We start from the raw sequence: 144179 nt of genomic DNA, 5'->3' as shown, positions 1-144179 counted from the left end.
CCTCAATCAGGACTGAGTTTGGTATACATATGTTGGGAGCAGACAACAGGCAGACAGCAAAACCCTTGAATTGGTGATTTAGAGCTATGTGTGCTCTTGCATACCAGGTGCAGTCTGGCAGTTTAAATTTCCAGATCCCAAGCAGTGGAGTTTGTCATGGGGATCTCAAAGCCACTCTGTCTACACAGAAGGTAGGGTGAGATAAATACTATTTATCCCTGGGGCAAAAATGCATCTCTTTACTGTGAATGACATTCAGAGCTGCCAATTGCCATGGAGAAGAATGGGATATTCACCACCACAATTGAGATTTAGAATGGGAGAATTTCAGACCTATCACAACCACCACAAAGAAGTGCAGCCACAGAGAATTGGATTACTTATCCAGGAAAGTTATCCTTCTGAATCAAAGTAGAAACAAAATCTTACAAGAAAAGCATAAACTAAGAGTTAATGACTACAAAGCCAGCATTACACAAAATACTTAAAGAAACACTACATATAGAAGAATGTTAAAAACAAAAGCCAAAGATAATGGATAAATGAATATCATTAAAAGAGAAGCTAAACAAATGAGTATTTGGGGCCAAATTAAACATTAGAAATAAAACAAATGGCATGAAATAATAATCATCTCTTCATAAAAATACTGAATACAAGTGGTCTCAACTCTCCAATTAAAAGACATAGAGTGATGGGTAAAGTGGATTAAAAAGCAAGACAACTAAATGTTCTTCAAAAGAAACTTGTATTACAGGCAAATACATCAATAAGCTGAAAATGAATGTGTGGAAAGTGATATTTCATGCAAATGGTGCCTGAAGGCAAGCAGGTGGATACTCTCATAGTCAACAAAGCAGACTTCAGGCCAAAATTAACCAACAGAGACGTCATTTCATACTGGAAAAGGGAACAATCCAATAAGAAGACATAACAAAAGTAAATAGCCATGCTCCAAATGTTGATGCACCCAACTTCATAACAAATGTTACTCAATATAAAGGCTCAGATAGACCACTATCATAATACTGATTGGCTGATTTTGACATATTTCTCTCACCAATAGAGAAGTCAGGCAGACATAAAAATCAGTAAAGACACTTTTGGCCTAAAAAAATACTACAAATTGAATGGACCTAACAGACATCTCTAGAATATTTCATCTAGCAACAGCCAAATTCATTTTTTTTCTCAACTTCTCCTGAACATTTCTCCAAAATATATCATACTTTGGGTCACAAAGCAAGTCTTAGAAAGCACATACAAAAAAACCCCTGATATAATCCTGCATATTTTTTAGAATAAAATTAGCAAAAAATAATAAGAAAAACTATAGAAATTGTATGAAGAAATAGAGATAGAAGAGTACCTTTGGGGGCTCCTGAGATCCAGACTTCCAACAAAGATTGCAATTGCCAAGCCCTAGGAGTGTGTTGATCTAATCTCCATAGAGCAGACACAACACAACAAAGCCCCTGAGGCCTGGTTAGACTTAAGCATCATCTGCTGAAACTTCATTCATAAACTCTGCAGGAGCCCCACCCTGGGAGTGCATCAATCTTGGTCTATGCAGATAAAATTCCAATTGACAGTACTTCTCATCCCATACTACCCCATACTGGGAAGAAGATATGCTGAGAATTATTTGAACCAATTTGGTGAGCAACACGGGAGGAGAAAAGGGTAAACAACTCCCAGTCCTTGCTCTCATTCTCAGTACATAACTCAAGAAGAAATGGAAAGAAAGACATTCAGGCATAGACAGTGACCCTATATTCATGTTAACTATTTTGACAATATCAGTGGAAATGATTTCTATATTTTTCATTAAGAATCTTTTCTTTTTCTGTTTATATATATGTTTATTTTTTTCTCATTATTAGCATTTTTAAATGTAGTTATTTTTACTTGCCTTGTCTTTAGAAGGTTAAGGTTTTTTGATTAGTACATTTTGGTTTTGTGTTTCATTTGTCTGATTCTCTTGCTTTTCTTTGTCTCTTCTCCTCCTACTAAGAGTGGAATTTGTCATGGGGATCTCAAAGGCACTTTGTCTATATATATTATTATCTCTTTAATACTCCCTTTACATTGTGATTTCTATTTTTTCTCCTCCATTCTTATAACCACCACAAACTATATCTCTTCTGCATCCTCTGTTCTCTTTAAAATTGTACACTCTCTTCTACCTTTCTAGCACATTTTCTTTTCTCTTAACTATATTCCTGTAAGGGTAAAAGAAATTGAAGTTAAAGTGTAAAAGACTAGGCATTGTAAAGTTTCTAAGCTGCAAGGCCTGAGTTAAAATGTAAAGGACCAGGTATTGTTAAGTTCCTATGCTACATGCAAAACCTGAAATTCCTGTTGCTGTTAAGACAATACTTGGAACCGCCCAGTAAATATTTCCCCTGATCGCCTGGTTGTTTGATAACCTAGGACCCTGTATGACTTTGCACATAGACATCGCAGGGCCTAAACCAATCAGTTTGAATGTACCTCCCCCCTTAGAACTGACCTATCACTCCTGCCTGACCTGTTCCCGCCAATGAATGAACTAATCATGTTTAGGAGTTGTTGTTTGATTTTCCCACGGTGTATGATGATTTGTTAAAGGAGACTGTGATGTATGTAAAGTCCCCGCCCTCCCCAAAAAGTGTACTTAAGCAGTGCTCAGCCCCTGCTCGGGGCTCTGGGCTGCTCTCCCTTCTTGAGTGAGCACGGAGCCCCAGCACGCTGGATTGGATCCTCAATAAACCCCTTTTGCTGTTGCATGAGCCGCGGTCTCTTGGTGGTCTCTTCCTCCGATGTTGGCCGGGCCCTTACATTCCTAATACATTTCAGCACTAATTGGTTTATATAATTCCTTCCCCCACCAGAATGCTGTTGTAATTATTACTGCTGTGGATAATATAGTTAACACTTGTTGTTTGCTTTAATGCCAGATATAGTTTATGGTGACTTCTTATTTTTGCTTTTGGCAATTGCTGACCCTACCATTTCTGGTTTTTTGTGGCAATTAACATTGTAGATGTCATAGTCCAAACCAGGTATTTAGGTCAATGCTGTATAATATTTGCCCTGTTTTTTGCTGTGGTATATTTCCCTTTATTCCGTGAGGTCCTGGGAATCTATAGGAACACTACACGTTCAAAGGGTAGAAACTCTGCTGTTCAACTACACCAAAAGACAGAACACCTTGCTCCACAAATTAAGAACACTCAATCTTTAGCTATACTTTCATACAAATAATAGAAGAGATACAAATCCAAACCAATGAACAGTTCTTAAGTAGAAACAGCTGGGAGAGGAAGAAGGTCCTACCTGTGGACATTTACTATTATATCAAAAACAGAGGGAAATAACACAAAGTCTGTGGATATCACACCTAAGAGAGATGTCAATCTAGATCACTGTAGAACACTTTGGCAAATGAAGAGTGTGCCCTAAAAAGGCCCATACATAAGAGTTGAAAAGAAATACCTTCTAACAGATGCATAAAACCCAACAGAGGACAAGAAGAAATATAAAAAAGACAAGCTAACATAATAATTACTAAACATCATAATTCACCAGCAAATAACCCCCCAAATATTGAAGTGGACATCAAATCAAAATTAACCAGAAAATATAAGGTGACTCCATACTGGTAAAGGGAACAATCCAAAAAGAAGATAGAACAATAATAAATATTTATGCACCGAACATGGTTGCAACTAATTACATAAAAGAGATATTACTGATATTGAAGTCTCAGTGAAAGGAAAGCAAAGAACTAGAAGATGGGCGAGAAAGAGAAATGAAAGATGGAAACCAGCCAGAGATACACAAGGGTTTATTTGTCAGAGCTGACAAATAAAGGAAATAAAGACACATCTCTCCATAGATGAAGAGAGGCGAAACAGGCTTGGGGTTCAGGACTTTTATGGGGCAGGCTCAGGAATTAGAGCTGGGCGGGTCCCAATGAAGCCAGATTTATAGATAGGTAGTTAGTGTAGTTAGGTAAATGGGGTCTAATATGGAGAATGAAGGCCATATTGAGAATGGAGTCCAGGAAAAGGGGAATTGAAAATGTCCCAAGGCCCAGAGCCCATCCCAAGGAAATGTTAATGAAGCAGCTCCCAGCAAATGTGGAGATGCTATTCCAAAAGTCCTTCCTGCCCAGATAACTCCTATGGCCCACCTGTCTCCCACCCTTTGGGCTTTCCCACCTATATTCCATCACTGCAAGATAACAGAACTAAGGACAGAAATGTGGGAAAGCTGAAAGAAGACCTTAGCTATAAAAAGGGGAAGACATTTCCCTTCCACAGATTCCACCTCTTGGGTACCCTTCTTCCTCCAGGGAGAAGTCTTTTCCACTGTCCTTTAATAAAGCTTCAACTTTCCACTCTAAACTTGCGCGGCATGCTTCTCTGGTGTTATTCAGTAGGGGGTTAAGAGGGGGTTGGTATGAGGGAGTGGTGAGCCTTTCTCAGAAATGCCTTTGGGAAGGAAAGCAAAATTTTTCTTAAAATGGCAGCTGTCACTTAAGATGACTATCCAGATGCTAAGCAAGGACCTTACTTCCCCACTTTTTTGTTTGTTATTGGGCCCCTTAAGGGAAAGGGGCATAGATTAATCTTCTGTAGCTTCTTCCTGATGGGAAGGGGCAGCATCTGGACACTTGTTAGGGCTGCAGGGTATCATTGAGGCAATGGTGATGGTCAGGAGGTGCCAGGCGATGCTGACTCTGGGTGGCCCAAATTTGGTGAGGGGTTAAAAGTCCTGTAATAGAAGTTGGTTCACAGTTTGGCTGGAGATCCTTTGAATCTGGTCTTGAATAAATCTAATGACACAGGAGACAAGCATTAGCAAAAGGCCTAAGCAGAGAGGTCGGGAAAGGAAATGCCCACTGGAGAAGGGGGTTACTTAGCTGCCATCCTTCAGTTCCAATGGCAGTGGGAAGCTTTGAGGCTTGAAGGAGATTGGAGATAAAGGGGGCATTAGTAATTGAAGTTTCCTTGGTGGTAAGGAATCCGCGTTCCTTCCAAATAGTGAAGTAGGGGGAAAGTATGTGGAAAGCGGATTTAGAGTCAGTGTAGACATTGAGGGAAGCTCCCTTTGCCAAAGTGAAGGCTCTGATGAAGGCATCAAGTTCAGCTTGCTGATTGGATGTATTATTGGGGAGGTTAGAGAGACTATAGCATACACTGCCTGATGAACTCCCTCCCTCCTAAAGGAGGAGCCATCTATGAAGAACGTGTATGTTGCCTGGAGCAAGGGGCCTTCCTATAAGTGGGAGGAATGTGGAAGAAACTCCTTCAGAGTTTCAATGCATGAATAGGTAAGAGGAGAAGAGATGGAAGAGTCCTGAGGAGCGGGGAGGAGAGTTAGCAGGATTTAAAGGTATGGAAAGTAAGACTGGGATCTTCCACCAGGGAAACCTGTAGAGATAAAAGGTAACAGGGGGGTAAGGAATGTAAGCGCTTGTGTGAGGAGTTCCTTTAGGTGGTAGGCAGCCAGAATGGTGATTGGGGCCCCAAAGGTGAGTTTCTTTGACTTGTTAATGAGTAGAGAGACTGCAGCCAACTTTTGTAGGAAAGGGGCCCATCCCTAACAGTAAGGTCCAGACTCTTCAATAGATAACCCCCAGGGGCAAAGGTTGGCCCCAGCAAGTGTCTGAGGACCCCTAGAGCAAATCCCTGCTTTTCAAAGGTGAAATGGGTGTGTGAGATCAGGGAGATAGAGAAAGTTTTGAAGTCATTCTTCTGTGTTGTAGCCAAGGGAAAAGTTAAATTGACACTTTTTTTTCTTTTCTTTTCTTTAGGTTCTTATCAAGCCTTGCTGAGTCTGTCCTTTGTATTTTAATGTTAGCTTCAGTGTGGCCTTGGCCAGGGAGATTCCTGCTTAGGGCTTTACAATGTAGGAGAGTCTGCGTCCCTTGTTTGTCTAAAAGTAGGGTCTCTGAAAAAATTCAAAGCTTTAGTGGCACGTAGGAGCCAGGTAGGGGAGCAACAGGAGCAAAGGGAAGGCTTAGAATGGAGAAAGGAGAAAGCCTGTACATAAGGGATTTTCTTCCTTTTCCTGAACACTCACAAAAATTATGAAAATTGGAAGGCTGAATTGGTTGATGGGTCTTTCGATTAGGAGCCAAATAGAATGGGAGAAAGTGGGCGAGGATGCAGCTGAGAGGTGAGTCAGATGGGATTTGGGAGTTCCCCATGGTGAGTTGGAGTCACCTGCTACTTCCCTAGTCCCTTGGGCATAGAGAGTCTTGGTTTCCTGGCCAGGGCTTCCATGAGCTCTGCTGAGGAGCTGAGGACCAAGACCCCAGAGTGAACTTGCCAAGGGGAAGGGATTGGGAGTTCCTCATGGTGAGCTGGCTTGAATTCACCAAGGGGAAGGAATGGGTGAGGATCTTGGTGCTGGGCCAAGATCTAAGTCCTAAGAGGAGACTTGTCACTGCCATCTCCAGTAGACTTGTGAGGAGGAGGGAAGGGGAAGGGTGAAGTCACTTACCCAAATGAGGCCAGAGTGTGGATGAAGAAGAAGAGCACTAGGTGAAGGAACAACGAAGGTGTGTGGTCATTGTCCGGGGCCCTCAGGCCAGGATCCCAAAGCAGCTCAAATCCCTGGAGGGGAGAGCAAAGCTGATGGGAGAACATGATGGAATCGCTGGCATCAGTGAAAGAAAAGTAGTGCAGGACTAATCACACACCACCTGGGATAAGAAACAGGTTTATTATCAGGAGCCTGACAAGGCTGCTCTGCCAAAAGAGAGTGACAGCAGGAGCAAGGAGAGAGAGCAGGTATTGTGATTGGGCAGAAAATGGAGGGGGTTTCTGAGATGGATGTGAATGGGCTCATGGTGTGGGTAGGATCAACCTTGGAAGAGGGTAATGGGAAGGCACTGGTAGACGGAATAGGGGATGGTCCTAAGGTAAGGGTGAGGATCAGGGAAGCAGCAGTGAGTCTGGATGGAAGCATATGAGGGGAAAAGGAAAGAGTATCCTCCAACTTTGTGAGGATGTCCCTTCCCATAAGAGGAACAGGGCACTGTGGAATGACCAAAAGGGCGTGGTTAAAAATTAGCGAGCCAAAAGAACAAACAAGGATAGCTGTCTGTAAGGATTGGTAGTAGGCCCCCAGAACTCCTTGAGGACTGAATATGTAGCACTGGTGTCTAGGAGGAATGAGACAGGTCTACCTGAAATACACAGTTACCCGGGGTTTCTGTGGAGTGATGGTAGTGGTCAGGTGATGGGAACCTGGGCCTTGTCAGTCCTCTGCGGCCAGTCCTAAGAATTGAAAAGGGGAACCAGAAGGGCTGGATGGCTGGGGCTGCTATCGGCTCTGGGACAGTCAATGTCAGCAGATGTAGCTCAATGGTAGAGCATTTACCTAGTGTGCATGAGGCCCTGGGTTATATATCTAGCACACACACACAAAAAAATCTTAGAGGAAATGGGGATATAAGTACCACCCAATCTAAAAACAGAGGCCCTAGTGTATATCCCTATCAACAATGGCCCAGTGTCCCTCCTGATGGCATTTAGAACAAAGGCCTGGAGGCTTGTGAGGCTTGGTATATGTATAAGACCAATGATCCATCTGATCACATTTAATACAGGGTCCAGGAAGTCCTGAGGGACCCTTCCACAGGCCAGTGGAACCAGAGACGATGCTGAGGCCGGACAGATGGCTTGAGAAAGCATCTGATATTTCTGCTTCCAGCCTTCTGGCTTCATTATACACCTTAAAAACCACTCCCAGAACCTCAGCTTGGGGAGTTAGGGACCTCCTCTAGTTTGGCCTTAATATCAGGGAAACTCTGGGAGGAAAAGTAGGTCACTAGTAGTTGTCTCCCATCTGGAGTCTCAGGGTCCAGATCAGTATATTGTAATAAAGCCTTGGCCAAGCGATCTAAAAATGCTGAGCATTTTCATTTTAATCTTGGATGACTTCCTGGAGCTTTTCATAATCAATAGTCTATGGGCTGCCTTTCTAAGGCCTGCCATGAGGCAAGCAATGAATTGGTTTCTACTAGTTACTCCTCCAGGTGAATTGTAATCCCAACTGGGGTTCTGATCAGGGACTGCTTCAGTGCCAATCGGATGGGCAGGGGAGGGCTGATGTACCTCATCAGCATAATTTCTAGCTTGTTCCCAAACTCGCTTGCACTCCTTAGGTAGGGGGGTTTTAGATAAGATCCTGGACATTATGGAAGGTCAAATCATATGATTGGGTCAAATACTGAAACTCTGATATATGTGGTGGGACTTGAAGTATAGGACCCAAGCCACATTTCTATTTCTCTGCTTTTCTCAATCTGACAGAGGAAAAGCACATGAACCCGGATTACACCATCTACCCCAGCCACCTTGCGTAGAGAACACAGAGATCATGTTTGGCAGTGGCAGCCCGTAAGTGTGTAGCAGGAGGAGAGAAGGGTGGAGGGGCTGAGGGGATAATTGCTGCAGTAGCTTCATCAGAAAGAGAATTGTAGTATGGCAGGGGATCATCTTCTGGGTCAAAGGAGGAGGAGTCTTGGTAGGATTTTCTGTTCCTTTGGAAGTAGGCATAGGGGAGGACTTGTGTGGGAGAGCAAGAGTTGCAGAGAGAGGGCGTAGAACATACAGAGGAGAAAGCTTGAATGTATTTTCCTGAATGCTCACAATAGTTGAAAAGATCCCAGATAATATTGGGATCTAGAGTGCTGTTAAGCAGCCATTTAGAGTCCAGAGGATAGTGAGGCCAGATCTGATTGCAGGGTAGACAGAGTAGTATGTAAGTATTATTCTAAAAATAAATAAAATGGTAGGGGTAGTTATGGTTTTTAGGTTAAATTTTGTTATAAAATTTTAATCTACTGGGGAATAAGTTAATAATTTTTGAAGTGCATAAGAAGAAGAAATGATGAAAGTAAATTATGGCATTTGCAGGAAAATGAATAGAACTAAAGATCATCATGTTAAGTGAAACAAGTCAAACTTAGGTGGTCAAGGATCATATATTCTCTCACATTAGGAAGCTAGAGAGGAAAAAGAGAAAAAAAAGGGTGTATCTCCTAAAAATCAAAGGGAGATCAGTAAAGAAATGGTACAAAGGTGGGAGATGAGGAGGAAAGGGGTAAAATAATAATAATATATTCCCTCAAATGCCCAGTCCCCGACAATAACAAAAAAACCAGGCCTGCAAAGAAAAAGATGATGATAAACCATACAATGGGGATCAAACCAAACAACAGACAGTGCTTTCAAGAGTGATCAGATGCTATATTCAAATGGGAAAGATTTCAAAGTAGCCATTATAGAGAATACCAATAGAGTTAGAAAATTTTGAAAAGAACTAAATGGAAATTCTGGAGCTAAAATTTACAAAAACTGAAATAAAAAATTACTGGACAACTCAAGATCAGTTTTGAATTGGAAGAAAAGCAAACCTGAAGCAAGAATAAAAAGAGAGATTAAGCAATCTGAAAGAACAGGGAAAAATAAACAAACAAAAAAAAAAATATGTGAACAACAGTAAAAACTGGCTAGGCTGAACAGACTTCTACCGAAGTGGGACAGTTACTGCAATAATGCCTTTGTTATAATCTTGTCCCCCCCATCCTCTTTCTCTACCCTGTGCTCACTCACCTTGTGTTGTGTCCTGCGATGTTTGGATGCAGCAAAAATGCCCTCGATCTGATGTAGCTCTTTGATCTTGGACTTTCCAGATTCCAGAATTGTAATAAATTTCTTTTCTTTATAATTTATTCAATCTATGGTATCCTAGTATGGTAGAATGTAAGGCTGCTGAAATTATTTAACAATCCTAAAAATTAAAAAAACTGAACAAACTAAAAAAACAACTCTTCTTAGGTCTATCAGAGAAGTGAGGTCACAGGGCAAACTGCTGCCCACAAAACTGGAGAGACAGACAGGAGTTACAGAGAAATCACAACTAACTGAAGCAGAAACCTGTAAGCAGAAATCTCTGTGGGAATCACTACCAGAGTCAGAAAACCTAAGTGTAATTTATTAATTACTGGAAGCACATGTGAAAAAGTCCGAGTTTAAAACTCCAGTCTATCTTAGGAGAACCTCCAAAACTTTTGAAGTTTTACCTCCAGGAGCTCTACCAGGTTTTTACAGTAAATATCAAAGAACACTCGTACTTACAGTAGAAGGGGGAAAGTAACCATTTTAAAATATGATAAAAGTATTCTATTATTCTTAACAATGCCTGCCCTCAAGAGAAGTTATCTAATCAGAGTCTACTCTATTGGGGTTGTATCAGAGCCTAATCAATCTGGGGGAAAGGAAATACCAAACTCTGGCCTGCTCTAGCCATCCTGTCCTACCTAAATGGGGGAGAAATTGGGGAGCACTTGTAAAGTTAAGAGCTCAGGGGCACAGACTCCCTAAATGACTGAGAACTAATTCCAGGAATACTGAACATTACTCCTGGTCCAAACCCTACCACCAGGTTACTAAAGTCCTGTCTTTCAACAAAAAATTACAAGACACACGAGAGTTTAAAAAACAGAACAGTGCAAACATTCCTCCTTTGGTAAAGATGTTAAATTATCTAATCTATAATTTAAACAACTACGATTAATATCCTAAGCGATCTAACTGAAAGAGTAGACAACTGTCAAAAACAAATGGGAAATGTAAGAGATAAAAATTTTAAGAAATAAAATGAAATGCTAGAGATAGAACAATATTGTTAACAGAGATGACAGACTTACTGGTAGAGAGGACAAGGTCAAAGAAAGCATCTCTGTGCTTTAGGCTATGTTCACAGAAACTTCCAAAACTTAAAAGTGAAGTGATATAAGATGGAAAAAAGAACAGGAAGTCCAAGAACTTGGGACAACTACAAAAAGTATAACATGAATAATGGGAATACCAAAAGGAGAAGGAAAGGCAAAGCAAGCAACCAAGCAAATATTTGTAAAAATGACTGAAAATTCCTTCTAATTCAACCACAGGTTCAAGAAGCTCTGAAGGTTGAGCTCAGCGGTTGAGTGTTCGCCTAGCATGGGTGGGACCTGGGTTCGACTCTCAGCACCATATAAAAACATAAAGGCATTGTGTTGTGTCCATCTACAAAAAAGATTCTTTCTCCTCTCAAAAAAGTTTTTATAAAAAGAAGCTCTGAAAACATGAACCAGGATAAAAATAAATTAAATATATGAATACCATATTCAAACAGCAGGAAGTCAAAGAAAAACAATTCAAAAAATAGGAATAATAGATGCCATTGTTACTGGAGTGAGAAGGTATCTTAGAGTAGTTTTAATTTGCATTTCTCTGATTGCTAGAGATGGTGAGCATTTTTTCATGTATTTGTTGATTGATTGTATATCCTCCTCTGAGAAGTGTCTGTTCAGGTCCTTGGCCCATTTGTTGATTGGGTTATTTATTTTTTTATTGTTTAACTTTTTGAGTTCTTTGTATACTCTAGAGATTAGAGCTCTATCTGAAGTGTGAGAGGTAAAATTTTGTTCCCACGATGTAGGCTCCCTATTTACTTCACGAATTATTTCTCTTGCTGAGAAAAAACTTTTTAGTTTGAATTCGTCCCATTTGTTGATTCTTGATTTTAACTCTTGTGCTATAGGTGTCCTATTAAGGAATTTGGAGCCCGACCCCACGAGATGGAGATTGGGGCGACTTTTTCTTCTATTAGACACAGAGTCTCTGGTTTGATTCCTAGCTCCTTGATCCATTTTGAGTTGACTTTTGTGCATGGTGAGAGAAAGGGATTCAATTTCATTTTGTTGCATATGGATTTCCAGTTCTCCCAGCAACATTTGTTGAAGATGCTATCCTTTCTCCATTGCATGCTTTTAGCACCTTTGTCAAATATAAGATAGTTGAAATTTTGTGGATTGGTCTCTGTGTCCTCTATTCTGTACCATTGGTCTACCCGCCTGTTTTGGTGCCAGTACCATGCTGTTTTTGTTACTATTACTCTGTAGTATAGTTTAAAATCTGGTATCGCTATACCACCTGTTTCACCCTTCCTGCTTAGAATTCTTAAGCTATTCTGGGTCTCTTATTTTTCCAGATGAATTTCATGATTGCTTTTTCTATTTCTGCAAGGAATGCCATTGGGATTTTGATCGAAATTGCATTGAACCTGTAAAGTGCTTTTGGTAATATGGCCATTTTAATAATATTAATTCTGCCTATCCATGAGCAAGGTATATCTTTCCATCTTCTAAGGTCTTCTTCTATTTCTCTCTATTTCTATTTCTGTAGTTTTCTTTGTAGATTTTTCACCTCTTTTTTTAGGTTGATTCCCAAGTATTTTCTTTTTTTTGAGGATATTGTGAATGGGGTAGTTGTCCTCATTTCCATTTCAGAGGATTTGTCACTGATATACAGGAACAACAACAAGTGCTGGCGAGGATGTGGGGAAAAAGGTACACTCGTGCATTGCTGGTGGGACTGCAAATTAGTGCAGCCAGTTGGGAAAGCAGTATGGAGATTCCTTGGAAAGCTGGGAATGGAACCGCCATTTGACCCAGCTATTCCCCTTCTCTGACTATACCCAAAAAAACTAAAAAGAGCATACTACAGGGACACAGCCACATCAATGTTTACAGCAGCACAATTCACAATAGCTAGACTGTGGAACCAACCTAGATGCCCTTCAATAGATGAATGGCTAAAAAAAATGTGGCATTTATACACAATGGAATATTACTCAGCACTAAAAAATAACAAGATCATGGCATTTGCAGGGAAATGGATGGCATTAGAGCAGATTATGCTAAGTGAAGTTAGCCAATCCCTAAAAAAATGCCAAATGTCTTCTCTGATATAAGGCGGGGGGTGACTCTAAATGGGGTAGGGAGGAAGAGCATGAGAAGAAGACTACCACTAAACAGGGAAGGGAGGGAATGGGAGGAAGAAGGGGAATTGCACGGAAGATGGAAGGAGACCCTCATTGTTATACAAAATACATGTATGATGATGTGAGGGGGAAAAAATGAAATGTGTCACATTAGATGGGGTAGAGAGAGGTGATGGGAGGGGAGGGGTGGGGAAGGGGGAATAGGAAGGGCAGCAGAATAAAATAGACACTAGTATTGCTGTATGTATATACGTGGCCATATAACCAATGTGATTCTGCAACCTGTACACTTGGAAAAATGAGAAATAACACCCCATTTGATTCAAAAAAGAAAAAAAGAAAAAAATTCTCATTAAATAGCTCCAAGATTTAAAAAAAAAGGAATAAAACAGCTTTCCCACAAAAGAGGAATGATCTGAATCAATCCTACTTCTCTTCCAAAATTATGCAAGAAAGGAGAGTGGAGTGAGAATTTGAAGTGTTATCTTCTATTTGGGACATGGAAAAAAGCAAGAAAAATAGACTTGGGTTGGGGGACCTATAAACTGGAATCCTGGGAGATCAGCCTTTAAAAATGAAGAAGAGATAGGGCTGTAGCTCATGGGTACAGCATATGTTTAGCACATTTGAGGAGGCCCTGAATTCAGTCTCCCATCTCCCCCCCTACACACACACACACACACACTCACACACTCACACACACTCACAAATAAAAGTGAAGACGATAGGGAGAATACTATGAAGATAAAATAGGAAACACCAGAAATATATCCCTCCACCTAGACAATAATTGCACTGGCAGATTCCATTTAACTATTTTAGAATTTACAAACCTACTGGAGGCTTGCAACTTCCAAAGGAAGGTTTGGATGGTAAATTGTGGTTAATTTAAGTAAATTTCAGTCCCTCACAAGGTAGTAGCTACCATTATTCTACCCCTCAAACCTGAGACGTTTAGGTGTGCCCGAGTTCCTCAAGCAACATGTACACAGCATGGGGTGTGCAAAGAAGGACCCAGTCTTCCAAATATCAGGACTCCTGTGCCCCATCACTGCATACTGAGAAGAGACGGAGGTTGCTGTAGCACTCTCATTGTTTAAGCCCTGACCCCACACAGGCTGAAGTGGCTTCCATTGTATGTGAAGTTGGAGTACTCCTGATCCCTCTGCTGTGCCTCTCCCAGGCCCGCCACACCCCAGGAATGCAAGCTGGAATGGCCTGTGGTTCTCGTGGGGGAGGGGGGGATGATGGATCGCCTCTCAAGTCCACTTCTCTTTCATTCCTGTATGGCATACACCAAAGGCACAGACCGCTTCCTCAAGTTCTCTCTTTGTGTCATGGAGCACTACTGAGGGCATGGCCACGTAGACCGCGCTCCAGTTTGTGACGCACATGGGCACGTAAACAAGCAAAAGTTCGCCATATATTTTCCCTCCAGTTCCATTCCTTGGATATGCCATAGCATTTGGTATACGTCCAACTGAATTCCCAGAAAATGTATATGCGAAATATGCACCTATATTTAGTCTTACCACGTGGGCAAAACTTACTTATCTCCTAGGGAACGATATTGCTGCGCTGCTTTTTAATAGTAAAAATGAAAACCCAAGTGCTGAAGATGTCTACAGTCATCTTAAAACACCTATGTTTGGGAATGGAGTTGTTTATGATGTGCCAAATTCAATTTTCTTAGAGCAAAAGGAAACGTTAAAGAGTGACCTAACTTTAACCAGTATCTTTTTATAAATGAAAAAGAAACAAAGGAATTCTTCCAAAGTTGGAGAGAAAGTGAAGGAAAAAAATTTCTGAGCTCATAATTTTAAGAGCTAGCCATTGTCTACATGGAAAAGAAATCAGAAGTCAACTCAATGAGAAGGTGGCACAACTATATGCGATTTGGATGGAGGTTTAAGTCATTCAGCCTGACTTGCCAATTAGCTGCCTCTGCCTCGTTTCAGATGAGAAACAGAGCTCATCAAGATCAAGACTATTTTCTGGGAGGCAATCCAGAAATGCAGAGAATCAGAAGAGAAAAATTGATGACATTCTCCAAACTCCATTAGATTCTACATATAAGAATTGGTGTCCTTCCACAGATGATGAAACAGCAGGGATGCTGATTGGACTCCTCTTGGCAGGACAGCATACATCCTCAACTATTAGTGCCTGCAAGGGCTTCTTTTTGGCCAGAGACAAAAACCTTCAAGAAAAATGTTATTTAGAACAATGTAGAAGGCTGCAGAGAGGATCTCCCTCCTTTAACTCATGACCAGCTCAAGAATTTAAATTTATTTGATCAAAAAAAATATGTATATATGAAACAGTAAGACAGCCCTCCTATAATGACCATGATGAAGATGGCCAAAACTCCTCAGACTGTGGCAGGGGGTACCATCCTCCAGTTTTTCATTTCTCCCAATGTCAAAGACTCATGGGTAGAAGTCTGGACTTCCATCCTGATTTCTACCTACAGGATAACCCAGCATCAGAAGAGAAGTATCCTATGTGCCATTTGAAGTCGTACTGGGGAAAATTTTACCTATGCTCAAATTAAGACAATTTGGTCCACTATACTTCATTTACAAGATTTTGATCTCACTGATAGATATTTTTTCTCATTGTGAATTATAGAACTATGATTAAGACTACTGAAAATCCAATTATTCACTACAAAGATAAAAATGAAAAAGTCTACAAGCTGCAAAAACATTTCAGAATGAAGTTTATGAAACAGCTCTCATAGTATACTCTTTGAGTGTGTAATTCTAAAAACCAGTTTATTATTTTAATGTAGAGTTTTTTTTGTTTTTGTTTTGTTTGAGGTTGGTTGTTTTTGGTGGTGCTAAAGATTGAACCCAGGGCCTTGTTCACTATACTGAGCTATAGCCCTGGTCTGAGCCAGTTTATTAATTTAATATTTTATTAACTGAATGATTTTATCAAATTTAATGACATTTGAAATTTTTATAATAGTTTTGACACTTCCTACATGTACTTTGTTTAGGGGAACTAGATAATTAGCAGATTCTAAATGTACAACTTCTGGGTTTTAATTTTAAAAGCTACATAGCTCTTGGCAACTAAGCTCAGGAATTTCAAATCTGGGACTAGTTCTACCTTTGGAAGACCATAAGTTATTCATTTATCTGGTCAATTTTTGTGTGTAAGGATGGAAAGGCAGGGAATAAACTCATAGTCAATGCCTTAGATAAAAAAGAGTACTATTATTTGTTTTGGTATGATGATATTCAGCAGTGATTGAATTATGTTGCAGAAAAACATAACCTTTGAAAAATATATCCTTCAATATATCCTTTAACTGGAAGCACTACTATCAGAAGTTGAGAGAGATCTGGAACCATACCTTGATAGTCATATTTCCTAAAATTAATAAATACTTAAAAGACTGCCCATGTGTCTTGATATAATTACTAAGTATTATATGCTTCTCCATATGTTAAATATCAGTCTTGTTCCACAAAGTCACATCTATGTGCAAGTCCAAAATCAAGCCCTTAGGAGAATATTTTTGTTTTCTACTTTGGCTTAAGGTTTTTCCCTACCTCCTCTCCAAAATATAACTAGGGATGTTTCTATTACTAGTTCTGTTCATTCAAGTAGTTAAACTTTATTAAAGTATAGGATTTGAGACCAGGGTATCTTGCTTTAACATAAGGTAATATGAAGCAGGATACTTGATAAATAATATCACTGGTCATATTCCATGAAGCCTATGTTCAGGAATCAACCTAACTCAAATTATAACTAGGGATCAATTTTATGAGATAACTAATTTGATTTGCTTTTACTAGATGAAGCCAAAATATTGTCCTTTATGTATATTATAGTTCTGTTTAAGAGGCTGGAAGACTTATGTTAAATTCTGTGAAGATTAAATCTCTGTTGCTACACATTTTTTCACATTAAAGTTCTCTTTGAGAAAAAAATGCTTTCATAATTTCCTACTTTGCCTCCTTTGAAAGCAAGACACTGACATTCAGTTTCAAAACAACACATATGAGTAAAGTAGTAAGTCACCACACATGCCCAGTAGAAGGCACAAGCTTAGAAAAAGATCTGAGAATACTGTAAATTTATATCTCAAGGTGATCTTAGAATGGTAGACAATCTACAACAATTAAAAAAATTTTTTTTAAACGGCAATCCTAAAGGAAGGGGGGAGAATCTAATCCCTGAGTTGCCATCATACTAGATTGAAATGGTCATTTAAAAAAAAAAAAAAACCACAAGGAACACAAAGAAAAAGGAAAGTAGATCTAATTCAAAGGGGAAAAAATCAGCCAATTGAAACCATCTTGAAAAAGAACCTGATGGTAGATCTACTAGTTAAAGACTTTAAAGAAACCATCTTTAAGATGTTCCCCAAACTGACAGATGAGGTGGGAAAAAGTAAGAAGATGTTTCAACAAAATGGAAACATCAATAAAGAGAAAGAAAACCTAAGTAGAAACTAAAAGAAATTTTGGCATTATAAAGAACAGCAACTGAAAAGAAAATCCACTAGAGGGATTAAAAGGCAGATTTAAGCAAATGAAAGAACAAATCAGCAAACTTGAAGGTAGAACAATGGAAATTATCAAGTCCAAGGAACAGAAGGAAAAAAAATAAAATAAAACTGAACAGAGACTAAAGGACTCATGGGACTAAGGGACTCGAGCTGACCAACATAGGAATAGATACATAGGTATAATGGTTAATTTTTTGTATCAACTTGACTAGGCTAAAAGAATCCAAAATAGATGGTAAAACATTATTTCTAGGTGTGTTTGTGAGAATGTTTCCAGATGTTATCAGTATTTGAAGTGGTAGATTAAGTAGAAGATTGCCTTTACCAATGTATGTGCCATCATTTTATAGATGGAGAGCTTAAACAAAATAAAAGACAGAAGAATGGTAGATTTTCTCTTTTTATATGAGATAGAACATTAATCTTCTCCTGCCCTGGAATATCAGCACTCTTGGTACTCAGACCTTTCAAACTGGATCAGAACTTATACCATCATTTCCTCACTCCCCCGGCCATTCTTGAGCTTTTGGATTCAGATTGATACTTACAACATCAGTTCCTGTGGTTATCAAGCCTTTAGAAATGGACTGAATTACAAAATGGCATTCAGAGTTCTCCAGCTTGCACACAGCATACTATGGAACATCTCAGTCTCCTGGGACATCTCGGTCTCCATAATCATATGGCCCAATCCCTACATTTAACTTTCTCATATACATTGTCCTCCTGCACAACCACACACAAACCTTTTGGGTTCTGCATCTCTGGAAAACCCTAATACAGAAGGAAATTAATTCTGCATAATAAACCCATAGAGGAAAAAACACAGTTAATCTCTTTCCCAATGGTAAAAGACTGAAAGTTTTTCTCTAAGAGCAAGACCAAACAAGGAAGCAAATTCTGCACACAATGTATGCATGGACTATGATTAAGTTAAATTAAAAATCAACAATTGAAATGTAGCTAAAAATTCCCAAATATGTGAGGTTAAATGATAATTTTCTAAATAAACATATAGGTGAAATGAGTATTCTCAAGAGAAATTTAAAACTATTTTGAATCAAAATGAAAATCAACAAACTAAAAGCTGGTTCTTTGAAAGTATTCGTAAGCTTGAAAAACTCAGATACACTAAGAAAAATGAGAAAGAAGACATAAATTATATCAGAGATAAGCTCTTTTTCCTGGTACCCTGAAGGCAATCAGCTGCTCCAAGATGAAGCTGATTATCTCCTTCCCTGCTACTGGCTGCCAGAAACTCATTGGAGTGGATGATGAACACAAACTTGGTACGTTTTATGAGAAGTTGCCGCTGATGCTCTGGGTGAAGAATAGAAAGGTTATGCAGTCCGAATCAATGGCGGAATAACAAACAATGTTTCCCCATGAAGCAGGGTGTCTTGACCCATGGCCATGTTCACCTACTACTAAGTAAGGGACATGCCTGTTATAGACCAAGGCGAACTGGAGAGAGAAAGTGCAAATCTGCTCAAAGTTGCATTATGGATGCCAATCTGAGCGTTCTCAACATGGTTATTGTGAAAAAAGGAGAGAAGGATATTCCTGGACTCACAGATACTATTGTACCCCATAGACTGCCATAGAAACATAGATTGCCAAGAGAAACAGGCTGTCCTCTCTGAGAGCTTCTACTTCTGAGTCCAATCAAAAATAAAAATTTCTAAGAGTAACAAGTAAATAAGATCAGAGGAGACATCACTACAGATTCAAAGGACATTAGAAGGATAAGAAAGGAATAGATGTTCATACATTTTATAACCTGGATGAGAGAGACAACTTCCTTGAATGATACCACCTATGACAATGCATGCCAGAAAAAGATAAAAATATTAATAAACCTATGTCTAGTAAAGAATTGAATCAATAATTGAAAACAAAGTTCAAGACCAAGTTGAGTTCTCTGGTAAATTTTTCCAAACATTAAAAAAGAATAAATTGAAGGAGGTTAAGATGGTGGAGCAGCACTAGACAGCAATTCCTCACCTCCCCATAAGACAGAAATAAGACTGAAAAAATGACAGCTCTAAGAGGTGGATAACAAAATAAAATCTCTAAGATCCAGAGTTACAAAATCTAAACACGGAGAGATTAGAAGATGGATTACTAGAGTATAAGAAAAAGCTCAGATTTCTCCAACCCCAGGGTGGGGGGAAAGAGGAGAGGCAACAGAGAGGGAATGGAAAAGCACCTAAAATCACCTGTTTTACAACAATTGAGAAGGTAAAAAAGACCGTATTAAAACATAATAGGAGCAATGAGTTGTCCTTAAGCCAGATCAAGCAGTTTAAAACCAAAACAGAAACAGAAAGCCCATGCTGGGCTCTGCAGCCATTTCAAGGAGCACACAGATGAGCACACAATTAAATCATTCCCATTTCCAGATATCCACAAATTGAAATACAGGGAACACCCCTTGGTGGAACCTTTTAAGAATCTGTCTAGTAAGAACTTACAGAGGGATTACCACTAGGAAAGTCATTATAACCCCCTCCTCATCTCCAAAAACAACTGGAGCAGGGTGGAGCAGAGCTCTGTGCAACCTGAATGCCCTGGCAGAGGAGTGTTCCACACAGCATCCCTAGGAAACCGGGCAGAAAGGAAATACTCTGCATAGCCTCCATGAGAACCCAGAAGGACAGGGTGCACTCCATGAAGCATCCTTAGGACCCCAGAGAAGAAGTGCTCCATACAGCCCAAGTGGGACCCCAGGCAGAAAAGGAGCCCTCCACGAATTCCATGCAGCATTCACAAGAACCCCAGTATAGATGAAGCAGTCTCCTGCAAGTCATGGAGATAAGAATCAAGACCTCAAATCCAAGTGGGAAGGTAGTTTGGCTCCAAGCAGAAGAGAGGGAATCCAGCAGGACTGTTGCTCCCAATGATCACTGACACTGGGTTGTCACAGTGGGAAATTGCCCAAGTCCTATGAAGCCTAGAGGGGCTATCTCACTGATTGCAGCCACAGATAGCATGGGGCCCATTCTAGAGGGAAGATGCCTGGATAACAAATGGCATAGTGGGACAGTCCACAGGTTGGGGCAGAGGCTAGTGGAAGGCCAGAATTAGAAACTGCCTGAGACCATGATGCTTAAAAAGAAGGTATCTGAATTGCAATAATAACCAGTGGGAAGTTGGTTAAGGTGAAAAGCTGCCTGGACCCAAGGCAGGAGATAGTAATGGCACCCAGCCTGGCCCTCAATCAGTGTTTGGACACTGGCTGGACATTTGCAACAGTCACAGTCAGCAGAGTGAAACAGTGCCCACCAATCACTATCTGGGTGAAAGATAGAACACCCAAGAAAGCCAGCTGAGTCACCTTACTCAGTAGTAAAAATAGTACCCAATGAGCTATGTCAACTAGGAGGAATATTTCTGCACCACAGATCAACCATGGAGAACCCACAACCACAGGCTCTGTGCTTATAGCAGCTACCAGGCTCTACATCACTTTGAAAAGGATGCTGGAGAAGGGAGCAGATACATGGTCACTTGCAGCATTTATAACAATAACCCAGAGCTCTGCATTAAAAACCATTCCAGGCATACAATAAAAACGACCAACAGAGACACCCTGCACCCTGTGAGTATTCAGCCAAAGGCCCCTGAGCTGACAAACCAGAACCAGCCAGTGGGAGGTCCAAAGCAACTGGGGGAGTGACTCCTGCACTCTAGCATGTCTGGAGGGATCCAAAACCAAGAATAATGGGTATCTTCTAAATATCCCAAATCCTAATTAAACCCAAACAAAAATTTAACAAGAACTTTCTTCACCTTAGCATAGTTTACTTTAAATAACTGTAAAATCAACTTTGTTCATATATATATCACTCTTTATCTTGATTAATAGTGGTTACCCTAAAAATCAACACTGGACCTTCAACCCATTTAAATATATTTCTTCTAATGGTTTAAAGCATTAATTGAAATCACTCTTTTTTATTTCTCCTAGCTCTGGTTTATACTTTCTCCTCCTTCTCACTATTCTTCCTCTTACACTGTCTGCTACAGTCTCAATTTCCCCCACCCCCATCCATTTTTTTCTCCTTACCTCAGTATGCACTATTCATTTCTACCTTTTTTTCTTTTTTCTCTTCTTTTTGCTTAATCTTTCTCTCTTTGCCTTCTCAACCTCCATGAAATGTTACAGAAATTTTATTATTATATATAACTAATGTTTTACCTATTCCAGAACTTCACTACAACTTTACATATGGATTAGAAGAACTGTTAAGAACAATAACATGTTTTTTGATTTTTCACAAGATTGAGTAAGCACATGGCTTGGTTGTGAAGTGATCATAGTAAGTAGGGTTCAGAGGCTTCTTTCAAAGTGGTGCCGACACTGGAACCAGCAAAGGCTAAACACTGAATTAAAGTATTAATATTTGCATATTTGCCCAACCCAGGACTCCTAAGAGAAAGAAGCTCACAAAAGAGTCCCTTGCTTAAAATAACCAATAAGCATACCAATAGATGGGAATACAGACAAGCAATATGAAAAAACAGTGAACAACCACCCGAAACATCCTATAATACTTTAACAACTAACTCCATTGACAACACAGAGAAGGAAATGTGAGAGAAAGAATTTAGAAGGTTCGTAGTTAAAATGTTCAACAAGCTAAAAGACAATATAAGGAGTGAAATTAGAAAATACAGGAAGTGAAAGATAACTTCAATAAAGAGATAGATATCCTGGAAAAGAACCAAACATAAATCCCGGAAATGAAAAACTCAAAAAGCCAAATTAAAAATTCAATGGGAAGAATCACCAATGGATTAGAACATTTTGAAGATAGATTTTCAGGCCTTGAAGACAAAGTATATAATCTTAAAAATAAAGTTGAAAAGAAAGAAAAGATGTTAAGAAACCATTACCAGAATATTCAAGAAATCTGGGATAACATCAAGAGATCAAATTTAAGAATCATTGGGGTAGATGAAGATTCCAAAATACAAACTAAAGGAATATACAATCTTTTCAATGAAATACTATTAGAAAAGTTTCCAAATCTTAGGAATGAGATGGAAATTCAAATACAAGAAGCATACAGGACTCCAAATAAACAGAATTAGAATATATCTTCTACAAGACACATAATAATGAAAATGCCTAATATGAAGAATAAGGATAAAATTATAAAACCTGCAAGAGAAAAATGGCAATTCACATTTAGAGGTAAACCAATTCAGATTTCAACTGATTTCTTGATCCAGACCCTAAAAAAGCCAGGAGGACTTGGAATAATACATACCAAACTCTGAAAAAAAAAAGGATGCCAACCAAGATTACTATGCCCAATAAAGCTATCCTTCAGAACTAAAGATAAAACAAAAACCTTCCATGATAAACAGAAACTGAAAAATTCGTAACTACAGAACGTGCATTACAAAACATACTTAACAAAATATTTTGCAAAGAAGAAATGAAGAATAAAAAATGAATATCAATATAGGGATAAATCACACTAGAAGAATAGTCTATTCAAGGAGAATCAAGTCTGAATTAAACATTAGAAATGAATCAAAATGGCAGAAAATAAAAGTCACCTCTGTATAATAATACTAAATATAAATGGTCTAAACTATTCAATCAAAAAGAGATTGGATGAAAAAACAGAACCCAACAATATAATATTTACAAGAGACTCATCTTACAAACAAAGACATTCATATTCTAAAGATGAAAGAATGGGAAATTATATACCATGCAAATGGTAGCTCAAAGCAATTAGGGTTAGCTATTCTCATATCAAAGTGGATTTCGAGGCAAAATAAATCAGTAGAGAAAAAGAAGTTCACATCATACTGCCTAAGGGCATCATCCAACAACAATAAATGATTGTAAATATTTAGCCCCAACCATGATGCATTTACATACATAAAACAAACCCTTCTCAATATAAAGAATCAAAGAGACCACAATACAATAATACTGGGTGATTTCCAATACACCTCACTCACCAATAGATGGACCGTCCAGACATAAATTAAGCAAAGATTCTTCCTTACTAAAAAGCTACTATTCATTAAATGGACCTAACTGATATCTATTGACTATTTCATCCATCAATCAATGAATTCATTTTATTCTCAGCAACACCTGGAGCATTTTCTAAAATAGACCAATTTAAAATCTCAAAGCAAACCTTAGCAAATACAAAAAAAAAGAGAGAGAGAGAATTGTTCTATCCTATTATATTATATTGAAATTAAATTAGAAATCAACAATAAGATAAAAAACAGAAATCACTCTAACATCTGGAGATTAAATAATGCTCTTTCAAATGATAAATGGACAGCAGAAGAAATCAGGGGATAAATTAAAAAATTCTTAGAAACAAGTAAGAACAAATGATACCACATATCAAAATTTCTGTGACAACATGAAGCTGTTCTAATAACAAAGTTTATAGCACTGATTTCACACATTAAAAAATAGAAATATTCTACATAAATAATCTACCATTATACCTCAAGGCCCTAGAAAAAGATAAACTGACACCAAAATCAGCAGAGGACAGGAAATTATTAAAATCAGAGCTGAAGTCAATGAAATTGAGAATAAAAACAATACAAAGAATCAATGAATCAAAGAGGTTTTTTTTTTTTAAAGAATAAAGATTGAGCTGGGCATGGTAGTATACACCTATAATCCCCATGGCTCAGGAGGCTGAGGCAGGGGGATCGCAAACTGAAGGCCAGCCTCAGCAACTTAGCAAGACCCTAAGCAACTTATTGAGACCCTATCTCAAAATAAGAAATTAAAACAAACAAACAAAAGAGCTAGGGATGTAGCTCAGTGTGTAAAGTGCCCATTGGTTAAATTCCCAGTATAAAAAAAATGAACAAGACTGATAAACCCTTAGCCAAACTAACCAAAATAAAGACAAAGAAGTCACAAATTAATAAAATTAGAGCTGAAAAAGGAAATATCATCAGAGATACTACAGAAATCCGGAGACTCATTATAAACTATTTTGAAAATCTCTAATAAGCTAGAAAATCTTGAAGATATTGACAAATTCCTAGAGACATATCACCTACCCAAATTAAACAATGAAGATATAGAAAATTTAAATAGATCAATATCAAGTAGTAAAACTGAAGCAGCTATCAAAAGCCTTCCAACAAAGAAAAGTCCAGGACTGAATGCATTCTCAGACAAGTTCTACTGAACCTTTAAAATCTATCAATGAAATTTTCATTGATCAAATTATTCAATGAAATAGAAAAGGTAGGAACACTGCTAAATTCATTATCATCCGGATACCAAAACCAGACAAAAATGCATCAAGGAAAAAGTTTTACGCTAATATCTTTGATGAACATATATGAAAAAATTCTTAAAATAATGGCAGACTGCATACAAAAGTCCTTGAAATTCTACCCAGAGCAATCAGGCAAGAGAAGGCTATTAGAGGCATTCAAACAGGAAAAGAAGTCAAATTATCTACTTGTCAATGGCATGATCCTACATTTAGAAGACCCAAAAACTCTACCAGAAGAGGTCTAGAGCTGATGAACACATTTAGCAAAGTATCAGGGTACAAAATCAACATATATTAATCAATGATTTTCCTATACTCCAATAATTAATCTGATGAAAAAGAAATTAGGAAAACTATTCCATACACAATAACTTCAAAACAAACAAACAAACAAAAACCCACCCTGGGAGTTAATCTAATGAAGGTGTTAAAGGACTTCTAAAATGAAAACTATAGAACATTGAAGAAATTAATTGAAGAAGACCTTAGAAGTATCCAGATGCTTTAGTCAACTTCTCAGAGTTTTCTAAGAAATACGCAGAGAGGTAGAAGATGGCTTATGCTAAAAAGAAAGAAAAATTTGAAGACACAGCAAAGGTGGACAAGGCATGTTATGAAAGAGAAATAAAAACCCATACACTTCCTAGCAGGGAAACAAAAAAGGATCCTAATGTACCAAGGGTCCTCCTCCAGTCTTTTACTTGTTCTGAGTATCACCACAAAAATCAAAGGAATGCATTCCAGCGTATCCATTAGTGATGTTGCAAAGTAACTGGGAGAGATGTGGAGCAGCACTGTAGGAGATGACCAAAAAACAAAACTTATGAAGAGGCTGCTAAGTTTAAGGAAACATAGGGAAAAGATTGCTGCCTAATGAGTAAAAGGAAAACCTAATGCAGTAAAAAAATCAATAAACAAAGAACTGGAGTCGTCAAGACTGAAAAAAAGAAGCAAGAAAAAGAAGGAAGAGAGAGAAGAGGAAGATGAAGAGGATAAACAGTTGGTTTGAACACAGTTTGTTGTGCATATGTCTAGAAAGCACTCCCTGCACACACCCATATACAACTCACCCCTTTTAAAGAAAAATAACAACGTAAGGTTGTGATTTGTTTTCAAACTGTATAACAACTTTTTTGTTTTGTATAGTTAACACACTACTGAGTGTGTCTTTAGATAGCCCTTATTTTCAATAGCCACTAACCTTGTCTAGTACAGCACAGGGGTTGTAAACTGGTATGGGAATTTAAAGCAGGTTCTTGTTTGTGCACAGCACAAATTGCTGTATATGAGAACAGTAGATTTTTCATCTTACTTGTCTCAAATATACCTTATATGAAATAATAATTGCCTTGTTACCTGAATAGAACTCTCATTGCCAAAAATATACAGCTGTTTGTTGACATTCTGAATGCTTCTAATGTGGCATTTTTTTAGTTTAAAAAGTACCTAATTCTAGAGTTCATACAGAGATTTAAAAGACCAAGCACAGCCAATATAATAATATTGAAGGATAATAAAGCTATCAGGCTGACACTACTTAACTTCAAGATTTATCATGAAGCTAAAATATTCAAGATTGTGTGGTATTGGTGAAAGAATACACACAGATCAATGGACAGAATACAGAAAAAAAATCCACAAAGATACTATCGATTAATTTTTGACAAATAATGAAAGATAAAATAATGAGGAAAACATAGTCTTTTCAAATGCTGCTGAAACAATTGGACATCCATTTGTTTTGGGAGTCAGAAAATTCTAGTATTTCCATCTCTGGTACTCCACAGACATTCCACTGCTCTGGTTCAGTGGATGGCTGCCCCATAAGCCACATATGCCTTAGTAGAGATAGTGCTACACTTGGAGAATGGGTATTATGAAGTAGATGGAATAGAGGGTACCATCTACACGAACCAGGGGTTGGGGAGGGGGCCTACCCTCTGAGACTGGGGACATGGCTAGTTACACATGGTTAACTTTGGACAAGACACAGGGCTGTAGCCTGCATGGTTCCTACCACCCTTGTCCCAGCACAGCACTCAGGCACCCATCACTAGCTGGCAATAAAAGAACTCTGAGTTCCCTCTGCCCCTGCCCCACCTTACAGATGAATGTTGGGGAAGCGTCAAGCAATACTGCTGCTGTACCAGCTGGAGTGCCTTCCTCAAGGTGCACAGCCTAAGAAGGTCCAGAGAAAACATCTGCCCAGCAGCGCCAGTCATGTACCACTCCCTTCCCTCCTATGAGAATTTAAGCTAAGGGGAATTTTAGCTAGCTCCTGCCATAACCTACTACTGCTACTACTACAAATGAAAGATAAAGGAGAGAAAAGCCCTTGGCCATCACTCCACCTTCTGGGTGCATAGCTTAAGAAGGTCCAGAAAGAAATGTTGCCCAAAACAGCCAGCTACATTTCACTCTCACTCTACTTGGAGAAGGTCAGCTGAGAGGAATTTTGCCAGGTTCCAATAGCAAAACACCCTGCTCAATCTTTGGCACATCTAGAAGAAATGGGGGAGAAAAGCCTCTAGCCATCACACCAGCCCAGGAGTACACACTTAAGAGGGGCTCTGAGGTCCCAGTTTTGGGACTTCAGCAGTAGCCCACAGTAGCAATAGAGAATACCACTTTTCCCGACTCCACCTTACACAGATTCCCTGCACAAGTCACCTCTGTACCTTGTCTGATCATGTACTGCTAAGTGCCAGAGAAAAAGAAGCTATAATTCCTGCCCCTTCTTCTCCTCATGAAACACTTGAATCTTCACTAGTGTCAAATAAGAGAACAAGTGCTTCAGGACCCTCATCACTTTGGAAGCAGCCAATACTAGAAACCCATTCAAGTAACAGAGTTAATACCAATAGTGCCAGAGAAAATCCCTACCACCTGATAGGAGCCACCACTTCCATTCTAGGAATAATCACAGTATATCCCCTCTACTATCTGTAACACACTTTCCTGAATTGCTTAAGCATTCCCACTCTTGCTTGGCCCACAGAAATCATGGGTCTCTCCCACTCTGACATGGAATGCATGGCACCCAAATGAATCACAAAGAAGCTATATGTAGATTGCACCTTAGTTGTCAGATGGAACTCAACTCAACTTTGCAAAACAAACCTGATACTACAAGACACATCTTTAGGAGAAAGCTGCTTACAATTAAGACCATCCCATAAAAATGGCAGACATATCCATTTTGCAAGAAGTGCAAATCATAACATAGGAACATAGGAAATATGAAAACACAAGGTAATGGAAACTCTAAAGTTCATAAATCTCCATGAACAAATTCCAAAGGTACTGAGGTGGATGAAATGCCTGGTAAAGAACTCAAAAGAATGATTTTTTTAAAAAAAATCAATAATATCCAATAGAATATAGATAAATGGTCAATTAAAATTAGGAAGAAATACAGGATATGAATGAGAAATTCAGGAAAGAGATTTTGCAAAAGAATCAGAAATCTTGAAAATGAAGAATTATATGTCAGTTTTTTATTAGCTTCTTTGTCTTATTTGTTCTTTTTAGAAGTCAGGTTTAAAAAAAAACACTCAGTTGAAAGCCTTAAAAACACAATAGATCAAATGGAAGAAAGAATATCTGTGAAGTCAAGTATTTTGAAATATCACATTCATACAGAATTAAAGGAGGAAAAAATAAAAAGATCTTTGAGACACCATTAAAAAATTAAATGTCCACCTCACTGGCACATCCAAGAAAATACAGTCTAAGAACACATATTTGATGAGTTAATAGCAAAAACTATTAATCCTGGGAAAGACATGGACATCTAAGTACAAGAGGCCTATAGAACCTCAAATACACATGACATGAAAATATCCTCATCAGGACATCATATAATCAAACTATCAAAAACACAAGGCAGGGCTGGGGATGTGGCTCAAGTGGTAGCACGTTTGCCTGGCATGCATGCGGCACTGGGTTCAATCCTCAGCACCACATACAAACAAAGATGATGTGTCCACCGAAAACTAAAAAATAAATATTAAAAAAATTCTCTCTCTCTCTCTCTTTCTCTCTCTCTCCTCTCTCTCTCTCTCTCTACCTTAAAAAAAAACACAAGGCAAAGAAAAGAGTTTAAACATCGCAAAAGAAAAAATGCCATGTCATATTTCCTACAGGCAAGGAGGCCATGAAATTATGTATTTCAAGTCCTGAAAGAAAACAACTGTCCACTAAGATGAATATACACAGCAAGGTTATTCTTCAAAATTGAAGAATAAAAACCTTCCAAGGTAAGAAAAAACTAGGGGAATTCATGACCACCAGATCAGCCTTTAAAAAAAGATACTTAATGTCTACTTAATTTCTTCACCCATTTGTTGATTGGGTTACTTGTTTTTTGAGATTAAGCTTTTTGAGTTCTTTGTAATGCTGGAACTTAATGTCTTATCTGAGGTGCAGGTGGCAAAGATTTTCTCTCATTCTGTATGCTCTCTCTTCATGATCTTGTTTACTTTGGTATGAAGAAACTCATCTCATTTATTGCTTTACTTTACTTGTTGTGCTTTACGATTCTTGAAGAAAAGTTGGTTCTATGCTGACATGTTGGAGTATTAGGTCTGCATTTTCTTCTAGTAGGTGCACTGCTTCTCGTCTAATACCTAGGTCTTTGATCCACTTTGAGTTTTGTGCAGGATGAGAGATAGGGGTTCAATTTCATTCTACATATGAATTTACAGTTTTCCCAGCACCATTTGTTGAAGAGGCTATCTTTTCTCCAATGTGTGTTTTTAGCATCTTTATCTAATATGAGAAAACTGTATTCGTGTGGGTTTGTCTCTGTGTCTTCTATCCTGTTCCTTGGTCTTCATGTCTGTTGGTGCCAATACCATGCAGTTTTTGTTACTATAGCTCTGTAGCATAATTTGAGGTCTGGTATTGTGATGCCTCCTGCTTCACTTTTCCACTAAGCATTGCTTTGGTTATTCTGGGCCTTTTATTTTTCCAGATGAATTTCCTGACTGCTTTTCCTATTTCTTTTTTTTTTTTTTTTGCTTTTCCTATTTCTATGAACAATGTCATTGGAATTTTAATAGGAATTATATTAAATATGAACAGTGTTTTTGGTAGTATGGCCATTTTGATGATATTAATTCTGCCTATCCAAGAACATGGGAGAACTTTCCATCTTCCAGTGCTTAACATCTCTAGCAATTACAGAAATGCAAATTAAAACTACACTGAGATTTCCCCTCACTCCAGTTAGAATGGCAATTATCAAGAATAGAAGTAACAATAAGGAGGCTGACTCATAGTGGAGTAGGGACGGGGACCATGGGAGGAATAGATGAATTCGAGATAAAGAAGAGGGGTGGGAGGGAAATGGCGCAAACAGGGGATTTGCAAGGATGGCAGAATGTGATAGACCTCATTATCCAAAGTACATGTATGAAGACATGAATTGGGTGTCAAAATACTTTATAATCAAACAGATATATGAAAATTTGTGGTATATATGTGTAATAAGAATTGTAATACATTCTGCTGTCATTTATTTATTTATTAGATCATTTTAAAAAAAAGAAGTAACAATAAACGTTGGCAAGGATGTGGGGAAAAGAGTACACTAGTCAGTTGCCAGTAAGAATGCAAATTGGTGCAACCATTCTGGAAAGCAGTATGGAGATTCCTCAAAAAACAACTAGGAATGGATCCACCCTTTGATCCAGTTATATCACTCATCCATATATAATACAAAGGATCTAGAATCAGCATACTACAATGGTGTAGCCACCTCAATGTTTATAGCAGCTTAATTCACAATAGCTAAGCTATAGAACCAACCTAAATGCACTTCAACAGATGAATGAATAAAGAAAATGTAGTATATATACACAATGGAATATTACTTAGCTATAAAGAAGAATGGCTTCATGATATTTGCCAGTAAATGGAAGGATCTGAAGACTCTCCTGCTAAGTGAAATAAGCTGATCCCCCAGAACCAAAGGTCAAATGATCTCTCTGTTATGCAGATACTCACACAGAAAGGGGGGGATAGAAGTTCAATGGATTAGACAAAGAAGAATGAAAAGAATGGAAAGGGATATGAAAAGGAAAATAGAATAAATCTGATATAACTTTCCTATGTTCATATATAAACACACCACAGTGAATCTCAACATCATGTACATCCGTAAGACTGGAATCCTAATGAGGATAAGATATACTCCATGTTTCTATAAGTATGCCTATAGACTCTATTGTCACATATAACTAAAAAGAACAAATACAAACAATATATAAATAAAGCATCAACTTAATGATATTCTATTTCTCATTCTCAACAAATAGACTTAATCTAATTATTAAAAAGTACTGTTATATTTGAGTTGGAATTTATATCAGAATTTTATGCTTTAAAATAAAATTGATATTTTATGTTTTTACATCTTTGTGAGAGAATATTAAAAAATAAATTGTTTCTATAAAGAAAAGATACTTAAAGGAACCTTACATCCAGAAGTGGAAGAAAGATAACTGCCACAATGAAAGCACATGGAAGTATAAATCCCATGAGAAGAACAGTTACATGAAAGATGAATAAAAAAGAATAAAACATTATCAATATACTAAACCACCAAACCATAAATGTGAATAAGAGAGGAAGAATCAAAGAGGATTCAAATCAACTAGAAAAAAATCAACCAAATGATAGATGCAAGTCCATACCTTTTGTTCATAACTCTGAATATAAATGGTCTTAATTTGCCAGTTAAAAAACACAGAGTGGCTTAATGAATATTAAAAAAATTAAGACCCTACAATATGTTGCCTACGATAATCTCACCTCACCAGTAAGGACGCACACAGAGTGAACAAGAGGAAGGACAGAAAATGATATTCCAAGCATATGGATCCAAAAGCAAGGAATAGCTACAACTATACCTGACAAACAGGCATTAAAAGAAAAACAGAAGAGACAAAGAAGGTCACTATAGAATGATCAAGGAATCAATTCATCAAGAAGATATAATGATCATAAAAAATCTATATTAACCAAATAATGGAGCAGCTTTTTGGTTGTTGTTTTTTTTCCTGAGGTGGGAGGGTGGTTAGCAGGGACTGAACTCAGGGACACACAAACACTGAGCCACATCCCCAGCCCTATTTTGTATTTTTTATTTAGAAAGGGTCTCACTGAGTTGCTTAGCGATCCTGTGCCTTAGCTTCCTGAGCTGCTGGGATTATAGAGCACTCAGTTTTATTAAAAACAAAATAAAACACTATTAGACTTGAAAGGAGAGACAGGCTTTACTACAATAATAGTTGGGGCCTTTATTAATTTATTTATATGGCTATTTTATTTCTCTATCTATCTATCTATTTATTTATTTATTTATTTTTGAGGCCACTGACTTTTTTGATCTAAAAAACTTTACAAGGACAGTGACTGTTATGCCAAAAAAAAAAAAAAAAAAGGTGCCAAATGGCATCGAACAGACCAGAGGTGAAGATGGGGCGAGGGAAGGGGCCCAGAATCCAATCAGAAAAGGTAGTTAATGGTTTCCATGTAACTGGGAGAGGAAAGAGGAAGGGAGCTGCATGCAAGAGCAAAAATTCCAAAAAGATTGAGATGGTAAAGGGAGAGAACTCCTAAAGACCCTGGAGAATGTCAACAGCAATCTTTTCCTTTGTAGAACACAAGGAGTCCCCACTCAGCTGCAAACTCTGGAGACTTGATAATGGGGCTGGGATTGATGGCTCCCAGAGAACATCACAAGAAGGAGTCACGCCATTCTTGAAGCATTCCCAAAGCCGTACTGAGACTGCTTGGCAATGTGCCACAAGTGTCATTCAGCCATTCCCATAAGAGGTCTTCATCTTTCTTTAGCATCAGAAATTGACCAAGGATGATGTATGCCTTGTCAAAGCCCCTTTTTTCCAGCTTCTTGCCCAGGACTTCACCAAACCCAGCCAGGCTCCCCTCTGGCTTTCCTCCAGAGGTTCTGCCATGAAATCTCCATGCTTTGGGGAGGCTGTCATCTTGATGGAGCTTAATAGGCAGCTCTGTAAGGGCTGCTCTCGCCACTCGGCCATTCCTGGCCACACCTCAGTTGGGGCCTTTAATACAACAATACTTCACTGTCATGAATGGGTAGATTATCCAGATAAAAATTTAGAAAAGAAACATCAGAGTTAAACTACACCTTAGATCAAATGGGCCTGACAGATACTTACAGAATGTTCTCTCCAATAGCTAAAGAACATACAATCTTTTCATCATCATGTAGAACTTTCTCTAGAACAGACCACATATTAGATCACAAAACAAGTATTAGAAAATTTTAAAAAATTGAAATCATATTATGTTATCTTTTTATCATAATAGGAAGAAACTACAAATCAATAGCAAGAAAAACTTGAGAAATTACACAAAAACATGGAGACTGAAGACACTTATAAATAAGCAGTGGGTCACTGAGGAGGTCAGAGGAAAGTTAAAAAAAATTCCTTGAAACAAATTAAAATGAAAATACAATATACCCAAACCTATGGGATACAACAATAGCAGTACTAAGAGGGAAGTTTACAGCAATAAATGCTACATTAAAAAATAGATTTCAAATAAACAACTTGATGATGCATCTCAAGATTTTATAAAAGAAAAAATACTCAAAATTAATAGAAGGAAAAATTATAAAGATGAGAGCAGAAATAAATGAAATAGAGTCTTAAAAGAACAATAAAAGGATCAATGAAACAAAGAGTTGGTTCATTGAAGGGTTAAATAAAATTATAAACAATTAACTAGACAAGTCAAAAGACAGACAGCACATACCAAATAAATAAAATTAGAGGTGAAGAAGGAGACATTACAACTGATACTACAGAAATTAAAAGGATCATTAGGTTTATAAAATATTATGTTAACATATTGGAAAAATCTAGAAGAAATGAACAAATATATGGAACATAACCTATCAAAATTAAACCAATCATATAAAAATCTGAATAAAGTGAAAACAAGTAATGATATTAAACCAGCAATTTTTAAAAGTTTTCTAACAATGAGCCAAAATTAGATGGCTTCACTGCTGAATTTAATGAAACATTTAAAGAACAACAATGCTCCTCAAAATATACCATAGATTAAAAGAGAGGGAACCCTTTCTAACTCATTTTATGAGGACAGCGTTACCTTGACACCTCTTCTAATGAGTATATAACATCAGCAAAAACAGACACAGTCCAATATCTCTGATGAACACAGATGCAAAAATACTAAACAAAGCTCTTGAAAATAAAATTCAATAGCATATTTCAAAAATCAGACATGATGATCACATGGTTTCACTTCACAGATGCAAGGTTGATTCAACACACACAAAATAAAGAATAAAAGTCAAATGATTATCTCAACAGTTATAGAAAAATATTTGATTAAATTCAACATCTCTTCATGATAAAACCCTGAGTAGAAATTATATATAGAACAATCAGGCCTTAACATAATAAAGGCTGTATATGACAAACACATAGCATCCTATTGAAGGGAGAAAGACTGAAGGCATTTCCTCTAAGATCAGGACAAAACAAGGGTGTCCATTCTCAGCAATCTAGTATTAGAGTTAAATTAATACTTAGCCAGAGCATAAAGTAAGAGAAAGAAATTAAAAGGCATAAAAATAGTAAAGGAAGAAGTCAAATCATCCCTGTTTGTAGATGTTATGAGTCTATACAAAGAAAAATCAGAAAGACTTCATGAAGACTATTAATTCAGTAAAGCTGCAGGAAACACAATCAACATACAAAAATCAGTATCTGTTTTCATATACTAATAACGAATTCACTGAGAAAGAAATCATGAAAGCAATCCTACTCACAATAGCTACAAAAAAATAAAATAAAAAACTATACCCAAGAATAAACTTAACAAAAAGGAAAAAACTCTACAATGAAAATTATCAAAATATAATTTAAAAATGGAAATACACACACACATTGGAAAGATCTTCTATGTTCATAGATTGGAAATATAAGTACTGTTAAAATAGTTATACTACCCAAAGCAATTTGCAGATTTAATGAAATTCTTCTTAAATTACCAATGATATTCTTTACAGAACTAGAAAAAAACAACTCTAAAATTCATATGAAGTCTGAGAGACCCTACATAACAAATGGAATCTTGAGCAAAAAGAGCCAAGCTAGAGGCGTCACAGTAAGTGATTTCAAGACATACCATAAAACCACAGTAACAAAAACAGCATGGTATTGGCATTAAGACAGACATGTGGACCAATAGAAGAGAACAGAAAATCCAAAAATACATCCACACATTTTTAGCTAACTGATTTTCAATAAAGGTGCCAAAACCATACAGTGGAGAAAGGACAGCCTTTTAACAAATGGTTCTGGGAAAACTAGATATCCACATGCAGAAAACTGAAGCTTGACTCCTATCTCTCACTCTGTTAAAAAAAAAAAAAAACTCAAAGTGTATGAAAGACATAAACTAAAGATCTGAACCTCTGAAAACACTAGGAAAACACAGGGGAAACACTTCGAGACATTTGTACAAATAATGAGTTTCTGGATAGGATTCCAAAAGCACAAGAAACAAAAGCAAGAATTGACAAATGGGGTTATATCAAATCAAAAACCTTCTTCAGAGCAAAGGAAACAAACAATAGAGTTAGGAGAAAAATCCACAGAATGGGAGAAAATGTCTGCTAGCTATTCATCTGCAGAGGATTAATATGCAGTATAAAGAGTTCAAAAAACAATAGGAAAAAAAGAGAATGTTTTCTCTCATATGCAGAAGCTATAGAAAAGTAAAGGAAAGGGGAAGGTGAGGATAGGATAATATAAAGAATCAATCAAATATAATAATAGAGGAGTGAAACGAAGTCGGGTAGAGGAAGGAAATGGGAAAGAGGAAGGAAGATGAGAAGGAATAGGGGAGAGATCATAAACTGAAATTGATTTCCATGCATGTACAAGTTTGTCAGGATGAACCCAACTATTATGTATAATTATAAATCTCTAAAAAACAGAAATAATCAAATTTTTAAAAGGACAAATAATCTAAATGATCTGAACAAACACTTCTCTCAAGAAATACAATGACCAATAACTATATGGAAAAATACTCAATACCATTTGCCATTAGGGAAATGCAAATTGATATTACAATGAAATATCACCCCACCCATATTAGAATGGCTATTATCAAAGAACAACAAAAACACACATAATTTTTTGAGTTCTTTGTATACTCTGGATATTAGGGCTCTATCTGAAGTGTGAGGAGTAAAAATTTGTTCCCAGGATGTAGGCTCCCTATTTCTCTCTCTTATTGTTTCTCTTGCTGAGAAAAAAACTTTTTAGTTTGAGTGAGTCCCATTTGTTGATTTGTTTTTAACTCTTGTGCTATAGGTGTCCTATTAAGGAATTTGGAGCCCGACCCCACAGTATGTAGATCAGAGCCAACTTTTTCTTCTATCAGACACAGAGTCTCTGTTTTGATATCAAGCTCCTTGATCCATTTTGAGTTAACTTTCGTGCATGGCGAGAGAAAGGGCTTCAGATTCATTTTGTTGCATATGGATTTCCAGTTTTCCCAGCACCATTTGTTGAAGATGCTATCTTTTCTCCATTGCATGCTTTTAGCACCTTTGTCATATATAAGACAGTTGTAATTTTGTGGATTGGTCTCTGTGTCCTCTATTCTGTACCATTGGTCCACCCACCTGTTTTGGTACCAGTACCATGCTGTTTTTGTTACTATTGCTCTGTAGTATAGTTTGAAGTCTGGTATGACTATACCGCCTGATTCACTCTTCCTGCTTAGAATTGCTTTTGCTATTCTGGGTCTTTTATTTTTCCATATGAATTTCATGATTGCTTTCTCTATTTCTACAAGAAATGCCGTTGGGATTTTGATTGGCATTGCATTAAACCTATAGAGAACTTTTGGTAGAATCGCCATTTTGATGATGTTAGTTCTGCCTATCCATGAACGGTGTATATTTTTCCATCTTCTAAGATCTTCTATTTCTCTCTTTAGGGTTCTGTAGTTTTCATTGTATAAATCTTTCTCCTCTTTTGTTAGGTTGATTCCCAAGTACTTTATTTTTTTTGAAGATATTGTGAATGGGGTGGTTGTCCTCATTTCCATTTCAGAAGATTTGTCACTGATATACAGAAATGCCTTTGATTTATGCATGTTGATTTTATATCCTGCTACTTTGCTGAATTCATTCATTAGCTCTAGTAGTTTCTTTGTAGACCCTTTTGGGTCTGCTAGGTATAGAATCATGTCATCTGCAAATAGTGATAATTTAAGTTCTTCTTTTCTTATTTTTATGCCTTTAATTTCTTTTGTCTGTTTAATTGCTCTGGCCAGTATTTCAAGAACTATATTGAATAGAAGTAGTGAGAGAGGGCATCCCTGTCTTGTTCCAGATTTTAGAGGAAATGCCTTCAGTTTTTCTCCATTTAGAATGATGCTAGCCTGAGGCTTGGCATAGATAGCTTTTAAAATGTTGAGGTAAGTTCCTGTTATCCCTAGTTTTTCTAGATGATTGGCTAAACAAACTCTGGCACAGCTATACAATGGAATGTCCTTCATTAACAAGGAGAATAACTAGTGATGCATGAACAATGTGGCTAGATCAAAATGCACTCTGGGTAGTAGGAAAATGGTCACTCACAAAACTATATACTGTATAATTCTATTTATATTACATTCCTCAAATGACAAATTTATGGAGATAGAGAAAAGATTAGTGGTTTCAGGAGGACAAAGATGAGGTATGATTGATTATAAAGGATTAGCATGAGGCATTTCCTTTGTGATTATGTGATAGTTCTGTATCTTAATTCTGGTGGCTTTACAATTGTCCACTTTGTCTAAAATGACAAGAATTACATACACACACATATACACAAATCAATACATGTAAAATATGTAAAAATAGAAATGTGTAGCCTAGGTAACAGTGAACCACTGGCAATTTCCTAATTCCAATATCTTACTACATTTATAAAAGATAGTTTCACTGGGAGAAAACAGGGTGAAGGTCATTGGGATTCTATACTATTCTGGCAATATCTGTGGTATATAATTATTTGAATATAAAAAGTTAAAGTGTGAATAAAATAAGAATCAAGAACAAATAAAGACCATCATTACCTTTTAATTTTAATTGTCTCCCCTAATCCTTAGGAAATACGTTCCATGAACCCCAGTGGATGCTTGAAAACAGATAGTATTGACCCTTGTGTATAATATGTATACAAGGACATTAGTAAAAAAAAAAATAGTAAAATCTGAATGCATTTTGTAGTTAAATACTATTTTACCAAGGTTAATTTGATACAATAGTACACTATTCAATTACATACACTAATTGAAAGCTTTTTCTACCTTAACTAAATATTTTTCACACACCATGGCTATAACTTTTACAGACGGAGGTGCAATAACATAACTAGTAAGAATATTTTCTTCCATCTTTACAATTTCACAGATAGATTTGTTCTTTTTTAAAAAAAATATTTATTCTTAAGTTTTAGGTAAACACAATATCTTCAGTTGACATTTATGTGGTGCTGAGGATCGAACCCAGTGCCTCGTGCATGCTAGGCAAGCACTCTACCACTGAGCCACAACACCAGCCCCAAGATTTGTTCTTAACATGGATCTTAACAAACTCAGCATATGATTTTTCTCTTTCCTAAGTTAGTGAGCTTTCACCTTTTCACTTAAAGGAACCACTTTACTGCCTTTCTTTGGGCCAGAATCTCTGTTAATATGCTATGGAACCATTATCAAGATAAATGAGAACTACTTGAACATAAGCAGTATGAAGCTGCAACAGCTGATGTGATAACTGAGATAGTTACTAAGTGACTAATGGACAGGCAGCATAGACCACATGGGTACATTGGCAAAGGAATGATTTTCAAACCTGGTGAAATGATATACTACTCAATTATAAAACCTATCAATTATACCTGGAATTTTCCATTTAATATTTTCAAACAACAGTCAACCATGGGTGACTGAAACCATTGAAAGCAAAATGGGAGATATGGGGAAAGGGTGTCTATTGTGTTCATTTTACAGTGTTTATTTAATTTCACTTTTATCCTCACCCTACCTCTAAGGAGATAAATAATGTAACTTGGAATCTTAGATTGGATCTGGAATAGACAAGGACATTAGTGAAAAAAAAAATTGTAAAATCTGAATGCATTTTGTAGTTAAATACTATTGTATCAAGTTTAATTTCTTAAATTTGACCACTTTCCTTTAGTTACAGAAAATATTAGTTGTAGGGTTTTTAATATCACAAAACTGATCTGTAGACAAAAACTAATGTCAGCAAAAGTATTAACTAACTGAAGCATTCATACATTGGTGGTGAAAGGATAAAATGGTACAATCACTTTGGAAATTGGTGTCACAGTTTACCATAAATTCACACATATATTAACCTTGTAATCCAGCAATTGTTTAAGATATTTTCTTGGGGCTGGGATTGTGGCTCAGTGGTAGAGCGCTCGCCCAGCTCAGGCAGTACCCAGGTTCGATCCTCAGCACCACATAAAAATAAAGGCATTGTGTTGTATCCATCTACACCTAAAAAATAAATATTAAAAAAAGATATTTTCTCAAGATAACTGACAACACTTTAACACAAAAAGAACAGTATGAAAATGTCTGTAGCATCTTTGTTCATACAGCTCAAACTGCAAACAACTGAAATTTACACCAGAAGGAACATCCATAAACAAATTGCAGTATATTCACAAAATGTAAAATCATGCAACAATAAAATGAAACAACACAAGAAACAACTTGAATAAATATCTAAAACATTATTCTGAGATTATAAAGATGGACGGACAATAGTACATATTGTATGACGGCATTTCTCTGAAACTCTAATATAAGCAAAATTAATCTGTGGTTAAAAGACAATTATCAAATTGTATCCTAATATTTTATATATTAAAAAAGGATTATTACTTATTTTAAAAAGTCAGTTGCCTTTGTGAAAGAATGGGGACTGGGAAGGGATACAAGGGACCTTCCCAGAATGAAAAAAATGTTTTTTTAGGGGGTTGGGTTTCATGAGTGTATATGTTTTTCAAATAGTGGAAATATAAGACCTGTACATTTCAACATAAACTTTTTACAAAAAAAAAATCCTACACCATTTTCTTTTCCTTTCATTTACTCTATTGCAAAATCAGCTGAAATTTTTTGTTTCTCTTTGATTATAATGTATCTTTTATCCATCTGCTTTTTTCTCATTACTGTTTTCAGCAATCTAGGTTGTTCATACATGTGGATTTTCTTTCTTAGAGATAAAAATTCTTAAATTTATCTTATTTGATATTGTCATTATTTGAAGAAAATATTTAACCTTCATCTTATTAAATATTGTTTCTTTTTCCTTCACTATCCTCTTTACTAATTGGGACTGTAATTATACATGTGTCACTGCAGTCTGTGTTTCTTAGATTGTTCTGTTTATTTCTATTTCTTTTCTCTTCGTACTTCACTTTGCATATTTTATATTATCCTTATGCTTTCTTATCCTTCATTATTCTCTTTAGCACACATAATTAGTTAATTGTATGTATTTCCAGTTTTATTTAACAGGCCCACTGCTTAACTCCCGAATCTGATCTTTCAGGTCCACAATTTAAAAAGCTCTTAGGGAAAAATCATGACACTTGCTTTTTGACTGAACATTATTTCCTGTGTTGGTAAATTTTCCATATGCACATGAAATGAATGTCCATTTTGAAATTGTTAGATGCAAGTTCTATTTATCTTAATTATATTTTATTTACAAAGTGTGCTGTCCAAATACTCAAAAAACACTACTTTTGATGTGCTTGTCATATCAGCAACTGGTATAAATTTTATGTGAGGCATTTCAATTTTCCAATCTGTTGCTCTAGTTCAGGCAAGTGTTAAATGCCTACTTGTGTTCTATTTCACAATGCAATCCTTTTGTGTGAGATAAACCCCACTTCCCATGATTAGAATCAGTGAAAGACACCTACAGAGTAGAAAATGGCTATTGCCAAGATCACCCTATCCACAATTTCAATTGTTCTGATACTATTTTCACAGATCATTTTTCTTTAAAAAATTTCTTTTTAAAATTTCCTTTTTTGTTGTGTGTCTTTTTAAATTTTTATTTCTTTTATTATTATTTCTATTATTATTATTATTATTTATTATTATGTGTGTGTGTGTGTGTGTGTGTGTGTGTGTGGTGCTGGGGATTGAACCAGGGCCTTGTGCATGCAAGGCAAGCACTCTACCAACTGAGCTATATCCCCAGCCCCTTAAAAGTTCCTTGTAAAAAGTTGTTGAGATGGGATCATTGCCCTTCCAAGATCTGAGATTCTACCAAGAAGTGTAAATACATGACAATTTTTAATACTATGCCAGTTACTTTGTTTAAAATACCACATTAAGAATGTGTCTTTAACTTCATTGCTTCATTTAACTTTTTTCTCTATTCTTAGTATTTCTGGTAAAATAAAATTTGATCCAATAAATCCATTATGCACAGATTAATAAATATTTATAAGAAGGTCTAATAGGTGATGCTAGCACATCCCATCATGGGGCACTTATTTTGCCCATTTATCCCAATTTTAGTGAGACTCAACTGGATCCCTTAGTGGTATAATTTGGATATATTTTGTCCCCCAGAGTCATGTCCTGGCAGCTTGGCTCCAGGCTGGTAGTGTGGTGGTGCTGAAAGCTTTAAAAGATAGTTAGGTTACTGTGGACATCATCCTTGGAAGGCATTAATGTAGTTCCCTGAAGGTTATAAAACAAAGCCACCCTATTCACTTGACCCTTTCTGAATATAGCCAGTTCCTTTGGTTTCTCCACATTTTATGAGGCAGTCAAGGAGACTTTGCCACAGAATGAACAGATGGAGCCACCTGATCTTGAATTTCCTGTTTCCAAAACTGAGCCAAATAGACCTTATTTTCTTTTCAAAATACTTAGCCTCAAGTATTTTGTTAAAGCAACAAAAAGACGAATATACTTGGTTAATGTGATGCAAACTAGTCCTCTCAAATCAATACAAAGGCATGTCTTCCATCTGAACTATACAAATAATCTATTCATTAACCCTTTTATACTATGGGAATATACTGTTTCCCCAACAATTTTTACAAGTGATTTTGATTTTAAGCAAATAAAATCTTTGATTTTTTTCAAATGTCTCTACTAAGTTAAACTCTGCTTGGTCTTAATGTGTGACTGTGTGTGTGTGTGTGTGTGTGTGTGTGTGTGTCTGTGTCTGTGAGAGAGAGAGAGAGAGAGAGAGAGAGAGAGAGAGAGAGAGAGAGAGATTGCATTGTTAAAATCTATTTCCTTTAAATGTTTTGCCAAAATTTTCTCAAAAGATACTGATTTTTCTTTTATTGTTAATATTTTATCCAAGATTTGTTACTGGATTTATCCTGGCTTCATAAAACAAGTTTGTTTTCTACTTTTTGAAAGAGTTTGTGCAGAGCTTAGTAACACTTCTAAATATTTGATAGACTTCTCCACTGAAGTCATCAGAACATGGAGTTTTCCTTTTGTCAAGGTTTGGGATTCCCAATTCAATATTTATTTTTAGAACTTTCTGTTTCTTCTTACATCATTTTTGATAAGTTGTGTTTTAAGGATATTTAAATGTCAATTTAATTTACTAAATCTATTGGCATAAAGTTGTTTATAACATGCTCTTCTATTGTCTTTAATATCAACAGGCTATATAATGATGTCCTCATTTTCATTCTTGATGTAAGCAATTGATGTTTTCTCTTTTTAACTTGATCATTTTTCTTAGTTTCCTGCCACTACAGATGATCATAAACTGAGTAACTTAAAACAGAAATGTATTTATTCTCTCACAATTCTGGAGGTCAGCAATCTAAAATCAAGTTCCCCTCTGAACAGTCTGGTTGCAGGCAATCTGTGACATTCCCTGGCTTGTAATTCCATCACTCCAGTATCTCCCTCCATTGTTGCATGGCTATCCTTCTATGCCCATGTCTTCATGTGGACTTACAAAGACCCCAATCATTGGATTTAGGGTCCAGCTTTATATAGTATGAACTATTTATATCTATAAAAACCCTATTTCTGAATAAGGTCACACTGTGAAGTTTTTAGGTGAACATGGGTTTGGGGAGAGATACTATTCAGGCCAGTATATCAGTTTTGTAAGGTATTTATCAATTTTTTAAAAATTCACTTTTTTACTGGGGATTGAACCTAGAGGTACATAACTACTCGGCCGCATCTGCAGCCCTTTTTATTTATTTTGATATAGGGTCTCACTAAGTTGTTTAGGGCCTCACTAGGTTGCTGAGGTTGGCCTTGAACTTGCAATCCTATCTTAGCTTCTCAAGTTGCTGAGATGGCAGGTGTGCACTACATACCTGGCAAAAATTCATTCTCAATTTTGTTGATTTTTCTCTGTTAATTTCCATCAATTTCAAAGGAGTCCTTAGTTAAGATGTCTTCAAACTTTTCTTTTATACCAAGTGGTAGGCCACTTGATTTTTTCTTTCAAATCTGATATTCTTATTTTCACTCCTTTCCTTCTTGATTTTTACTTTGTATGCTTTCAGTTGTCCTGTCTTTAAGTTTATTGATCCATGTTGTCATAGATCATATTCTAGCATTGCTTCTACTTTTTTATTTCCATATCTCCGCTACAATCCTCAATTATTCATACCTTTTATTATTGTTATCAACCCCTGATAATTCAAACAACCTGGTAATTTTCAAGATTGCTTGTATTGACTATTATCTTTCTGGATCAAATTTTTACTCCTCTGCAAGTCTTATAATTTCTTACCATGCGCAGGATATTTTCTATAAAAGGACAGTAGGTATGAAAAGAAATGATGGTTATCTTCAGAAAAGGCTATGCCTTTCCTTAGTCAGACTCCTAGAGTGGAAGGCTGAATTAATCTGATTTGCCATTGAGGAAGAGCTGGGCTTTACTGAAGTGATAGTTTGATTCACTTTATCATTCCCTTCAAATATATTCTGAGTAATGGACAGAATTTCTCAGCAGGAACTGAAATTTGAGCACTGGTGAAATTCTAGTAGAGTCTTTGCACTTTTCAACTGCACTGTCAGGGTTCTAAATTATAGATTTCTCTTTGCATTATATCACAATTGCATATTTTAGGTATCCGGGATATTCTCTTTGATATCTATTCCTATTCTTGGCTTTCAGACATATCACCTACTTTTAAGACCTACAACACCTCACAAAGATTTTTCCTTTTTTAAGGTCTATTCTGTATTTTTTTTCCTTCCTTATAAATGAGAATACCTTTGCTAAAACCAGCACTTTGACTGTTTGAAAACAGATAAGATGTACATAATGAGATTTACAGGGTACTAATAAGCCAATATTTATTGAGATTTTAGTTTGCAGGGAATCTGTACTGGACACTGCAGAAGACATAGGAAATGTCAACTTTCTCTTTCACACATTTATTGAGCACCCACAACACATGACATCATTCCAGCAATAGCACCCACAAAATATAACACATTTCAGCAATATACAATATAATCTTAGTAATTTGGATGGAAATGAAGTTTCTAAATTATATATCAAGTTGATTTTCTGAAATCTGACCAAAAGTGAACTATTTTTGGCTCCTTCTACCTTGTGATTCTTCCATATCTTACAATCTTGTCGACATCAATATTCAACATACAAAGAGAAAAACTGGGTGGGAACATCTCCTGTTTCTCAAAACCTGAATACAAAAATAGTAAACATATCCACTCCACTTTCTAAAATACACTCTCATGCCTATAATTAGTTACAAGGGATGCTAGAAAACAGTGTCTTCTTGTGTACCCAAGACAAAAAGGAAATATATTTTTCACTATTAGTTTGCAGTACCTGCAAATTGTTACCTTAAAACATCTTACTCTGAAAGCTCAAACATTCAACAAAAAATAATGTTGATTGAATTAAACAGAAATGTCTTACCTGTTCTTCCAAGCTATTGCACTTGACAGTAGAGGAAAAGTATAATTGAAGGAGAGCATGGTTGTCTTCCTTGACTTCAGCCTTAAACTTAGGGGTGAATATACATTTCAAATATCTTGACTTTTTAAAATCTATTAATATTTTCAGCCCATGTTACTTCTAAGGGTAAAAGTTAACTAATTGAATTTAAATTCTATCCAAGTACTATTTGTCTTAAAACCATTTTGCTAATGTGTGGTTTGTATCTCTAATCCTGACATTCCAGAATGGATAAACAAGTCCATGTTAGTTCCTGAGCCACCTTTCCCACACATAATTTACAGTTTTGTGAGCTCTGATTCCATCAATTTCTTCTCATCATAATGTGGATTCTTCATAATTAGAATTAAGAGTTTGCTTGAATTGTAGCAATCTAGACTGGATGATACTTCCCAGGTATGGTGGCACCGTGATTTTCAAAGACGTGATACCTTTTTGTGATTTGTATCCAATTTTTCTAGTAATGACAACACTTAATCAATCAACATTTGTTGAAATTCTTCCCATGTTCACATTGCTTGATAATAGATAAATAATATTTTCTCCCATTTTCCTCATTATTAGTCCACAAATGTTTTTAGAAATATTATTTACTGATTTCTTTAGCGACTTATTTATAATCAAGGTCTCTAGTTCCATCACATAAGCACTTTCCCTTAGACTGCTCTTTCTTAACATTTTAAACCATTTCACCATTTCTTCTTCTGGCATTGGAAGCGTCTCTTCTAAAAATATAATAAATCTTGTTAATCTTCTTCAAAAGATTCTTTTGCAAACCAGTTTGCCACTAGGAACACCAGAACATTTTTTCCCCTTTAATCTCACCAGGGATCTGTAAAGCATTCTTTACCTGCCCAAATAAGAAGTTCAAATAGAAACTATATAATCACTTGCATGACAAAAGAGAAAATTGTTTTAATAGATGCAAATCACTATTATTTTGTACCTAAGTTTTTGCCTTTTGATTTCTTAGTTTGTTCTTAGTGTAAATTCTAAAATGGTCACATTCCATTAACCAGGCTCAATATTTACCTGTCATGACTACTTTTACTAGTAATTATAATCTGGGGTGACTTTTGTTTGATAGTAATGATATCTGCTATTACAAACTGCCTAGCCTTGTTTATAAATACTAACTCTTGTTTTATGTAAAACATGACAGAAGTAAATTTTCTAGTTACCTCTCTCAATCACTGGTTATTAAAAATCTCATATCAGAGACTAGGCTTCATAAAACTATTGCAAGCATGTGTGATAAATCAGCATAGTATCTGGCCTTGTGGACAAACTCAAATCAATTCCTACACAATCTCTTGTGCAAAGTTTAAGCCATTAAAAAAACATTAGGTCTGCTTCCATTTATAGGTGGATTCCAAAATAAATATTTTTTCAACATTTTAAACACTATAATAAATGTATTAATGTGGCAAAACTCCAAACTTTAAAGCCCAATTCTAAATGATTTATTAATGAATACTTATTATTTTGGAAACATGGAAAATGTCTCTCATAAAAGTGCTATCAAAACATATTTTTATAGTGACTTACAAATGTGAAAGGCTGGGTTGTATAGACTGGTGCACTTCAGGATATTTCTCGTAAATAAAGTAGAAAAAACTACAATGCTATTGTCCTTTGATTTTATTTCCTGGGATAAAAAAGTATAGGTATAAATGTTTTTAAATAGTCCTCTTGATTATATCCTTAAAATGATTTATCAAATGGCTTATTTCATGTCTCCTGATTATCAGGATTCATCAATGTCACTGTCAGTCTTGATTAATTGGTTGAAAATTTCAGAGGGTAGTAAGTTACTTTTCTGAACCTTTTCTCCATCCCTGAGAATCATAATCAGTACAGAAATATTTTATACTTTCATTAAAAATCTCTGGAAAGTAGTCGTGTTCGTTCATCAATAACAGGGCAAGGAGCAGTATCATAGAGGGTTAATCCATGTAAATTGGTTTCCACCCGTAAAGAAATTTTCTGGAACAGAACAGAAAAGAAAATTATATAGAGAAGTTTGCTCCTTAAAGAAAGAGTAACTTCCTCTCCAGTAAGTTCTATAAAATTTCTGTGATTAGAGATATAAATCCATCTAATGAGTAACAAGAATGAGAGTGCTATTTTCCTAAAAAAGTTATCAAGTGATCTAGAAAAACAAAGCTTTTCTCATCAGAAAGTTTCCTGTTTTTCTCGAAGAATCAGTGAAACTAAAGGTTGAGGATGGTCTATGTAAATGTATAGAGTGTATGAAAATTCTACAAAAGAATTTCTTCAAGTATGTTTTCATTTCCAGTTTTGAGGCTGAACGTCATTAGCAATACACCACTTCCCCAAACTCAAACAATTACACCAGGGAAGGTATCTTCTGTTTATTATTTATGGTGCCAGATTCTGAACAGTTTCCAGTGAAATGTTCTCTTACTCCACCGAAGGAAGTTTGACTATAAATCCAAGACTGTGTTTTCTTACCTGAAAATCACGAATGTAAGTCAGAAAAAAACCAAAGAAGGAAAATGACATAGACCATTCTGCTGCAGTAGTAACCATATGAAGCACATATCCCTTGAATGACAGGAGAAAAACTTATAGTTTTGTGAAATTTCATTTAATCTACAATATTTCTCAAAACAAAACAAATTCTTATAAACTAGTTTGTCTTCTGAAAATCAACACTGATTTATTTAACATAATATTAAGAATTAAAGTAGATGACAGAAATTCCTCTTAAATCACATGAGCTATCTTAGTCTCACCTAGAACAAATATAATTTCCACTTAGTAAAACAAAACAGGGGAATTCCTATTCTACAACCAAAAAGTTACTACTTCCCAAAGTCATAAGATTCATAAAATGCTACTAAGAAAAGTTTTTAAATGTTCAACATAAACTTAGTAAGGGCTATTTTTAGAGTATGAAATAATATACAGGTTGCAATTAGGAGACTCTAATAAGTCATTTCATTCATTCCCACAAATATGCCCTATTTAGGGCTGAAACTTATAAAACAGATTAAAATAAAATGCTGCTCAGCAGTTTGTGAAAACAGATAAACTCCTTTTATTTCTTAGTTATAGATCCCTCCTCTCTTTTATTCTCAGGATCAAAGATACTTTCTCCACATAAATATCTACTACATTAGAACCCAAATGTCTGTAATAAATTTCCAGAAAATGTATCAAAATAATGAAATGTGGGAGAAGACACTTTTCAGTTCAGAAAACAAGTATTTTAAAAACAGAAAAATCCCAGTTGGGTACACTGTATCCACACTTAGGGCAATTTCTGAGATAACACATTTGCCATTATAATTCTCTACCTGTCTTAAAAATATCCACACATCACAAGGATCTGCATAAACTATATCATATCTAGAAAAAATCCCAATTCATAATTGATTACTAAAGAAGTCTCATTGGTTAGTGATAAAATGAAAAATACATCAAAATCAACCCAAAGAGTCATCTTTAATATAAAACTAAGTTTTATAAGATCCAAGTTCTTACTTTGTCCTCAGGGTTCCAGTGGAGTTTCTGTACTAAATCAGTGCCAAAATCCCCACTGTATAAAATTGATGAGCAAGTCAGCACTGTTAAAAAATAAGTCAAGGAAGAATCTCAGAGAAGACCTGTAAGTTTAAATTAGATCCAAAACAAAAATCACTTTGAAGGTCCAATAGGATAACTCATACATTTGCTGCCAAAGTCCAAACCAAGTTTCTTAAAGGTTGAATGTCACATGGCAGTAGTAAAACTCAAAATGTGCCCAGATGATCACCACAAATCAGTCCTCATAGTAGATCCCTTCTCTCTTTGCTCAGAAACTACAATTCTATCATAAACTTCTACTAGATGTCATAGGGAGGGCATCCTTCAATTCTTTAAAGTGAGTATGATCAGGCTAAACATTACCTTAATTTTTTGGCTCAGTTACTGAGTTTTATATTTATAGTCCTTTAGTTTGTTTAGGGTTAATAACCTAAGACTCCCTCCCCCCCACACACAAATTTGCTTACATTGTGCACCAATAGTGTTCACTTAATTTTTGTTATTCAATCCTCTTCCAAGTATAGCCACACTTTACAGTGAAGGATACTGCTAAATGCACTTACTCCACACCAGATAACCAACAGTAGTCTGATCCAGAAGACTTGTTTGCCATGAATTTTGGGCTGCATTTGGTAGGAAAGGATGGTCTGAACAAACATATATAATGAGCCCATACCAAAGGTGAGCACAGCTCCACTTACATGTGCAAAAAAAAGTGTTGTTTTCTGAGGTAGATAAAAAAAATAAGTCAATAAGGGAAACTCAAAACACATTGGCAATCCAATATTCAAAAGCACAAGCCAGATATTTCAATAGCACATTCACTGAGTGGAGAAGCTCTGCAGATTCAACAACATATTATTTCCTAAAACATTTTTCTTTTAATATTTAACATGAACCTGAAGATTACAGTAAAACCAAATTACTTCATATACTACCACTGAAAATATGATAGTAATTACTGATTTGTTCTTTTACTCATTTAATAATATGTTTACATTTAATAATATGGGTACTTAATTAGAAGCCATGTACTACTTAAGTCCTCAGATACATAAGTGAACAAAACAGACACAAATCCAGCACTTACAGAGTTTATATTCTAGTGAGGCTACACAAACAATAAATAATAAATTTTAGAAATAAGGAAACTCCACAGTATGTTACATGGTGATAAGGGTAATAGAAAGAGTAGTTCAAGAAGGATTAATATGGCTGGGAATGCTGGGGATGAGGTGGTTTGATTTAAATTCAGCTTAAATTTAAATGTATTTTAAGGGCTCAAATTAAAATACTCTCCTTTGGCCTTATACACCAGGGAATACTATAAGTTATAATTTTTTCTCCTTCCTATAGTTATCTGCTTATATTTTACTTTAAAAAAATTTGTAAGTTATATATGGACACAATATATTTGTTTATTTTTTATATAGGGCTAAGGATCAAACCCAGTGTCTCATACTTGCAAGGCAAGTGCTCTACCACTGAGCTACAGCCCCAGCCCCTTATATTTTACTTTTTAACATTATATGTACACTCTGCTTTAAAAAGACAACAGAGCTCTCTAAAATTCTGCAATCAAAAGGTTTTCAGTTGAATCGCTGTTTTTCTAAACTGGTGTCATCTATATTTCCTTGGTTTGAAAAGATCCAATACAGTACTTGACACAGAAGATATGTAATGACTAAGACAACAAAAGAAAAGGGATTAGAGCTTGATTCTCCTCTTTTATAATCAACTGTACTAATACACAGAGTTCAATTTTCTTAGATGAAGGTAAGAGAAGATTCCTAGTATAAAGAAATAAGAGACTGTAATTTATTTGCTAGGGGCATTGGCTTCCTTTTGAGAGAGAGAGAGAGAGAGAGAGGGCTGTTTTTATGTGGTTTAGGGTGTTACACATTGATGAAGTATAGATATAGCCTGATCAATGTCAGAACATAACTCCTTAACAAAAATCCCATGAATTAAAAAGTAAAGAATGGAGAGTATTTAACTTTTTAAAAAACTAAAATGGATGTACATAAAACTGGTTTTAATGGTAATTTTTCTGCTTAATAATATCATTTTAGAGACTAAGTAAATATAAGGTAAGATCTTCTGTAATGACAGAAGTTGATAAACAAGAGCAGACATTAACTCAGAGAAAATTACAATAATCAAATAATCCTTAACCATACAAATAAAAATTATGTTCTACTGAATACAATTGATTACCACTGGGTAAATTATGACCAATTTTGCTAATTTTGCATCCATTTGTAAATTCATTCCCATATTCTCTAACTACAAATGTATGTTACTTGGACTGTTCTTTTGAACTAGTTTATAATATCTATTGTTTGCTTCAATAATTAATAAGTTCAATAAAATCTTTGATACCTGTACAAAAGGTATGATTTTATCCCTTTGAAAATATATCCCTTAACAACTCAAAAATTTATCCTTTAATGAAATAAACACAAACAAGAAATTATAGAGATAAGTATGCAAATCTTAAGACATAAAACTTATATATTTTAAATAAATATAGTGTTAAACTCTCTTTCAAGTGAAAATACAGACCACGTTCAAATATAATTTTTGCTGTGTAAGTCAAATAGAGTTTATAACTGCAAAAGAAAAGGGGAAGGAGGAGGCAATACAGTCACCACTTTACATAAGTAGGAAAAGTTTATATTACAGAGGAAGGTGAGCTACTAGATATCTAGGTAATGCTGCAGGGTCAGCTAATGAACCGGGCAAGCAAGGAAGCCAACAGTGAAAGATGAAGAGGACATTCAACAGGTCCAAAGTTGCATGAAGAGATGCAATCAAGAGAGAAAGAGTAACCTTATATAAAATTAAAAGGCCAAGAGGAATCCAAAACAAAACAAAAAAGCAAGCATATAAACTGTCTTAGTAGGTGAATGAGATCAAGGTAGAAAAGCAGCTCATGTGAGTTCTATCAGGGAATACTATTGGAATTTACTGGGTTAGGTAAATATTTAAGATTCATTTTTACCCTATGGATGATATGAGATCTTGTTAAATTATTAAAGGACAACTACATCAATGAATTACTAGCCATGCCCTAAAAGTTCCCCCCAAATTTGTGTATGGAACTGAGAAATGAACCCAGGGCTTCATTCATGCTAGGCAAGCACTCTACCACTGAGCTATATCCCAGCCCCTTTTTAAAATTTTATTTTGAGACAGAGTGTCACTAAGTTGACCAAGCTGGTCTCGTACTTGCCATCCTCCTACCTCAGTCTCCCAAGCTGCTGGGATTACAGGTTTGTGCCACTGTGCCCAGTTCCCAAAGTAATGTTTAACACAGATCTATAAAAACTGATGAAAAAAGGCAGGACTCTATTTATGTCATAGACAGCTACTTAACTGTCCACCAAAAATTTTATTCCCCTTCTATAGATAGTACAGAGTTGTTCAGGACACTAATGCCCAGCAAAACTACATTTTCTAGCTACCCGCTGATCCCCAACCTCCACTTCTAGCAAATGGAAATCTGTAGAATGATGTGAGTCACCATAAGGTAGCAGGGAATCTTGCCCTGACCAAACAATACTCTGAACTTTCTTCTTAACTAGGCCTGACATGTGGGATTCCATGTTGATCTCTGCAATCCAATTTTAGCAAGAGTATGTCTAAGTCAATTTAACTAGGATCCCCCATCTTAAACATCTGCTCATCCTGATTGGGTTCCTCAAACTCCACCATCCCCCAGGTGATATCTAATCACCCTGGTCCGCTTTCAGCAAGAATCCTATTAGGTGAGTTTAGTCAGAATACCTCCTTATCCCTGATATTTCTTCTCAGTAATTTTCCATCCACTGACCACCATGCTGCTTCTTGACTATAAATTCCCATTTTTCTTTGCATTTAGAGGTGAGCCCAATTTCTTCCTGCTACTGCAAAATCTCACAGCAGTTGTCCCTTCACTAATCAAGATGGCCCTAAAGAAAGTCTGCCTTATCCATTCTTTTTAATAAGTTTTCTGAATAAATTTTTTAACATAAGCTACAATTTTTAAGAAGTAGGTGTGACTTTTGCCATCTCCTAATTTACTATTTCAGCCAAATAGCTGCAGTAAACAGAGGCCCTAGGGCATGACAAAGCCCAAAGATGGACATAGGTTAGGCTTTAAATTATTCCGGGAGAAAAGCCATGAGTTAATGGGAAAAAAAGAAAAAAAAAAAAAAACCTGTATTGGATTCATGTGTAAGACCTCTACCCTCTACTGTGATAAGCCACTGAAAATTCAGGCTTTGTTACAGCAGCTAGCATTACCTTAATGTCCACATAGACTACGATTATAGAGCTTACTGCATGTTGAGCATCCTTAATCTAAAAACTGGAAATACGAAATGCTGCAAAAATCCAAATCTTTTAAAGACTGCAGGGAGATTACTCAAAATCTAACACATACCAAGCGTGGAGCCATTATTACTATTGACTCCTCTGAAGAGCATCAACAGACAGGAATGAGGAAAGTTTACAAATACAGTCATACACCACATAAATGTTTCCATCAATAAGGACCACATATATATGGTTGCCCTATAAGATTAGATTACATACTGGCATCTTAGTTTGTGTAAGTACAATCTATGATGTTTGCACAACAGCAAAACTGACTATCAATATATTTCTCAGAAAGCACACTACTGTCAAGTTTCAAATGAGTGTATTTGGTGAGGCTGATTGCTACTACTAGGAATAGTAATATTAGGAATATTAGGAATTAATATTACTAATACTAGTAACTAATATTGCTAATACTATTATTTATTAATAATGATAGTAATATTAGAAATTTCCCCCCAAAAAGCTAGAAAAGCTATAGATCCTTCCTTACTTCCTAATGGGCTAGGCACCTAGGAATGGGAAGGCAACCAACTGAAACATCCAACAAGTACATAAAGTAGGAAAATGATTGTGACTTATCATATGAACAACAAAACAACTGGTGTTTAAGTCTCTGATTGTATCACTTATATCAATTCTGTTTGGTCTTGAAACAATATCCAATTAAGTAGTAATAAAGAGGCTAACTTCCTGTGGATCCGTTAAAAAGTTAGAATAAAGTATATTTTTTTAATTACTGCATTTGAATTTTTTATTGTGAAAGTAGCTATTTCTAACAGGGTCAACAACATAAGGCAGTAGATTCCATTTTATTAAGGCAAAGAAATAAAAACAGCATGTAACTGAATGTTTCAAGCTTCGTTTTTAAACATCTATAATTAGGTACTTCAAAAAAATACCTATGCTGGGCTAAAACACAAACCTGGAAATTTGCCACAAGAGAAAGTCCTAAACAACTCAGTATTCCAAGTACAAGGCCAGCCTTGTTTAATTTGATGATAAGGTTCTCTTCAGGACTCAGGGCATGAACTTGCTTATAACGAACATAAATGGTGGCAATGCCTGGGAAGAGAGAATCCGAAAAACAACAAAGTAATAAATAACCAGGGAATAAAGTTGCCAAATAAGAGTTCACAAAGGTCACTGCTATCCAGAAGCACAGATTTTTTCCTTTGAAAGTTAATCTGAGAGAAGAACAACAAAAAAAAAAAAAGCTGTAGATTTTAAGAACTTTTAAGGTTGCATCATAGAACTACTGGTTTCTCTGTGTGTCTGAGCAAGTTGTTTGCCTTCCATTAGTCTCATGTCTATAAATATTTAGTATAAAACTTAAGAGATGTGTGATGTCTAAGAGCTCTATAAAACACAAAATATCTTCATGATTAGCATCAAAGGCAAATGTAACTTGCTCTAGAATTTGAATGAAATAAGCACAGGAAAAAATATCCAAAAGTTTATATGCTTCATTCTCATATCATTTTATTTCAAATTACTACAATTTAGCTCAATCAGATATAACATTCAGATTATACAGGAAAAAAGCCCACTTTCCATACTTACTTGTCAAGAAAGGGCCAAGTCAAACTTTCCACTGCCAAAGTATTGCCAAAAAACATAACAAAGATATGCTTTTACAGACATACTTCTGAAGAGTTCAGCTATAAAATGAATTTCTATAAATTGAATAATTTTCCTTGTTTTTGACATAAGCAAACAATAAATATCACATAAATGAATTCAAATATTTAAAACAATCATAGCTAAAGAAAGTATATTTCAGTAAATCAATAAAGTTTTGGTTCATAAAACATTTCCTCTATTATAACAATAAAATAATTAACACGATCGTGTTTAAAGAAGAAAATAGTAATTAGTATTAATTTTGCTTGATAAAAATCTCTCTCATTACTTACATAAAACTGAAGCAATATTTAACATTGCCCCAAACAAGCATTTTTCTGGAGCTACAGTACCAGTGTCACTGAAAGAAAAAAAGAAAATGTGAATTTATCACATTTCATGTTTTAGTCAGCTTTCATTGCTGCAACAAAATACCTGAGATAAACAACTGAAAGAAGGAACAATTTATTTCAACTCACAATTTCAGAGGTTTAAGTCCAGTTACTTGACTCCATTGTTTCTGGGCCTGTGGAGAGGCAGTACTTCATGGTGAGGAAACTGCTCACCTTGAAGAGGTCAGAAAGAGGAGGGGGAAGAGAGAAAGGGGCCAGGGACAAGATATAGTCCCCAAGGGCATGCCCACAGAGAAGGACCTACATCCTTCAACCAGGCCCTACCTCCTACAATTTCTATCACCTCCAAATAGTCCATTCAGCCATGAGTCCATCAAGGGACTAATCCACTGATCATGTCAGAGCCCTCATGATCTAATTTCTTCCCAAAAGTCCCACCACTGAACACTGCTGTATAGACGATCAAGCTTTCAACACATGAGACTTTGGGTGACATTCTAGATCCAAACCATAACACTAGATATATGTGTGTATTTCTTCTATGGAATAAGTAGTAACAGGAGTTACTTCAAACCCTTTATCTTTTAAAAACCCATGAGCTCAAGTTATATCACTTTACAGAGAGAACATGATAATTTGTACTTCAAATATTTGCCTGCTTCACTTTTTTTAACAACATTTAAGATTATTTACCTTCTATATAATAGAAATTAATATAAATTGATTTTTAAAGAAGAAAAAGCTACCCTTATTATTTTAAGACTTTGTTGCTGACTTACCATGAACCAAGCACATACATCTATCTGTCTATTCAGAATACTCCCTGAATACCATAGGCCCTTTCACAACTCGCCTTTTTGCACCTGTTGTTGACTTTGCCTATAATCCAATTAATACTTGCTCAATTAAAAAAGTATCAAGCTGGGCATGGTGGCACACTCCTGTAATCCCAGCAACGACAGCCTTAGCAACTTAGAGAGGCCCTTAGTGAGACCCTGTCTCCAAATAAAACATATAAAAGGATATGGCTCAGTAATAGAGCACCTCTGAGTTCAATTCCGAGTACCAAGAAAAAAAAATTTTTTTAATCAAGTACTTACCATTAGCCAGACATCATTTCTGAGACAGGAATATGGAGGGAAGTGAAACAAAAGGCCCTGTCCTTATGAAGCTAACATTCAAGAGCAATTTTGAGGCCTCTCCTCTCTACAGCCTTGAACTACTCACTCCTCTAGGAGAGTAACACAACATTTTATCCAGATTCCTATCAAAATGACTTGCCATTCCACATTGCAACATATCTGTTTACATGCTTGTCCTTCAGGGTACTGTGCAATACATAGACCCAAATAGAAAATACACTATTTACTAACTGTAGTATCTTGGGCACCTACCACTTTAACCAAGTGGGAAAAAAAGAGAAGTGAACTTGCAGCAATATTTGCCTTTAAGGGCAATTTACATTCAGTTCTGTCCTTTGGGGCTGTAACAACTAAACCTTTTGGATAGGACTTACAGACTAAAATGAACTTTGCAGAACATCTATCTTAAGTATTTTGTAAATGAAAGAAATGAGCCTAGGAGAAGTAAAATCAGTGCTAGAGTTTAAATACCTTAAAATATTGGAGAAAGATTCCAGAGTAACACCAAGTTCATTAGCAGAAAAAATTTTAAAAGCAGGAGAGAAAAGGAAGTGTCTAGGGCAGTAGTAGAAGATCACATGGAGTACCATCAGAGAACTGAAACTCTCAAAAAGAACTCAGTGGCCTCCGAAATTATTTAAACTTCCTTTAAAGTGAAAGAAGACAAGTTCTCAGAAGGGAAAATAAAAATACTGAAAGGCCCTCATGAATCTTAAATATACGCCTTCTCTAGGAACTACTAAAGAATGGTCTAGTTCCTTAGGCTGGGTGTATCTCTAGCACAGTGGTAGTTATCAATCAAATTATTCCTAGAATTTAGAACCTTAAATTATAAAAAAAAAAAAGTGTTGGTTTTGTAAGTATTCTCAAAGTGTACCAAATTTGCTTTTATCATTTGTTTGATACCCCACCACTATAAAAAAAAAACAAACATACAAGGTAATGCCCAGATCTTTCCTTGACATTTTAAAAAGCCAATATGAATATTCTGTTTATCAACCTTTAAAATTTTGCTTTTTCTGTATTGGAAAGGTTATTTTTCAGAAAAAAAAGATGAATAAATTAAATAACTATAACAAACATAAAGTGAAAAATGCTACTTAATTCCAACAACAAAAGCAATGCATTCAGTATCTCTATGAAGAATGATGTTTCCAAAGCATCATAAAGAAGTTGAATAGTTATGGACCTAACTATATTCCAAGTAGAATCATTTAGATTAAAACACTAGTAGATGTTCGTATTTAAAAATGATATTTTAATAATGTTCTCATCATCTTCCCTCCCTATTTAATGTTTAACTTTTACATAAAAGTTTGAATCTTACTAACTCATAAACCATTCATAAAGATTATTATTTTTCTCATATCCTATTTTTTTTAAATATACTTATTAGATATTGATGGACCTTTATTTATTTATTTGTTTATATGTGGTGCTGAGACTCGAACCCAATGCCTCACACATGCTAGTCAGGCACTCTACCACTGAGCCACAACCCCAGCCCTCTCATTTCCTCTTTATGAATGCACAATTGATGAAATGCTATTATAGGGGAATTTGCCATGTCAAACTAAAAATGTTGGTATGCTATTAACTATCAGCAATCCCTCTTCTAGGAATCTACCTAAATATAAATAGTAGCATACATATATAAAGTTACATGTTATATAACTGTCATTATAGTGTTATTTCTAACAATCAAAAAATCATTAACCTATATAATTAACCTTTTAACAAATGAAACAAAACTAAGACCCCCCCCCAAAAAAATATGTTAAAAGTGAGAAGAAATAAAAGAGAAAGAGTTTTGTATAAATATAGATGACAAAACAAATCAAACTTAGGAAGGAAATCTATCAAACCATCAGTCACCCCTGGGGGCAAGAATTAACTAGAAGAGTCAAGAAGGGACTTCTCTTTTTGTAATTAAAAAAAAAATTGTTATAAACATAGCACATGTAACTAAATACCTACACCCACAATACTCACATCATTAGTAGTTTTGAAATTTCAAAAAAATTATCCAAAATTGTTGAAACTTAATGTGTCAGAATTATCTAGGAAGCAAGTCATAAAGAATAAATAACACAGCCCCCAGAGTCAAACTACCCAGGTTGTATATTCATTCCAATACTTACCAAATTGAGTGCCCTTGAGCAAATCACCTAAGCTTCCTGGACCTCTTTTCTTTTGCTATAGCTAGATCTTCAAGGTCTCCCCAAAGTTCATGTCAAAGCCTTGATCCCCAGAAAGGTGCTGTTAGAAGTGATGTAACCTTAAGAGGTGGGGCCAAGCAGGAGGTCTTCAAGTTATTGGGGATACGGCCTTGAAATGGATTAAGGAACCCTGGTTCTTTCCTTTCTCTTTTACTTCTGAGCCATGAGGTGAGTGGTTTTGCTTTCCCACTCACTACCACCATGATGTGGTCCCTTGTCATAGGCCCAAAGTAACAGGGCCAATCAATCATGGACTGAAACCTCTAAAAAATATGCAGCAAAAAACTATTCTCTTTATAAGTTGATTTTCTCAGTACTTATTACAGTAACAAAAGGTGACTTAACATACCTTCTTCTCTAAAATGGGGATAACCTTTCCTTCCTACCTCATATGCATGTTGTAAAGATTCAATTACCTAAGACATGAAGAATGCTTAAAATGTTACCTTGAATACAGTAAACAAATGAATACATTTTTGTTATCATTACCACCTTTTCCTATTATTACTATCATTTGTTTGCAGCATTTTTGAATGTTAAGGGGAGAAGAACTCCACTGAGGTTCTGAGACAACTTCAAATGCTTACTGGTAAGATAAGGCATGAAGGGGTCACGATTCATTAATCAATTTACCAACTGAATTTTATCCCATTCGCTCCACATTTCTGTATCACATAGAAAAAGCCAAATACAAGTCCCATTTTACATTTCCTTTGTTGTTGTAATACATAAAAATAAGAACTTTTAAATGTTGACATAAAATGTCAGTGTCAATGTACAATATGAAAAAGACATAAAGATATGTCTCCTATACAGGCTTAGCATGGTGGTGCATCTCTATGGATTATGCTGGGATTCAGCTACTTAGGAGCCTGAAGCAAGAGGATCACAAGTTCAAGGCCAGCCTGGGCAACCTAGGAAGACCCTGTCACCAAAAACAAACAAACAACAACAAAAAAAAAAACAGACTGACCTGATGTAAGGCAAAGCAGGGTCGACATGGTGGAGTGTTACCGCAGTAATGTATGAAAATATGAAAGCAGCAGATGTCCAAATTACAAGTGCTGAGGGAAGAAAACTGAGGCCTTGTTGAAACCACCACATTTCAAACAGATCTTCTGAAGTGGAAAAACAAATTTAAAAAGATAAGTCATAAGTTTCCTTCAGTCTACTTTTAGCCATCTATTCCTACCACCTTGCACTTATTACCCTGAGCTGTTCCCCTCCAAAAACATCCCCCACACCATTCCAATACCTGTTCTTCTTTGCTTTTCCAGTAAATGGAACCAAGATTCACCCACTTGCCATTGCCAGAAACTTACGTTTTTGTCCCATTTTCCCACATATAACCAAGTACTGCTTATTCCCCTAAATTTCTTCTCTCCATCTTTATAGCCATTACTCAACCTAAACCATTATCATATTTAGCCAGATGATTATCATTAACTTTCTGAAGGGTCCTTATGATATTTTTAAGTATCTATAGTCATCCTTCTGTATCCTTAGGGGGACTGGTTTAAGGACACCTCAGAAAAATCTGCAGATGCTCAAATCCCTTATATAAAATGGCATAGTATCTGTATATAACTTATGCACATTCCCCATATACTTTAAATAATTTCTAGATTACTTATAATACCTAACACAATGTAAAATAGTTGTTATACTATATTATTTAGGGAATAATGACAAGAAAAAAGTTTGCTGATGTTCAAACTTCATCTGTTTCTTGGCAAAACGTTCTAAAATCTTTGGAATTTATCTTTTATGTGCTAATGAGATAACTGGGGTTTGGCACCTCTAGGTAGCTTCAGGATGGGTGCTGATCACAGGAAAGATCACAGTGTGCTTAAAGTGCTGGGATTTGCTGGGTGCAGTAAGCGCATGGGTAACCTGGGTAACCATCCTTCAATGGTGACCCCAAGCTCTAACAAATTATCTTTTCTTCTTAATGTGGTCCATAAGGTCCTTGCATCAAAAGGCTGAGACAGGAGGATGGCAAATTCAAGTCCAGCCTCAGCTACTCAGTGAGGCCTTAAGTAACTTATTGAGGCCCTCTCTCAAAAAAAAAAAAAAAAAACCCGAAAGAAACAAAGAAAGAAGGAAGAAAGTAAGAATAAAAGAAGGGCTGGAGATTGTAGCTTAGTGGTAAATTGTCCCTGGGTTAAAATCCCCAGTAACCACCCTTCCCAAAAAGAGTCAGGATTTTCAGCTCCACCCCACCCCACCTCCCAGGAGGAGAGAGGGGCTGAAGGTTAAGCTGATAACCAATGGCCAACATTTTAATCAATTATGCATATATAATGAAACTTCCATGAAAACAAAAGAACTGGGTTTGGAGAGCTTCTAGATGGATGAACATGTAGATGGAGGTTCCTGGAGGGTAGTGAGCTCAGGGAGGTCATATAGCTCCTTGGCACTCCCCACATGCCTTACCATATGTATACCTTTAGCTACGTCCTTTGTAGTATCTTTTAACATAAACTGAGTCACTCTAGAAAATTATTTGAACCCAAAGAGGGGATTCTGGAAATCCCCATTTATAAGCTGGTCAGTGAGAAGCACAAATAAAACAACTTGGGTCTTAAGATTGGCACTGGAAATAGGGGCAGTCTTATGGGACTGAGCCCTCAACCTGTAGAACCTGATACTATCTTCAGGTGGATATTGTCAGAATTAATTGAGTCAGAAGGCATTCAGATAGTTTCTTTGCAGAATTGATTGGCTGTTATGGGAAGAAATTCCCTCATACTTCTTGGTGACCAGAGAAGTATTCTGTGTTTTCTACATTACTCAGTCCTCCTCTCATCTTCAGCACAATCAATCTAGCTGCCACCTTAAACCAGAATAATCCCCCTAATTCTAAAATAGCAATCTGACCATCTTACTCTCCTACAACGAATCCTTCAATGGTTACCCCAAGCTCTAACAAATTATCTTTTCTTCTTAATGTGGTCCATACAGTCCTTGCATCATTTCACCTCTACTTACTTTTTAAGGTCCTTGCATCATCTGATCTCTATTTACTTTCTATATTCACCTCTAGCTACTCTTTGTTCATAATTTCTGGCTCATCTTTATTATTCCCTATAGAAGCTCTTAGTGTTTACTATGTGTTAGTAATGTTACTAAGCACCTCAAGTACATATCTTATTTAATCCTCTCAATAAAATTAGAGCAGTTAAGAGAACTACCTGAACCTATAGGGTGGGAATATAAGAGATAGGACTCAAACTCTCATTGCTTCTTATCGATCTTCTAATGTGCCAATGCCAGGCACATTATGCATATTCCAGGCCTTCATGCATATTGTTGTGTATATGACTCAACCACAATGTAATTGCCTCTGCCAAATTATCTATCCAGTTAATGTCACAAATTTTTCAGGTCCCAATCCTTCTGGCTCCAGCTGAATGTGTCTGCTATTCCCAATAGCACCCAGTCCTTCCCCAATCAGGACACCCATCACACTTAACAGTCACTTGTTTGTTTTATCTTCCACACTAAACTTTAAGTTTTATGAGGGCAGGAAACTGTTGTTTCCTTTTTTTTTCTTCACCATTATATTTCCAATTTCTCCACAAAGGAGGAAAAAAGTACCTAAACACATCTATAGCACACATCACTCTCTCCATTGAATTCTAGACTGAGGATGTTATGTAAAAATGAGTTAATAACATGAATTAGAAAACATAACAACTTCATATATTTAATTTATTTAAATTTTAAATACATAGAAATACTTTTAAATTATAAGAAATTGCTCCTATGTATGTAAGAATTATCTGGAAGACCTAAAAAAGTTTTGTTGTATTTCCCATGAACTTTGTATATATTCTTCCACCCCATTCTGCATAATCCTCCACTGTGCTCAGCTTCCTCATTTCAGCCTGACTTCCCAAATAATGAAATCTCAGTCATTTTGACTTGCACATGTCATTGACTCTGATCATCTGACTTGCTACCAAATAGGAACATTTACAACTTGCTAAGTAAGTTTCTTTATGGCTAAAATCATCATTGTAAGCTTGATTTGAGTAAACTGCTACCTAAATTATCATAATCTCTTCTGTTTTGTTCCTTTTTCTTGTCTGTCCCAAGCTATCCCATCACTTCTTTCCTTCATCAATTTAATCATAGCAAATCTTTGCCAAAAACCCATAGGTGCTTTCTCCAGCATAGGTTTCTGGGACACTAATTCTCAATTTCTGCAAAATTTGAGTCACTGCTAACATCTGTTATATAAATGCTAAAATAGCATCTAAATAAAATAGTTTCTGTTTCTGATAATTCCCATCTAAAGTCCTTAGAAATTTAGGGACTACCATGTGAATGGTGCCTGCTTGAGTTATGCACTTGGGAAGTCACAGGGATAACTACCTTGGTAGGAAGCAGAGGGAGCCTATCATTTGCCCCCAGTTGTGCTTTATCTACTATCTATCAAATGCACCCAATGGAGTCATGCTGCTAGTATGCCATTTCAACTTCAGCTCTCAGTTTGACAACTAAAGATAATGTGATTTATTCAGCACTTAGATATTTTGGTAAAAGAAATTTTCCAAAAATTTAGTCTACCACACTGGTAGAAATAAAACTTCCTCCATGCTTTATTGTTTTTACATGTCTATATCTTTTCTTCAAAACAGAGCTCAAATACTGTCTTCCATATACAACCTTCCCTAATCCCTTTGTATTTGGACACAAGCACCCTCTTCTGAGAGCACTTGATTTGTACATCTCCTACAACTCTTTTTCTATAGTATGAACATTTTAGGAGGGTGCCTCAAGTGAATAAAATCCTTGAAGAGGGACTTTACTAATCCACCTAAGCATGGCAGAAGGCTTTGCCCACAGTAATCACTCAATATTTGTTGAATAAACAAATACCCCAAACCAAATCATCTTAATTCTAAAAAGTGTTCATGGATTTTATACTTTAATAAGCACCATTACCATTTTTTCCAGGTTATCCAGATTTTGGGATTTCTGAGTAACCTTTCTCCAAAGCCCTCATATACTGTCCTTTAGTGATAGCAATTCTATCTCCATAAATCATTTACAAAAATCCTTCTTCATTGTGCACACTGTACCCACTTGATTCATATTCTCAATTCTTTTGACCTAATTACTTTTCTTCCCTTCCATCCATTCTATTTGTATTGCCAGATTTACATTCCTAAAGCCAGGCAATGTGGCATGCCTATAATCCCAGCAGCTCAGGAGGCTGAGGCAGGAGGATTTTTAGTTCAAAGCTAGCCTTGGCAACTTAGGGAGACCCTGTCTCAAAAAAAAATTATTTGAAAGAAATAATAATAAAGGGCTGGGGACGTGGCAATCCCCTGTGCCATTTTTTTTTTTAAGAGAGAGAGAGAGAGAGAGAGAGAGAGAGAGAGAATTTTTTAATATTCATGGTTCAGTTTTCGGTGGACATAATATCTTTATTCTATTTTATGTGGTGCTGAGGATTGAATCCAGCACCCCGCGCATGCCAGGCAAGCTTGTTACCGCTTGAGCCACATCCCCAGGCCAGCCAATTTTTTTTAATTGTAAAGTATTCTACTGCTCAAAAAATTTTTTTAACAAAATTGTGTGAATTTGGGCAATCTTTATAACTTCTCTGAGTCAATTTCTCCTTTGAAAAATGGGAATATTATCGGCACAAACTATACTGTCCACATAGTAGCCAATAGTATGTATAGCTAATTAAAAGTTCAACTTATTAAAATTAAATTAAAATTAAAATTTCAATTCCTCTATTACCCTAGCTACATCTCAGATACTCAAAGCTACATGTGTGTAGTGGGTTGCCAACAGGACAGCAAAAATACTGAACCTTTCCTTAACATGGAAAAATCCCACTGGGCTGTGCTGGATACTTATTAGCATGAGGAAAGAACCTAACACACTGACAATGCACAATAAATAGTATCTTTAGCCAGGTGTGGTGGCATATGCCTATAATCCCAGTGACTCAGGAAGCTGAGACAGGAGGATCCCAAGTTCAAGGTTGGCCTAAAACTTGGCAAGACCCTGTCTCAAAATAAAAAAATAAAAAGGATTAGAGATGTATCTCAGTGGTAAAGTACCCCTGGATTCAATCCCCAGTGCCAAAAAATAAATAAATAGTAGCTTTTAGTATTATTTGTTAAATAGCCTCAATAAATAGTTGTTTCATTGAGATTTAATCAAGAACTACATGAAATAATATATAAGTAGTCAATAAATATTTGTTCCTTTTTTAGATCTGAAAGATAAATTACCTGTTTTATAAGTTCACAAAATTGTAGTCTTCAGAACTGCCCAAACTTGCACCTTTTGTAAATCCTGAATTCTATATCAAAAGAAAATATGAAATTACTGTTTTGATCTACATAATTTAAAACAGTACAATTTTAGGCCAACACACCCATAACTGTATGTGGAAAAACATTAGGCTATAATATTAATAGGTCATTTTTCTCTAAAGAGTTGATACTTAAATTTTTAAAAATAATGGTGGTGAAATATATGAAATTAAATAATGTTTTGAATCCAGGATATCAACTTTTGTAACCCTTGTTATACCAGACATCTTTTCTCTGGCCTCAAAAAGGATAAATGAAAAACATAAAGGATTCCTCCTAGAGAAAGAAAGATTCAGGAAGAATGATACTTTATTATTAAGCAAAATAAAACATTAACTAGTCCCTGAAATGCAATCTAAAAACACAGTTGTTAGATCAGATTTATCTGAGTGTAAATCCTATCATTACCACTTTCCAGCAATATGACTTCAGGCAAGTTACTTAACTTCTGAGTTACAGTATTCTTATTTGTAAAACAGCCAAACCCTCAAAGCATTATTTCTTACAGTAGAACAGAGCAAGCATAAGAGTACGGTTCATTTGTTAATTCAGTAGAATCTTGTACATGAATAAATGAATATTCTTGTATTCCTACCTCCTTAGGTCATGAAGGCTCTTGTGGTCTAAACTAATAATTTAGACGACAGGCAGAGATTGAAATGGTTTACCACTCTGCCAATGAAAAGTGAAAATTTTAAGCACACAGACTAAGTGTGAAAGTGTACTAATTGTTTCTGTATTTTCACCTTAGAAAGCTGAAAGCATGACAGAGTAATTCCCAGCTAAGCAAAATTAGAATTTTAATGGTTAATGATTCAAGAAACCTTTAAAAAAATACTTGAAAATATGCAGTAATAATTTTACCTAGCAGTGGTTAGCAGAATGTTCTTGAATCTCTCACCTATCTTTTCTGCTTTCTCTGAACCTCCACCTAACAGAACTCCAGTTAGAATATTTGTCAAATATTTAAGTCACTGGTAATAAGATGAAAATTGTATGCAGTCTCCTCTAAATAGTGACAGAAAATCTTGAGCTTCTTTCAGAGCTACACAGAACCACTAAGCCAAAAGCAAAGCATAACAGAAAATGGTTATTCTAAACTCTAACGTGTCCCCCTGACAAATGTAATATTTTTCCAATGGTTAAATCCTAAAAGAGTCTAGCAGATGAAGTAACATCTTTATAAATTACATGGAAAAAAATGAGAATCTGATACTCAAACACAAAGAGTTGCATCGGGGTACTGATTTACAATTTTAAAATATGGAAGAACTGAAAAAAAACTATTCTTTTAGGCTGTGGTTTTTATTTTTCAAATGCATCCTACTGTAAATCAGAAGTGAAACGAGGACACACAGGACAAGCAACTTCCTTTCTGTATTGAGACCACTCCCTGCAATACAATTGTGAATAGTAGATGGAGCTTCATGTAAACAGAAGGTCACCAAGGACTTCAATTCCAAACTTCCCTCCTGGCCCTCACCACCAAGGTATCTGAGCCCAGCAGTGACCACAGGAACACTTACTCAAATCTAGTTTTTGAGGGACTGGAGGGAAGGTTATCCGTAGCCGATTAAAACCGCATAAAATACTTGGACCACTGCCTTTTTCCTCAAGAGTGCAGCATTCCGCGCTGCCTGGGGTCAGGGAAAGAAGCGGAAGACAGAGCTTAGCACTTAGCACCACTCGGGGTACGCAGGGAGTCAGGGGTGGGGGCAAGTGGGGTGCGGAGACCCGCGCCCAGCTTGCACTCGCCAGCTTCCCTCTGGTCCCCCGGAGCTGGCCTAGGACTCCCGTTCACCACCAGCCCCTCTCCGGCGCCTGGCACAGTTTAGCCCCAGGAGGGAGAGGGTGCTAGCTGGGGTACGCGCACCCTGCCACCGGGGGTGATGGGTGAACTGCGACCCCACCCCCTGACACACCCTCTAGAGTGAGCGGCGGGACTCCAGGCGCTTGGATCAGTCCTCCTGCCCCACCGACCCCACCTTCGGCCTATCTTACCTGGTTGGCCCAGCCAGCGCCGCCCGCAGGCTCCGAACCCTGCCAGCCACACGGAGACAGGGCGGGGCCCCGAGGCGCGCTCCCGAGGAGCCAGGCCAGCTCCGGGCGCGCCGCCGCTCCTCCCGACCCTTTCTACCTTTACGGCAATCGCGAAAGTGTCGTGAAAGTGCTGCCGCCGATCACTCATCCAGTCGGCAGGAGTCGAAGTTGTTATTTCTAGGGGTGTGCTTGTTGAGGTCGGGGTAAGACTGCGGGGATCGGTCTTGGGGAAGCGGCTGGGAAGTGGAGGACGTGGTGGGAGGCGTTTCTCCCAGGCAGAGTGAAGAGAGGACTGGATGCTTAGGGGTGGGCATTACGATATAATGCGGATGGACTCGCTGAGGCAGACGCCGTCCTTCTTCCTCTAACCGGGTGGCCTCGCGCGCGGGGTTGTGGGGAGGACGAGGAGCGAAGAACTGAAAAAAAACTGGCCCCTTCGGGGACTCTGGAGGCTGAGGTGGCGGAGTCCGGGGGTGGTAGCCCCGGAGCTGTGTGGAAGCCGAGGGTTGTGGGAGCGAGAAGCGCCTGCCTGGCCAGCGCTGGGCAGGTCGAGGGCTGGGGCGCTGCCCGCGCGGAACCGACCTTGCCTGTCAGGTCCACACCCTCCTGCCCCGGTGCTGCCGGGTCCACGAACCGTGTGGCGTCCTGCGCCGGGCTTGCCTTCCTTTTGGAATGCGGTGGTGGTGTTTCATGGCTGGGCCTCGCTTCTTGGTCAGCAACTTTTCTAGAAATTTCAACCCGTATTGACGAGCTCTCTGAGATTGCCAGCTGGGGTTTAATTTCAGCAATATTCTTGGAAGGAGAATGGACTGAAGGATCGCTGGTGTTGGCCAGTGTGCCCAGGAATGCTGAGATGAATGAGATCTTTACATTTATCCTTGTTTGTGTTCTAGAATTCCGTGCGTGGCATTTTTGTGTCGTGTGTGTGTGTGTGTGTGTGTGATTTTGCATCATTGGTGTTGAATGTGTGATTTTGCTTGAAATCTTTTAGTTAAGCGAATCTCTACTACAGTAGACGGATGTATAGATGCTTTTGAACAAATATTAATGTTTTATCTGAACGTAGTCAGAATATTTAGTTCCTGCTGTCGAACTTGTAGAAATGTGTTCGAATACTTTTGTACTTGACTGGCTCAAAAAACAACATAGATTGGGATGAGGGTGTTTATAATATTACCAATTTAGAACAATTGGCTTTTGCATAAAATTCCAGGGATTGAAGTTCTGAAAGGATTTTGCTGCGTATTTGTACTATGCTGAGAAAAGTACTTAAAAGCTTCTTGTACAACTTGTCTTTACGACTCTTGTCTGCCTCTCCTATTAAGGACAGTTACATTTTATTGCATAGCAATTTCTTTTCTAGGGTGCATATTTTCTTTTTTAAAATATTCTATGAAATGCAAGACTTTTGCTCCCCGCCCTCCCCCAGAAAGTTACTTCCTTTCTTAAAGAATGCAAGATTGCACTTAAGCAAAACACTAGATCCAAGTTGTTTTACACGTAGTATTTTTGCTTCCAAGTCTGCTGAAAAGGCTTTTGTTTCTGTAAACTTGCTGTATGTATCATTTGTTAAGTAATGCTGAATTTAATCCTTTTTTCCTATTAGTTTTCTTTTTCTTTCTTCCTTTCTCCTTTCTTATTCTTTATAATATGCTTCCTTTCCTGGTAGTGCCAGCTATTAGTGTTTTCCTTTGGTAGTACCATAAGGTGGGAAGGAGTTACGTATCACAAATTCCCTGTGAAAGGATTGTAAACATAATGCTGAATCAATGCAGATCAAAACTTTGGCACCCTTAGATGTGGGGGGAGGAGTGAAAATTCTGGAATTTCACATAACAGGTTGGATATTGTGTAAGTTTACCTTGTCCTCTGCTCAGCAGTTGAAGTTTTTTGGTTTTTATCTTTTGTCTTTTTTTTTTTTAATGTGATAGTCAGATGTACCCCATGCTAAAGTCACAACAGAAATAGTTTACCTTGTCCTCTGCTCAGCAGTTGAAGTTTTTTGGTTTTTATCTTTTGTCTTTTTTTTAATGTGATAGTCAGATGTACCCTATGCTAAAGTCACAACAGAAATATGGTAGGCAAATGCCATTATCCTCAGCCACTATAAACACAAATGTTTTACATGATAGACTTTTTAAGGCCCACAATTGTGTGTAATTTTAGTAAGTGTATTCATTAAATATCTCTGATTATAATCTTGTACTTTTGTTGGACTTTCACATAAATATTAATGTATGTACAAAGAAAATGCTTTGTCAGACCATATGTCTTCTCCTTTGGACTCCCCAAACAATTTGTTGGCATTGTGTTATAATTTATCCATTTATAAGACTACAACCCCCCCCCCAACCACCTTTTGAGCCTCTTGAGAATATGGAATATTTCAATCTTTCTATTTCCTTAATATCTAGAACAACTAAGTGCTCATTAAATACTAGATGTGTCCATATTTGTTCATTGTTAAGTATGTACTAATTACTTAGTGCTAGGTATGGTACAAGATAGAAAGAAAAAAATATTAACAAATATGGAAATTACTAAGCAATGTGTGTGATGAGAGGAAGGGGCGGGGGACCCACAATAAACAGAAAATGTTCAAAGTGCATCAAGTATTACCAGGAGTGCAGGATTCTGGAGCCTTAAAGGCAGTGGGAATTTTTTACAGTTTAAAATATTCAGTTTTATGATTTATGAAAACTATCCTCAGTTAACAATTACCCTGTGTCCAGAATTGTAGGTTTCTTTGTAAGCTTGTTGATGGTTTTCCATGACATCAGAATAAAATCTCAGCTGTTTGCTTCTGCATTGTCTAACTTTTCAAACTTCATTTTTGTCCACTCTTTTTATCTTCATTTCTGTTCCACTCTTCTATCTTGTTTATTCTTGTCTAGCCATTGTGATTCCTCAGATACTTGAAAAAGATAAGCTCTCTTCTGCCTCAGGGCCTGTTCCATTTTCTTAAACTATTCTTCTTCTTGCCCTTAAACCATCTCCTTCCTTCTTTTCCTAAGTTTGGAATAAAAGTTACTTCCTCAGAAACTTCAGTCACCCTATTTAAAACATGTACTCCCAACTATTTTCTGGCTCAGCATTTTGTTTTCCCACAGAGCCCATTACACCTTGCAATGTTATTACTTGTTTTACAAGTTTTCAGTTGTTTCTTCACTGTGCACAAGAGCTGGGACCTTATCTGTATTGTTCACTAGATTTAGGTATTGGCTGGATGAATTTAGAACTTGGAATACGTTTTCTTATAAAAATTGGTTTGATTGGTGGGTAATTTTTTCTAGGCTAGCCAGCAATAATTTTAATTTTTTACTTTTTTATTGTTTTAGTTTCTTGCACCTATGGTGAGAAAGGACATTTTCTGCTTATCCTTCTGAGCACAGGCTTGATTCCGTAAAAAAATCTCATGGTTAAAATAAGTTTTGTTATATTTGTACCTCCTTTACACAGTTCCTTTCCTATATCATTTCACTTTTCTCTCCACATAGTCTGTCCTCCTTTTGTATCTACTCCCTTGACATGCTTGTTTTTCCTTTTGCTAAAATTCAGAAGCTCCTGTTTTTTTCTGAGATGGTTTTCATGACTATAGTCCCCGCCTCACATATGATTGGAGAAAGAATGGAGTTGGACCTGTGGTAGTATGAGTAACCTCTGTAGCTATTTACATGTGTTGAAAGTAAAGTGGCCATCTGTATGTCAAGGGCTACATGTATCTGAATTTATGTTTGCATTGTTGTTGCTAATAACTCTACGAGGACAGTGTTGCCAAATTGAAATGTTGACAAGGAACCCCTTCAAAAACTCATTGTCTCTTTTCAAGTATGAATTATATAATGGCTGGATCTGCAAAGGTTTGTCAAAATGTAGATTTTTCTAAAAGAAAAGTAAAAGGTTAAAAGAAATCTAGGTCATGAAGGGGAAATTCAGAAGGAAAGTATCAGTTTGTTAACTAGTCCTGCCAAACGCTCAAATTTAAAACCATTAGGATCAATTGCTTGTACTTGTTCAGTGCCAAAAGCAAGCTAGCACCCTCACTGTATGAACTTTAATAATAGAAGAATGGAACACTGCAACAATAAAATTCAGATTCGGTTGGCTCAACTTTTTATTCTTCTATCAAGTGAAATTCTATCAAAGCTGATTATTCTTACCAAATATGAAAATGCATCATTCAGTTTGACTAGAAAATTTGGCTACTATAATACTAAGTGTTTTGGTGGTTATTGGTTTAATTGATCTCAAGTGATCCCATTACTATTTGTTTAACATTATACAGACATCACTTAAAAGTAGTTTTAATCAATAGCTTTGTGATATATCTGTGAGGAAGAATTCTTTGAAGTAGTGAGAAGTTAGTTTTGATTTATCATTTTGGTTTGAATTTAAATATTTTTACTTCAGAATACCTCACTTAGTTGAATTGAAGCACTGATAATTTTTTTTTTTTTGAGATTTTTGAAAATGTATTTAAGGAAGTTAGCTTGACTACAATGACTGTTTTCTGGGCAAATGCTAAGAAACACGATTGGCAGAAATGTTGAATGCCACCTTAGGTCATTAATGATGTTAAAAATTTCGAAATTGAATATTTATGAGAATATAGGGAAAATATCCTGGTTCATATGTGACACCAACATTGTATCTACATGTCCAGCTCAGCCATGTCTGGTTGTCCCTATGGCCTGTACTGCCATCACCTCTTAACTTCTCCAACCACTGGCCTTCATTAGCCCTCATTTCATCCCTTAATCAAGTATGAGGTGGCTCCTGCCACTCAAGACCACCCTATTACAACAGAATAAACCAGATCCTGTCATGGGTGGGGTGGGAGGGGGAGAAGAAACATCAACTACGTGTTTTGCTAATAGATTACCAGATCTACTATTGAGAGGTTCTGAGTTCTCTATCACATTCTACATTCCCATACTGCATCACTTCTGGGAATTACATACTACTTTCTAGATAGTTTTTGACCAGAAGATCAAAATACAGCTCTCTTGGTCCACTGTTACTACCCTTTTTATTCTATGAAGATTATTCCTTTTTTTTTTTTTTAATCTTCTTAGAGTTGCTGTTTCTCCTCCTACTCATTAACTATGGATTTCCCACAATGTTCTTCATTCTTTTGCTTTTCTCTCCATACCTAATCCCTTCAAACCTTTTCTACTTTCTAGTCTTTACTGGACTTTAGCTTCTAAGTAATGGCAAAATTTTCATCTTTTACTCAAACTCTAGTCTTGATTTTGTCTAAAATATCTCTACTTAAAAGTTGCATTTATCAGCCAAGTGTGGGGACATATGCCTATAATCCCAGCATGTGAGAAGCCATGGGTAGGGGGATTCCTAAAAATAATTGTTACCCGTTATATCTTCTAGTCCTATAGCTTACACTTCACCTCAGTTTCTCTCTCATCCCCCACCCCAAAAAGTCAAAAAATAACTAACTGGTTTTCCATTCTAATTTTTTCTTTTAAAAGCAGTGCCACTAATCTTTAGCTGTTGATTCCTTTTTTCTTCTGCTTCACCTCTCATAGCCATACATGAGCACTTTCTACTGATTTTTCCTTCCAAATAGAAAACCTGTAAACTTGACTGTCTTCTTCATATTTCCATTCTTACCCTGTTACTCTAGTCCATTACCACTTAAAACCATTGAGGTCATCTGCTAATTTTCTTTTTTCTTTTGGTATCAGGGATTGATCCCAGGGTCGCTTAACCACTGTGCCACATCTCCAGCACATTTTATGTTTTAGAGTCGGGATCTCACTAAGTTGCTAAGGCTGTTTTTGAACTTGAAATCCTCAGCCTCAGCCTTGGAGCCACTGAGATTACAGGCATAAACTACCATTCTCAGCTTTGTGCTAATTTTTAATTGTTCTCATTTCCTTCTCCATTCTGATGAATGTGTGTGTGTGTGTGTATTATGCATTGTTAAACTTGAAGATATAATTGTTTTTCTTATGCTGTTTAATTACTTATTATAAGTATTTTGTTGCGAATCTTTTTTAAATCTTGAACGAGGTTTCAGGGCTTAAATTTAGGGTTTTTTTTTTTTTATCAGCAGTCATCACATCTTCTTATCCTGTATTCTTACTACTTCCTCATTTTGTAGGATCATTCTGCTGATACATATATGGTATTGTCTTCTTAGAGTTAATTTTTTTCTTACTATTTATTCCCATCTAGAATATCATTTGTATCCCTTTTCACCAATAAGAAGTTTTGTCTTTTGATTTAGCATAAGCAGAAACCCTGTGTTCTTTTGAACACCTCTTATACTCTGTGATATGGGCAAGTCAGTCAGCTGCACTACCTTAGTTTCTTTTTCTGTAGAAATGAGGGTGATTAATAGTCCCTATCTTGCCAGGCACAGTGACGGCACACCTGTAATCCGAGCAGCTGGGGAGGCTGAGGCAAGAGGATTGCAAGTTCAAAGCCAGCCTCAGCAATATCGAGGCACTAAGTAACTCAGTGAGACCCTGTCTCTAAATAAAATACAAAATAGGGCTGGGGATGCGGCTCAGTGATTCAGTGCCCCTGAGTTCAATCCCTAGTACTAAAAAAAAAAAAAAAAAGTTATAAAGGTTTAGGTTAATATCAGTGTTCAATATTAAATGTTAGCTATTATCATTAAATAAAAATCTAGTTTAAGATCCATTTTAATCAAGTCATTCCTCTGGTATTAATACTACTTTCCTAGCCTTGGGGGTCTCAATTTCTATATATGCATATGAAGAGATTAGATTATTTCTAGCATTTGTTCTGTTATAGTATTGAGATAGAAAAAAAAATGTATGTGAGATAGAAAAAAAGATTGTGAGCTGCAAAGTCAAACAAACTGTAAAGTAACATGAAACCGATGACTATTAAAGCCTCTTAATAATTTTCACTTAAAAGTGAGATTATAAACCTTCAGTAAGAACTAGAACAAAAATTGGGCCCCTGGTTTTCTGATTTCTCTTTGATATTTATTATTCTATTAGCAGGTTGATTTTTTTTTTTTTTTTAATTTGCTGATACTAATGTAAGTAGTAGCTGACAAGTATATCCTGTTTTTCAGGTAAACACGAATCACAAAAAAACTACAAGCAAGGTTAATTGTTATTTCCAAATAAAAGAAAACCAAGATCCATGAGTGGGCATCGGCCAACAAGGAAACGATGTGGAGATTCTCACCCAGAGTCCCCCATGGGCTTTGGGCATATGAGTACTACAGGGTGTGTATTAAATAAGTTGTTTCAGTTACCTACACCACCATTGTCAAGACACCAACTAAAGCGGCTAGAAGAACACAGATATCAAAGTGCTGGACGGTCCCTGCTTGAGCCCTTAATGCAAGGATATTGGGAATGGCTAGTAGGAAGAGTTCCATCCTGGATTGCACCAAATCTCATCACCATCATTGGACTATCAATAAACATCTGTACAACTATTTTATTAGTCTTCTACTGCCCTACAGCTACAGAGCAGGTAAGAGGATTTCTTACCAATACATAATATTTCTTATGTATCAGAATATTGTAATTGGGATTTCTGGGTCATTTTAAATAATGCTTATTAGAAACCAGAAGCAAGGGGTATACTTGATACTAGTAGGTTAATTAATGTTAGCAGAATTTACATGTAAAATTTCATCCCTTTATAAAAGAGTTTTATATTTGGTTTTCCAAATGGTTGAATAAAAATCTTAGTAAAGTTTAAAATGATCAGAGAGAAAAGTCTGGTATTTGAGATGGCATAACTATAAACCAGTACTATCAAAAACATTTTTCTCTCCCTTCCGGAGAGAATTGTTGAATATCCTTTTTCTCTTCTTGTAAATATGTGGCTGATAGACTTCAGGTATATCACTTTTCTAAAAAGGGAAAGTAAATGTAAAAAACAAGTCAATATCCTGCTCTTTTTCATATCCTGCTCTGGCTGCCATTAAGAAAGCGTGGTATTGCTTCCAAAGACTATATAAACCTTCTCAAATCCACACCTCTCTTCTGCTCTTATATTATTCTCTCTATCCATTACTTGAAAATAAAACTAAAACTCTTCATCCAAATGGGTATATTGATTTTTTTTTTTTAATTTTCTTATCAAAAGGTAAACTAAAGTAGGTAGATGGAAAAGAATCAGAAACATCTGTTCTGCCTTTATTAATCAGAATAATCTGTCTGGTTACTCTGGAACTAAAGATGTAAAAGTGACTCTAAATTACATGAAATCATAATGGCCACAACATTCCTTCTCTTAATTTAGGCTTGAAGTTAGTTTTTTTTAAAGTAGATTATTCAGATGAAGTTACTACCATCCAGTTCCTTTATCTCTTAAAGTGAATGGCTATTAAAGGTCACAGTTACCCTTAAGGCATGTGACTTTTGTTTTCCAGATGTTTGTTTATTTTAATCCTCTTTTACTATTCAAATACAGTTTATACAGATTATATGACTGATTTTCCCTCATTTTCTTAAGTATCTTGCTGTACCTCATTTAGGACACTTAAAATACAAAGTCTAATAAAATCATTTCAACCCGTCCTGGGGTCCTTCATCACATTTCCTCCAGCAGTTCACCTGGAGCTTACTGAGACCCTCACTGCTACTTCTATAAAAGTTTGGTCCAGATTTTACAAATCCGTTTGTTAGAACAACAGAAAATGGGGTTGATTCCACTGAAGCCCTCCAATAGTCTAAAGTTAGATCTACGATGAAGATCAAAGATGGATCAGACAATAATCATCAATTATTGAATACCCTAGAACCTACCAGGTTCCATGTTCTCCTATAATGCTTTTCTTTGGCCACTGTTTGTGATTTGGAATTATTGGAATAACTCTAGAATTAGTTAAACCTTTGGGGAGAGTTCCAGAATGGGAAATACTCTGATAACAGCAAACTTCTGGGGGGAATCAAGGTACTGTTCAGTGCTCTACAAGGGAAGGTAATGTCCTGCAGGAGACATGCCTGAATGCATTTATAGCTGCATGCTAGAAATACTTGTTATGCTCAAATCAGAATACATTAAAATAAGCCAGGCCTATCTTCTGTAATAGTTCCTTATTATCTCTGTGATCTTCAGTAAGTATATAAATTATCTGAGTCATACTTTAATCTTTCTAGATCTTACTTTGTAATATTATAAGAATTAAGAAAGATCATGCATTTAGGGTGCTTAGCCTATAATGCTTAATAAGTGGTAGATAGTTATTGTTTCATTAATTTTTTAAAAAAATTCAAGTATATAGCCTGTTATTCTTCCTCACAATCTCCCTTCCATTTCTGATTTCTTCTAATAATATATAACATATGAAGTCATAGATTCATCCAAGTCCTTATTATTGAGTTTTATATTTTTGCCTATAAGCATTTTGGAGCCAAAGGTTTTATAAATTTATAAACCTTCATTATGGCTGCAATTCTTTTAGGCCTTTTACCAGTAAATGATCAAGAAGATTTATGTCTATATATACTATCAGTTCTTCATATTTTTTTATGTACTGATTTTTACCCATTTCTTTGGTAGAAAAGGTCACTTTTAATGGTTTTAACTTCCTAATAGATAAGAAAGGAAGGTGAGTTAGTCCCTATTTTTCAAATTCCTACATTTTCAGATTGCTGCAGTAGAAATGTAGACTTCTCTTTTCAGTATCTCCTTGATCTTTTTGTTACTAATATTAAACTTCATCTAGTAGTTTTGGTTTTAGTACCAGAAATTCATTTGAGTTTTTGTCTTGCAGTTTGATGTATGTTAATATGCTTGAGTTACCCTTGCCACACAAGACAAATGAAGTTAGTGTTGTCTATTTTACACACATGAAAACCAGAACTGAGCTATACCATTTTCAGTAAGAGTTTTGTTGAAAATAAATATAATTTTTAGACTATATTCATAAGAGTTTTTTATTTAAATGCTGATTTGTTTTTGTTTTTATATTGCTAAGTTTAATGCTTTTGATTTAACTTACCAAAAATTAACTTGTTAAATCAGGCATGTTGGTACACATAAAATCCCAGTGACTCAGGAGGATTGCAAGTTTAAGGCTAACTTGGTAACTTAGTGAGACCTTATCTCAAAATAGAAGAAAAAGAACTAGGGACGTAGCTCAGCGACAGAGTGCCCCTGGGTTCAATCCCCAGTACCAAAAAAATTAAAATTTAAAAAAAATTTAAATTTATGTACTGTTTTTTACCCATTTCTAATATCTAACTTATTAGATATTATTTGTTATTAGAAAATGAAAAGAAAATTAAAATGCCACATTGCTCATAATCTTACTGCATGCTTAATTTCTATTGACATTAAAAAGGAGAGGGGGAAATTACATAGCATAATTCAAACATAGAAAGATATAAACAAAAAGCATAATCTTCTCTTTTTTACCTGCATATCCTTTTTTTTCTACCAATGCTTCTAAACATAACAATGTTTGACAATTGTTTGGTGTATCCTTTCAGGAAGAAAAATTTTTAAAAATCTAAAAATTTAAAAATCTCCTACCAACATATGTATATATTTGCATTTGTATAAATCCTTAAACTGTTTCAAAAGTTTAGTAAAACCATGTTTCTAATTTTTCATCTGAATTAATCACATAAAAAATTGCAAGATTTTGAAAATTGGGTTTATTCAATATCTTCCTATTAGGGTTAATGATATCCTGGCTCAGATGTGTTCTTTTGTTCATTCAGTGTCTTTCACAGGTTTTTGACTGAGACCATATAAGACCATGAAGCATATAAGTATTAGATTAGTGTTCTATAGATTTTTAATTAAGAAAGGAAAATCCAAAGATGAGAAAGTTTTTCTTTCTTATATGTATAGATATTATTGTTTTCTAGGATTGAGTGTATATATGTGTGTGTGTGTGTGTGTGTGTGTTCCATAGTAACATTTAAATTTTTTTTTTAATTCTAATTAGCTATATGACAGTAGAATGCATTTTGACCCATCATACATAAATGGAGTATAACTTCTTATTCTTGTTGAACATGATATAGAATCATACCAGTCGTGTAATCATATGTGTACATAGGGTAATAATGTCCAATTCATTCTACTATTCTTCCTATCCTTTACCCCCTCCCTTCCCTTTACTCCCCTCTGCCTAATCCAAAGTACCTCTATTCTTCCCTAGCCATCTGCCCCCCAATTGTGAATTAGCATCTACATATCAGAGAAAACATTTGGCCTTTGGTTTTTTGGAATTGGTTTATTTCACTTAGCATGATATTCTCCAGCTCCATCCATTTATCTGCAAATGTCATAATTTCATTCTTTAAGGATGAGAAATATTTCATTGTGTATATATACATGACATTTTCTTTATTCATTCATCTGTTGAAAGGTATCTAGGTTGGTTCCATAGTTTAGCTATTGTGAATTGAGCTGTTATAAACATTGATGTGGCTGCATCACTGTAGTATGCTGATTTTAAGTTCTTTAGATATAGACAGAGGAGTGGGATAGCTGGGTCAAATGGTGGTTCCATTCCAAGTTTTCTGAGGAATCCTCATACTGCTTTCCAAGATGGTTGCACCAATTTGCAGTCCCACTAGCAGTGTATGAATATACCTTTTTTTACCACATCCTTGCCAACATTTATTGTTGCCTTGTTCTTGATGATTGCCAAAATGACAGGAGTGAGATGAAATCTTAATTTTGATTTGAATTTCTCTAATTGCTAGAGATGTTGGACATATTTTCATTATATTTGTTGATTGGTTTTATTTCTTCTGTGAAGCATCTGTTCAGTTCCTTTTTTATCCCATTAAAATCCTATGGTTAGACCTAGCTCTCTAGTCTGTTAAAACAGAGACATTTAAGAGAATGTATGAGGTGTTGGGAATGTTCTGTGTCTCTGTGGTCCAGTATGGTATCCATAGCTACAGCGGCAATTGAGAACTTTAAATGTGTCTAGTGTAACTTAAGAACTGAATGTTTAATTTCATTTAATTAAACTAAAATAGTTGTACTGATGGCTAATGTGTAGGACAGTACAGCCCTAGAGAGTTATAGGATTACTTTAGCAGCAAGAAGCAGTAGACCTAAAGCCCAGAAGAGGGAGTTCTTAGTCCTAGGATTAATTGCCCATTTCAGTGTGCTTTAGTAAAGTATGGTTATATAACTATAATTATTGTCTTCAGGATTTGAAACTCTAGCTTAAGGGAAGTACATTCTATGAACCTTTTAGTAGCCTTACCTTTTAATAATCTAAACAGATCTCTTTCATAAAGAAACCCCTTTGCAGTACAGAATATATTAAATATTATTTGCAGCTATAAGTGTTTAATACAGCGTAACTGGTAACCAGTATCTTAGAAGATACCTGTGATTATAAAAATTTTTTCATGGCCTAGGCATGGGAAAATAGTGAAAAGTATTGTAAAACATTGTTCCACATTCTTAAATACAGTGATCCAAATAAAAGCCCTCTTTTAAACACATACTATTTAAATTTAATACCAGCAGTTCATTTCCTGTCTAAGAGAAACTATTCCTTGAAAATGTGACTATAAATATTTGAAAAATAATGTTCTAAGCACTCTGCACTAGATCCATCATTTCCCTAGTGTTGTTTCATGAACCATTAAAGAAATGTGTGTAAAAATAAGTTACCTGCTCAAGTAAATGTGGAAAATACCAGTAATTTTTTCCCCTTCTTGAGTATTCACAGTATGTATTAGTAATATTAGAGGATGGTAAAAGTCCTGCAGAAAGGAAATCTGTTTAATGTTGTTTAACCCAGTATCAAACATGAGGTTACCATTAAACATCTTGAAAGGTACAACTTGGGAAAAACTGTACTAGATTATTCACTAATTGGCTCTTCAGATCTTAGAATCTACATATTGGGAGTGCTTCTATGGAAGAAATCTCATGGATTTCTATAAAATTTCTGAGAAGTAGTTGTCCCATGGTATCCACAGGAAAGTGGTTCCAAGACCTCCCTGCAGATAGCAAGATCTGCAGATACTTAAATCCCTCATACAAAATGGTGTGGTGTTTGCACATAAGCTATGAATATCTGTCTATATGCTTTAGATCATCTCTACATTACTTATAATAACTAATACAATGCCAATTTATGTAAATATTGTTATACTATATTGTTTAAGGAATAATGAAAAGTCTGAACATAGTGCAGACACAGTTTTTAATACTGAATATAATAGAGCCTCAGTTGATTCCATGAATGTGGAATCCCAGGGATATGAAAGATCCCATATAGTTAACTAGCATCTGTTTAAACACACCTAAAAGCAGGGAATTTAATTCTAACAATCCTAATTATTTCAGTAAGTTCTTAGTTATGTAGCACTTCTATCTTCTATAACTTCAAACACTCACTCTAAAGAATGAAGATATAATATCTGCAGATAAAAAAGGTGCTAACCAAACACAGTAACTAATATGTCTGAATACTCTTGCTTTTCTTATTTATTTCACAGGCACCTCTGTGGGCATATATTGCTTGTGCATGTGGCCTTTTCATTTACCAGTCTTTGGACGCTATAGATGGGAAACAGGCAAGAAGAACCAATAGTAGTTCTCCTTTGGGAGAACTTTTTGATCATGGTTGTGATTCATTATCAACAGGTATTGTTACTGTTTTAATGTTAATGAGTAGTAACTGATAAAAACATGTTGATAAACAGCATTAGGATAAATAAGGGTTTATTTGGTCATCAGAATAAATGATTTTTTAATTAAATAAGAATTTCTCACGACTGCAACTGACTCATATTTGTTCATTATTGGCAGTATTGGGGAATTTAGAAATTAAGTTCATTTTTTTCATCGTAAGTATGGTTTGGGGCATCTTTTTAAGGTTTAAGGTATAATAGTCATTATTAAAGAAAACCTCATGAATTACAGATGAGCACAGTAGTGGGAGACTTGTTTGATAATTCGTGGTCTTTATATTTAAATGAATCTTAAATTGACATTTTAGTCTTGGATTATAAATATGTAATGGGGCTTGGATAAAAAGAGTAGATTGAATGAATCTGGAGATCTAATGTGCAATATGAAGACAACGGTTAATATCAATGTATATTGAAATTTTTGCTAAAACAGTAGATTTTAGGCGTTCCTACATGAAGTAAAAAGAAAACCATGGAAGGCAATGAATAGGTTAATTTGTTTAATAGTGATAATCGTTTCACTTCACACATAGCATATAAAACAGCATATTGTGTACTTTAAATATGTACAGTTTTTTAAAAGATGAGAAAAAATACAGTAAAGTGTTAGGATAGATGAATTACAGGGTGATATGTCTTTAGTGCTGCAATGTTTTTAAGTAATATTTTAATATGATTTTAGAGGGAAAATGTTTGGTTGGTTGGGTGGTTTTGTTTGTTTGGCAGTGCTGGGGATCAAACCCAGGGCCTGATGCGTTGAACTATACCCCTAGCACTAAATGAATTTCTAACTAGACTTCCTGACAGGAACTTTTTCTCCTTATTTTAATTTGGTTCCATAGTTCTCTTATCATTTAGCATGGCATTAAAAAGGAAACAGCCAGGATGTTTACAGGCACCAGCATGCCTGTAATCCCAGCAGCTTGGGAGGCTGAGACAGGAGGATCACAAGTTCAAAGCCAGCCTCAGCAAAAGCAAGATGCTAATCAACTCAGTGAGACCCTGTCTCTAAATTAAAAAATAGGGCTGAGGATGTGACTCAGTGGTCAAGTACCCTGCCACCCAAAAAAAGAAAGAAAAAAAAAAAAAAAGCCCTTTGATGACTTTATCTCCTGAATTCAGGTTTGTAGATGATGTAGATGTATGTCAGAATGAATCATTATTTCATTGTATCCTGATAACAACTTTCTTAGTAGACAAGGAAGAGAAACTAAGCTCTTATAACTTCTAAGAGTCAAGAAAAATTCAAAAAACTTCCACTGAATAAAAGCTAGCTGAGTATCTTGACGCTAACCACGTGACCACAGAATACCATTATCCTGTTTTTTTATTGAAAATGACAATTTTTGCATTGTAGTTTAAGTTCCATACTTTTATAGGAATATTTTTTTCTATGTATGTCACCCATGATATCTACTAAATAAGAAAAGACAGTTATCAACCTGAAGCAAGTAGGTCCCTTGGGGTTTGTTGTTGTTTGTTTATTCATTTTTGTTTTCTTTTTGGCTGCCTTGAACTTTTTTCTACTCATTAGTATCACTAAGTCGAGAGAATATTCCAAAAAATGCCCAAGTATTTTAGTTGCTTTCAAGAACTTTGGTTCCACCAAGTGATTTAGTGAAAAAAGAGATTGAAATTATGAGATAAAATGTAGCATAAAAGATTATATTCTACTTTTCCTGTTATTATCAATTACTGAGAGTAGACAATACTTTATTTTGTCTCTTCTAAGGTTATTTCCAGCTCAGTTATTGTTTGTTATTTATTTTGTCCCGTTTTCATCGTGATTTTTCTTTCTGCAGTTTTTGTGGTTCTTGGAACTTGTATTGCGGTACAACTTGGGACAAATCCTGATTGGATGTTTTTTTGTTGTTTTGCTGGGACATTCATGTTCTATTGTGCACACTGGCAAACATATGTTTCTGGGACATTACGATTTGGAATGTAAGTACACTTAATGACAATTTTGTTTTCACTTTCAAATATGGAGAATGTGGGTTGCTTATAGGTATTTGAGTATCAGGAGTTGATAAAATCATTATATTTGTTTAATAAATAAAATGTTTTAAAGCTATTATAGCTATTTTCTAATAGACTATCATATGTCCCCCTGTTACTTTTTAAAAAGGAAATATCAGAACCCCCCAATTATAATTTTAAAACAATATGAAAATATGCTTCAAAAAAGCATATTTTAAAGCAATATGAAAAACCATAGCCCCTTTCTACTTGTTTCCATTTGTCTTCCTAGACAAACTCACTTTCCCCCCTACCATTATTCACCTTACTCACTGTTTTATTTTGATATATAAAAATGTGTTTTCAGGAAATAAGATAGTTTCTGAGAGCAAAGAACAATATTCATCTCTAAATTTCATAGTTTAGTTAGGTTTATAGTTTTTTTTACATTGTGTTCTTTATGAATCTATAAAAATCTAAGCTCTTAATAATTCAGTTGACATGAACACATCATATAATTTATTATTGCCAACAAATATACCTGAGAATTTAAAAATTAAATATAAACATCTTTTAAACTCCTAAAGAAAGAGTCTCTACCTGTTGATCAGTACTTTTCCATAAGTATTAATGAGTTAACCAGTTTTGGAACTTGGTTAATGATGGCACTCACCCATTGTTTTTTAATTAAGTATCACAGATCCTATTTACACCATTTAAGTTACACCATTCTTTTTTCATGGCATAGGATTCAAAGAGAAAAAGCCTTGAGAAAAGACTGTATACTTCATGAAATGTCAAAATAAAAATCTCTGATGGCGGATAACAAGAGAATATCTCAGTCTCAAAGATGAATCATTGATAGATTTTTTTTTTTTAAATTTTAGAACCTTAGTAAACTTAGTTTTTTAGACCTTGAAAAAGCCACAACATGGAGAAATTCAGTTGTTTACTACAAGTTCAGATGGTTTTTTTCTTAAATTTATTTATTGAACTTATCATGTCCTTATGACAATAACTGAATACTTGCTAATTCTTTGGATGTTAACTATTTAAAAGAAATATCTTGGAATAATTTTAAAATAAAGAGGCCTAGAAAATGTGTTTAAGACCTATCTTAAGATGGAACCCTTATTTTTAGAGATGATAGCAGACGTGTATCCGTTGTGAAAACTATGTCTGTGTATCCATCAGCAGTTTATAAAATGATTAGTGCTCAGAATAGATTGGAGAGGTTTGTTTGTATGTTTGTTTGGTTTGGTTTGGTTTTTGGTACTGGGTATTGAACTCAGGGACACTCACCACTGAGCCACATCTCCAGCCCTATTTGTGTTTTATTTAGAGATAGGGTCTCACTGAGTTGCTTAGCATTTCACTGTTGCTGAGGCTGACTCTGAACTCAGGATCATCCTGCCTCAGCCTCCCAAGCCACTGAGATTACAGACGTGTGCCACTGAGCCCGACTGGAGAGTTCTTATATAAAAGAAACAGTAATTGAAAATATTTACAGTTTTTTCCTCAATATTGTTTTCATAATCTTTATTTATTTAAATAATATTTTCATAGTCTTTCTCTGCATTACATAAACCACTAAATATGTTAGATCGCTAAGATCATTTGGTTTTGCCTTAATTCAGTTTTAATTTGTAGTTTTTCTACTGTTTTCAGAAATGGCAAAATTTGTTATAATCTGGATTTCACATAGTTGATGTTTTATTGGTTATTATCTCATAGTTAACCATTTTGTTTTTGTTTTTGGTATTGCAAATTGAATCTCATAGTTAACTTTGAAAGCTTATTTACCAACCAGTCCTAATGTGTTCTCTTTCCCTTTTAAGTAATATAGCACCAATCATAATGATGTGGGAAGTTAAGGAAGGAGAAAATATTAACCATGAAAATAGTAGAAAAATAGGTTTGTAGGACTGATTTGATAGCACAGCTTTCTGTCTTCCGGTCTTAGAATTCCCCTTGCTCTGTTTTTCTGTGATGAAATTATGTATTTAGAGAATTGCAAACAGGTCCATATGGTTGGATCATAAGATACCTGCAGGAGATAAGCCTGGAAAGATCCAGAAAATCAGGGACCTTCTCTGCTCTGCCAAGAAATGTGGGCTTTTATCCCAAATCTGCAGGGAACTTTTGCAAGGCCTAAAGGTGCAAAATTACAAAATACCTTTTAGATAGTCAATCTGGCAACATGGCAGAGAGTAGAATGTGACAGAAAAAAAAAGAAGACTGGTTAGAAGACATCAGAATAATTAATATGAGGATAATGGAGCCTGAACTAACACAGCATCAGTGCTTTAGGGTGAGAAAGGAATAAGTAGGTTAGAGAAAGACTTAAGAGGTATAAACTGTAGGACATAGTCTCTGGGTGTAGGGAATAAATGAGAGCACAGATATTAATTAGAAAGACTCCTTAGGTGGTTGGATAGAAGGTAGAGTAAGGGACTACAGGAAAAGGAACTATTTAAAGGAAAGCTACTTAGGAAATGTGGTGATTGTTAGACATCCAAATAGAATAACAGAAAACTTAGAGAGGAAGCTGAGAAAAAAGCCCATGAAAATTATTGAACAGCCAGAGTAGGAGGAATGCTGGAATGAAAAGCCAGAAGAGGGATGTATTTCAACAAAGAATAATGCCAAGTGCTGCCAAGACTCAAAATGAGGACAGAAAAAATACACAACGAATTTGGCAGCATGAGCCATCCATAGTAGTTTTTATGTAATGGTGGGATAGAAGCCAGAATGTAGTGAGTAGAATAACTAAATACAGTACCACTTATTACACAACATTTAATGATACTTAGAAATGTGTGGCTATGATAGGAAGAAGAGAGCTGTTGATTAGAGGACAGAATATAGGCTAAAAGGAAGGTTTTTAATTTCAGTGAAAAATTTTGAGTGAGCAGAAAAAGAGAGAGAAAATACTGAAAACAGAGAGAAGGAGCATTATTTATGGAGTGAGATAGCTGAAGATACAAAACCAAATGAGTTCTAGAGTAGCAGATAGAAAACAACACTGAATTTCTTTTTAAAATTAAAAGCAGGCTACAGCATTCATAGAAATATGCTGTGAGTGCTTTACATTTAAGGAGATATTTATAAAAATACCAATACAATGGAGGATTACAAAATACATAAATATATTCTAAAGACATCTTTATGCTTAAACTTTACCTGAAGTTTGTATGCATGGAAGAGAAAGTAAAAATTTTATTTTACTTATTAAAAAGGAGAGAAAATCAATTCTCATGTAGCTTGGGTAAAGAAATTTTTAAAAATCACTTTTTCTTACTCTTTCTTAGAGGAAAGTGAAAACTACTTTAAGAACATTAAGGAATCTTATTTTAGAATATTTTTGTTTCACTTATTTTCATTTGATATTTATACACAATTGAAAAGAATCTTGAGGATTTTTTATGTACAATAGATTCTGGTTATTATGCTTTTAATAACCTTATGAAATAGAATGTTTACCAAATAAGAAGTTTTTGTTTTCCTTAATCTCTTTAATGTTAGTGTTTTAATTGCTAGAGTATAGTCATAGTATCTTGAATAGGATTTTAATTCATCCATAGCTAAATAATTTCCATTCAAAGTCTAGAATTGAGAAGGCAAATATGCTTTGAATACATCTTCCCTGAAATTATAAGCTATATTTTGTAGCACTTGCTCTGGTCACAGTTAAAAGCTGTCTTCTGCATAGAATTTTAGTACCTCTCACATCTCAGCAGACCCCTGTCTGCATGGTGCTCTTGGACTGAGCAAGTAGGGCCCTGACAGAAATGAGTACTGTTGGACTAGATCTCATTTAGCCTAGTTATGAAAGATTGGAGAGGGAAGTAAGGTTAGAGAACTTAATGGAAGCATGGGATTAGTAGAAGAAAATAAGCATTATGAGTTGAAGCTCTTTTATAATGAAATATTCTTAAAAATGATTATGAATTATAGGAAATGGGAGAGCTCACATTTACACACTTCAGTCCTAAACCCTCTATATCTAGATATTTTAAAATTTATAACTTGTATGTATAAAATCATTTTTATAAATACATGTTTAGAAACCCTAAGCAACCTTTAATAAAACTACACTTATATAAAATATGTATTAAAAAATCTTCCATACTGTAAAAGCAGAACTCTTGCTTAAATTATTATTTCAGGAAAAATACTCTTAATTATCTTTTTGAGAGAAAAAAAAATTATAATAAATTGAAGTGAGTCCAGTGTATCTGGACTCAAACGTTATCATCAAATTATTTTGTATATGTGTCAGCTTAAACAAGGCTCAGAACTTTCATAAGCCTCATTTCCTAATTTGTAAAATAAGAGCTTTGGAGGAGATGATCTCTAAGCTTCTTTCTTCTTATAAAGTCTGAATCTACTAATTTTACAGATGTTATTTCTAGTGTTCTCATAATTACAATATTAATCTTCACGGTACATTTAATTTTTCAGTTCATGCCTCTAAGATTTCGTATTAGCTAAAAACCATGCCACCAAACATTTATTTCTATTTATGCAAATAACATCCCACTTTTTCTTTTCTATAGTTAATTTAAAAAATTAGTAAACTGTGTATTCTACTGGCAGTTTGATAAATATAGTTTATCTTTTTGTCCAAGTAATTTCTAAATAATTAATTGAAGACTTCCTTGTAATAAAAGACTTCCTTGTTGTTTTTTTTATTTTATTTATTTTTATTTGTTTTATTTTTATTTTCTGTTTAAGAATTAGGAAACTTTGCTATCAAATACCTATATGGAATCTTCATATCTTTATGTGTTTAAGGTTCATCACATGAATTATTAAATACTGAAGATCTTCCTTTTAGTTTCTACTTTCCCTTTGCAAAGATTCATTCATTTTGACCCCTACTCTGTCTACTTAATTTATCAATTATTACATATAATATTCTAAAACAGCCATTTGTATTAACGTAAGACCTAGATTGCAGCTTGTGCTCTCTGGTCATCAGGTAAAATTGGAGACATCTTTCTATGTCATTAGTATTTCTCATTCTTAATTTTGATTGATGTAGTTTTTATTTGAAGCCTGTTCTGTATTACTCTTTTTCTGTCACCACCTGTGTTCCAAAACTTGGGTAGTGATTGGACTGTTTTTCTTGTTGTTGTGTTTTTAACACTAAAAGATTAATCCAGTATAATAAAGAGTTATAATGCTGGTGTGGAATTCCCACAAGAAAAGGAGAAAAAAAATGAAAAGATTTTTCTACTAACAATTATCAGGGAATAGGATAAGGAAATAGCCAATTTGATTTTTGCTCTATCAACATCCAAGAAATCACTTGACTAAATTCTTTCCAACTTTTTCCACATACATCTGCCAATTTTTTGAAATAACAGAATTAGGAGTGTGATGAAGTTTGGGGCAGTAAAGGAGTACAAGGTTAGTGGTTTTTTTATCAAATGTGCAAAATAGATTATTCTCTGGAGTTTCTGTTTTGTTTGTTTGTTTTAAGAGAGGAAAGACACATTAGAAATTTGGGGAAGATGATTAACATACTGACCAGTTCTCACAGAATGTCATTTAAATTACTTCATATCCCTCATTAAATAGTGAATTAGAACTAAAGCCAAATGCTTTTGTGTAATGTTAGGTATCTCTGAACGTTGAGAATAAAAATGAAACTAGAGGCTGGGTATGTAACTGCTGTCTACAGGGAAGTCTAGATAAGTTCTGACACTGAAGGGACCTGTGTCACAGTGTAATTATTTGGCAAGTAGTATTGGCTATTCCGAGGTAACTGAGAGTTGACTGTTTTTAGGACCAATATTTCCTGCTGCCAACTTACAAATCATTTTTTTCAGTGTGTTAACAGTTTTAATTTTTTAAAACTTTTGTACTAATTTTATTTGGATAAGAAATATTTGTGTATGCATAAGGATGGTACAATAGAGTGTAAATTGTATTCTTGAATCTTTAGGTGTCTTTATAAGGAAAATGCTATTTTGTTACCTGTTTTAGTAAGCCTTTTTAGCAAAAGCTCTGAATAAACTATTTTGAAATGTTTGTTTTCCTATGCATAGATTTGATGTTACAGAGTCCCAGATCCTAATTATAATATTCCAGCTCCTCACAGGAACCCTGGGGCCTTGGTTCTGGAACTTCACGGTAACTGCTAGAATATTCATGCTGTCTGATGAACAATGGTGTAATCTCAATAAAGACGGCACCTTTGTCATGCACAGAATAATTAGAAAATTAAAAAATCTTTCTGGTAATATTTTACAAACAGATTATTATAGATCAAATAATTTAATACACAATAGGGCAATAAAAATCCACCCTATTAATATAACAAAGATTTTGAAAAGTCATTTCTGATGATTTGATGATAACCCCAGTTCACTTTTCCATTTATTTATTATGCCTAATATTACTTTTACTCTACGTAATATTTTTTAAAACAAATACCTTTCCACCATTAGATAGATTTTGGGTTTTGGGGGTTTTATGTTTTTTTGGAATTTCTATTTTGAAAACAGAAGAAAAACAAGCAGAGTTTTTCTTAGACAAGTAAGTTCAGAAAACTCAATGTAGGAAAGATTCTGCTTATTAACTTCTTCAGCATATCCTTTAAGCATTCTGTTTCTTCAGCTTGGATTAACAATGATCTTGGTATTATAAAAAAATTCTGCTAGAAATTATTCTCATTTCTATTTGTTTAATGTTTTCCTCCCTTAGTTGTGCTTTCAAATTAAATATCCTTAGCTCTTCATGTCACTATAGTCACCCTTTGAATACCTTCCTCTTTCATTTTTTTCTTTTAGCAATACATATTTCCCTAAAGAAATGTAGTTTATTGTTTTCCTTTCATATTAGAAATGTAATTTTGACCTTCAGACTTTTAGAAGTTCAAAAACATTTGTTAGGAAATATTTCCTCAGTAAAAAAAAAAAAATCCAGAAGCCTACGTACTTTAGTGTAAAAGTTTATTTACAACTAAAAACAGAGTGCCTACATTCAATTTGTTGTGCATTTCAGAGAATGTTGAGGAATTGTCCATATGAAAATTTGACAGATCATTCCCACAATACAAAACTTCATTAGATTTTCCACATAAGTCCCTTGCTCCTCTAAAAAGAATTACAAGCACTTTAATAGGGATATTTTACATCTTTTGTCAAAATAACCTTGGTATATGAAGAATACTGAGAAGTACTATAGACGTCTAGGAGCAAAACCAAAACCATTTTTAATTGAATTTACAATGTATCTACATATTTATTTATGGGATTCACTCATAGGTAAAATAATTGGGCGTAGTTCAGTATGTGTCTTTATCCTCTCTTGACCCTTACTCTGTCTCTAGTACTTTCTCCAAAGACTTGTAGCTTTATACTCATTAAGATCGCCTGGATTTATAATTTTTTATCATGTTTTATTTTTTGTTGTTATGCTCACCAGTTTTCTTAATAAGATTAAGTCAGAATATTGACTTATTTATTTTTCTCCTGTTTATGATAACAAAATACCCTAATTTTTTTTCTAAGTTAATTTAACTTATTAGCATTTAAACTTTCTATTCACTACTGCCTGTTGTATTCTAACATCTTTGGTAAAATTGTGTTAGAATACAGAAGCATCATCCCGAAAGCATCATCTTAGCAATAGCAATTAAAAAAAAGTTTGCCCCTGTTGATAGGCAGGCTAAAAAGTTAGGAGTTCCAACATTGCATAAGAACAGCACTCCCAATATCTTTGAAGTTTCTGCCTCTATTTTCTCTGTAACATTTGAAAAACTTTAATTTTTCTGACTTAATTTCTTCATGTATAAAACTACGATAGTATTTCCTACCTCCTAGGGTAGTTGTGAAGATGAGAAGTGTTAAATATGTAAATATGCTGGTGACTACAGTGCTTGGTACGTAGTCTTTGTTGTTGTTGTTATTGTATTAATTCTAAGACCTATGTTAGTAACTCCCAGTAGCTTGCATATTTCTTCTAGAATTGAATATGATACAGATAGAATAAATTCATGATTCCTTGACTCCAAGGTTGTTAATAAATGGAGTGAACTCTACTTTGAGTTCTTGTTTCCAAAAGTGATGAGAATAGGCTGCCCCTTAGCTTAGATCTGCACTCTAATTCTTTTGTTCAATGACTTATTCCAGCTTTAGCCTATATTTTTCTCCATTTTCTCAAAGTTATTCAACAGATTTTTGCTTTTTAGTCTTCAAAAAATCTTATGATCCGCCGGACGTGGTGGTACACGCCTGTAATCCCAGCAGCTCCGGAGTCTGAGACAGGAGAATAGAGTTCAAAGCGAGCCTTAGCAATGACAAGGCACTAAGCAACTCAGTACGACCCTGTTTTTAAATAAAATACAAAATAGGGCTGGGGATGTGGCTTTGTGGTTGAGTGCTCCTGAGTTCAATCCCTAGCACCCAAAAAAAAAAAAAAATCCTTATGACCCATAAAGTTATTCAAGTGGTGGGTATTACTGTTTTTAATAATTCAGCTTATTTTAAAAACAGACACTTAGATTTGTCTGTTTTCTCTATAAACATTTGAATTAAAAAGATCTAAGTACCACTCAGCTGTATGGATAATGTTATTTAATACCTGTCAAAGATTGTTGTCATTGCTAGTTTGTCCCTTATCAAGGATAGAAAATAAAATGTTGTAGGACAATATGATAAATTTCTAGGCTAGTCTTCCTTTCCGTCCACTAACACTTCACCCTACCCATAGTATTTCTAGTAAAGTATGTTATGAATGCCATGCTCTGCTTATTCATAAATTACCTGTAAATTCAGATCCATTTACAAATAAACAAATCTGTAGTTAATAGTAGTCTGAACCTTGAATTCATTTTCAGATGTCATCAAACTAATGAGTTTTTAAGCAGAAGCTCACAAGTCAAATTGTACCAACCAGGGTTTCTTTGACATTGTAAATTTATCCCTACTACATATTTTATGTTAACCAAACTAATAGTTAACCTAAATTATAACACAGTTGTGTTTATTATTTATAGCTTAACAGAAATTCTTTTGTGTATAAATTAACTGCAAGTGTATATTTAAAATGCTTATGTCACATGTAGAAGACAAATTGATTATCTTCTAATTTTTAGAGGGGGAGGACATTAAAAATTATGCAAAAACATGATTAAGATACTTATCAGCTCTCACAGAATATCATTTAAATACCTTCATCCTTCATTAAATAGTGAATTAGAATTCAAGCCAAGTGCATTTGCACATTTGTTAGCTGTATCTCCAAATACTGAGAAAACTAAGACTTGGAAAATAGTCAGGGGCTCATTGTATAGCTCAGTGGTAGATCACCTGCCTACTCAATCCCCAGCACTGAGAAAAACAGAAATTTTCTTCAGTTTGCTAACGTAGATAGTTTGTAGTTGTTGCACACTATGCCCTAAATACCACTTTTAAAGGCTAATTTGTACTTCTGATATGATCGCTGTCTTCAGTGAGATTTCTAAGCCACCTTCCTATGGTGATGAATGCCCCCTGAGATCCTCCCTTCAACTGAAGAGATTAGGTGTTCCTTGTTTAGAAGTTGAAATTACTCTTTCATTTAAGGACAGTTTGTTCTCTCTACATCTTAATCAGCAGATCATTAGAGTGTTGTTTTAAGGAATGATTGATCTTAGAAGTTTGATCTTCAAGGTTATTTTGACCTTGGACTGCCATACTTAACAGCCTCCCCATTAAAATAATGGGAGCGCTCTCAGATCTCACAGCTGGTTTGCTTTTTACCTTTTTTATCCTTGTGATAGCCATCAGAACCAAAACAATGTTCATTTCTGGCTTCTTGTAATTTAAGTATGTTCTGACCAAAATTTTAATTACGGGTTGTCCACAGCCATTGAAGGAATTCTTTTTGTCCTTTTACAGCTTACATTAAATTTAAGTAGAAGTAGGAAATTATTTAAAGCAATACCAGTCAAGATGTTAAGACATCTTCATAGGTAAAGAAAATTATGCTTTCTCCCTCCAAAATTTTATGCTGTAGAAATCTAATGCTGCAGATAAGAGACCTATTTGTTTTTAAATCACAGTTGTTTGGGGGTGCACATGCCCCTTATGTCTTTTTTTGTTGTTGTTGTTGTTGTTGTAGTGGGGGTCAGTTTCTTTGATTTTTTTTTTCTTTTTATTTTTGATTTTCAACAATATCCCAACACTTGGGAATATTATCACCCATGGTTCTCCATTTTTAAAAAATGTTTTTTCACTTGTAGATGGACACAATATCTTTATTTTATTTGTTCATTTTTATGTGGTGCTGAGGATCGAACCCAGTGCCTCACACATGCCAGGCGAGCGCTCTACCACTGAGCCAAAACCCCAGCCTGGTCTCGATTTTTTAAACAGTAAGAATAAAAGGAAGTGAATACAGAAATTCCAAATTCCTACCTATATATATTCGTCTTTCTACATGTCTTTCCCACATGGCCAAAAAGATTAAAATGAACCTGTTCCTAATAAGCAATCCACTAAACTGAGCCCACACTGAGAGATTTCTTAGTGGACAGATGGCAAAAGGGACTGTCATGTTACTAATTCTCTTCTAAACAGAATCATTAGGTCTTCTATTTATCATTTCTGCTACCTGTCTCAGCTAACTTCAGTCCTCATCCCTGGAAATAGCTTTGTACTGCACTCTTTTTCATTCTTAGTCAAGATTAATGGTACACTTCAGAAGTGATGATAGGCAGTTCTCCTATTCAGAGCAAAGATCTCAGCCTGGAGTTCAGAGGATTACTCTCAATAAGATAAGCAAATAGGAAAAAAATATTCCTAACTGTCTACTGACTGGTAAGTTTTCCTTGCCCCCCTTTCCTACCATTAAAACATTTTGAACTAAATATAATGACAGTGTCTGAATAATTTATAAAATTCTGTCTCCCAAAATTTGAAACATGCTAGTCCACAAATCTTTCCCTAAGAATCCCAATTTGAGACTTTGTGAAGATCTTTTCTCTTTTATATTTATATCCACAGTACAAAGATTAATTGCATAAGGTTCCCTCCATTTTTATTTTGTAATTCTATACTTCTGGCCCTTCCCCTTCCAAAAGGCTACTTCATATGTCCAGAAAAAATGTTCTAAGATGTCTGCCCTTCTCCACCCAAGACAGAATCGATCATCTTTGACACCTACCTGCTTACTCTCCTGAGTCTGCTCCTGAGTGTAATTTCCCTTATTGGCAACACCACTCACCAGGTCAGCTCTACAGATTCTTTTTAGCCTAATTCAATCCACTTTTTTTTTTCAATAAGTGTGTATAACAAGATAACTACATCACTATTTGTTTGCAGCTGAATAAGATTCTATTTAAAAATATTTTTGATCAAATAAAGATAATTTTTTTGGTTTTTGTTGTTCTTGTTGTTTTAGTTTCAAGAGACTGGTTTCAACCCAGCTATCTTTCATGGGCATTAAAGCTTACATATCTTAAGCTCACATTATAGGTTATCTGCTTTAAGTATTAATTTTAGAAATGGGGGCTCTATTCTGTGGAAACTGAACCCCCTTGTTGTTGATACAAACTTTTCTTAGACTGATTATTTTTAGTAACTAAATTATTTGCTCAATTGAAAAACACACTATAAAAAGGTATACAGTGAAAAGTATCCTTCTCATCCTTACCTCTCAGCTGCCTAGTTCCTACACTGTCCTCCCTTATAATAGGTAACCACCCTAATAGGTAATGTATTCTCCTAGAAATGTTTTATGCATCTACTGGTAAAAAATAAAAGAATATTAATTTTTTCCCTTTTTGACACAAAAAGTAGTCTCATACATTCTGCAACTTTCTTTCACTTAATATATTTGCTATTTTTCCATATAGATATTTAGGGAGCTACTCTTCTCCATTCTCTTTAAGGGCTACAAAATATTCCATTGTATGGAAGTATTATAATTTATATAACCACTCCCGCATTGATTTTTTTTTAAAAAAAATTGCTACTATAAAATCTGTAGTGAATAACCATGGTTATAAACAAGCATATCTGTAGGATAAATTCTAAACACTAGAAAGCATTTGGATCCAGCAATCTAAGAATGATACCAAGATTATACACAGTGCTAGTCTACCTAAGGAAAGGACACCAGCATATGCTTTGCTTCTCAACTGTTTTGCCCACATTCTGTTTTGTTTTGTTTTGTTTTGTTTTGTTTTTCCCCAGACTTTCAGGCTTCTAATTTCTACTGCCCTCTTTTTGCACCAGGTTTATTTCTTCTTGACTATAAGATCATTTTCAGCAATCCTAAAGCCACTTCTTGGCTGCTTTCAGTATCTTCTTTCCAGAAATGTGAAGGTAGTTAACCTAGTGAGAATAAGAATTTGAGAATTGGATGAAAGGGTTTTTTGTTTTGTTTTGTTTTGTTTTTTACATTCACAACATGGCAAGCATTAAATGAATGTATCTAAAGAACAGTATGTTTTTTTAAGGTCTCAGTGATTTGTTACTTTAGTTAAAGCTCACCATTTTTTCATTTGATACTACAAAGCACTTAAGATTTTATATCATATACCCATGCAATATAATCCTCTGCTTGATACTCAAAACTTAACACATGTATACTTTTTTTTTTTTTTTTTTTTTTTTTGGTGGGAAAGGTTAAACTACAGTTAAATAAATCCAGCTTCAGTAATTTACTGAGTCAGAAATTTCCTTTGGAAAGGAGGGGTTTTTATTGCTCTGTGAAATTTATCAAGTTAAATTAAGACTCTGGATTTTATATGATTTTGCTCATAACAAATTTTGATGCCTCCTTTTCACCTTTCCTCAATATTTGAGTTTTTTTTTCTATTGTGCATGATAGAGGAATGCTGCTATGCTTGCAAGTAATTAACATGAAATTGTTTTGAGTAATTATGCGTTTTTGGCTTTTTGTACCTAATCAGAATTGATGTGACTGAAGTGCAAATCTTCATAATAATCATGCATTTGCTGGCAGTGATTGGAGGACCACCTTTTTGGCAATCTATGGTAACTTTGTTCACATTGTATATCCCATGTGATGCATGCTGTCTTTGCTTGTGTTTTCTAATATGGGATAATTCATTAAAGGGTAATGTCTAAAATATTTTTTCTGAAAATTAGAAATCCCAGCAAACAGTAGGACACATACTTCTCTTGAGGGCAGGATGAATTTTGCTACTTGGAGTTATATAGGACATTAGGTCTATTCCAAGGTTTTATTTTTGAAGGCCTGTAAGAATCTGAATCATTATTGTCATCCATTTTACATATTAGGAAAGACCAGGTAATGTAACAGGTTAACCAGTGACAAGATTAAATTGCACATTTTGTTTTGCTGAACTATGTCAGTCCACTAGTTTTTCTGCATGCCATGTGCTTAAAGCCACATAACAAATTTAGGAATGTAAATTAACTCTGCCTCAGAAAAAAAGATAAATACTTATTGAATGAAGTTAGTGATACAGGATTAACAAACTATGACCTTGATTTTCAGGTTGACCAGAAATACAAATTCTTTACGAGAACCTCAGATAGGGAATATAATACCAGGGCAAAGGACACAAACTCTGAAATCAAGCTACCCTTATTTGATCCAGGCTCCACTGCCTACTGTGTGAAATTAATCTATTATATAACTGTCTATGGCTTAGTTTCTTCCTATGCAAAATGAGGACAATAATAGTAGTCTTCTCATAAAGTTATTTTGTGGGTTGAAGAGTTAATGTGTGTTAAACACTTAAAATAGTGCCTACCAAATAGGAATCATTGAATGAAAGCTGATACTGCTCCTACAGTCTATAGTCTGCTGGATTTGGGTCAAAGTAGTTTGTACTCCCTGATCCTCGGTTAATTGCTGGTTACCACTACCCGCCTTCAGAGTACAGTGTCATTTATTTGCTATAATCTTACTAAAAATCTTACTAAGCCTAAATGAACATAATTCTTTTTTTTTAATTTGTTTTTAGTTGTAGATGGACACAATACCTTAATTTTTATTTATTTTTATGTGGTGCTGAGGATCGAGCCCAGTGTCTCGAATGTGCAAGGCAAGCACTCTGCAGCTGAGCCACAATCCCAGCCCTGAACATAATTCTTAAAAATAAGATTACTTTTAAAATATAAGGGAAAATACAGTGAAAAAGATTTTTCCTTACTTAACTCATTTATGCAAGTAAATGAGGGGCTTCAGGAAGTGTAACTGACACATTTCCTTAATTATTAATTGCCAGAAATTATTTAATGCCTTTGTTGGAAGTTTTCTGTAGATTTAAGACTGAAATGGAATTCCCACGCCAAGCAATCCAAACAGAATTAATGAGGTTAGTTGCAGTAGGAAAACGGATTCCCAAACTCCTCTTCTGTTAGCTTCATTAGTGCTTCTGCTAGCATCATTCAACTCAAAGGGAAGGACCTGACTTCTGTAGTGGTATTTGAGGTTGGTGAAATGTTTTGCGTTCTTTGAGCAATTCTCAACACAGACTTCCAAATTGACCTCTGACCACTCCTCAGATTGAGTATCTAAAATGCTTGGGACCTGAAGGGTTTCAGATTTTGGATTATTTTGGATTTACCAAATATTTGCATAGACTCAAGCAGTTGAGCATCCCTAATCAAAAAAGAAAATCTCAACTGCTTCAAAATCCAAAACTTTTTGAGCATTAAGTTTTAGATATTATGGTTAAGAATTTTCAACCTGTATTACTGCTTTTTTCTTTTCTTTTTCTTGGCTTATGAGTTCTTTACTAAATATACTTTTTGAAATGCATTATGTTAGCTCAGGAACAGTTACTACATGTAGTGTATTTTATGTGCCAAAACAGAGAAAAAGTATTTATTTAGGGTTCAGTTGTGAGATTTTCATCTCTTGAGATTGAGGCAATAAAATTGCTTTCCAAATTCTCATTAAATTAAAGGGCTTTTACTTATATTTAGAAGGCAAATTTATGGTAAAAGCAAATAAAAAAGTACAAATATCTTCATAAAGTTGATTCCAGAAGATCAGCTATTTTGCGAAGGTAAGCAGTTTACATCTACTGTATTTGGATTGCCTATTTCTTGCTGCTTTTTTGTCCAAAAAGATGGGTTTTTATTAAAATTTGTTATTTACTTTTTGTTTGGTTTGGGTTTTGTTTTTTAAAGGAAAGAAGTTGTTTTCATGAACAAAAGTTAGTACTTTGTTTATGCATTGCAAGAAACAAAAAAAAAAATCATATATTCTGTATATTGCTTCCCAAAAGAATATTTCCTTTTGGAAAGTCTTAGAACTATCTTGTACATCTCATCCTTTGAGAAAGAGAGGAAGGGAGAGAAAGAGAGAATCCTCACTTTGGAAAAGAACCACATACAATCCACTCATGGTTACTTTCACTGATTTTGATTCTCTTAAATGTAGTAGTTGATTAAATATGCAGTAAACCTTTTGGAATTCAGTTTAAGCAACTGGATTCTACTACAAATGAAGGTTCGGGATCATTTGGTAGGACCAAAGACTTGATAATGTAGTATAAATTATTTGTTTCTCATTCTTGTACTAAAAAATTTTAAAAGTACCATTCCACTTAAATAATTCAGACATAGTAATTTTTCTTAAACAATTATGTTAACATTTACTGTATTTGGTGAAACTCACTAACATTAAAATGATTTACAAACAGGCATTACCACATTCTTTGGGAAAAAGTATCTAATTGTAAAATGATGCTTTCTCTATTTTTACTGAAATCTACAAAACCTACAAGAACATTTTATTATAAGGAAACAAGTTTATAAGTTAATAACTGACAATAATCTGCAATAATCCAAATTGTCAAACTAAAACACTTCCATGTCCATTGTAATCTGTTAAAGGTGCTGAAAATTTAAGTTTTGTTTTTATTTTAATGTCTAACCTTTTTAAAAACAAATTACTGCTGGTTTGGAATCGAACGCCCTTAATCCCAGCCGCTGGGGAGGCTGAGGCAGAAGGATCAAAAGTTCAAAGTCAGCCTCAGCAAAAGTGAGGCGCTAAGTTACTCAATGAGACCCTGTTTCTAAATAAAATTCAAAATAGGGCTGGGGATGTGGCTCAGTGGTTGAATGCCCCTGAGTTCAATCCCCAGTACTCCCCACCAAATGAATTACATTTAATTCATATTATTTGGGTGTATTATTTTCTGTCATGAGTCCAGAGAATTTTCCCCTGGCTATGGAAAAGACATTATCGTGACATTATAGCCCAAGACAGTTCTTGGTCTTCCCAAGTCTTGAAGATTACCAAAACTTCAAGCAGGACTGAGAATAAGGTGTTTCCAGTACAGCTCTTTGCCTTTTTCTAGAGTAGCTGCACCTTGGCCACCTTTGATGAATGCCAATAAGATGATGACAGAAACAGAGTGGGAAAGACAATGTCCCCATCCTTTGTGACAGGGAGAAAAGATACAATGTGCCCACCCTCCTTGATCTTGAGTGATGGGTGAAAATGGCAACGTGAAAATATAGTGCATTTTATAAGTGGTTCAATTGGTGTAAGACTAGGGATTCCTCCAACTCCAGCTTTTGCTTCTTTGCCTTATTTTTTTTTTTAATATACCTAACTACCTTTTTCGTTTTCAATGTTGGAAGCAAGATGTTTTGTCATACACTCCCCAAACAGGAATTCTACATGCATAAGAGAAAAAGAGATCTTAATCTTCATTCAACAAATAAATATTGAACACCTAAAATAACCAGGGCTCTACAGAGAGTACATAAATCAATTCAAACAAAATCCTACACTCAAGGGCTTATATTTGGTGTTTATAACTAACATGTAATAGAAGTAAATGAGAACCCTAAAAATGTTTATGATATTTTGCTCTTACATCTTAGCTTGTTTACTTTGCAATTCAAGATATGTATTAATTTGCCTGGCTTTTTTAAAGTTTGTATTTTTCTTTTTTCTTTCAAAGGGCAACAATTTCCATGATCCTAAAGCAGGTTCACCACTTATAAATGTGGTTAAGATGCTTTATCAGTCTAATTGTGATACAGAAACTATTATACACAGTTGGCACTCACTCAGATACTCTGGCTATACTGCGGGGATGCCCCTATAATGAAATAATGCTCTGCTTCTTTTGGAATGTGGTCAAGTGTAGTATTTCCCCATTTGCCAGAGAGATCCTTTGTCTCAATGGGAGGAAAATGTGGGAGCAGTGCAGAAGAGACTGGGAACTATAAAACTAGCCAAGAGTATTGAGTTCCAGCCAGGTGCATCAGATTTAGATTGTAATGTTCCCCCAGTTTTCTGAGAGCAGGAAAAAAATCCCTTAGAATTCAAAGCAATCATGGTGTTGGTTTTCTCCTTTATTGGAAACAAGTTTTGAATTTGAGCTGTCAGGGTTGGATATCAGGGAAGGAAGAAGACCACTTAGGAGGCACCCTAAAGTTCTGGACTTGATTTTAGCTAGACCTATTTCATTTTAGAAAATTAAACACTGCTATGGTACAACTTGAAATTTGAATGTTTGATTTCAGTATTTTTTAAGTGCTGTAGTTTTGCAGGAGGTCATAGAGTTGTGCAAATAAAGTGAGCTCTTCAGAGTTTTAATAGAGTATCCAAACATTAAAGTTTATTTTTGTCAGTTTTACTGGGGTTTTATATATACAAAAAGAAAAAGAATTGTCCTATTTTTGATTTTGTTTAAAAGTGTAGGCAGATGACATCCCCGAAAATATAAATAGCCTTAATTAAAATATTTTCAGCAAGCCAGATGCCTGTAATTCCAGCTACTGGAGAGGCTAAAGCAGAAGGATTGCAGTTTAGAGGCTAGCCTCAACAATTTAACAAGACCCTGTCTTAAAAAAAAGAAGAAGAAGAAAGAAAAAGAAAGTTTTCATTTTAAGAACTCATTGCCTATCAAACCACTGTGGGATTTTGGAATCTTTTTCCTGTAATCATTTGTTTCTGTTACTGAAATTTATCATTTATCTTTTCAATCGATATTGGACAAATTTTGAAACCAGGAGAACTAAAAGAGGAATGTAAAAAAAGAAGAGACTCTTAAATGATTTTAAAAGTTTAGAGTGCAAGTGTCTTTCATTTTAAATGATACGTATTGTTCTTGGAAGATTAAATGCATGTTATGGATCTACTCCATCCCCCACCCCCTTACTTTAGGTAAATCAATTCATATTTTCAGTATATAGTACCATAGCAATGTTATTTACTTTTTATGAAAAGTAAACCTAATATGTTAGAAATTTAGATACATGATTGTAGAGCTGTAACTGTTTGGATTTGCTTGACAAGGGTTTTGGTTGTTTTTTTTTTTTTTTTTTTTTTACCCTACCTGCCTGTGTCTTAGCAATTTAGAATTGGGAACTCTTCCAAATAGAACCTTCTCTTCCATTCTCTACTTTGTGTTTGTGTATTTTTATAATTTAGTGGCAAATATTTCTATCCTTTTATGCTTCATATATCCTCACTACAATAGGGGGGTATACCACAGGTTTAAAGGAAGAATTTTTAAAATACACAAAGAAAAAGGCAAGGCACACCCCTTTTATGGGACATTAGCCTAGTTCACTGTTGCCAGATCTCTGGGATGCATTAGGAGAATCATTCTTAGCTTATGACACAGATTAATAAAATTGAATCCAGTTTTTTAAAGGTGTCAGAAGTAAGTTAATTTTTTACAGCCTCATCTCTTGAGTCTTGTCATATTGCTTATGATGAAGAGGAGAAGGAAGCTTCCATTAAGTATTAATTAAACTGGAGGGAATGAAGAATATTTGGGAATATAAATCAAATATTTATACTGTTTTTTTTAAATTTTAGTTTGTATATATTTTAATTGTTCTTTCTCTCTACCTATTAAAGATTCCAGTGCTGAATATTCAAATGAAAATTTTTCCTGCGCTTTGTACTGTAGCAGGGACCATATTTTCCTGTACAAATTACTTCCGTGTAATCTTCACAGGTGGTGTTGGCAAAAATGGATCAACAATAGCAGTGAGTATATCTTAAGATTTCTGTTGATTTCCAAACTAGGACTTGGTTTTGTGGTCAATTTGTTTTTCATTTGAAGTATATAAAATCATTAGTTAATTTAGTATTTCTACTTAGCCTTAAGGAAAAGTGTCCAAAACTTCTCAGTTTTATATATACATACATACATTTAAATGCTTATATATGCATGTTCTTGTGCATGCACAAACACACACATATTTTTAGAAAGTATGATCTGCTTTGTAAATAATAAGCCTAACCCGTTCTTGCTGCTGCTTTTCATTAGCTCTTCCAATGTTCAGTTTATAGATATTGTTGGCTGTCGGGCACCATGGGGTTATAGAAAGTTTGAGATGATCCGTTTTATGATAGATCATGTGTATCTGATGAACATTGAATAGTACCCTTACCACCTCTCTTCACTCTGTACAGGGAACAAGTGTCCTTTCTCCTTTTCTCCATATTGGATCAGTGATTGCATTAGCTGTAATGATCTACAAGAAATCAGCAGTTCAGCTTTTTGAGAAGCATCCCTGTCTTTATATACTGACATTTGGTTTTGTATCAGCTAAAATCACAAATAAGCTTGTGGTAAGCACCTCAACTCTACTTGTTTTGTTTTTAACTTTCATCTTATTTTGGTTTTATGGTCCTTGTTTTTATTTTATAGCTTCCTAAACAGACTAGGGTTTACAATAAAAATCTTTTGAAATCATTATGGAAGCTATTTTTAGTCTTTTGTAAAGCTGCAGTTTGAGATTACCAGAAGTTCTTAGAACCCCTAGAATTTTTCACCATTTTATGCACTCTTATAATTTGGTTGTTCAGTTTATCTGCACTCTGTAGTATATTGTCTTCAATCTGGACACTCAAATTAAGGCTCTTTGGAGAAAGCATTTGCAAGCTTAGTTTGACATGATGTGTCCCTTTCACACATCAGATTATTGAGTTTTTAGTGTTGGAAACTCAACAACTATTGCTGAATAATTCTTGAAACTCTGTGTGAATACAACACTGATTTACCATGTTGCTCCCAGTTGCTTTAATATGAAAATGCCTACATCATTAATTTTATTCTATTCATAGGTTGCACACATGACGAAAAGTGAAATGCATTTGCATGATACAGCTTTCATAGGTCCAGCACTTTTGTTTCTGGACCAGTATTTTAACAGCTTTATTGATGAGTATATTGTACTTTGGATTGCCTTGGTAGGTATTCTGCTATCTTATTTCATGATTTGGTACTCCTTGTTTGTTTGTTTTTAATGAGCCAGTCCTAATTTATAGAATCATAGAATTATGAATGGGAATGCCAGAAATCCACAAATCACATATATAAGGCAGTGTGGAAGTTCCTTGTGACTTTGTATTTGAGGTTTTTGTTTCTTTGTTTTGCATTATTTTTATTAGTTCTTCCTACATTAGGACTCATAAATTCCAAATTTATGACCATGTAAATCAGAAATTCAAACTATACCCTGTAGGCCCTTAACCTGTTTACCCAAGCCACAGCCGTTCCTTTCTGTATTGTCTGTGGCTGCTTTCATGCTATAGTGGCAGAGTGGAAGAGTTTGGACAAAGACAAAATTTAAAATATTTACTGTCTCTCTAAGAGTTTATTGATCTTTAGTGGAAAGGAGAAAGCATGGAGAGACTGAGTTACAAAATTATATAGAATTGATGGTGAATTTGAAGAGAGAAGTAAGATGCCACTCCTTTCCTTTGGGGAAATGTAGAGATTACCTAAGCAGGTGCTGAGAATCTAACAGTCCCTTTTCTTTCCAGGTCTTGTCTTTCTTTGATTTGATCCGCTACTGTGTCAGTGTTTGCAATCAGATTGCGTCTCACCTGCACATACATGTCTTCAGAATCAAGGTCTCTACAGCTCATTCTAATCATCATTAATTAGTTGGTGTTATATAGGAAACTCATGTTTTCTGCAGGAAAGAATCTGAACATATTAAGAAGAATGGGGGTGAATAAGAACAAATATAATTTATAATCAATGTTATGTAACTTTTATTCTTTGTTACTGGTAACACTCCCTAACTATCCTGTGTGAGAATGGGAATTTCAAGTCCCATCCTGTAAATTGTACATGTCATCATACAGGGTTTGGCCCAAGAAAGCATGCAGGAAAAAATGCCATGTGTTTGTAATTATCCTGGATTCAGAATAATATTGTCACGGGGAGCAGGTCCCCAGTGAAGGAGATTTCTAATGTAGAATATTTGCAGGCCAAAAGATGGTTGTTTTATAATTTTAACAAATTATCATCTTTTAGTAACACCCTTGTTTATGTCTTCTCAAGCTTTCTTTACTAAAGAGCTCAGCTTGTGACACAGATACATCCCACTAGCTTGTGAGGTGAAATGAGTGATAAAGACCTGGAATTTGGGTTGAAAGGTTTCCTATCTTCACATTGTTGAGGATGTAATTTTTTTATTGCTCAAGAAATGGTATCTCTTGTGGGCTTGGGAAATCCTATTAGCATGCAGAATAATGTGGTAACTTTGTCGATCCATTTTATTTTTTTAAATAAATAAATGATCTAAAAGCCAGCTTTTTCTCAGTGGGGGAGATAAACTAAGTTTAATGTCATTTTTTAAAATATAAGGAAAATTTATTCCTGTTCTTTAATAAATAAGGAAATTTGGTCAGCTGTGTTGTCATACTATGTCCCATGACCGACCTATCTTATAGAAACTATTTAACTTATAAAAGATGAACAGTGTTCATCTTCCCTCTTGATGGGTTCGTTGTGTTATAGTTGTTCCCTTACCCTTGTGATTATGGGTCATTTGGGAATCTTGAGTCCTTTCCCCTACATTTTCAGTAATTGCCTGGGTTCTCTCTAAGGGGTCATTTTGCACTCTTCTTTTCTGGCACACTCCTTTTCCGTGTTTATACTACAATTTGAAATAGGAACTAAGTGTCCTTGTGAACCAGATCTATTTTCATTTGTATAGGTGTTCAGTTGCTTGAATGAAGAGAGAGACAGCAGAAGCATTTTAGGGTTAAAATAAACTATCTTATTATTGACTTTTATTTATACCTTGTTCCATAATCCAGAATAAGCAGTAGCTGCACTGCCTTCCCTGGCAGCCAGAACTGCACTTTCTTGCACTCTTCATGAGTCCATCAGTCCAGTGTAGATCTGGATTAGCAAGATGAGTTAAACCTTGAATTTCTTTCCTAAACCGTAATAGGAAATGAAATCTCTTTTATTACCTTTGTTTGTTAGTAACTTCTCCAACATCTGGGATAGAGAAACACATATAGGAATGTGCTGGGACACAGCAAAGTTTTGAAAGCTAGGACAAAGCAGGAAAAAGGAGGATAACTCTTGTTCAACAGTTGCATCTGTTGTCTTAGTTGATTATCACAACAGGCACAGCAGGCATTCATCACCTGGGAGGCATTAATCACCTGGCGAGCCTAACTGCCATACCAATGGCACACAGTATTGATATCCTTTAGAATGGAGACTAGAATCCATGTCTTCTGAATACTGGTTCAGTGTTTTCTCCTACACCACACTGGATTTTAGTGAGCTAAATCTGTAAATTGAGATGTTGAGGGCTAATTGAAATGTATATCCTAGAGTCTTTTTTCAGCATAAAGGGAATCTGAGAAGCACTCAGATGCAGTGTGTGCTTCAGCCCTAGATATCATTTTCAAGGGTACATTTGTATAGTTCCACTGGTTCTGATTATTATGTTGATTTATCTAGTGGAGTACTAAAATCACTTGAAGCACCTTTTTAAAAAATATGTAGATTTCCAGATCTTATCTCTAAGGACGTTTTGGTAGATTTAGGATGGAGCCTCAGTATTCTCATGAGCTTCCCAGGATTCTGGTCCCTGCTCTGAAACCTTTTGAGGTACAACTAAGTTTAGGAACAGAGGCCATAAACTGCCTAAAAAGATGTTGTGATTCTTAGAAGCTGTGAAGAACAGCAACATAGTTGGCACGGTGTGGACAGTGGAACACCTGCAGTAGTGTCTCTGTGTTCTCCAGATCAATTTATATTGGCTTTAACTTCAATTTGGAAGCCCCCCTGACCCTTTTCAACCCTACAAAACATTTGTATTCTTTATAAAATTCAGAGACTCTGAGGGCCACACTCAAATAAAAGAGGTAAAATTTTTGAAAGACAAGATGCTTCTAAAAATGTTTCCCATCTCTTGCAATGTTTAAACAGAAGCTGTCAGTAGAGGTATAGAGGGAAGAGGGACTAAGTAACCACTAAACTCCTTAGACTCTTGCAGTTATGATTCTGTTTTCCCAAAAAGAAAAAAATGTCAATACAGGGATCCCTCTACCTTTAGCCAAAGAATCAAACTGGGCTTCTCAAAACAACAAGCAGTTGGAAGTGGGATATCTAAAACTGCAGGTAAAGTACTAGTCCAATCAGGGAGTGATGGGCAGGCATATGTATTTATGGAAGCCAGGTAGTGACTTCTGTTGACTTGAGATTCCCCACTCAAGCTGCTCTGTACTCTCCTGCCCTGTGTCTGGCGCTGCTACTGCTTTTACCAGGATCTCTTATCCTTTTAGTAAGTGGAGTTCTGCTTGACCCCTGTGACTCTATGACTCTAATCATAGCCCACCATGACCAAGGCCTCCTCTTCTACTCCAGTTTATTCTCACATGTATTATCTTACACATTGACACACATGTAAACAATGAGATTCTCGCCTTTATTATCCTCATATGTCCATAGACCTCTGTTTTTATGTGGAGGAGCTGAGCCTTTGGGCCACAACTTCTTTCAGCTCTGCAGAGGATTTTGTAGTGGTGGTTCCCAGGAGACATCAGTTGCAGTAACTTGTAACCAAGCACCTACAACACTTGTACTACAGTTTCCCACTCTGTGTCACCTCTGCAAAAAAGGCAGCTTTGAGTCCAGTTCTGTGAGCTTGGGGTCTGAGCCCCCAAAAAGTCCCAAGGAAGCTCACACCTGTGATCCCAAACTCAGATACCAGTATGAAGCAAGACCTGGACACCAGGACTCTGGAGAAGGCCATGGGTTCTGGGAGCTGAGCTTTGCTGATCCCACCACTCTGGCAGGGGCCAAAGTCCAGAACTGGCTTGTAAGTCAAGTCATTCCTGTTCACCACGCTCTTATTTCACAGTCTTTTCCCTTGATTTCTTCTGTTTCTTCTGTTCTTCATATTCAAGTATTTTTTGTTGGAAATAGCCTGTGGGTTCAGATATAGATGTTAGGCATCTAACATGATCAGGCAGACTGATGAACTCAGGAGTACAAATGAGAAATACCCTCTGCACCCCATACTACATACACCACAAACCAACTTTTTAATATCAGCTAATGAGGCATTTTCTTAGGTTTCAGATTCCTTCCTTCCAAGCCCACTAATAAACTTTACAGCTCTTCTATGGGCCTCTAGAAAGAAATATTCTTCCACCCCCTCCTCTGTATCCTAAAGGTGACCTCTGTTTGAAATAAGGCTAGTGGGGGCTGTCACTGTACCTGCAGGAGGATTCTTGCTCTTCTCAGCTTCCTGGATGAAAAGGGAGAAGAGCTGTGTCTTCACAAACTTCTTCACAAATCGACGGTTGGTCTTAGAGGACACAGCCTTACAGAAGGACCGTTCTTGGAAATGGCCTTGCCCGTTTGCCTCCCGTTTGATATAGGAAGCATAGTGACCCACAGTCTTGACAAAGAACTTCACAAAAGGGCCTGAAACATGTTCGTTGATTTGTTCTGAAGCTGTCAGAGATATACAATGACCATCTTAGAGGGTGGCAGAGGATAAAGTTACTCATCTCACCTCTAAGGACAACTTTCATTTCAGGCCAACAGTGTCTAGGGAAAGCAGGGGGACAGGAGTTCATGATACCAACTGATAGATTGAGACGAGAGCTCGGGTGTGGGTTCTCTGCCGTTGCTTAGGAAAAATCTCATATTCCAACTTGCTTCAAGATTTAGGCCTCTGAGGCTGGCCCAGGGCTGCTGAATGAGTATATTTTAGTTCTGAAGGGGAATAATTGCCCTCAAACTCCTTGAACAACCACAAAATAAGAGGACTTACTCAAGTCACTGATCCCCTGATCAAGAGAGACTAAGATGTCCTCTTGAAGCTTTGGTGGCAGGATATCTTTTTCATCTCCAACCTGGAAGAGGATAGTCAGCTCAGAGTTCCAACAAAGAGGAGGTACGGAAGGAAGGAGGTAGCAGAAGACCATGAGGGGAGCATGAATTCCACACCCTTGCTCCACCCCCAAATAATCGCTCACGTAGAGAAACAACAGAGCTGTTTCTTCATCTTCAGTTTGGCTCAAAACATTAGCAGGGGATCCCCTCCATTTCTGTAGTACTTGGTTTATATACATTACTTGAGGTACGAGCATTGATCACCTGGTAATGAAGTGGTCAGTGTCTATAGGACTTCCTCAAGAGCAAGGAGGTCTTAATACCAGGAGTTCTCACTCAAATGTTCGTCAAAATAGGGAAAACCCCATGAGGCTAGAGTGGCTGCATTGGTGGTGGGTCTGCAAGGACTCAGAACTCAGATGCTTACCGATAATAAGAAGGTTCCTTCACAAAGATTCACCAGCAAGACCTGAAAGAAACAGAATGGTTTTATTCCTTCACAAACCATAGGAGGACTTACCATCTGCATTTCTGACTCTGGCTATTAGATCTTTAGGCCTAGAGGACCATGAAATCAGCATCTCCAAATCTCATTTCCTGCCTGGCATTCTCCTTCCTTACCACTTTCCTCGAGAATCTGTTTCCTTCCTAGGGAAAGAGTGAGCATGTAGAAAGAGGTAAGGGAAAGAGCCCAGGTAGAAGGGGGTATGATATGGGGAAATCCTAGCCAGTAACTGCCTGAAATAAAACACTGATAATAGTAATTGCTCTTATTATAGAGCCTTTAGTACCTGGCATACATGATAAGCACTTTGCACATTTTCGCATTTAAACCTGGCAACAGTCTTGTGAGGCAGGTACTACTTCCATTTGCAAATAAGGAAACATCTAAAGAAGTTCAGTCGCTAGAGGACATACTGCTGACAAACAGCAGGACCCTTTCAGAGCCTAAACTGTGCTGTCCTTGGGATTACATTCCTCTCTCTACACTCGCCTTCCACTTGTCAGCCTAAGGACCAAAGTGGACGTGTTTCCATCTTTTAATGCTTGCAGCAACTTTATGTACAGTTGCCTGAGGTTCTATTTAAAAATAATAACAATCTAGGAGCTTTGAGCCTATCAGCAAAAAAAAAAAAAAAAAAAAAGACACAGCATGGAAAGGAATGAGGAGACAATGTGCCTACAAACCACAGGTAAGTCAAGCACAGGGCTGGAATATGGGGGACTGTAGTTCCAGAACCAGCTCCATCTCAGCCTGAGGGGCCTACAATGGAGATGAGAAACTATAAACCGGCATGCTGCTGCCTGATTCCAACTAGAAGATCTGTTAGATTCAGAGTATTTTAAAATAAATGGATTAGTTCCTGATATTTAAATTGGAATATTTTGCTTGAAATTTGGATTTGGGGCTCTTCCTAAAATGTCAGGCCCTCTAATACTGATCCATGTTTTAAAGGGCAACATGCAGCTGCCCTCTTTGGGCAGGATATGCAGTCACCAGTATACCAGCCCCAAATCCTGTGTTGGGCATTAGGGGCCTGTGCTGGGTCCCTCTTTTTAGTTTTTGATCTTGGTCTTAACAGGAGGGTGAAGGATCTTCCCTTCTTCCAAATATAAGAGAGGGACTGAGAAGTATACCAAAAAAACAGCCTGCACTGTAATTATCCATCATCAGGGGAGAAAAGCTGAACTAGTCCAGGCCTGAAACTACTTGTATACAAAGGCTAAGATGCCTTCGGCAGGAAAAGCTGTTCATTTGCGGGGGGTTGGAGGGAAAGAGTATGTATGAAGAATTCTTTTTCAAAGTTGCTCCTAGAAGTTCTTTCAGTATTTGGGCACATTGGTGTCTGTGGACTAACTCCTTCCCTAGAGCTATGTGGGGAGTTAGGGGATCCACACACACACTCTGGCCACATTGCCCTCCTCCTTCCACACCCTCTGCCCATTTCTCTGAGCAGATGCTGAGGAATGAAACAAGCCAAGGCTCTTGGCTAGTAGGAGTGGAGTCCATTGGCTCTCAGATATCTTCCCTCTGGGTCATGAAGGGAGGAGCTACAGCTTCCGAGGAGCTACAGCTTCCGAGGAGCTGGAGCTGCAGAGTCAGGAAGTTTCATAACTTCTAGGGTTGGGACAGTTTAAGTTTCATTGCCAAACACAGGGCTAATACTCTGTCCCAGTTAGTCACAAGGCTAAGGGTGGTTCAAAGGGCATGTGTACACAGTCAGCAGTTCTGAGGAGGGTGGGAGAGCTGGGGGAGAGACGAAGGGAAATGCAGCCTGCTTCTCAGCTTCCCATCTGTGCAGGGATCTGCTGCTGCCTGTGTGGCCTCAGCTCAGGGTTCTGTGCACCTTAGCTATCTCTTACGCAAAATGGGGGAAATCCTCCCACTAGGGCTGGCTTGGGGGCCTGTTCAAGTAGCTTCCTTCTAGACTCCTCTCCCCTGGGTAGCCCTCTCTCTGCGTAGAGCCAGGACAGTCATTCCCAAATAGTTCTTCTGCTTTCAGATAACAGTAACATGCCATCTTTGAAGTTATAACAGACAACTCAAAACAGGACATGTTTTCAGTTGATTTTCTAACTATTAGAGATTTATGTGATTAGTGTCCTTTTCCACAATTGAGCCCTCTGCCATGTCAGCGGCACTTCCAAAAAATAAGAAACTAAAAAACTAAAACGGGATTTGAATCTATAGCCTCAAAAACCAACTAAGCTCTGAGCCACTCAGAAAGATGGTGCTTGTTGTAGAAATTGGCATTCTCAAGACACATAGTTTGCAGGAAGGCTCATTTCCAAGGAATTTGAGTGAATCCCAGTGGGGTGTGTGTTGTATAGACCAGCTGGGATCATCCACTCCACTGAGAGATGGGACACCCCAGAGATTGCTCATTAGGGCCAGCTGGTACAGGACAGTCTCATGACCTCCGAATAAGCTACATGCTGCCTCTTAAACACAAGAGAAATCATTCAGGAGAAGACAGCCAACACTTAATGAGCATCAACTGTGTGGCAGGCACCGGACTAGAAGGTTTATAAAGGAAATTTCCCCCAGAATCCCTAGGAACTGAACACTTGTCCCCATTTTACAGAGTAAGTCACTTGCCCCAAATCATATAGCTGTAAGTAGCAGAACCGGGATCCAAATCCAGGTCTACCTGGCTCCAAATCACGTACTCTTCTGGCTGCAGCATACCTCTTCCATGGGGCTGTCCATAACTTCCTGCTGAAAGCGCATTTGTACTCCAACCATGAAGGGAGTGGGGCAGCAGACGGTGGCCAGAAGGCTCTCGGGCACAACAGGGATGTAGGTGTGTGCCCAGCTGAAGGGGTACAGCAGCGCAGCAGCAGCATGGATGCACTGAGACAAGGTACTGGGATGGAGCACAGAGAGGAGAGTCAGAGAGGACCCTGCACCTCCGCCCTACACACCCTCTCGTTGCCATGCACCCACAGCAGCTACTACAAGTCCTTCCTGCACCTGTGCAAAAAGGCAAGTCTGGGAGCCATGCAGATCACAGAGCTTGTCACCACTTGTTGCCAGGAGAAGGGCAAAAACCAGGAGAGGTTTCCTCTCTGCACTAAGGAGCCACAGGCTCCACTAACCCAGGGTGGGACATCTATTTGATCTTTCATTTCCCAATTAGTCATCTCATTACTGGTCCAAAATAAAAATGGCTCAGAAGTGGGGAGAGAAGAAGGGATGTCTTCATTCAAACAGAGAAGTGACAGAGCCACCAATGTGTGCCGACAGCAGTGCTGAAGATGATGCAGATACCAGGAAGAGTAAGACACTGGGCCTGCTTTTAAGGAACTCACAGTGGAGTAAAGAGACAAACTGTCCACCTGGGCCTCAGTGCAGAGCAAAGCCTTTTCTCCTAGTGTCTATAAACCTTCATCCCCCACCCTGACCTCACATGGCTCACCCTGGCCACTTGAGGGCATTGAAAGCTACCAGGTTGGTGCCCGAGTTAGCTTGGGAAATTCCTAGATTCCAGGAACCTCTGGCTCAGCAATTCCTACATGGAAAGTCCCACAGAGGTGGCTCCTCTAAGCTATGCAAGAAAGCATCCCTCATGTCATTCCTGCCCAAGCACAGTCAGCCTTCTCCTCGCCCCCCCAGGCACGCACACATGCACACTCTGGCTTCTATTTAGCAGCTTCCACGACTCTTCATTCCTCCAGCCAAATTGCCCCAAAGCCAAGGCCAATAAAAACACAGATGCGGAAACCTTGTTTCAATTCTTGGTATCAAGCTAGCACTTCCTGAGTAAGAAAGGTTTGACTCTCTGAGCGTGCAGCTACAACTCTGGCTGACTGGAAGTCCCCTCCCAGTGCGAGCCTCAGGAGCCTGAAAACTCCACATGGGAAGGAAGTGGGGAGTGGTGGTATCTCCCTGGAGAAGGTTCACTCCTTCCCCCTTCGCTTCCCAAACACTGATCTGAGGGGAAGACCAGAACCCCAGCCCCAGCCACCACAGAAACTTCTTTCTACACAGACCTAGGAGTGGAAGAGCTTTTTGTTTGTTTAATATTTTTTTAGTTGTTGATGGACCCTGTATTTGTATGCGGTGCTGAGAATCAATCCCAGTGCCTCACACATGCTAGGCAAGCGCTTTACCACTGAGCTACTACCCCAGTCCTAGAAGAGCTTTTTTTAAAGCAAAGATGATGTCTTTCCCACAAGGATTAAACTAATTCTAGTTCCTCTTTAGTTGTCACTGATTTTCTTTTGAATTTCAACACACAAATCCCAACCCCTACCCAAGCTTCCTCTCCTCTGAAACCCATGACATTCATCTAGACCTCTGACCTCTGTTATTTCTCTAACATCCTCCTCTTCTTCCCTAAAAGTTAGAACAAGGGCTGTCAGCTCAGTGACATTGATCTGTTCCCCCACCCTCTGCCCAGATATAAATAGAAGGTTAAACCCTACTATTTTATGATTTTTTTTTTCTTCTTCATCTGTCACATGTCTCCCATGTACTTTTTAGACATGAAGCCTTTCGGAAGTAGAAATCAAGATGTGACCGTGCCCTGCTTTGACTACACACAGGGAAATCCTTAACTGTGAACTTCTTAATAGCAGATAATCCTCATCAATATGTCCCTGGCCTGGGGCTAGATGCTTATAATGTGAATATTTCCTTTCATTCTTTACACAACCCTGTGGCTAGGTACAATCATTTCCCATTCTACAGAAAAGAACATCATGTCTTCAAGAAGTTAAGATGGGGACCTGGGGGGACCCTCATAGCTGCAGATGGAAAACAGGATTTGAAACTCATCTGCTGATTTCAATACCAATGCTTTCAACCACTACGCAATCCTGCAACCCCTTAAGGTCAAGAACCATGTCCTAGAAGAGTTTTTTTAAAGCAAAGATGATGTCTTGTTGGTATCTTCCCAATGCTTTTATCTGGCAAACAGCTGACACACAATAAACGTTTGTTGAATGAGTGAATCAATGGGTAGATAGGCTTATCCTTCATAGCATCAGATGCCCTCCTGGACTATTCTCCACCCCTTCTCCTCACTCAGCCTTGCAAAGGCACAATCATGCCTGCATTCACCCTAACTGGTCTTGCCTAGGCTGTCTCAGGAACAAGGACAGTTCAGTGTCCTGCTTCAAGCCCAGGATATAACTGAGTTTGGAGACAGGGCAGGGGAGTTGCAATAGATGTTTTTCTACATCTAAAATGAGGATTCAAGAACAGGAATCAGGAGAGTGGACACACAGATCCTACAGTCTGACTTCCTTTGAGAACCTCTAGTCTGTTCCCGTGGCCGAGGGATGCAGACCATCCAGTGACTGAGCCCACCTGAGACCTTCTGCCAGGAAGATGATCTTTCTCTCCAACACTGCAGAGGCAAAGATCTGAATAATCTGTTCAAAACGAAGACAGTGCAACAGGGAACTAAAATCCACGTGTTCGAGGTGGGAGTCCAGGGGCCGGGTCAGTGAGATGTACTGTGGGAAAACCAGAGGGGAGGAGTCATTACATTGCAAGAGCCCTCAGACCCCAGAAAGCTGGGCCGCTACCAGCCCTACTCCATGCTTCCCACTGGAGAAATCTGATCCTGTCTCTTTGCCCCTATAAAAAACCCACAGGGGGGGTTGCTCTGCTCTAAGGATGGCATGACCTAATCTTCAACATGGCACATGAGGTCCTGCCTTGAGCATGCACCCCTCTCAACATACTTCACACCTGTCTACCTGATTCTCAGGAGCAGACCATGCTCTCCCACCTGAAGCCCTTCACAGGTTGGTCCTCCCTTGCCCCACATGGCTTTTACCTTCTATCAGGCCTCAGAGGCCCACCTTGACCACCAATTACTTCATCATCTTTTTCTCATGTAACGCCCTGGATTTTCTTTGAGATGATACACTTTTTAATTATATATTCGTTGATAGTTTGCTTATTTAATGTCTGTCTTCCCTATCAGGCTTTTAGCTCCATCGCGGTAAGGGACCACATTCATTTTGGTCACCACTGGGTATGCAGAAAATAGTACATATTGGCACACAGAAATCATTGAGTACTTATTTTTCAAGTCAATGAATAATCCTAGATGCTTCCATATTCTTCCATGGGGAAGACAAAGTTTAGAGGGGCACATAGACCCTCCATGGCTCTGGACTAGAATCCCAGGGGTCAGGACTAGAATTCTGTCCCACTTGCTGCCTCAGTCTGTTTTGTGCCTTAGAACAACAGCATCCCCACATACCATGGTGGGGGATGGACTCAGGGATGGGGATGGGCGATAAGAAATAGGCGGGTGGGGGCTACAGGTAAGACAGAAATACAGGACAGACACACAGAATAAAAGGGAGGTGTTCTATGCAAGCAGCCCTTTGGGGACTGGGGACAAAGTCCTTTCTAGCACCAAAACCCTCAATTTACATGTTTTACTGATCTCAGTGGCTTGAACAATAACTAGGTGCTTTGGGGTATCAGGTTGGAAGGCTCAGCAAATGTGAGTTTGATTGTCAGCTCTGCCATTAATTCTAACCAAGTTCCAGTCCCTGCCTGGCTCAGTTTCTCTGTACGTTAACCTGGTGAGTAGAAGAAGAGTAGTGAGAGGTGCCACAGAAGCCTACCCTCTCCAGCCAGGGGGCTTTCACCCATTTGCTAGCTCACCTCTGTGCCAGAGTCAGGGATGAAGCTCTTGAGGGTGACAGTTTTTCCAGGTGCAGGGAAGGCTGCCTCTCGGAGGCCCTGCATGAATGGGTAGATGACAGCCATGGAGATCTGATGCCTCTTTTCTACTTCATCCAGGATCTGCCACAAGAAAGGGCCACAAGAGACAAGGCTCAGAGGGATGCCACTGATCATCCTGAGGTGCTCACGCTGCTTCAACTTAGTCTCATGCACCTTCGAGGCCCCTCCACCAACTGGCTCTTTCCCTCCCTTGCTCTCAGGCTCAATCATCTGCTCTCATTATCTTCTGAACAAGACCAGATATGTCCTAGCCTTCTTTTCATTCTCTCTACCAAGCCATATGCCTCCCTTCCCACACTAATATAAAACGACAGGCCCCAGAAAGCCACGCCAGAGTACTCTGCATCCATGACAGCAGTGCCTGGAATGGATCCAGTGACCTCTTGAGTGTCACTCTGACCTCCAGTTCCACTGGAGACTCTCCAAAGTCAGGGTCAGGAACTGCTTCCAGCCCTCAGAACACTGCTCAGATGAAGTTCCGCCCAAGCAAAGCTGACGGAGGTCCTGCCCTGGTCCCCCAGGAGTCTTGCTGGGGCAGAGCACTAAGAAGCCCTTTACAGCCACTGAGACATGTCCACTCTGACGGCTCCTCTCTGATCCTGACTCAGTGTGCTGAGGCTCCAATCAATCCAGCAGCACAAGACCTGGGCACCTCAAGTTCTACCCTTAAAGGGGTTAGAGCAAGGCTTGGGGCCCCTACTGTATGATGACTACCTTCCTATTTGTTCATAAAGAGACTTCTCATCGCAGCCCAGGGGAGAGGAAGCTGAAGGACCATTAGATCCACTGGACAGAGGAGGAAACTGGAATTCAGGGCAGAAGACTCCTGAGGCTCTTCCCCTTATCCTGCTTCAACTGCTTTCTGACTTGACTGGAGTTGTAGCAGTGGTGCTCTCTCTGCAGGGGAAATAATCCTCCAGATTTTCCTAAAATCAAGTTAGGCCCAAGCCCCTCTCTGCTTCAGTGTCCCCAAATGTCCTTGATGAAGGCCTGGCTACGGGGAAGGAGGTCCACTCAGGACACAAGTTGCACAGGAAGGGCGAGAAGCCAGACCAAGCCTAGAAGCTGAACAGGCCTAACAGGCCCTGAGGAATCCTGTTCCACCCCTACCTTGGAGAACAAGCCGAAGCAGCCAATGCAGCTGATGATGCAGTACACTTTGGGAAGTCGAGGGCCGGGGCCGGCGGGCTGGGGAGAGACAAGAGGCATCTTCAGTGCTGCAGCCTTCCCAGTAGTTTCTCCCACCTGGGGCTGAGGAGCTCAGGGCTGAGTGCTGGGGATGGGGGTAAATGGGGACTTATGGGCTGGATGGAGAAAGGCCTGGCTAGGCAGTGGTTCCATTCATGGGACAGGCAGCTGGGAGGTCAGAATGGTCACCAAGGTCAAAAGAAGATGGCCTTCAGGGAGCTGAGGTTCATAGACAAGCCCCGCTGCCTTCAGGGCCAACACAATCTGAAGGTCAGCAAAGCGAGGGAGCAAGCACGTCTTAGAGATGAGGAAATGGCTAAGTAGGACAGCACTGTCAAGGTGCTTGCAGAGAATCGTGGAGACCCAAGAAGTGGACCTAGTTGTTCAAATTCCAGCCTCTGCTCTGGGGGACTCCTGGGGCCAAGGCAAGCAGGTCTGGATAAGAAGACAGGGAGAGGAGTCAAGTGGAGCCTCTCACAATGCACGGAGCTATTAAAAGCTAGGAAGAGCACAGACCAGAACCTGGCCAGCAAAGGTATCACAGGTGAGAAAGAAGGAGTGCGATGTCCTCCCTCTCATGGGGCTGCAGAAGGGACATTAGCAGAATAGCAAGTTCTGGGCTGAGTCCCTACAACCACCACTGCAGGGAGCCTGAGCTTTTGCAGCTGAAGCTTGAGCAAGCCCAGCTGTGGAGCTGAGCAGGCTGCAGATAGGAGGGGGCAGTGCTGGGCCACACAGACCAAGAGGCGCCTGCAGTATCCAATCTTCCTGCTGCCGTCCACATTGGTCAGGACAAAGGAGAAAGTCTCCCTGCAAGAAGAGCAAACAAGACTTGGTTTGCATTACTCACTAGATTCTAAAAGGAGGTCAAAAGGGAGCTGATGAATAATCATGTTAGTAATAACCCCGGTAATTTATTAAATGCTTATTGGTGTCAAGCCCTAAATGCATCACCTCATCGGATCCTCAAAGAAATCTTTTGAGGTAGGTTTGATTATTATTTCCACTTTAAAGATGAAGGACTGAGGCTCTGAGAGGGTGAGAGGATATTGCTTGCTTGCTTTACTTATTTTTGGTACTGGGGTGTGAACCCAGGGCACTTTACCACAGAGTCACATCCCCGGTTCTTTTTATTTTTTTTTATTTTCAGACAGGGTCTTGCTAGTTTGCTGAGGCTGACTGTAAATTTGCAATCCTCCTGCCTCAGACTCCTCCCCAGGTCCCTGAGATTACAGGCATGTACCACCACACCCCACCTGTAAAGGTATGTATTGAAGGCAGACTCGTAAGTGGTAAAGCCAAATTCAAACCCAGGGAGTCAACTTCCAGGGCTGATGTCATAAGGGTCTTTACTATGTTGCCTTCATAGAGGCCACAGGCCTCCTGTCCAGTCCAGTTTCCACCAGTAGCAGAGTCAAATACAATTATTGCTCCTCGGACATCTGAGAATTCCAGCCATCTTTGGACAGAGGTAGAACCACAGCTAGATGCTTGGCCTTAAGGGCCCACAGGCAAGATGTTTATAAATGAATCAACTCCACCCTGTGGCAGGAAATCCGGCATGTACACCAGGGGAGGGGACCACAGGAGACACACGTGGCCCACACTTGCCCCTTCTTTCCCAATCTGATACTCCAGGGTGGAGCAGTTACCTGGGATATTCGGTGAGTGGTGCCCACTCATTCCCATCTGGGAAGCAGAACAAGGGGATGGCTTTGAGAAGCCGCTCCTCCTCCTCCTGCTGCCCTCGAAGCAGATTCTCCCGCTGTAAGAAAAAGAAAGGAAGGGATTGTGAGGGCAGGAAGGATAGCAGGCTTTTGAGGCTTTAAAACTATCTCGGAATATGCTTTTCCACGTGGGGGGTCAAAGGGCACCTCTGTCTGAATTCTGGGTCTAGCAAGAGAGGTCCTTCTGGGCCCCATTGACGTGAGTGTGGGTTGGACTTTGGTATCTTGAGGATCTACATAGTTAAGAAGCAGATCAGGGGCCACACTGCATACTGAAAGGCCCTGAGCTGACCCAGCCCCTGGGAGGGTGATGTCAGAGAGATACCACATCAGAAAAGAGAAGCGGCCAACTCAGTCGCTGCACCTGCTAACGAGAGGGGTTAACCAGAAAGATGCCCTATTTCACCTCTTGCCCAAGTGCAGCATCAGACAAGAAGGAACCTGATGCTTGGGCTGCGGTGCAGTCCCCGGCCTACCCACTAACTCTGTGCTGCCCTGCCCTCTCCTTCCCACAGAGCAGGAGGGGACTCCTTCTAGAAGGCATGGCAGAAGGTAAGCTTCCCTATGGAGAAAGGTGACTGAGGATGGAATCTGGGCAAACTCTGAGGTCCCAAAAGGGGCAAGAGCTCTAGTCTAGCTTCCCTTCTAGGGAGCCTCGGCCTCAAAGAAGCAAGCAGACCTAGATTCTCTGGGTGATAACAGAAAACTAGGGCTGGGCTAAGAAGGAAATAAGAGCAGCACACCCAGAGCTCCAGCCCCGGCAGGGAGAGGGGAAGGAGTGGAACCCCCATTCTCGGCCCCCACCCCCTCCTTCAGTCCTTACCTTGGGAAACTGGTAGGTGATGGTGGGTTCATAGTCGTCTCCTGAGCGCTTTTTTTTAAGAGAAACCACCAGAAGATATTCAAAGAAATGCTGCCCCCCAGCAAAGCTGGGCAGAGAGTTCTCTTGAGTCCTTTCTGGTTCGTTTACAGCTTCCCCTAGATTGTCCCGGGGAGATCCTGAAACCAAGATAGTGCCATCCGTTCAGGATCTCTTTGATCCATTCTGTGGAGTCTGTGAGAATGTGGGCAACCTGCAGGGCTCCAGGCTGCCCTGCCCACGCTGAGACACCTGAGCCTGGCCGGCACTGCTGGTCAGCAAACAAAACCAAAGCCAAGTGGGCAGTTTCCACACACGCCCTGGGAGGTTTAAAACTGGGATAAGCCAAGAGAAGGAGAGAAATCACCGAGGTAGAAGCTGAGGAAACATACTGGACAGGTTCATGGAGACCCTATCCCCTGGGGAACCACAGAGTCTCTGCCTACCGGAGGAGTCCAGGAACAGCAAACCCTGAGTGAACTTGTACTACATGAGCAGGACAGGCCCAAGGGGCATATGACTGTGATCACACCATCCACCACAGAGGGCACAATCAGCTCTGCAAAACTGCAGGGAAAACCTCATGGCCCAGCCACATGGGGGGACATGTGGAGGTCAACATCTGAAGGAAAAAGAGGAAGGAGCACTTCAAGAAAGGAACAGTCCCATTTAAAAGGGTTCTGCTGAAAAAATAGGAAGTGGACAAGCCAGTCCTGACCTGCTCGGTGTCGGAGTCGAGGCAGTCGATTTCGGAAGCGCCTTAGTGCTCGGCCGACCGCTCGTCCTTCCATCTCCCCGGGCCTTCAGGACATGGAGTGGGCTCCCCTTTCCCCCAGCACAGGCTGGCTACAGAGAGGCCACTGCTTTGGTCTCCAGCCACAACTCTCTAAAGATGAGCCACACGCTAGCTTCCAAAGAGGGGAGAACAGTTCCCATCCTGTGCACCCCGTGGTTGAACAAGAAAGATGTCACGCGACCCAGGAGGCAGCTGAACGTGGGCATGAGAGCGGCAGCATCCTGGCACTGCAACGCAGCTCCAGGCTCCTCCCAAAAGCCCCAGGGTGTGGTGAAAGAAAAGGTCATGAGCAAACACCTCCAAGGACCAGCTGCTTCTGGGCTGAGGGCTTGTAACTCTGGACTGCAGACTTCACAGCGAGTTTATTTACAACCTCACCGCCCTGAGGAACGCCTGATAGCATCAGACTGTGGATCCTGGAACCTCGCCAGTCTCAGGACAGGGATCTTACATCTCCATAGCTTTGGTTGCTCACCTTTCACTTCTCCACATGGTCAACAGCAGCGGAAAGCTCCTACAAGGTTACCTGCTACGAACTTCAAGGACTTCAGGACCTCAAATGAGATCACAGAACCAAGCATTCCCTGATCAAGGCAGACTTGGCCTGATAATGATCTATTGATGAATTCTTCTAGCAGGAGAGGGAGTCCTAGAAACCAATATGGACCACAGCCTCCTCTCCTGATGATGAAGTAGAGAACAAAGTCCACCCCTGAGTTGGGAATTCTTGCTATTTCTGGAATAACCCCCTACAACATGTCCTATGCAAAGGCAGAGAGTTCTCTCACTAGGACTATTCCAGGGCTCCAGCAAATTCCCTCTTTCCAAATAGGAACCACTGACTCAGGAAATTGTCCCCAGCCTAAAGTAGGGGACTGGTTGCATCAGCAGCCTGAAGGTCATTTAGTGGCAGTGGAAAGCATCCGGGTGCTCTCCACTCCACCCCATTCCTGCTTAGCCTGTCTCCCTGTGGGGTCAGGCCAACAGGCTGAGCTGCTGGCCCACGGCTGGATCCGAAGAACAAGGAAGAGGGAAAAACTAGCAGTAAAACATCTAGGCTTCTCACAGACACCCTTGAACACGGAAATGCACACGATACGAAGGAAGAACTTTTTGTCAGGAAGTTGCCTCAAAGAAGAAAGAGGCTGGAGGCCGGCCGAGGGGTTCGGTGTCAGTGTCAGCCACTCCTGCAGAGAACAAGCACCCTTCTGGGAGAGAGTGGGGTTCTGGGGTAGGAGAGGTGGCTGCCTTGCTGCTAAGAGCTGTCAGCTGGGCTTTCGAGGCCATGATTCCTGGGGAAATCCCAATCCCAGTAAATAAGGATATTACAAATGTTATAATTGGCGAGAAGCATGAACCAGAACTCAGAGACTTTGCCACACCTTTACCTACATACCACCTGCACAGACTTGTTGAATAATCCTTACTGCCTATTTGAGGAACAAGCAACTTCCTGATACAGGTGGGGAAACTGACGCATGAAGTAATTCAGAGGCTATTTAAAATTAACAGGATCTGCTGAAGGTGGTGATTATGAAAGCTCCAGGTCTGGGTTCCTGCCTTCCACTGCCACTAAGCAACACAGCAAAAAACCCACAGAGGTTTGCAAAGGGCTCTGAGATCCAGAATCTTCTCGCTGATCATTCCTGAACCTCAGGAAATCATGCCCTTTTCTAAATCCTTCGGGCAGCATTTTAAGCCTGCTTCCTTTTGCTTTATCAGGAGACCAAAGGGACAGCGAAAAATCAAAAATCCTTGACAAAAAAACATAACTAGACTTTTTGACTGAGGAGCAAGAAATCTATCGAAAAACTGCTTTCTCCCTCCTCGTTTTCAAAAGGGGTTATCAAAAGAAGAGAAAAGCCTGACAGAAAACTAGCATCCATCATGTAATCCCCAGTGCCCTGGAAAGGGATTACCATCCTGGGTTTTAGTTGATGAGGGACTCACCCTTTCTAGGGAAGTCAGGACAAGTTACACTTGTTCCTCCACCAGGAAGCCCCTCCCACAACCATAGGACTGAAGTCCCAGAACTGTTTAGAATCGAGGTGAGGGGATTTTCTGACCGCACTCTGAAAAGCTGAACTTTTCTCTTTGAACTGAGCTGCTTTCCACCCAGGACCGCCAACAACACTCCTCCTCACTATGGCAATTCACACACATACACACACACACACACACACACACATCCTCCTAATATGCAACTGTCTCGGCACCAGGCACCCGAAAGACACAAGAGGAAAGGGAAAATCCCCAGGAAGGTAGAGTGTCCCATGTAGAAGCCAAAGAAGACACACTCCTGACCTGACAGGTGCTGAACTTCAGGACAGATAATAGAGACTGATTATCTTCCCAACAATCACCAGACCTATGTTGGAGTTGAGTGGGTGGGGGCCAGAGGAAAGTCTCATGCGGGCTACAAAAGGCAGACTCAGTCCATTGGACTGACTTCCCAGGTCAGTGCTCTCCAGAGAAGAAAGGTCTCAGTCACTGCCCAGCGTCTGACCTCTCCCTCGGGGTGCAAGCTGGAATAGATACTGGAGAGAACAGCAAGGACGCTGGGGAAAAGCACCAGGTGTCAGAATGGACGGGAAAAGGACACAGCCACTGTAATTCAGAGAAGGAGCCTTTGACCTCATCCTGGGGTCTCTCCAACTCTGGGACTGGGAGCAGGAAAGAAGCTCACTGGGCTGTCCATTTGTCAATGTTGGAAGGAGTGGGCTGTCTGGGAGTGACCCCTGCTCCCCTTCCCGTGTTTGTTTCTCCTCAGAAGAGGAAACTTAAGGTAAAAAAAAAAAAAAATCTAAACGGTTATGGCTACTCAGCAGAAGGACTGGCTAGTCAAGCAGCAATAAAGGTTTGTTGAATGAATGAATAACCTAGTGATATCCTAATTACCTTCCCTCCAAAGCCCAACCCTCTTCTGAGAAGAAAAGAAAGAAAACTAACATTGACTTCTAACGTAATCCCCACCAACTGGATGAGGGGAATTAGTCCCATCTCAGTGATGGGATGGAGTGTCCCACATCTCTGGGTCACTCGGGAAGCAGCTAAGCAGGCTTCTGCCCACCCGCCGCTAGTCTGCGGGGCACCTGGGCGCCCCTGAGTGGGGTAGGTTCGTGGTCACCGGGCAGGGCCGTTTTCGTGGCCGGCTGTCTCGGCAGGGTCAGGGGCAGCTGGCTCCCAGGAACTGGGCAAAGGCTACAGGCGGGCGTGGGGCTGCGAGGCGGGCACAGCTGCTAGTCGACGTGGGACTGAGGCGGCGCTTCGAGGGGACACCGCAGCCCGGGCGCTGCAGGCACACTGCGGTTGCACCACAAGTTTCCTGAATAAAAGGACACGTGGCCCCGGGGCCCCCTCGCCCCGGCGGACCCGGCCGCTTCGCTGACCTCCGACCCCGCCCCCACCTAACCCTTTTCACCGCTACCTGCGCTGTCCCCAGCTCACATGACCCCTAATCCCGTCCAATCGCCCAGCCTTCCCGAGTCCCGCCCAACTGTTCCCGGATCTCGACCCTCGCGTCGACCTTCCCGGGTCCCCAACTCCCGCCACCCTCTAGGACCGGTTCCCGGGCCCCCGCTCGGTCCCCCCACCCTCGCCCCGACGCGCCCTGGCCAGCACTAACCCCCGTGGCCGCGCTTCAGTCTCAAGCTGGCTCGAAGGCGGCGGCCGAGCCCATCCATGGCCCCTCGAGTGCCCGGGCGCCCGCTCCCAGGTCCGCGCCGGCCCCGCCCCCCAATCCTTGACCTCCGCGGGCCCCGACACTTTCACTTTCATGCGGGGGGTGGGCCGCGGGGACCGGCCTGGGGCGGGGCGGCGCACCTTCCGGGCTCCGGCCCAACCCCCCGGCGCACCTGGGCGGGACGCGCTTCTCTGGGCCCTTGGCAAGGCAGTGTGGGGTGACAGAGGGCGCTCGACGCGCGTCCGAGAGGGGCGGTGCCACCTGGCTTCCACCCCGCAAGGAAGCTCGACTTTCCGAGCCCCGCAGTCCCCGAATGCATGGGGTCCCGGCTAAAGGCACCCCCCACCACCACCTCCAGGACGAGGGCTGGGAGGTGCAGTTCCCAGATGGCACCAACCTAACCCCAGAAGGGGGCGGAATTTTCAGAGCCCTCCCACCTTTTCAACCCCTGCACCCCTCTCCTTGCAACTGCTTTGGCCTCTGGCCATTTCTCTTGCCAAATTCTGCATATCACCCTGGAGGCTCTTGGAGAGTTGGTTTAGGGGCCTGACCCTGCCTTCCATCCAGTCTCCTTCCCCAGATCGACAAAATGACAGTCCTACCTGCCCTACCGGAAAGATGTAAAACTCAGGGAATGGAAAGTTTTTTTGTAAGCTGTTATGTGATACAAATTTAAGGGACACTGTCATCATCATTGCAACTATCCCCATTCCTCCTCTAATCCCAAATCCCATGGCAGCCTTGCAGTTTCTCCTCCCTCTTCTCAGTGTCACTGACTTCCAAATATGCCAAGACTTCAAATTCCAGTGATCAACCATGACAGCTTGATAAGTTCCACTTGTTCCTGGGGGATCTGCCTTGGCTCCCACTCCCTCCCAGGACACGCATCTGTAGGGGTGGGAAGTGCAGAGCCCATCTGAAGTTTCTCTGTTCACCACTCAGCTTCCAGATGGGTCTCAGAGGGAAGAAGAGACTTTGGCAGAAGTATGTCTGGGATCCATGGGATGGCCCCCGCCCAGACCCACATCCCCCTTTCCTCTCTTTCAAGGTGACCCTCCAGTCACAGATGAGGGGAGAGCAGAAGTTGGGAAGCCAGCCCTAGTATTAAACTGTCTACTCTTAGCCTAGAGACTCTAAAAGTTGCCTTTACTTTGGGCGTAGGCAATTTTGCACTTAATTACACAGTCCGTTTCTGTTCCCTATTCTCTGGGTTCCAGCACGCAAGGACACAGCTCTTCCCCAAGTACATTCTCTAGGCTAGACCTTTGTCTTGGGTGTCTCTGTCAACGCAGGAGTTGCTTATGATAAAGTTGCCCCATTGGTCGACTTTATTATACTTTAATCTTCCCAACCAAATTACTTTTTTTTCCCTTAAAAACAGATAAAGAAAAGTGCAAGAGTGCACCGAGAAGACAAGGCAAGCATGTCCATGAAAACCTTATTTGAAATAGCCTTAACCTGGAAAAACCTCACATGTCCCTCAACAGTAAAATGGATGAATTGTGGTATATTCAAACAATGGAGTACTGTACAGTAATTAAAATGAATAAACCACCACTGTGCATACTAACATGGCTATATTGTATAAATATAAGGAGCAAAAGAAGCCAAACACCAAAGAGTACAGGATGTAAGATTCTATTTATATAAAGTTTAACACGGGCAAAACTAGTGTATGGTTAAGATGGTGTTATGTTTAAGAAGGAAGAAGGAAGTAATGAAGTTTACTATGGGCTTCAGAGTGTGGTCATGTACATTTTTAACCTGGTGGTAGATATATAAGTGTACTCACTAAGTATTTTTTTCTCTGCATTGTACACTCTAGCACTTCTCTATATGTGTATGAGACTTTCCCCCCAATTTTTTAAAGTACTCATTAATTAGGACATTAGGACGACTTGAATGACAATAGTGAAATGGAGGTGGAATTTGGCTAAGAATGAAATGAGGAATGATTGGGATTTGAGGAAATGGAGTTAGGGAGCGTCATCTACATTTTTGCAAAGAAGAACTTGTTGACTGGTCTGTAGTTAGAGGGAGATTTGGTTTAAAGTGGTGGGTTAGATGGTAAAGATTAGAGCTTATTAAAGGCAGAGAGAGAGGAACGAGGGCAGAGGTTTAGAATATAAGAAAGTGTGCAGACGGAACAAGGCCTGCCGGGGGAGCAAGGAAGTGCCAGCAGAGGCTTAGGTAGAAGTTTGGCTTAAATAGGAAAAGGGGATGTTAGCTGAGGGGGCAAAAAGAGGACAGCAGTGATAAATGTGTGGATAAGGAAGTGGGGAGGGCAGCACAAGAGGCCTCAGTTTCTGCTGGGAGCAAAGTTCTTTTTCTTATAGCTGCCATCTCCCTTTGTGCCCCTGTGACTGTTCCCCCAAGTCTTGCTGTGGAGTGGCGGACAGTGACCCCAGCCTTTCTTTTCTGAAGGTCTTGCAAGGATGCACACAACGGTGTCCTTCAGGGAGGCAGTGTGACACAACAGCAGGTCAGGCATCTGAGAAGCACCTGGAGGTGAGCCCCACTGGGCCCCTGACCTGCCCTGCAGCCTTGGGTTAGGAGCTTCCCTGAGCTCACTCTCCTGAGATGATAAAATCGCTTCTCGGGGCAGTCGGGAGGATTAGAAAGAACATTCATAATCCGATTTCCAAACTTCTCTTGTCCCTTTAATCCTCACATCCCTGGAGTCTCAGCTCCGCCTCTTTTGAACGCTGAAAGCTCCTGTCTCCAAGCATTTCTGAGCCACTCCAAGAAGCACACCCTCCACAGACCAGTTTTGGCAGTTACTCCTCACTACAGTCCACCCCTGGGGACCCCAGTTGCTGTTTTCTCCATCTGCAGTTACACACATTTGTCTCAAGACAGACTGTTCCTGTTCCCTCCTCTGCTGCTTTGGACTTTGACCCTGTCTTCAGTTTCAAACACTGACAATTGAGATCAGGAATAAGGCTTGCCAGGACCTTGCCTAGGGTTTGCTAAGACTTTGTTTTGTGGTAGAGGAAGCACATTGGAAAGGAGAACTTAAAGCCAAAGTAATACCACTTCTAGGGGCTGCACAGGGGTCCTCTCCTCGTCACACCTCCACCTCTCCCTAGACTTGCCCCATGTTGCTGACCTGACTCCCGTGGAAATGCCCTGGAGCTCAGCCCTGCCTCAGCATCCTCATATTCCAGAATGAGTGATCTTGGCAGTGTTTGTTCCACTCAGAGGTAACCCTATCCTGTACACAGGCTCCGATCTGGTCCTTAGCCACGAAAGCACTAGAACAACAATAGTGAAAACCACGTTCCTTCCCCCAGGGTGACAGCATCCACAGTGCTCTATGGTGCTCTTCCTCTTGAGAGGAACAGAAGCCTCAGCCCTGATTCCTTCAAGCTGCCTCAAGTCTTGGCTTTTGATCTCCTGTGAGAAACAGCTTGGACAAATGACTTACACACCTGCCAGGAAAGAGCGATGACACGCAGGGTTAGGAAAGAGCATCTGACTGTGGGAAACAAGGATGACCGTCTGTCCTGCAACAAATGCCCTCGTATGTCTCCCCAGGATGAAAGACTCTGCTCTATTCCTTGAATGAAGTCCTGACGTAACTTATCTGTCCCTTGTTTCTTCTCTGGCTTCATGCGTGTCACCTGGTCCCTCCTTATACCATCCTTCTTAAGTGCCCCGATCTTTTCAATCCCAACTTTTTTTTGCACATGCCGAGACCTCTGTTCAGAATGTTCTTCCTTGAAATGCTCACCTCCGCCACCTTCCACTCATTCTTTGCATATTGCTTAAGATATCCTTTCTGAGAGGACTTCCTTGACTTCTGGCCCCATTCAAGCAGATCCTCCAATCACACCTTTCCTTTGTTCCCTTAAAAGCATTTATAATTATTAGAACGTATCTAGTTCCATATATATTTCTGAAATTATTTGTTCAACTATTCTCTCCTTTTCTGGAGTCATTCCCGGGAGGCATGGGCCATGTCTCTTTTGTCTCTCTATGTCCCTGTTGCCTAACACAGGGCCACACACACATTAGATCGTCAGTAAATACTGCTGAGTAAGTGAACCAATGAGAGAATGAATGGATGAGCCGTCTGTATCTGTCTCAAGCACAGCAGCCTCCATGCTGCATCCAAACACACACACACACAAACACAACAAATAAAACAAGTTCAGAGTGCAATTCCAACTCCTACCATGTGCGAATAGGAGTTGCCATTCTATTATTGCATTTTTTAAAATATGCCTGTTTGAGACATATTTTAAAATGATTTCACCACCCAAAATATGTGTTATACTCCACAATTTAAAACACTCTTTGGTTTTCTGGTACCTTTTCTGCAAATGCTGGAGCAGAACTTCCCGGGTCGACATCTCAGCTCTGCCAGTCATTGCTGGTGTTACATCAGACAAGTTTCTTTACCTCTCTGTGCTCAGTTTTCTCAGATTTGATGGGTGTAATATTGGTACCTACCTCATAGGACTAAGTGACCTACTACACATGAAGCATTAGGCATAGGAGACCATTGGGAGGTCTAAATAGAAGATTGACATGATCCCACAAAGGTGAGCAAGGAAGACAACATTCTTATGGAAGAGATATCATGTGGCGGTATGGGGGTTAAGACAACGACGGAGCAGCCCTGGATCATGGAAGAGAAGCAGGCATCTAGCCTGAGGAATCAAACCTACCCCAGGGAGACAAAAATAAATTGTGAAAATTCTGCTTACTTTTTTATTTAACTAGTAGACTAATTTTTAGTTTTAGGTTTATAGAAAATGTAAGGGAAAGTACAGAGTTCCCAACCCCCCTCACCCTCACCCCACCCATAGTTTCCTTTATTGTTAATGTCTTGCTTTAGTGGGGTACACTGGTTACAACTGCTGAGCTAATACTGACACACTCTTACTAATTAAGGTCCATAGGCTGCTGTAGTACTCATTTTGTCTTGGACGTTCTACAGGTTTTGACAATCATGTATCCACCATTACAATACCATATGGTATAGCTTCACTGTCCTAAAAGTCCTCTGTGCTCCTCCACTCATTCCCACACTACCTCAACCCCTGAGCTTTTCACTAACTCATAGTTGACGTTTTCTAGAATGTCATATGTAGCTGGAATCTTGCAGTATGTCGCCTTTTCAGATTGGCTTCTTCCACTTAGAAATACCTACTTACTTTTTATTGATTGATTGATACTAGGGATTGAATCCAAAGGTGCTTAACAACTGAGCCACATTTTATTTTGAGACAGGGTCTCACTAAGTTGCTTAGGACCTCCTCGCTAAGATGCTGAGGCTGGCCTTGAACATGTGATCCTCCTGCCTCAGCCTCCCAAGCCACTGGGATTACAGGCTTTTACTACCATCCCCAGCTCTACTTACCTTTTAAACCTTCTGTGAATGCAGAATCCATTCATAATAAAGGAACAAAGAACTTCAAAATGTATTTTCAGCATTATTTAGGGCTTTGAGCAGCCAGTAGAAATAACCCAGTCCCTTCACAAAAAAACTACTTAATAAATATTTCTTGAACAGATGAATGAATGAATCCACAGCTTTATGAGTACAATATTAGCAGATGATCAATATGTATTTATTGAACTGAACTATATTCCCACCATCTTGATTGCACTTAGGGAGTTCCCAGTTCTCCTTCTCCATTCATGTAAGAGAAACAGATAGATCTCATGGGAAGTGTTTTAAAAATACTATTTCAAGTCAAGCTTATCAATAATTTGTTGATATTTATTAATATTCCTGTTTTATAGAGGAAGAAACAGGTTCAGAGATGTTAAGGAACCTGCCCAAGGTCACCCAGCAGGCAAAGTGAACAAACTCAAATGGAAACCTTATCTTCAGGTTCTTGGAAAACTCTGATGAGTCCACCAGGATTTGTTGTTTAGTCTTCCATGGAGCTGAACGTGGTCCAGTACTGAACGCTGCCCATGATGACATCAAACAGACATCCTGTGTGACTAAAGTCAGGTCACCTGCTCACTGGTCTCCAAATGCCTTGCCCATTTCTATTTTCTACTCTGAGGAATTCCCCCAAAGGGTGGAGTTTTGTCGTTTTGTTTTTTGTCGCGACCCCTCGCCGGCAAGGGAAAACACGACACAGGATTCTTCTTTCAGCAGTTTATTCAGGCCTTGATTCATGTATCATCTTCTAGTGACCCCCCGCCGAGCGCCCAAGCACAGCCTAATAAAGCCTCCCGCATACCAATCCCAAGCTGCCACGTGGATCTCTCTCATAGGGTGGGAAGGGATTGTGCGCCAATTCTCCATATTAGGAGTTGTTTATCACAGGCCACAGTGGAAGCCGGCGCCATCTTCTAATGGCGGCCACGGTCTATAAGAATGGCTTACCACAGTTTTTTATTTCCCTGCATGGGATACAGGTTCATCATAACGATGTCATAGCTACAAGAAGTCCTCCAAGATGCACATGACCCCTAGAAATAAAGCTGGTGACTAGTTTTACCTTAATGCTTGGGAAATGAGCACAGCATTCAGCAACACAGGGGGGAGGACGGGGCCAGAAGATCACACGGGGCTTTGTAAATTCATCAGATTCTTGGATATTTCTAGCTACAATTCAAAATGCAAAATGCCTGGTTTTCTCAATATTTCAAACTTCCAGCAGAGAAGATTTAAAAACCAGAACAAGAAAAAAAACTTTGTGGACATGTAAGCAAGTTGTGTCAACTGAACCATACTTACCTGAGAACGCGGTCAACAGCTGACCTCCCCTGCTCTTTTTTAATTTTTTATTTTGAGACAAAATTGCTTACCTGAGTGAACACACTAGAAAAACCTACCTCAGGAAGAATGACCTCAGTAAGGCAATGTATTATCATCTCTCTGCTTATCTCTATGATTTCCCAGAACTGCACTTTGCTCCTAGTCAGACAAGAGAAATTTAAGCATCAACCCAGTGTCGCAACTACAGGAACTGAAATTCCAGTGTCAGGATTTGGTCTGAGACTCTGATTAGGGGGACGAGGCTCAATTCCAAAGCTAACCAACTGAACCCTTCTTCTGGTTATGAAATTTCCTAATTCTATAACTTATCTTGCAATATGATATATTTTTTTCATGGTCTTTTTGAACAAAAAATGATCTTTTATACCATTTTTACCAAGGTGTCTTCTTCCTGAATTTTATATATATATACATTTAACTTTATATATATGCACATAACTTTATATATATATGATTAAACCCAGGAACACTTAACCACTGAGATACATCCCCTGCACTTTTTTAATTTTTGATTTTGAGACAAGATCTTATTAAGTTTGCTTAGGGCCTCACTAAGTTGCTGAGGCTGGCCTCAAACTTGCAATCCTCCTGCCTCTCAGCCCCCAACCCCAAGTCTCTGGGATTACAGGTGTGTACCACCACCTGGCTACCTGAATTTTAACTGACTAATTTAAATTGAAATTCTCTTCTCTTTCCCTAAGTGGCAATGAAATCTGTTTATCACCTGCTTGGTTTCCACATCCTTTGCACCTTATCTGTCTTGTGAATCACCGTAGTCTGGCCATTTATTGACAAAAAGAATCTAGAATTGCAGAATACCAAGTCAGAAGGCACAGTATCAGAGGTGATCATATGCCCCAGGCTGATGCTGTCATAAGCTGGGAGCTCTGCTGCGCTTAGCTTTGGCAATGGGGCAATTGCTGCCAGGAGCACATAGCACCTGCCAGCCCCTGGCCTCCCTGAAGGGCATGAGCCTCCTCCCCATGCAGCCAGTTAGAGGCTGCCAGGCCGGATTCCAGGAGCCATCTCTGCCCAAGCCTCTGTCTTCAGCCCAAGAGAGGGATCTGCTGGGTAACTGCCTTGTGTTTTCCCTCTTTTCACTGCAGGAGCAGAGAAAGACAACAGAGAACAGAGAGCTACTGGCACAGGCCTGGAACAGAGAAATCGGTAAGTCCTTGTTAATTGACTAACACCCAACCCTTCTCCAGTTCCCCTGAGTAACAAAGGCCAAGAAGGCGCCGCCCCCTGCCCCCCACCCCCATTCCCTTCCTCCCATCTCACACTTCAGTCTGGAAGGAGCTGGGCCAAGTGACCCTGCTAGAACAGTTGCCTGCTCAGTGACATGACATGCAGGGGAAGCCAAGGAGATGACTAGAGGCTTTGAAAGAACCACAGGAAGAAAGAAGGTAGGTCCAAGGGGGCAGAAGCCTGGAAGGAAGAGAGACCGACGGTTGGTGGAAAGGCAAGGTTGATGTCGCCCTCACAACCATGGTGCCCAGGCGGGTCTCAGAAACGACTCTCCTCCTTCCCTCCTGGCTGCGGAAGAGCATCATTCTGTCTTAAGTTTCGTGTCTTATTTAAAGAGATGGATGCACATCATATGCATATCCAGGTCCTCTGTGCTTTTTTAAGCATATGCACCAAGTTAACACCTGTCCCCAAATTGAACTCTGGTGAATAGAGTTTCCTAACTCAGTGGCCTCAGGGAGCTTGCACTCGGAATTCCAAACCAACTGGGGGCCAAGGGCCAGCCTCAGCCTCCAAGGAGGCTGACTTTTAGCTGACTTTTCTAGGAGCCCCCAAATAGCCAACCTACTGTGTCACTTCCCACTTCTTTGTTCACTTTTATGTCTTACCCTAATAAGTCTGGAGACAGCCATCATTTCCTGAGAGTCACGCTGCTGAGTGCTGGAATTGGAACCTCACAAACCTGCCTCAACTCCACAAAGTTCTCATCCCAGCCCTCTAAGGTGTTTTCACATCCAACAGAATTTGTAGAGTTCTTGCAAAGATCAAGGAAAACTTTAGATAGAAAAAAATGCTTTCAGTTATTGGAGTATTTGAGCTAATATTATTGCCCTATACAACTAATTTTTTTTTTTCAACAGAGCTTACAAGAGGCCTGGCAACTGAGGAAGCAGAATATAGTAGTAATCAGCTTCTGAGACGGCATGATGGGTAGGAGGTCTGAGCATCAATCAAGTTGTAGATAATATAAGAAACAGGGAGCCTCAAGTTTCTGGGGTGAATGAGCCACGCGGTGATAATAACTGTTTTGTTTTGCGCTCAAAGGAAACTAAATGCAAATTGGCACAGATAGTCTGGGGCTCAGATGCCAGTCCTCATCAAGAAATCAGGTTGAAGTTCTCGGTTGGCCTAGCAACAGTGGCCTGGTTGCATTACACCCAATTGAGGGACAGGACTAAGGTTGTTTATCAGCTTGTTCTGGGGAAGGAGGTGGAACCATCACCCTCACCACTAACCAGCGGAAATGGCTGTTCCCTGAGATGGTTGTGGGACTTCCTGCCAGCACAGTGAGCCCATACCTCAGTCTCTCCATAGCCAGAGATGCGGAGGGGGCAGGGCATTCCTAATGATCAACAGACTCCAGCCAAAGCTTCCGGGTCAACACTGAGCTGCAAGTGGCCTTGGGGAGGCTTGCAGGCACAGAGAGCACCAGGCTTTCAGTCAGGAATTCCTGTGTTTAAATCCTGGCCGGCTTGGTAGACTTCTCCTATGTCCAAAGGGGAGAGGGCCTCAGGTTGGGGAACTCACTTTCTCTCCCATCGGCTTAAGTATTTGCCCTTTCCTTCCCAGTTCCCAGGATCGCTTTAACCCTCCTCTTGCACTGACAGCCAGAACTCAAGATTCTGCTTATTTTATTTTGCAGAGCAATTCAGTTTTCTTTGTTTCATTTTTTTTTTCTCTGAAGACTGGATCTTGGGACGTAAGTGATCATCCAAATTTTTTTCCAAACAAACAAAATAATCTCTAAGGAGAATTCTGCTCCCAGCTTTAAAATAGACATATTCCCCTCCACCCCCTCTTACCATGTTAGTTACCTGGAGAACATCCCTTGTTTCTCCAGGTTGCCGCAGTCCGGCTGCAGCAAAATAACCGGGGGGTGACGAACAACTTGTGAAAGTTGATACAGCAGGAGTAGGAGCCGTTTATTGCAGGACAGGAGCAGTATTTATACATTCCACAGAGCTTATCTGATTAGCATAAACTAGATACATCAGTCAACCAATATGGAATCTCCACACTTAATGGCTCGCTTTTGTTACTTCTCAAACCACTCCCTCTGGCATTTTGCCAGGCACCATCCAGACTTGTTTATGAACTCTAACATTCCCCTGGCAAAATGCCAGGTGTTATTTTTGACTTGTTTACAGACTCTAACATTTCCCCCTTTTGTTTAATTTAAATAACGACCATAGTGGTTTTTACAGAAACACCATAAATAACCTGCTACAAACAGAAAGGGAGGATACAAAATGCCACAATACCAAGCCACTTGATGGCTCCATGCAAGAAGCCCTTGGAAAAATTATACCAGCAATGACACTGTTAGCAAAGATACCGAGTTACAATTTGTTATAGATTACAGTTTGTTGTCTCAGTCTAGGTAAAGCAGTGTCTCAATAGATTAACTCACAGTCCAGGTAAATCACAGTCCAGGTAAGTTCTGCAGGCAGCTAGCTTAAATCACAGTCCAGGTAAGTTCTGCAGGCAGCTAGCTTAATCCAAAGTCTCATCCGGTTCTCAGCTGAAATCTCAGTCCGGTTTTCAGCAACACGGGAAATTTTTCCATCCTCGTCCTCACCGGCACTGGGACGAAGGTAGGAACTCTTGTAAAGATGCTAAAGAAAATCCTGTAGCATTCCACTAAGAAAACAACCTTCTGAACAATTTAGTACATTATCTCAAGGTTTTTTTACATTTGAAATAAGCCTTAATGGTGCTCATTACTCATTAGCTTCCAGGTGTGGGAGAACCATTGTAGCTTAGTTATTGGCATTGAAAATGACCAAACATCAGGGACACCAGTAGTGTCTTCTGCGGCTGTAGCGTCCCGGGTAGCCCCAGATGGCCCTGGGGAGAGTCCCGGACTCAAAATGCTACTGGGCACAGGGAGCAAGAGCCTGTGAGACTGTGTCTCCAGGTCAGGTCTAGACTTGGGCTTGTGGCAGTGGAAGAGCCAGCTCCCCGGCCGGGAGGCGGGGAAGGGCCAGTTGCCGCCTCTTGGAAACTCCTTGCTGCGCTGTGACCGGCTTGCACACTCAGCAGCCGCCTCTCCGCTTCACGCACCCTCCGGTAACGAAAAGTATTTAGTAATAGCCTTTTGCTGCAATGTTTTTTCTGATAATCCTTTTTCTTTTGAACTTTCTTTTTCTTTCTGACTAGAGTTCCTGGGCTCTTATCAACACATGCCTTAACTATTCTTGGTTCCACTGGGGTGCCTTCTTCCCTTAGAAATTTACTTCTCACCCCTTCCATATTTTCATCACAAAGACAATACAACATTTTAAGACAAAACAAGACACAAACATACTGTATCAATCTTCTCCATTTTCTCAAAATGGCCATTTTTCCTCTCGCCCTATCTGTCTAGGGACGAGCAGATTGCTCCCGTCCTATCTATGGACGGGCAGCTTTTTTTCGTCACTTACCCCCGAGTGTCCCGGGGCTCCCCGTAACAGGCCACCATCTGCCGCAGCGTGGCTGGCTGGGCAAAATAAGCGGAGGGTGACGAATAACTTGTGAACATTGATACAGCAGGAGTAGGAGCCGTTTATTGCAGGACAGGAGCAGTATTTATACATTCCACAGAGCTTATCTAATTAGCATAAACTAGATACATCAGTCAACCAATATGGAATCTCCACACTTAATGGCTCGCTTTTGTTACTTCTCAAACCACTCCCTCTGGCATTTTGCCAGGCACCATCCAGACTTGTTTATGAACTCTAACATTCCCCTGGCAAAATGCCAGGTGTTATTTTTGACTTGTTTACAGACTCTAACACCAGGTAACCAGGCTGATTGCTGTCTTCGACACAGACCCCGAGGGGTCCCAGGGCACTGCTGCTGTCTTTCCAGGCTGTGGCTTTGTCATCAGAAATGGTGCCCTTCTCCGTGCCCCTCCTGTGCTTCTCAGTCAGCTTATTTATGAAGTCCTCCCCAAGCACAATGCCATTGGGCAGCATCCTATCAGAACATTTATTACATACATCCACCAAACATGGGGCGAGGAGGAGCTCTTTGGGAACAAAACTGCAAAAAAGCAGTCAATGGTAGAAATCACCCATTCCCCACTGCACATCCCTCCTGCCAGTCCCACGTCACTTCTTCCCGGCTAACAGGAGCCCTATTTGCAAGAACCAATAGAATCCCTTGAATTCAAGGAGGAGAGAAATGTAATTCACCTAAATCAGATAGTCAAAGGGCAGGATTACAATTTAAAGATCCAAATCGGCCTTATTTTTGGTTGGACAAAATCAAGCCACAGAACTTAAGAGTTCTAACGGGCTGGGGCTGAAGAGATGGATTTTTATAAACAGAAAAGGGCTAAAGAAGCAGCAACCAAGAAGAAAACACGATTTGATGGTTTCAACGTGACTTTCTCTTAAGGCAGGGGCAGGAAGACAGAGCAATACACACACCTAGTAGTTGGCTGGTTCACGTCAGGTTACTCTGTGTGTAAGGATTAAGGCAGAAGGAACCTCATCATAGTGCCACCTGAAGCTGGTCTGGGAATTTGGGCTGTTATCTCTTTTCTGATTTCTTGGAAGGTAAGATAACATACTTAATGTCTGTTTGATTTTTTTTTTTTTAGTATGAGTGACTTCATTTTGATTTTTAATTTGTTTTATTGGGGCCCAGTTGTAGGAGATTGGCCTAAAACAATGACGCCCTATCGTTTTCAACAAAACATACAAATGTCATTCTCCTAAGGATGGCCACATGACCCATGTGTATGGGTATGTGCTTCCAGTAAAGCTTTGTTTTCTGGATAAAAAGAAACAAGCTCGGCTGGATGGGCACCTTATGACCTTCTGCCATTTCTTCTTTCCTGGAATAGTACCATTACACCTGGAAGTTCAGCAGCAATCTTGGGACTATGAGGCAAAGGAAAAAGACAAAAAAAAAAAACAACCTGTTAAGGTATGTTTTAAATCTGTGAGGTGAACAGAGAGCCTACATCCTGGGAGCAAATCTTTACCCCTCACACATCAGATAGAGCGCAAATCTCTAGGGTATATAAAGAACTCAAAAAGCTAAGCACCAAAAAAACAAATAACCCAATCAATAAATGGACCAAAGACCGGAAGAGACACTTCTCAGAAGAGGAGATACAATCAATCAACAAATATATGAAAAAATGCTCACCATCTCTAGCAATCAGAGAAATGCAAATCAAAACTGCTCTAAGATTTCATCTCACTCCAGTCAGAATGGCAGCTATTATGAAGACAAACAACAAGTGTTGGCAATGATGTGGAGAAAAAGGCACACTCATACATTGCTGGTGGGACTGCAAATTGGTGCAACCAATATGGAAAGCAGTATGGAGATTCCTTGAAAATCTGGGAATGGAATCACCATTTGACCCAGCTATCCCTCTCCTCGGTCTATACCCAAAGGACTTAAAAACAGCATACTACAGGGACACAGCCACATCAATGTTTATAGAAGCACAATTCACAATAGCTAAACTGTGAAGCCAACCTAGATGCCCTTCAGTGGATGAATGGATTAAAAAAATGTGGTATATATACACAATGGAATTTTACTCAGCAATAAAAGAGAATAAAATCATGATATTTGCAGGTAAATGGATGGCGTTAGAAAAGATAATGCTAAGTGATGTTAGCCAATCCCCCCAAAAAACAAATGCGGAATGTTTTCTCTGATATAAGGAGACTGACTCATAGTGGGGTAGGGAGGGGGAGAATGGGAGGAATAGATGAATTCTGAATGGGGAACAGGAGAGGGAGGGAAAGGGAGGAGGCAGGGGATTAGCAAGGATGGTGGAATGTGATGGACATCATTATCCAAAGTACATGTATGAAGACACGAATTGGTTGTCAACCTACTTTACATACAGAGGTATGAAAAATCGTGGTATATATGTGTAATAAGAATTGTAATGCCAAAAAAGTACATGTATAAAGACATGAGTTGGCATGAACATATTTTATATACAAAGATATGAGAAATTGTGCTCTATTTGTGTAATAAGAATTGTAATGCATTCCGCTCTCATGTATTTAAAAAAATAAAATCAGTTTTTTTTTAAAAAAGATATGGTTTAGCAGAAAGATAGTAAAAGCCTGGGATGCTTTTGACAGTCTTGAGTAACTGACCAGCCTTGGTCTAACCAGGTATGAGATGGAGAAGCTCCAGCTCCTTTATGTCATTAGTTGAGTTTCCCATTACATATACCTAAAGGCATCCCACCTGATACAGAGTTCTTACCCCCAAGAAATGGTTAAAGGCTCAGTATATAAATGTAGCCATCACTCTTGATTCCAAATCCAATGAATGAACAAATCCTGTTCCCTCTACCATCAAACGACATGCTGTGATTCCAACCACCTCTAACCACCCGCATTGCCATTAACCTGGTCTAAGCCGCCAACACCTCTCACTCACAATAACGCAGTGTTAACTTGTCCAGTATAGAGTCCTTTTCCCTTTCCGTCGATTCTCAACACAGTAGCCAGAATTAGAATTAGTCCATTAAAACATGAGTCAGATGGGATTGCCTCTCTCCTAAAAGCTCTCCGTGGTGCTGCTTCAATGACTTAGATTGGAGATCAAAATCCTGAAAATGACCTACAGGGCATGTGACTGATTTGCTTTTGCTTTTGCTTTTTTTTTTTTTCCTTGTTTGTTTGGGTTTAGGTCATTTCTATCACCTTGTCTTCAAACTTACCAATATCTTCTGCAGGACCTACTCTATGAAGCCTATCTAGTGAAGTTTTCATTTTGGACGTTGTATTTTTTCAGTTCCCTGTTTTTTCATAATTTCCATTACTCTCTTCCTTATGTTCATATTTAGGACAGCTGTTTTAAAGTTCTTGTATGATCATTTCTGTCACTTCTAGGTCTATTTTTATTGACCCATTCTTCTCCTGGTTATGAGTCAGCATCCCACGCAATATTAGAAGGCATAAAATGAGAAGTCAATTGAGGAGGAAGGGGATGCTCAGAGTAGCTAAGCTGGGAGCGGGGAATGATGTGATTTGAGTGGGAAAGAATAGCTTAGGGGATGCAAAACACCTGGACTCTACTGCTAGCTTTTTCTTGATGTTTAAAAATTTCTAAATAGTTATATATGACAGTAGAATGCATTTTGACACATCATACATAAATGGAGTATAACTTCTTATTCTTCTGGTTATACATGACATAGAATTACACCAGTCATGTTATCATATGTGCACATAGGGTCATAATGTCCTATTCATTCTGCTATCTTTCCTACCCTCATACCCCCTCCCCCCTTCACTCCCCTCTGTCTAATCCAAAGTTACCCTCATACCCCCTCCCCCCTTCACTCCCCTCTGTCTAATCCAAAGTACATCTATTCTTCCTTAGCCCCCCCCCACACATCGCCAGTATTGTGAATTAGCATCTGCATATCAGGGAAAACATTTGGCCTTTGATACTTTGGGATTGGCTTGTTTTGCTTAGCATGATATTCTCCTGCTCCACTCATTTACCAGAAAATGCTATCATTTCATTCTTCTTTAAGGCTGTGTAATATTCCATTGTGTGTGTGTGTGTGTGTGTGTGTGTGTGCAAAATAATTTCTTTATCCATCATTCATCTGTGGCAGGGCACCTAGGTTAGTTCCATAGTTGTCTTGTTTTTTTGTTTTTTGTCTTTTGTTTTCAAAATGGAGCATACGGGTTATTTTTTATTAGATGCTGAATGCAATAAGTGTTATGTAGTTGGATGTTTAGATTTTGTTGCTGGGTAGTTAATTTATTTGCAGATCAACTTGAGCATTCTGAACCTTGTGTTTCAGCTTAGTTAGGTCAGGTCTAGAGTCGTCTTTACTCTGGGGCTCGTGTAGTCCTTTACTAAGGTTTGATTTTTCTGAGGCCTCTATGATGTTTCCTAGTTGCTTGACAAGGACTTTCCATTCTGATCAGTCTAAAATTCAATGTCTCCTGGCCTCTGGCTTTCTGGGGGTACTAAGTTCCTTGGTAATTGTCCTTTGCCCATTCTCCTGACCTTTCACCCCATAGACATACTTCTTACAGTTCAACCAGCGTTCCACGGGGGAAGGCGGTGCAGGCTGCTGGAGCTCTTGTTGTATTCTATGGTAGGGTTTATGCACATTTCAGCCTCCCTAAGCTCAACCCTTGCCTCCTTAGCTCAGTGGGACTTCCATGCTCCCCCTGGGTCCTTCTGCCTGTGCTGCAGTCGTGACCTTGCCCCCAGGCAGAAATCTGGGGTAGTGGTAAGACTCGCCTCATTTGCTTTCCTGCTGTCAAAGGCCACAGCCCTGAACTGCACGTTACCCACATCATCAAAGTGTCATGCACTTTTCTAGATTATGCTGCGAGGGTTACTCAGTTATGACTGGAGGCGACCACACTTACTAAGTGTGTGAAACGTTTCAGCCTGGACGCCAGTTACCAGGGTGAGAGAACACAGGCTTGTGGTAGAATTGAAACTCAGGGCGGGGAAATAATTCGTCCAAGGCAAAGCTGTTGTTGGAACTGGGTGCAGAGTCCAGGAGTTTGGTTCTTTTTCTGTTCAAGCCACATCATCCAGTCCCCGCTGTAGATGCTCTGAGCTCCCCCCTCCTTCAGCTTCCCCTCAGTCCCTATTTCCAGCATCACATGGGATGCTGACTTCTTCAGTCAGGATCCCCCCAGGACTCCCCAGACCCCCATTCCGACTAAGTGGAAAAGGTATCAGATCACTCATTGGCTCCACCATGAGCCAGTGGGATGACCCCTTTGTGCCCACTTTGGCTGTGCCTCAGATGGCCTGAGGGCCCCTCACCAACATGGACATGTGACCGGGTCTGTGAAAGCATGCTGCGGACCCGCACTGTGAACTGCCACACTGGAGGAAATGGGATTCTTCAAAGAACAATGAGAATCATAAACATCCGTCTCTGTGCGTCAGGCCCCAACAGGCTGAAGGTCCTGAATAAAGATGCCCTCCTTACCGAGCAGCCTTCTAGATACTTGTCACCGTGCTGTGGGGCTGCAGTTACCAGAAAGCCTCCTCTCTTTTCAAGGTCATGACCTTACCAGGGTAGCCCACATTTGGTGACTGAATGAGATGGGGGTCTAAAGGCTCAGGAAAATTTGGGTCTGAAGTGTGAACTTGCTGATGGATGTCACTTGCTCTAGGACTTCTATCGAGGTTGGGCTCAGCTTTGTTAAAGCTGCCTAAAAACTCAGCTTCTTCCTGCAGCCCAATCCTGTTCCCTCCCTTCCTTTCACAAGTGATAACTCCTGATAAACAACTTGTGCCCACACTCCAGCTCCACATCTGCTTCCGGAGAACCCAGCCTGTGACACAGGGAATGACCACGGGGCTATGACAGCTAAGGTCCAGTCCAGTTTCTCTGCAACCAGGGAAAGCACCGGCAGTCGGTGATGACTCCACAGGAGGGTCACCCTGAGACCTCAGGCTTTTGCTCCTCACAATACTCCACCTTTTTTCCATTTAAATGTGAACATCCAGAAATCCCTGGAAAATAATAGTAGATAATATTAAGTAATAATCATGGAGTGTACAGTCTGAACCGGGTATTAGACTAAGTGTTTCACATACATTATCACATTTAATCCCCTCCAATAGCTCTACTAATAGCACCCCATTTTATCCTAGTCTCTGTCTTGCAAAACATTGGGCCAGGGCCATGGGTGGATGGCGGCTGAGTCTTGGCCTCAACTTGAACAACCCAAGTCCCTGTGGGCGGCTGCATTCTCACGACTGGCAGATGCTTACATCCTCTTTTTCTCCCTTCCCCCCTCAACTCTCCATTTTGCAGATCTGGCAGCCCCTGCTGAGGCCCCACTAACAGATCAGAGAGACTCTCAGTACCCAACCCCCACCTTCAAAAATAGGAAGAGGAGAAGCTCTCAGCCCACATCCTGCTTCGAAGCAAAGTTCCCACAGGTGGATCAGCCCAAGCATAACATCTTTCAACTCACAGCCAATTTAGCAACCACACAGCTTGTGCCTCCAAGAGGTCACCCATTCATTCACCAGCAATGGACTACCCACCACAAAACTGTTGTGGATAGTGGTCCATTCACTTATTCTTGCACTAGTCCATTTAACAGTGACTTACTGAGATCCAATTTTGTTTAAAGCACAAGTCTTGAAGTTATGGCAGGATCAAGAAACAGTCTTGAGCTCACATTCCACTTAGTGGAAGGCAGAAGGGTTCAAGTCCATTATCAAACAACTTTTTTGACAGCTGAGTCATCCACACCCAAAGTCCAGAATGCGTACAAGAGATTTGAGTTCAGGTTTGGCAGGAACTGCTCATTTATTAAGGGTCCCAGGACCAGTGAGGTGTTTGGAACCTTCTGAAGTCCCCCCCCCCCCAACCCCGCTGCTTGGTTCTTCAATGGGCCTAGTTTTACTTAGACTCTCTGGGTGCCTCACAGGCCCAAAGCTCTCACTAGCTCTCTGAATCTGCTGATGTCTCTTCTATCCCCACCTGACCCCTAGGGAACCTGGCCTCTTTACGCCTCCCTCTGTCCTTCCTTGTAGATGGAAGGACTCAGAGGGACTTCCTTATAGATGGAAGGACTCTTAGCAGGTATCCCCAGTGCTCCATGCTGACACATGCTAATAGAGCCATCTCTACCTCAGTCTATAGGCACACAAACAAAATCCCCTTTCTGTTATATCAAGCTGAGGCCTGGATCAGTCCCCAGAATATAAGACAGGAGGTTCCAAGCCTTAGGAATGCAAATGTTTTAGGGCAAACCAGAAAAACTCACTTTGCCCTATTTCGAAAAGATCATTTCTTCTTACTTATTTTCCCCCTTTGATTTTCACTGGTATTCTCCCTCTGCTTCCTCTTTTTTGGTGCAAACCTATTTCCACAGTGAGCAAGATCATGACGTAATTCCTGTCTCCGTACCCATCCTCCCAACTTTTCTGAGACATTCCCAAGCCAAGAGATGATAAATTACCTTCCCAAGACACGAGCGCAGAGCCGACCCGCTGTTGAGCTGCCCAACAATCACCATAAGAGGGCGCTACTCCCCCATATCTCCTGCTACGGTGGCGCTCGCTGGAGTCATTCTACTCTGGACCCAGGGTTGTGTTTGGACCTGAGACAGTGTCGCATTTTTCTCAGTGACTAATAAATAGCCAACCTTCATTGTTATTTCCTCCTGTGACAGAATAGGGTTCCCGATTTTTCTCCTCGGGTTGAAGCATAGTTCAGAGCTAACCTGGGTCCTCCCGGAGATTGGAACAGAGCTAGGTTTGCCTTCCCAGGCCCCTTGTAAATCAAGGGGACCCAGGGCTGGCTTTTAAATCTGGCCTTATATGTCAAGAAGTAGGCATCCTAGGCTCCTGCTCAGCTCGTGGATCTCAGTCCCCACGACGCCCCTACTCTCGCACGGTTCCCGTCGGCCACAGGTAACTGGCTCCCGCGCCTGCAGCTCCACTGCGGTCGGGCTGCAGAGGGTGTCGCTCCCTTCTCCCCGGCAGAGTCCGGACTCGCGATCCAGCTCAAAGCTTGCTTTTTGCAGGAAGCGGGCCTGGATCCCCCGAGGGCAGGGAAGAATTCCCACTCAGCACTGCTCCACCTTCTGCCTGCACTGCTGCCGCGTCCGAATGTTAATTCTCTGCTCCTTTATCCTGCCTCTTAGGTAGCTCTCACCTCTGTCCTCTCTTTCCAAGGCTAGTGGAAGACGCTTTAGATGTAGATGGACAGACGACATCAAAAATACTTTTTAAGCCTGACATGGTGGCGCACGCCTGTTAATCCCAGCGGCTGGGGAGGCTGAGGCAGGAGAATCGTGAGTTCACAGCCAACCTCAGCAAAAGCGAGGCATTAAGCAAACTCAGAATAGGGCTGGGGATGTGGCTCAGTGGTTGAATGCAATCCCTGTTAGCTAACTTTCCTCTTTTGCAAACATCCAGCATGTGTTTACACACACTAAGATGGCTACAACATCACAAACAACAGCATCTTGCAGGACTGCCCTCAGGACCACCAACAGGTATGTGCCTGTCACTGATAGAAATGTTATGATGAGTACACGACTGTGTTTTCATGACATGAAAGGATGCTTTGTCATGAATTGTTACGTGTGTGTGTGTGTGTGTGTGTGTGTGTAGAGAGAGAGAGAGAGAGGAGAAGCAGCCTGGAACAGGAGCTAGAAATGATACATAACAAAGTGAGAAAAGTATTTTTTTAAAAAAAGAATTAGTAAATACTTTCAATTTCTGCTTTATATTCCTAAATCTCCTTTAGGGTGTTGCTGTAATATATATTTGCAACAATTACATTTTTAAAATTTTCAGTTTGGAGAAAAAAAAAAACGATTTCATTTTTGCATTCATCTCCCACACTGAAAACATAAATCACTAGAAAACTGGAATCAAGTCATATTTGGTTTACTGTTTTATATAGTAGCTGACATAACACTCCATTAATATTTTTTTTTTAATATTTATTCTTAAGTTTTAGGTGGACACAATATCTTTATTTTACATTTATGTGGTGCTGAGGATTGAACCCAGTGCCTCGTACATGGTAGGCAAGAGCTCTACCACTGAGCCACAACTCCAGCCCTCCATTAATATTTTTAAAATTTTTTTCTTAGCTGTAGATGGTTACAATATCTTTATTTATTTATTTTTATGTGGTGTTGAGGAGCAAACCCAGTGCCTCACCTGTGTGAGGCGGGTGCTCTACCACTGAGCTACAGCCCCCATTAATATTTTTAATGGATTTTCTTCTTACATTTTAAAGGTGGGTGCTCCATTTATTGTATACTTTATTCCTGATACCATTATATTTAACTGTATTTACATATTTGCCCACTGAATTAGAGTGTAAGTTCCTGGAGGCAGATCAAATCATCTTTTGTAAGCCTTAGTAGTTCATTCATGACAGATTTCCCATAAGTGTTTGTTGGATTTGAATGTGGAATGATTGAAAGCTGTGTTCCTCCCTGGGCTCCAAACCCTTCACTATTGTTCCTCTCCTTTGCCCCAGTGGATCTTTTTGTTTAGAACCTACCAGTGGCTCTGGTAACTGGGAACAAGCACAGGTCTAGTAAAAAGTGTCTATAAGCTTTGGGTTTGAGTCAGAACAGGCAAAGGAGCAGCAGAAGAAGAAAGTCTGAATAATTGCCATGACCTTGACAGAGAAAGTAAAAATCTGATTGACTGTTTTCTCTTTTCATTCTGGGAAAAGTTTATCATTTACTAGAAAGAAAAAGTAATTTCTTCATCCATCAATGTAATATGGCACAAAAAAGAAGAGATAAGTAATTGATAACTTTCTTAAGGTATTGTCAGTGTTCCTGGTTGTCTGATTAATAACACCAAGACAGACATCTGTAAGGAAATGTGAGCAAGCGCACAATTCACAGGCACACTTGTGAAATGCCATTTTGGCGAGTTGGGAAATGCCTGCTATCCCACTTGAAGTCAATAGGCTTGAGACTTAATTTTAGGTTCTTATCCTAAGGATAAGTGGGTTCCTGGATTTATAATTAAACCTTTCTGAGTCACAATTTTTCTCCTCTCAAAAATAAGAATATTGTCAGGTGTGGTGGAGCATGCCTGTAATCCCAGTGGTTTAGGAGATTGAGGATCACAAGTTCAAAGCCAACCTCAACAATTTAGCAAGGCCCTAAGCAACTCAGCAAGACCCTGTCTCAAAATACAAAATAAA

General features: G+C 38.6%; 3 protein-coding genes, 1 long non-coding RNA gene and 1 pseudogene across 15 annotated transcripts; 3 read left to right on the top strand and 2 right to left on the bottom strand.

Moving 5' to 3' along the window:
* The first annotated feature begins 6106 nt into the window (after positions 1-6106).
* Positions 6107-15624, top strand: LOC124108659 (lanosterol 14-alpha demethylase-like; annotated as a pseudogene).
* Positions 15625-46354: 30730 nt separating this feature from the next.
* Positions 46355-66460, bottom strand: Dram2 (DNA damage regulated autophagy modulator 2). 5 transcript variants are annotated; one of them, XM_046467121.2, is made up of 10 exons: positions 66325-66460; positions 65850-65960; positions 64240-64310; positions 58953-59097; positions 54559-54626; positions 53568-53707; positions 48828-49005; positions 48239-48321; positions 47204-47296; positions 46355-46714 (listed from the first exon to the last, which is right to left on the bottom strand). In XM_046467121.2, exons 4-10 carry the CDS (start codon positions 59081-59083, stop codon positions 46607-46609), a joined length of 801 nt encoding a protein of 266 aa, XP_046323077.1. In that variant the 5' UTR covers positions 59084-59097; positions 64240-64310; positions 65850-65960; positions 66325-66460; the 3' UTR covers positions 46355-46606. The 5 variants fall into 5 exon arrangements, with proteins under 5 accessions (XP_046323077.1, XP_046323076.1, XP_046323079.1 ...); XM_046467120.2 differs by lacking the exon at positions 65850-65960 and having other exon boundaries at positions 66325-66459; XM_046467123.2 differs by lacking the exons at positions 64240-64310; positions 65850-65960; positions 66325-66460 and adding an exon at positions 54745-54791 and having other exon boundaries at positions 58953-59083.
* On the top strand, positions 66416-103486 carry Cept1 (choline/ethanolamine phosphotransferase 1). Of its 4 annotated transcripts, none has more exons than XM_046467116.2 (9): positions 66416-66566; positions 73433-73842; positions 79809-79956; positions 81806-81947; positions 94876-94960; positions 100794-100925; positions 101355-101513; positions 102009-102134; positions 102711-103486. In XM_046467116.2, exons 2-9 carry the CDS (start codon positions 73504-73506, stop codon positions 102828-102830), a joined length of 1251 nt encoding a protein of 416 aa, XP_046323072.1. In that variant the 5' UTR covers positions 66416-66566; positions 73433-73503; the 3' UTR covers positions 102831-103486. The 4 variants fall into 4 exon arrangements, with proteins under 4 accessions (XP_046323072.1, XP_046323073.1, XP_046323074.1 ...); XM_046467117.2 differs by lacking the exon at positions 94876-94960 and adding an exon at positions 88019-88103; XM_046467118.2 differs by having other exon boundaries at positions 66549-66669.
* A 2121-nt stretch (positions 103487-105607) lies between these two features.
* Dennd2d (DENN domain containing 2D) lies at positions 105608-122635 on the bottom strand. 2 transcript variants are annotated; one of them, XM_046467114.2, is made up of 12 exons: positions 122458-122635; positions 118001-118176; positions 117103-117215; positions 116191-116260; positions 115373-115450; positions 114182-114322; positions 112862-113010; positions 110237-110414; positions 107474-107515; positions 106985-107066; positions 106423-106662; positions 105608-106129 (listed from the first exon to the last, which is right to left on the bottom strand). In XM_046467114.2, exons 1-12 carry the CDS (start codon positions 122513-122515, stop codon positions 106053-106055), a joined length of 1404 nt encoding a protein of 467 aa, XP_046323070.1. In that variant the 5' UTR covers positions 122516-122635; the 3' UTR covers positions 105608-106052. The 2 variants fall into 2 exon arrangements, with proteins under 2 accessions (XP_046323070.1, XP_046323069.1); XM_046467113.2 differs by lacking the exon at positions 122458-122635 and adding an exon at positions 118755-122130.
* LOC124108643 (uncharacterized) lies at positions 114774-136587 on the top strand. Of its 4 annotated transcripts, XR_006856744.2 has the most exons (7): positions 114774-116434; positions 116601-116714; positions 117693-117729; positions 124939-125022; positions 130369-130429; positions 131371-132350; positions 134296-136587. It is a non-coding gene; the product is annotated as an uncharacterized LOC124108643 (long non-coding RNA). The 4 variants fall into 4 exon arrangements; XR_006856743.2 differs by lacking the exon at positions 124939-125022 and having other exon boundaries at positions 114776-116434; XR_006856742.2 differs by lacking the exons at positions 114774-116434; positions 116601-116714 and adding an exon at positions 116733-117114.
* Positions 136588-144179: the final 7592 nt, after the last annotated feature.

This window comes from Marmota monax, unplaced genomic scaffold (assembly GCF_021218885.2).
Source record: "Marmota monax isolate L192 unplaced genomic scaffold, Marmota_monax_Labrador192_F-V1.1 WCK01_AAM20220418_F8-fsc00181, whole genome shotgun sequence".
NCBI classification, from domain to species: Eukaryota; Metazoa; Chordata; class Mammalia; order Rodentia; family Sciuridae; genus Marmota; species Marmota monax.
Note: the sequence above shows the minus strand (reverse complement) of the source record. Positions and strands in the feature narration are given on the sequence as shown.

Excerpts from the sequence above, each read along its gene's own strand:
- Dram2 (XM_046467121.2), bottom strand. The coding sequence starts at position 59,083 with ATGTGGTGGTTTCAACAAGGCCTCAGTTTTCTTCCCTCAGCACTTGTA. Across the intron at positions 47,297-48,238 it reads ACTGGAACCCTGAGGACAAA|GGATATGTGCTTCATATGGT; the intron begins GTAAGAACTTGG and ends CTGTCATTCAAG. Across the intron at positions 46,715-47,203 it reads CTTACATTCGTGATTTTCAG|AAAATTTCTTTACGGGTGGA; the intron begins GTAAGAAAACAC and ends GTTCTGTTCCAG.
- Dennd2d (XM_046467113.2), bottom strand. The coding sequence starts at position 118,827 with ATGGAAGGACGAGCGGTCGGCCGAGCACTAAGGCGCTTCCGAAATCGA. Across the intron at positions 114,323-115,372 it reads GCTTCGGCTTGTTCTCCAAG|ATCCTGGATGAAGTAGAAAA; the intron begins GTAGGGGTGGAA and ends TTCTTGTGGCAG. Across the intron at positions 106,130-106,422 it reads GAGCAAGAATCCTCCTGCAG|GCTATTTCCAACAAAAAATA; the intron begins GTACAGTGACAG and ends CTGAACCCACAG.
- Cept1 (XM_046467116.2), top strand. The coding sequence starts at position 73,504 with ATGAGTGGGCATCGGCCAACAAGGAAACGATGTGGAGATTCTCACCCA. Across the intron at positions 94,961-100,793 it reads CACCTTTTTGGCAATCTATG|ATTCCAGTGCTGAATATTCA; the intron begins GTAACTTTGTTC and ends TACCTATTAAAG. Across the intron at positions 100,926-101,354 it reads AAAATGGATCAACAATAGCA|GGAACAAGTGTCCTTTCTCC; the intron begins GTGAGTATATCT and ends CACTCTGTACAG.